The sequence below is a fragment of the Mesoplodon mirus genome (assembly GCF_964341445.2).
Source record: "Mesoplodon mirus genome assembly, chromosome: 6".
NCBI lineage: Eukaryota > Metazoa > Chordata > Mammalia > Artiodactyla > Ziphiidae > Mesoplodon > Mesoplodon mirus.
The window spans coordinates 49,776,317-49,920,495 of NC_138982.1; the positions used below are offsets into that span (position 1 = coordinate 49,776,317).

The 144,179-nt window shown below is 36.7% G+C and overlaps 2 protein-coding genes and 1 long non-coding RNA gene across 3 annotated transcripts; 2 read left to right on the forward strand and 1 right to left on the reverse strand.

The window, feature by feature from the left end:
• The first annotated feature begins 21,830 nt into the window (after positions 1-21,830).
• CCDC39 (coiled-coil domain 39 molecular ruler complex subunit) lies at positions 21,831-71,816 on the forward strand. Its single transcript, XM_082625982.1, has 20 exons — positions 21,831-22,071; positions 28,214-28,333; positions 29,994-30,140; positions 31,282-31,440; positions 32,203-32,295; positions 32,391-32,519; positions 35,082-35,273; positions 37,869-37,972; positions 38,297-38,429; positions 41,699-41,893; positions 42,974-43,138; positions 45,677-45,814; positions 47,643-47,851; positions 60,788-60,911; positions 65,325-65,484; positions 65,912-66,018; positions 66,700-66,840; positions 66,987-67,166; positions 67,309-67,391; positions 68,556-71,816. The coding sequence occupies exons 1-20, from the start codon at positions 21,982-21,984 to the stop codon at positions 68,707-68,709; spliced, it is 2,823 nt and encodes a 940-aa protein (XP_082482108.1). The 5' UTR covers positions 21,831-21,981; the 3' UTR covers positions 68,710-71,816.
• Positions 71,817-71,917: 101 nt separating this feature from the next.
• TTC14 (tetratricopeptide repeat domain 14) lies at positions 71,918-82,165 on the reverse strand. The gene is made up of 12 exons (XM_082625972.1): positions 81,811-82,165; positions 81,211-81,335; positions 80,913-81,112; positions 79,658-79,742; positions 79,430-79,559; positions 78,953-79,108; positions 78,491-78,562; positions 77,963-78,082; positions 77,736-77,858; positions 75,067-75,184; positions 74,031-74,140; positions 71,918-73,216 (listed from the first exon to the last, which is right to left on the reverse strand). Exons 1-12 carry the CDS (start codon positions 81,969-81,971, stop codon positions 72,301-72,303), a joined length of 2,316 nt encoding a protein of 771 aa, XP_082482098.1. The 5' UTR covers positions 81,972-82,165; the 3' UTR covers positions 71,918-72,300.
• A 38-nt stretch (positions 82,166-82,203) lies between these two features.
• LOC309806921 lies at positions 82,204-96,942 on the forward strand. The gene is made up of 3 exons (XR_014294458.1): positions 82,204-82,273; positions 83,691-83,805; positions 96,778-96,942. It is a non-coding gene; the product is annotated as an uncharacterized lncRNA (long non-coding RNA).
• The last annotated feature ends 47,237 nt before the right edge of the window (positions 96,943-144,179 follow it).

Below are 144,179 nucleotides of genomic sequence, written 5' to 3' on the forward strand. Positions count from 1 at the left end.
GCAGAAAAGGTTAGTTTTCAAATAATGAACTTAAGCCATTTCTGGGTCTTACCTCTAAATAGCAGGTACAAATTGGTTTATTTGCATTTTCTTGGTTAATTACACATTTTGGAATGATCTTTCCATGTGGAAGTCATTGATAACAGGATCTAATGCCGGAGACCAAAGTGCCATTAGCTTCATTAAATTGAAGCATTTTCAGAGGTTGGAGTCAAAGCCTGGGAATTAGAAATTGTGGGTCTTAATAACATCTTGGTCACAGATTGGTTGTTTTCTTAGAAGCATACAACCTCAAAAAATTCAAGTGCCTGTAAAATGAAGATGAGAATCTTTGCCTCCTTCAACATCAGGCTTCTACATGGTTTAATGAAATATTACCTATACATGCCTTTGATTTCCGAGGATGGTGTGCCTTACTTTCCTGAGCTCTTAAATAGAGTGGCCATGTAGCATCATGGGCGAACAGGTAAATTAAGGCCTCTGGCATGGTGGAAAGCAAAGTCTAGGTGTTTGTAAGAGAGGCTCAGAAACAGGAGAGGGAAGGGAGCCACCCTGAATTGGTGGCTCCTCTCCACGTACTGCATGTTAAGCAAGGGACTTTACTTATCTGTAATCCTTAGAAAATTTTATGAGATAGAGAACACATTTTACCCATAATGAGACCAAACTTCAGATACCTTAAATAATTTTCTTCAGGGTCACACAAACAACAACTGGATGATGGTCTGTGTGCTGGTCTTTGTAGAATTAATTATGCTGTCGGAAGGCTGTGCTTTTGGTGCTGGCATATTAAGCCATTTACTCATAACAGTTAATAAAAACTAGGCGCCTGTTTTGGACATTTTTTCCAAAGTCGTGCTATACATTTTATGATTGATTATTGTCAACAATAAGAGGAACTTTGAGCTTCAGCGTGTTTTTGCTGTATCAGAATGGCTCATAAATTTAAAAAGTTAGCCCTTGAGTTTGTCTCTAGATGGTACTATAGGAATGCTGTGGGCATTCTTTCTCGAAGTACAGATTAGGCATCGATTCACTTGTGAAGCTTGCTGAAAAAAACCAACCCTGGAGCCATTTCATGTAGATTCTCACTCTGAAGAATGTGCGTGTGTGTGTGTGTGTGTGTGTGTGTGTGTATGTTTACATGCTCTTCTCTGAGATAGGGAGATAGTGATCCAAGAATGACAGGTTTCCCTGGGAGAAGACTAAAGCCAGTCCAGTCCAGGGGAGGTGCATAAGTGTGGGAAACTCTATGAAATCTAGATTATCTGTAAGGTATCCTGGAGTCCTTAAACTCTCCCTCCAGTTGTACACATTTCTAAATTGGCTTTGGAATTGACCCGTTCTTCATAAAACTTGTGTGGCAGAGACAACACCTGGTCCTGACAGGTTATCATCTCTCATCTGGGAGCATGTTCAAGTCAAAATAGCTAACAGAGGGGAGGAGAGAGCACTCTGGGTGAACATGGGAAGCAGCGAAAGTGAGAAGCCTTTGGCAACAAGCCCAAAACCTTACCACTAAGGAGGCTGCACCCCTTTCAACCACCAGATAAGACAGGATAATACCTTCATGTTTCACTTGGCCAGTTTATAATGTGGCAAAGGGAAGCAAGTGTGTCAAGCTGGTGTCTGCATTATCTGATTTCCCCCGCACTGCCCCTGCCGTCCCCTATTGTGTCAGAAGTGCATTACTTGTTGGAGCAGTGAGGCTCAGCAAACCTGGAGAGTGGGGCTGGGAGGATTATGGGGAAGAGCAGTGAGGCTCAACTAATGTGGGGGAGTGGAGAGAGGCAGGGACACATATAACAACACAAGCTCTGCTTTGACTCACATGACCAAATCCAGCTGAAAAGCCGGTTCAGATTTTAGTGTAACAACTCTATTGGCAAAAGACAGCAAGGGTTTTCCCCAAGCTGTTTCTTCAGAATTCAGAGGAAACAGTGCTAGAAGGATGTAAATACTACTCTCTTAATTTATTTTATTAAAAAGAAGTTTAAGTGTGTGCGTGTGTGTGTGTATACACACGTGTGTGCACTCATTCATTCCTCCCTACACTGGCATGGAAACATGGAAGGAGTCTCTCTTGGAAATGGCCATAGAGTGCTATAGGATAAAGCTATTTCATTGATATTTTTCTCATCCATAACACACAGAATTTAATCTGATGTTCCTTTCCCATGGAAACTGGCAATATTCAAACAATATAGCATGGGTGTCTGATGAGGATTAGGGTGTATGAGGGTCCACAGCTTAATTTGAGACTATATGCAAAAGTCTATATGCAACAACAAACAGTCTGTGGCATAGCCAAAACAAGTATAGATTGACTATGGATTCTGAACAGTTCATACAATCATTATTAATCAGTATAGGTATAGTAATCACATTGATTATGAAAACTGATCTTAGGGACTTCCCTGGTGGCACAGTGGTTAAGAATCTGCCTACCAGGGAGATCAGCTCGGTGCTTTGTGACCGCCTGGAGGGTGGGATAGGGAGGGCGGGAGGGAGACGCAAAAGGGAGGGGATATGGGAACATATGTATATGTATAACTGATTAAATTTGCTAAATAAAAAAAAATTAAAAAAAAAAAAGAAAAAAAAAAGAATACACCTGCCAATGCAGGGGACACAGGTTCCATCCCTGGTCTGGGAAGATCCCACATGAGGTGGAGCAACTAAGCCCATGTGCCTGTGCTCCTAGCACCCGTGCTCTGCAACAAGAGGAGCCACCGCAATGAGAAGCCTGCGCACCACAAGGAAGAGTAGTAGCTCCCACTCTCCGTGACCAGAGAAAGCCCGCGTGCAGCAACAAAAAGACCCAATGCAGCCAAATAACTAACTAAATAAATAAATAAAATTTAAAAAAAAGAAAATTGATCTTAGAAAACCATAGGGATCATTTAAAATATTGAGGTTTAACAAGTTTAAATAGATCAGATCATAAGTGATGCCCTTTTCCTCATCTCCTTATGAAAGAAAAATTTAAATTCTTCAGGTGAGCATACCTGAAGAAAGTGCACAGTAACTTTTACTAGAGAATTCAACTGTACTTTTAAAATGAACATTAAACAATAATAAACTAATAATAAAACAGCTACCTTTTACTGAGTAACTACTGTGTACCTGACATAGTGGTGTTTTACATATATTATCTTAATTAATTCTCTCAAAAGCCATAGAGCTTAATGCTTAATGCTGTTAGTATCCCCCTGAAGCCTAGAGAGTTCAAGTTCACACAGCTAAAATAAGTGGTGGATTTAGGAATGGAACCTATAAAAGCCTGATCCCTGGAACCTGGCTGTTAACCATTACTCTATCCTAGAATCACAAACACCTTCAACATAACCCAGAGATGTAGCAAGAGGAGTTAAAAGACTTGTCATATTGGGCTTCCCTGGTGGCGCAGTGGTTGAGAGTCCGCCTGCCCATGCAGGGGACACGGGTTCGTGCCCCGGTCCAGGAAGATCCCACATGCTGCGGAGCGGCTGGGCCCGTGAGCCATGGCTACTGAGCCTGCATGTCTGGAGCCTGTGCTCCACAACGGGAGAGGCCAAAGACTTCTCATACTGATGGGTCTAGGATGAGGTTTTCCAAATTCATAAATTAGGGTTGTTCAGTAGATCACATAACTTCATTAAAGTAAATCAAGTAATCCTCCTTGCTTGCTAGGCTGATATTTATAAAGGATGGGCCAGGGAGATAGATTTCCAGTTAAAGTTTGTTCCAAGCATGGCTGTTCCTATAAACTTATATAAGGTAACCATCATCCCACTGTCAAAAAGACCCCAGAGAAACTTTACTACAATCTCTTTAGGTTACTTTTAAATGAAGAATTGCTATTTAGAAAAGAAATATACTTTCACTGTAAAAAAAAAAGAAGAAATATACAGATATATTCAAGAAAAAAAATCACCCATCCATAACCCCATCACTGTTTAATTTTTTGTTCTTATATTCTCCTAGTTTCTGTGTGTTCATACATAAATTTCTACTGTTTTTTTGTAATTTATTTAGTTATTTATTTAGTTTTGGCTGCGTTGGGTCTTCGTTGCTGCACACGGGCTTTCTCTAGTTGCGGCGAGCAGGGGCTACTCTTCGTCGCGTTGCACGGGCTTCTCATTGCGGTGGCTTCTCTTGTAGCAGAGCACAGGCTCTAGGTGCGTGGGCTTCAGTAGCTGTGGCTCGCGGGCTTAGCTGCTCTGCGGCATGTGGGATCTTCCCGGACCAGGGCTTGAACCCATGTATCCTGCATTGGCAGGCGGATTCTTAGCCACTGTGCCACCAGGGAAGTCCCATAAATTTCTTTTTTTTTTTTTTTTTTTTTTTTTTGCGGTATGCGGGCCTCTCCCGTTGCAGAGCACAGGCTCCGGACGCGCAGGCTCAGCGGCCATGGCTCACGGGCCCAGCCACTCCGCGGCACGTGGGATCTTCCCGGACAGGGGCATGAACCCGTGTCCTTTGCATCGGCAGGTGGACTCTCAGCCACTGCGCCACCAGGGAAGCCCATAAATTTCTATTTTAAAATAAAAATCAGATACACCATAATATTATTTCATTTACTGTCTTTTCCTGTCAATATATTAATGTATGATTTAGCAGCCACAACCCAGCTTCACATCTTATGAATTGTGAAACTTTAGGAAAATTGTTTAGTTTCTAAGTGCCTCAATTTTCTTTTTTGTAAAATAGAGATAATATCAATATAATGTTGCCATAAAGGTTTATTTTTAATATTTGAAAAATGCTTAGGGCAGTGCCTGGCACAAAATATTATAAAATAAATACCGGAGAAAAGTATGCGCACCTTTTAAAGAATTCTTTCTGGATTATTTTCTTACCTTCCAGAAAGAGTCTACCAATTGATATGCTTAGAGCACAGCATGTGAGTGGAGTACCCATTTTCCTGCTCCTATGGCAGAGTTGTTAAGAGTGTGGGAGGTCAGGCCAAAATCTGGCTCCATTGTCCAGTAGCCATGTTATCCTGGGAAAGTTGCTTGACCATGCTAAGGGTCACTTTCTTTTTCTGTAAAATGGGAATGACAATAAATACCTACTTTTTAGGATTGTTAGGAAGCTGAAATGAGATGATATAAGTGATTAGCACAGTGCCTCACATAGAGAAAGGGATCAATAAATGCTAACTATTAGTCTATGTTTGCAGTCCCTCCACATTAAAGATAAGGAAAAGTAGGACCAGTAAGTATGTCATCCATGGCTGAAGAACTAAAGTAATAAGCCAAAATGATACAGGAAATCCAGTGAGAAGGATATTTCTGGTTTGAGGTGATAAATTTTTTTTGTGCCTTGCTGACCAATATGGATATCTTTTAAAAAATATATTTCCAGGATGCCTTCCTGTGGCTAGTGCTCAGCATATATTCATTAGTGACATGAACAGTGGCACAGAAAGTATGCTCATTAAACTTGCTAGTGTGAGGGAGCGAGGGCATGAGTTTCACCTTGAAAGAAAGAACCAAGAAAATACGATTCTACCAGGAAAGGTGATAGTAGTCTACTTGAAGAGAAAAATCAGTTGCCCAAGTACCACGTGCGAAATGAATGATTATGTTCAAACCAAGAAGAAAAAGCTCTATCAGCCAATCTGTGCAAAACAACTGTATGATGAATGTAATTCTACAGATTAAGTTAACCCGAAAGCCTTGAGCAGATAGACTGAGAATGGGGTGGTGTCCTGCTCTTTTGGGGCACCACTGATCAGCCTTTCAGATAAGTAACAAGATAGGATTGGGTTCCCTAATTAGGGATGGTCTTGCAGAGTGTAGGACTTCATCAGATGGCACCTACAATACAAATGGCTTAAAAAAAAAAAAAAAGAACCGCATTATTCACTTTGAGGAATTTGTCAGACATTTTTGTTATTTTTTAAGTACAGGCAAGACTCTCTTAGGAAGTATACAGTTGTTTATTTCCACTGAGATTAGAACAATAGGAAGTGGATTTCAAACTGCAGCATGGAAGATTTAAGTTAGAATGATTGAAAAACAAACTTACAAGTAGTGTGAAATGTAAAACACTGCAAATGATTACCAAGTAAGACTATGTAATCTTTTCAGAATTATTTAAAATAAGACTTTTTTGTATTAGTTTCAAATTATTTTCGTAGGTCTTAACTAAAGGCAGGAGAATAGGCTGGGTAGACTCTCAAGATTCCTTTCTATGATTTGATGATAAAAAAGACTTGATCCTATAAAGATTGCTCTGGCTTTTTTTCTATTGAGGCTACCCAAGGAACAGCTGTTGCCTTGACAACAAGGGACAGACTTAGGTTCCTCATATGCTAGTAGGAAAATGGCCAATTTTCTTGTTCATAAGAGAAAACTGTTAGTTAATGTGTGCATCTCTTTCTCTCTCTCCCCCACCTGTCTCTCTTTCACTCTCTCTGTCCTACCATTATTAGCCACCCTTACATGAACCTCAGTGAAAGTTAGAGTTCAAAGAAGATGAGAAAAAGGTGGTAGAATACTTTGTATTTTCAGAAATACTCACCGAAACTTAAGAAACTCATTCACAAGAGACTTTGGAGTAAGGTAATGCTATAGGAATACCAAGAGATCAGCCTTCAATGTGTAGAGAAGAAAAACAACAGATGACATAAAATTCTTAGAATGTGGGCAGACACACTGAACAGATTCCAAGAGGAAGGAATCAATACACCTTCACTGATGTCTCAACATGGGATGAATGACATAACCACCACTTCCAACTATCTAGGTACACGTATACAGACATCACCCACTTTTGACTAAACTGAGTAGATTGTATACAGACCTAGCTTTACATAAGATTTATGTGAATAATACTACAGAACATGGTAGAAGAACAGCAGTTATTTCATATACAATTCACTAAAGTAATAGGCAACAGTTAGTTCCCCTAGGGCAAAAACCTTAGGATAATACCTGCTTTCTCCTTTGCTACCTGAAATGTAGCCAAATGCAGGCTAGGAAACAGATTGACAACTGATTAAAAAGCGCTTTGAGTAAACTTACCCATATATTATGTGGGGAGCTATAGCTCGTTGAATTAAAGTAGGCCAACTCTCTGCAGGGTCTCTTAAAGCCTCAACTATAAAAAAGCCAAGTTTGTTAGCCCAGTGGAGTGGTGCTTTTTCCATACAGCAGCATGGAAGGTTCAAGCTGAAGCTCTGTACCAGTCTTGTTTTTATACTGCGCTCAAATGGATGGTGTGTTACAGTATCAGGACAACACACATTTTCTTGTATGTTTACCCTACCTTTTTCTACATAGTGATTATACGGTGGGTGTGTTTTTTGTTTGCTGTTTCACCACTCCCCACTACCTCCCAAGGATTTTTTTTGGGGGGGGCAGTGGTATTATTGTTGTTTAAAAGTATTTTTCTTCTGGTTATAAAAAAATTCAAGCTGTTGTAAAGAATATGAAAAAAGTTCACAGAAGGCCAAAGAAGGAAATGAAAGAATCTTGGTATTGTTTTGAAGAGCAGTACTGAAAGCAAAGAAAGCCAATACCAATATTTTTTTTACTAACTGCTGGGATAGCATAAGACACAGGATATTACTTCCTGCCTGTTTTCTTTATTTTTCTGTGTCTACCATGGTCCCAGGAGAATAACACTCTAATGATGTGCAAAAACATGCAGGTACCCGTAGGCGATGCTATATATTCTGATGACGTAGAGTGGGATTGTCAAGCACATGAGAGAATATATAAGGTTTGAAAGGCTAAGCAAAACCACATTTACACTTTGATGAGATAATGTTAAGGATATTTTGAAAACTCTGCTACTTGTGGCACAATATTGCTGGCAGATTTTGGAGCTAGCTTTTCTCATCCCAAGCCCACTGGTCCCCATTCTCACAGAATGAGAAGACCATCCTCTTGGTTGGTCCCACTTTTAAACAGTCACAAAGTCTTATCTTCTGCCTTTTTTCTCTTTCCCTATTTCAGACCCTCATTACTGATCCCTTTTTTTTTTGCTTTTTTTTTTGCGTTACGCGGGCCTCTCACTATTGTGGCCTCTCCCGTTGCGGAGCACAGGCTCCGGACTCACAGGCTCAGCGGCCATGGCTCACGGGCCCAGCCGCTCTGCGGCATGTGGGATCTTCCCGGACAGGGGCACGAACCCACGTCCCCTGCATCGGCAGGCGGACTCTCAACCACTGCATCAGCAGGGAAGCCCTACTGATCCCTTTTCCATTCATCTCCCCCATTTAAAATTATTCAGTGTGTCCCTATTGTCTATAAGAAAATATCTTTGTGTTGTGGTACCTTTCAATTCTCCCTGCCTCATCTCATGTTACTCTCCCAGGCAAATGCTACCCTCAAAAGTCACCCCATTCCCCATTCAGTAGTGTTGAACTACTTGTAATTTCTCACTTCTCTTCACCTCTCAGGCTCAAGATTTTCCATATTATTACCTTTTTATTGTTATACTCTCTACCTGGAATACACTTTCACCTCAGCTTTTCGCCAGGAACATTTATATCCCCATCTTTGGAGTTTCAGATAAGACCTTATTTTTTTTTATAGAGTGCATATATTTTATTGTTTTCTCATTGGCTACATTATTTTTTTAATTTTAATTTTATATTGGAGTATAGTTGATTAACAATGATGTGTTAGTTATAGGTGTACAGCAAAGTGATTCAGTTATACCCATACAAGTGTCCATTCTTTTTCAAATTCTTTTCCCATTTCGGTTATTACAGAATATTGAGCCAAGTTCCCTGTGCTATACAGTAGGTCCCTGTTGGTTATCTATTTTAAATATAGTAGTGTATACATGTCAATCTCAAACTGCCGATCTAGCCCTCCCCCCGCTTTCCCCCTGGTAACCATAAATTCGTTCTCTAAGTCTGTGAGTGTTTCTGTTTTATAAATAAGTTCATCTGTATCATTTTTTTAGATTCCTCATATAAGCAATATCATATGGTATTTGTCTTTCTCCATCTAACTTACTTCACTTAGTATGATAATCTCCTGGTCCATCCATGCTGAGCAAATGGCATTATTTCATTATTTTTAATTTCTGAGTAATAATCCATTGTATATATGTAGCACATCTTCTTTATTCATTCATCGATCGATGGTCATTTAGGTTGCTTCCATGTCTTGACTATTGTAAACAGTGCTGCAATGAACAATGGGGTGCATGTATCCTTTCAAACCATTGTTTTTTCTGGATATACACCCAGGAGTGGGATTGCTAGATCATATGGTAGTTCTATTTTTAGTTTTTGAAGGAACCTCCATATTGTTCTCCGTGGTGGTTGTATCAATTTATATTCCCACCAACAGTGTAGGAGGGTTCCCTTTTCTCCACACCCTCTCCAGCATTTATTGTTTTGTAGATTTTTTGATGATGGCCATTTTGACTGTGTGAAGTGATACCTCATTTGCATTTCTCTAATAATTGGTGATGTGGAGCATCTTTTCATGTGTTTGTTGGCCATCTATCTGTATGTCTTCTTTGGAGAAGTGTCTATTTAGGTATTCTGCCCATTTTTTGATTGGGTTGTTTGTTTCTTTCACATGAGCTGCATAAGCTATTTGTAAATTTTGGATATCAATCCCTTGTCAGTCGCATTGTTTGCAAATATTTTCTCCCATTCTGTGGGTTGTCTTTTCGTTTTGTTTATGGTTTCCTTTGCTGTACAAATGCTTTTGAGTTTAATTAGGTCCCATTTGGTTTTTTGTTTTTGTTTTTATTTTCATTACTCTAGGAGGTGGATCAAAAAAGATCTTGCTATGATTTAGGTCAGAGAGTGTTCTGCCTATGTTTTCCTCTAAGAGTTTTATAGTATCTGGTCTTACATTTAGGAGGTAAGTCCTTATTCTAATGGTGTGACTGCTCTGCCCTGATCCCCTCCCACCTGGAGACAGACATGCTTCCCTGATGAGTCTTGATAACTTTGCCATACTGTGTGCACTTGGTATGCTTTAGCTCATTTAACAAAAGTTCTGGAAGGCAGCATCCTACTAGTTTTGCTCACTGATACATATCACTATCACTTACTACAGAGAGCATGTCACACATTAGGTGCTCAATGACTATACAATAAGAATGAGTGAATAAAGGAATGAATGAATGTCTACTGTGTGCTTAGTGCTGGGGAGCCAGTGTTAAATCAGCTAGGCCTCTCTGACCTATGTTGCTTACAATGTAATAGGGGGACTCAGGGAAGTAAACAGAGGAAATGTCATGATAGCCAAAATATGATGCCAGGGGAAATGTATATAGGTCAGGGAAGGTTGACATTAGCTGGGAAAATATGGGTAGAGTGCCCAGGCAGCAGGAACAGATGTGCTAAGGCTTAAAGTGAGAGAGAACTTGAAGAAAAGGAAACAAATTCACTCGGGCTAGAATTCCCAGTGTGAGATGAAGAAGAGTGAGAGACGAGATGGGAGAGGGAGAAGGCCCAGTTCATGAGGGCCTCAGAATCCATGTTAGGGAGGCCTTGGAGAGCTGGGGAGGGATGACGTGCTGAGATTTGCGGGTTAAAAAACTCATTTTGGCTGAGCCATGGAGATGGTATTAGAGAGATCAATTATGGAGGCAGTTACCTGTTAGGAGACGGCTTTTGACGTCCGTTTCTCCACTTGATGGTAAACTCCTTGAGGGAAAGGATAATCACTTTTTCAATTTTGTAAATTAAGGGCTTAGGTCAATGTTTCTTTAATGAATGACAAACTCTACATATGTCAATTATCATACCTCAGAAAAACAAAAATAAAAAAGCCCCTTCTTTTAAGAAGTTGCATCCCCTGTGGCTCATCTAGTCATTGGGTCAATATAACTACCTCCAGGTAAGCTAGTTACACAAAGGAGATTTAGTGGCACCTCCACCCTGACCTTGCTCCTGATAGATACATAAGTTGATTTATATTACCTTACCTTGCCTATATTATAACTGACCATTTAAATTGTATTTTTTCGGTTCTTTCATGAAGATGTCATTCCTGGATTAAGATCATGGCTTTTCCATGTTGCATAACCTACCTAAGAATAATCCATGCAACTCTGCTTCTTTGTGTTTATTCAAAGACTGGTGAAAGAGTTAATGAAGATATGAATTAAGGAAAGCATAAATGATAAAATAGTCATCTGAAAGGTTACTTCTGACTTCCCTGTATTTGTATTAGAATCTAGTCATTAAAGTGATATAATTCACTGAATAAAATCATTTTATTAAGCCTTTGGTCAGCAGATTATTAATACCTATATTATACATAGAACTCATCTAAAATTAGTAATTATAGCTCTCATTTTTCTTTTGATACAATGAAAAGAGTAAAAGAATTTTCAAAGTATGTGAAAGGACTTTGTGAAATAACATCACAGTTAATCAAAATTTAATACAATAAACTAATAAAATAGTAAAAATGTTCTAATTTAATATTAGTAGTAAATGTCTTCTCCTTATCCTTATTTTATAGACAATGACACTTTCAAAGCATTATACATTTGTGAGCTAATAACATATCACAAATCTACAAAAATATGAAAAGCCAAAAAACTTGATAACTTCTGATTCAGATTATATGTCAAGTTTCATTATTGTGTTTCTAGTAAATAAGTAATATAAATTAACTATTTGTAGGGTGGTGGGTGATATGGATTATTTTTCCTGATACCTAATCAGAGTCCCTACTTTTCTAAAGCTTTCAGTCTTTCATGATTCACAATGAAACATTAATTTGTATGGTTCACTTAATCAGATTCAACAAACTTTGTTTATAAAATTTCACATACTTAAGTTTTTTAGCATATGTTATCTTCTAAATGGTTAATTTACATGTTGATCTATCCATGACAATCTTACATTTAAACTTTCATTGTTAATTATTATCATTGTTATGGTTGCTTCACATTAATAGCAACTAACAGTGTTTAGAAGAATAAAAGGGACTCTGATTTTGCATCTGGATGTTTTTTAATGGAATGACACAGAGTTCTGTGTCACACCAAAGATTTTGTCATTTTACAGTGAGAATGAGCTGGGGGAAAATAGTTGTTAATAGATTGTTAGGTTGGTATTTGGGCCACAATTATTTCTGGGGGGTTTTCTCCTTAAGAACATCTTTAATACTGCACCCAGAGATTTGACCAAGATGTCAGGAATAATGAGCTTCATTATAAAGTAGACCTTGATGATAGTTCTGGCTAAAAAAGAAAGAAAAGATTGAAAAAAAGAGGTATTTGTGGTACTTTACATAGACAGACATGTAGCACCATCTACTGGATTAGAAAAACTGAATAAAATCTGTATTTCCACTAGCAAAAGTATGAAACTATGACTATCAAAGCTTCCTATAGCTTGATAGGAATTGGTTTAGCCAATTCTTTTGATTCTAATGATTGTTTTACTAGTAGATGTGAGTACTTTGCTATATAGGGCCTTCTTTTCCCCTTTGTCTTTGCATCTAGGATTTTTTTTTTTTGCATCACGTACACACACACAGACACACACACACACACACAGAGATACACACACACACACACACACGCATATCCCATTGTACCCAACTAAATCATGTAATTTTTTTTACAAGGCAGTGGTTTCCATTGGCAAAATAAATTTTGTGAATGTAATTTCCCCGAAAAGGATATTAGAAAGTCCGTAATTAAGGAGGTCTTTCCTTTTCTCTGCAGTAGAAAATGTTTTCTTTAAATATAGTTATGGCCTCCTGTTATCAGAAGAAATAAATCCTTAAAAATAATCCATTCAATAATTCATTAATTCAGCAAGTATTAATCAAGGGATTACTATGTTTCAGCAACAATGATAAGAACATTGAAAAAACAGAACAGTGATTTCAAAAATATTGCATAATATTTGGCTGTGAGGTAAGTGTTCCTTTGTAAAGACTTACATCCATCTCTTTCATTAACTGAGCAGCCAATTATCCGATATAGCCTTGTAAAATGTACAAGTTTGCAAAATGTTATAGATACTAGTCAAAATATTCAGCACTAAAAACATGTTTTGTAAAGGGAGGGAAACTGGAACAGAACAATTATAAGACCCTTCTGACCTTTCAATGAGACTGTTATCTCATTATCCAAGTCATTAACTATTTCATAATAAAATGAATTTCCTCAGGAGGGAGTGAGTACCTTGGCAATACAATAGCAGTGTAAAAGCATTGCATGTTGCTGAGGTGCATGTTGTAGCCAGGGGCTATCTTGGAAGTTTCTTCTAATTCTGAGGTTATATAAATGCTCTGAATCTAGTCATATGGAACTATATTAAGAATGAATTACATAAAAGAAAATCTGAGAAAATGGAGACATTTACCATATTTCTGGGTAGGAAGACAATACAATAAAAGTTTCATTTCTTCTTAAATTATTATGTATATTCAAGGAAATTTCAATGAAAAATCCTAGGGTTCTTTGACCTTTTTTGAACTTCACAACTTGATTGCAAGGAAGTGTTTGAAAATAAATAAGAGTAGTTGTGATGGTGGTGATAGATGGTGTGCTTGGCCCTACCATAGTAAGAAGCTATGCTACTCAAAACAGTGTGGTACTTTTGTAGAGATAGATAAATAAATCAGTGAAATACCAGATATCTAGAAACATATCACTGTATATATGAGAATTTAGTATACAAAAGGACACATTTCAAACCACAGGAGTGAGATAGACTATTTAACAAATGGTGTTGAGAAAATTCCTATTTGTTTTGGAAAAGAACTATGAAACTATGTCCTGTCATATACAAACATAAATTTTATGTGCATTAGAATTTTAATATAGAATATATAATTATAAAAGTAATTATATAATTATAAAAGTACTTGGGAATTTGGGGTTACCAGATGCAAATTATTATATATAGAATGGATAAACAACAAGGTCCTATTGTATAGCACATGGAACTATATTCAATAGTCTATGATAAACCATAATGGAACAGAATATATATAAAAAATAATGTATATATAGGTATAATTGAATCACTTTGCTGTACAGCAGAAATTAAGACAACATTGCAAATCAACTATATTTCAATTAAAAAAATTAAGTTCTTGGGAAACTGAAAAAAAGTACTAGAAAAATATATAAATAACATATATAAATATTTTAATGAATAAACAACAATAAATTTTAATGAATAAATACTAAATCTTAATATTAATATAAACTTTAATATTAAATATATTAAACTTTTAATAAGAGTAAAATTTAAATAAATAAAATTATATGTTATATATAATACTTATATATAAATAAATAATATATAAAATAGTTTATTTTTATAGTCTTCCGGGAAAAGCTTTCCTTAGTGAGATGCAAAACAAAAGTTATCAAGGAAAAGACTGACAGATTTAACCATTAAAAAATTTAAAACTCCTCTTTTCATTTATATATTTATTCTCTCAGCAGATTTTTATTGAGCATTACCATGTGCAGGTATTGTTCTAGTTTCTGAATACAGTGTGAACAAAATGCATATGGTTCCTACTGTCATGCATATTATAGTCTAGTGGCAAAGATAGAAAATAAGTAAACAAAATAAAAACATAAGTACTAATTATGGTGAATTAGTCTCAATGTAATTACTAAATGTGAAAGTTTTGCTATAAGACAGAGTAACAGGTAAAAGCTATATTTGATTGAATGGGCAAGGAAGGCCTCTCTAAGGAGGTTATATATAAACTGAAGAATATAGAGCCCTGCAGAATACTCTAGAACTAGACATTATGGAAGAAAAATATTCCAGGCAGAGGGATCAGTATATATGAAGACCCAAAGGCTGGGAGACTCCTTGGTTTTTTGAAGCTCTAAGGAAATAATTTAAAAAATCCAAGGTGGCTGAAACATAGTGAATAAGGGGAAAGATGGCAAGAGATGAGCTTGGAAAAAAATTTGTCAGGGATAAGATCACATAGGATTTTGTAGACCAGATTAAGGATTTTGGATTTAATTCCAACTAAACCAGGAATCCACTGAAGAGTTTTAACTTGGAAGAAATCTGATTTAAGTTTAAAAAAGCCCCTAAAATGGTACAACTACTTTGGAAAAGGTCTGGCATGTTTTATAAAACTAAACATACACCTACCCTGCTGTCAGCAATTGTACTCCTTGGTATTTATCCAAGAGAAATAAAAACATATGTCCTTGAAAAGGCTTGTACTGAGAGTACACATTAATAATTCTGAAACACATTTAAATGTACTTTGGGGTTGAAAAAATAAGTAAATGGCTGATGGATAGTGGGAGCAAGGTTTCTCACTGTCAGGAGGGAAGTTTCAAATAAATAAGGGAAGGCTAGAATAAACTCTATGGTACTGGATTGGAGTCAGAGACATCAGTATGTACTAATGTTTAGCGTATACAGATAGACACAAAGATGATTATAGATTTGTATGAATTCTTGGGTTAGTATACATACCTACATTATCTAGTTTTGTCTGCTGAGAGGGCCCAGAAGCACTGACAACCCAGTAACAGCAAACATGCCCAGAGCCCAGATCTTGATTTCTAAATGCCATTCTCCAATAAAAGGAATCAGAGCTCCTTGGAGAAATGGCTAATTCTCAGGCTGTGTAAGGGAAAATATAAGATGGTCTAGAGCACTTTGTAGGCCAGAAAGTAAGGAGGTGCTCAAAAAACAAAAAGATGAAGGCATGTCAAACATACAGGGGCCAATGGCCAGAGCTGGAACAAATTGGGTAACAAAATAGCATAGTTTGGATTATAATCCAAAGTATAAAATATATATGAGTCCACAGTAATATAAATAAATAATTGAATAAATAAAGAAATAATTGAATAAAGAAATAAATAAATGGAGAGGATAGACTCCTACTTACAGAAAAATTTCAAATAATCCATGTAGATACTCTCTTTTTGGGAGGTAGAGTGTAATCTTTCTCCTCGAAGGCAGACAGAACTCAGTGAATCATTTAGAGTATGGAAAGGGAAATAGTAGCTTTACAATGGAGAAACCTGGCAAATGCTATCTTAACAAAATGATCACAGGTAAAGTCACCAGTAATGCCATGATGACATCACGAGCCCTCTGATAAGATGTGATGAGAAGTGTATTTCACCTCTGTGGTTTTCTTCCCCCAAAGCCATAACTCCAGACTAATTATGAGAAAACCATCAGATAAAACATTGAGGCATTTAGAGAACTTCTATATGAAATAACTGATCAGTACTTCTCAATACTGTTCAGGTTACAAAAAACAAGAAAAAACCCAGAACTTGTTACAGACCAAGGAAGACTAAGGAGACATGATAACAAAATGCAATGTGGTATGCTAGATTATATCCTGAAACAGATAAAACATGGATGGAAAGACTGGAAATCTGGAGTTTAGTTTATAGTAATGGGCCAATGTTGGCTTCTTTCTTTTGTCAAATGTACCATGTTAATGTGTGATGATCATATTAGAGGAAACTGAAACTACATGAGGGATATATGGGATATTATCTTGGCAAGTTTTCTGTAAATCAAACTTATTCTAAAATAAAAAGTGTATTAAAAATCTTGTACAGGAATGTTTATAATAGCTCTATTCATAGTTTCCCCAAACTGAATACAGTCCAGGTGTTCATCATTAGGAGAAGAGGTAAACAGAGTGTGTTATATTTACATAAGGGAATACTATTCAGCAATAAAAAGAAATGAACCATTGATACTGCACTATGGATGAATATCAAAAACGTGAAGCTGAGTGAAAAAAAGCCTAACATCAAAAAGTACATATTTTTATCAGTCTGGGTGCAATCAGGAGAGAGAAACCACACAGCAATTTAATAGGGAAGGCTCAATATAAAGACTTGTTAATTGTAACAGAGGATGGGGTAACAAGCAGCTGGCTGTTAAGAAGTAAAGAAAACTCTAAAGAATGGAGATATAGCAGAAATAAGGAGCAGTTACTATCCTTAAAGCTGAGACAGTGTGCCCAGGGAAGAGCCTTCCCACCCTGTCCCTCAGCTGAATGAATGGCAGAGAGATCATTGTGCTGGTTGAACTTGCTGGAAATCTGTTCTCTGTGGTGCCAGGGAAATCTATTAAGGGGGTGATGTCTCACTGGGGGCACTCTGTTGCCAAACTACTCAAGTTGGGGTGGAGGTGAGTGCTAAGGGAAGCTGCTGCACACAGCAGGAGCTGGGAATGGAGAAGCCACAAGTGCTGCAGGAGCCTGATGCTGGAAGAACTGCCTGAGATGCAGGAACTGGACACTGAAGAAGCTGTGCGTGCTGCCAGGTGAGCACACTGGAATCAGGGAGAAAAAAAGGCTTTTCTCTTCCTGCAATGTCTCTCCTGTGCCCTTACTGATAAAGCTTGATGTTGTGCCAGCTGTTGAAAGAGAAATATTTAAAGGGCCCATATCTGTTTTCACAGAGCAGGCAAAATGGGTGAATTTGGAGCTGAGAGGCAATAAATGGTAAATTTAGGAAATATAGCACAATACAGTGCCTTTTCATTGATTTGAAGTTTTAAAAGAGAGGAAACTAATGTATGATAGAGAAAATATCAGAACAGGAAGTTGCCTCTGGGGGGTTAGGGGATGTGAGAGCAGGGATTGACTGCAAAGAAGCAGGCAGAAACTTTTTGGGGAAGTGGTGATGTTCCATATCTTGAGCATAGTTTAGGTTAACCTGGTGTATGCATTTGTCCAAACTCAAGATTTGTGTATTTGTTTGTATATAAATTTTACCTATAGAGGGAAAAATGTAAACAAAAGTAAACATATGCATAGTGAAGTCTTTAGGGGGGAAGTGTACTGATTACTGCAATTTACTTTGAAATGCATCAATAAATAACATGAATTGATGAGTGGATGGATAGATGGGTATGTAACAGCAAGAATAGTCCAACATTCATGGTAGGACCTAGGAAACATCTAGATCAGGGGAATAATGGTGCTCACTGTAAAATTATTTCAGCTTTTCTATATGTGGGAAATATTTCAAAATTAGATGTTGGAAGTAAAAGATTACCTTAACTGTTGAGGGAGAATGGATTTTGGGGGAACAAGAGTAGAAGCAGATTGTTGAGGATGCCATTGCAGTAGTGCAGTGAGAGATGATGATTGTTTGGAGTGGTGGCAGTGGACTTGGAAGGGAGTCATAAAAGCAAAGAGAAGAGGGCTTCCCTGGTGGCGCAGTGGTTGAGAGTCCGTCTGCTGATGCAGGGGACACGGGTTCGTGCCCCGGTCCGGGAAGATCCCACATGCCACAGAGCGGCTGGGCCCGTGAGCCATGGCCGCTGAGCCTGCGCGTCCGGAGCCTGTGCTTCGCAGCGGGAGAGGCCACAGCAGTGAGAGGCCCCCGTACCGCAAAAAAAAAAAAAAAAAAAAAAAAGCCAAGAGAAGAAAATGTTTTAATAGGGAAGGAATAGTTGAGCTGAATGCAGCCCATATATCAGGTAAGTTGTTGATGAACATATCCACTGGAAAAAGAAGCATACTGATGACAATGAGAGCAGTTTCTGAGGTGTTGTATAGCAAAATACACTAAACAAAGTTTAAAAAATACCCCAAAAAAACATGAGGAGAAAAATACTCATACACACACACAAACATGCACAAAGAAACTATAACATAAAAAACACTGCCTTAATACAATAAGAAGAGATAACCTAATGGGAAAAAATGGACGAAGGATATGATAAAGAAATTCTTAGCAGAAGAAATGTGATGCTCAGTCTCACTCATAATTATATAATTGTCAATAAACAATGAAAAACCATATTTTACTCTTTAGGTTGTAAAATATTTGATACTTCATAAGAATACTGTCATATTTTGTAGGTATGCAAAGACATTTTGAAAGATAATTTAGTGGTATCTATCAAAATAAAATTGCTTATACCTGTTTTCCATTAATTTTACTTCTAAGAAAATGTCATGCAGAAATACTTACAAAGGTGTTCAAGATTATATCTTATTCACCAAATATAACACTAACTGAAAGATGCATTCCAGTTTTGGAGATATTAAAATGTGAAAATAAGTATAGTCTAGAATTGATGAAATACAGTATTAGAAAGGTGTTCATTATAGCATTGTTTATAAAGTTAAAATTGATTGATGATACTGAATTTTAAGCTGCCATTAAAAGACCAAAGATCTAATATACTGACACAGAAACATAGCCACTATTGTTAAGTGAAAAAATGAATTTGCAAAAGAATATTTGTGGTTTTATTTCTATAGGAAAAATTAATATATGTATATACTTATAGCTTCATTTTAAAAAATGCTGGTAGGATAAACACCAACATGGGGCAAATTTTTGAGAATGAGATTGGCATGGAGCTGAGGATATCTTTTCCTTTTACTTCATACCTATATGTATTTTTCTTTCTTATAAAACAAAGATCACGTTATTTTTGCAAAACCCAAAATCTCTTCATATTTTAGCCTTAACAACCTGATCTGGATGACGTTATCTATTTGGGAATGAGATAGTAAAAGGGTAACATCTACCTTAGCATTTGGGGATTAAATTGATTATTTCATGGTTAGTGACAAGGCTTGTAAAACTTTGGGCTTTATTTCTAAATCTGAATGAATAATGATAGGGTTAGAATCTGGAAGCTGTAGAATTATAAAAGTGGGAAATGGATGATAGGAATACTGTGGTGATGAGGGAGAAGTAGGGATATTGTTTAAAGGCAGAAAGGTAGAATTTAGAGGATGCATGGACATTTTGTCCAAAATTCAACATTGTATAATCATTACCCTGAAATTCAGGAAATAGAAGCCTTGAGATATGGGAAATGGGATTCTTTGCAGGGATTTGGCTGCCAAAGTTCTTATGTCCTTGGGGCCTAGAGAAGTACCCAGCAAAGACAGCTGCAGTCATACATTTGGCAGCTACAGCTGACACTAAGAGGGGTGGATCAACAGATTGGCACAGGTGAAGGCAGCTGCCTCAGTATTCACATTTTAAAATAATCATTAAAAAAGGGACATTGTCATAACAATTTTTAAATATAAATAACTATATGTCATCTTAATATATGCTGGATATTAACAGTTTCATTAGTAGTGTTGACTAAACTATTATAAAATAAAAGATGATCTCTATTAAGGTTATTTAAGCTGTAAAAGTCCATTATTCCATATAGGTCAACATTCCCTCTACAAGCTGTCTTTCTCTTGACCACCTTGGAAATTTAGGCATTGTAGAACTGGAGAATAAAATGCCTTGCTAACTCTAGCCTTTGAAGACACTATTTCTAAGTCCATAATGCTAAATATATGGAAAACCATGTAAGCACACAGAGACAAAGCTACAAAAGAAGATTTCAAAAGTATAGCGACAAACCAAGGGTAAAAAAGGACATTTTCAAGACATTTGAGGAAATATGAATATGAAAAGATACTGGTCATGAAGAGTTATTTTGATACTGTTAATTTTGTCAGATGTGATAATGATATTGTGTTTATGTTATAAAACATTAAACGTTAAACATTAGTGATGCATGCTCCAGTAGTTATGGGTGACATGTTATGTTTGTGATTTACTTTAAAATGCTTCACCAAAAGATATAGATGAAACTAATATGGCAAAAAAAAAAAGAATGTTAAGTCAAGGTGATGAGTATATAGGGGTTCATTATACCCTGCTCTCTATCCTTACATATATTTAAACTTTTTATAAAAAAAAGGTTAACAACGAACAGGTAAAATAAAATTCAAAATGGCAAAAAAAAAAGCTACATATAGTTGACTATTGGATAAGCAAAATTAATTGGTCCTCACGATGCAGTGAGTATTCCAGCCAAGAACACCTCTCATTGCAGACAGCATAGTTTGAGACCTGTTTCCTAGTTTAGGTCCTGCTTACTTTACCCGCTTCACCTCAGGGAGCTTCAGTTCATATATCTAGGAAATGAAAGGATTAGGTTAGTTCACTGTTTTGTGCTTTCCAGTTCTGAGAAGCGGGTACATAAAACACGGGTCATAAACTCAAACTCCTACCGGTCACGGGTCATAAACTCAGACTCCTACCGGTGCCAAGCAGTTAATTCAAATGAGTGAATTAGTAAAGTGCTTGCCAGTCTAAAGCGGTTAGACTTTTTCGAGTTTAGGAAGAAATATAGGTGTTTGTGTGGAATTAAAGATGTGTAAATGCTAACAAATGAAAATGTAAAGAAAATAAGGACTTCCCTGGCGGTCCAGTGGTTGAGACACTGCGCTTCCATTGCAGGGGGCACGGGGCACGGGTTTGATCCCTGGTGGGGGAACTAAGATCCCACATGCTGCCTGGACCAAAAAAAAAAAAAAGGAAATAAAGGTGTGGGAACTCTGCGCTGCAGGTTTGCCATCTCGGGGCAGTTCACGACTGCGGTCAACTAGGACTCTGCAACCGGGCAGAAGAACATTGGGTGGGAGACCAGAAGTTAAAACAGACGAAGATCAAAACATCCAGCAATGATTCTAGGGAGTGAATTGTGCTCAAAATACCTGTCTACTTCAGCCTACAAGATTTCATCTACTAATGAAACTCAACAAACGCCACTTGAAAGGAAAGCTAGGTTTATTCTTTTCGTTAGCGCTCATCTTCCGCCCGCGATCGCAGCTGCGTAGCGCAATGCAGGTCCGGTGCCCTGTGGTCCCCCGGAGACTGCAGGCGCCACCGATTTTATACCTCCCGGGAGCGCCGAAGGGGCTAACCGGAGCCGCACATTGAAGGACTGTTGTGCCGGTACCTGGCAATCCCAAGGAACCTCTGGAGGAGTAAGTTGATTCGCTTCTCTGGGTGCCCAAGAAGAAAAAGTTGCACTGGATCCTGGGAAGGAGTTCTCAACCGGAAGATTTGCCGGGGGACCTGAGCGCTTCCTGTTTGGTAACTAAGGGCGCGAAACGGTTGTTAGAGCTCCAGTAGCAACTACCCCGGAGCTTTGCGAGTTCCTGGGGTTGCCTCAGGTGCCGCTCACGGGCGATACGAGAAGGTGGATCTTACCTCTGCACCTTTTCTGAGGCCCCCTATCTGTTTGTCATCATGAGTAGTGAATTCCTGGCGGAGCTGAATTGGGAGGAAGGGTTCGCCATCCCGGTGGCGAACGAGGAGAACAAGATACTGGAAGATCTGGTAAGGATCAGGCGAAGGAGGCGGGGGAAGAAGGGGTCTGTTGGGGGACGTTTTCTAGTTGGCAGAAATACCCCAACACTTTTATTTCTCTCCGTTCTTTCCCTAATCCCATCTCTTCTCGGTCTACCTCTCTCCGGCAGCATCTACTTCCTCCCTCACCTGCTAGCCCTTTTCGGTACTTGCTAAAGCATTAAAATCAATCAATCAATCAAACTGAAACTATAATTGATATTCACAACTATAAAGCTTGAATCTTTACTCCCTCCTCCTCTTCCACTCCTTGCACTCATTTCTAGCCCCCTGAGCAGTAGAGGGAAGGCTGGTTCTCGCGCCCGCTTTTTCCTTCCTCAGAATTAAGCGCAGTTTGCAAAGGGACTTCTGAGGTTTGCGTAGCAACAGTTATTTGCGGATGTTTGTAAACAAAACATGTTATGGTTGACATTTCTTTTTGAGTTACTGCCTATGATGTTTAAAGTGACTCGAAGAAATGTTTTCAAGAGGGATGTTCTAGTAAGTATGTATAATGTGCAATTTACAGCTTTTCAAAGTGAGGATTAAGTTGTCACAGAAATATATAAAATATTTTTGTAAGGAGTACTTTACACCAGCTTGCAACCAATGCATGGTCGTTGTTAAAAATAAAATTGCAACCAGCTCAGGAAACTTTGAAAACCAGTTAGCAGTCAGTCTAAAGTTCCATCACATGGCAATGTGTCGTGTGGAAGAGGGTCCAAGAAGACCGATGATGTTTACCCTACTTTAGAGAATGGAAGAGAAGGTCTTCTCTCCTCTGAGAAATGAAAATGAAAATCCTCCACTTTGTTTTTCGAAAATATGTTTTTCAAACTCTTCTGACTTATTTACTTATATCTAATGTAGATGGCTTCAGATTTTGGTTTTTGTTTTAAGTGAAGGACAGCATTAGGAAATATAAGAGATCTAGCACTGAGTACTGAGGACTAATAATAAGTATCCAGTCTTGGGTTCTGATCCTGCGTACCAGCACTGAGTCCACTTTTTCTTCTGTAAACTGGAGATAAGTAAAATAATTATCTCACAGGGTTGTTATACAGCTCTAAGGACTTTAATATAGGTTAAGTTCCATTCAAGCGTTAGTTTTTGGTATTATTGCCATAATATTTGTCTCACAGGACTTTATATACATATTACTTGTAATAGCTATTTAAAAAAATATTAAAGAGCAATAAAAAGAATAATGAGGGCCATAATCACTTCACCTGAATAAACTCTAATATTAAAAAAGCAACTCTTGAAAGTTTAAGATATTCAAACAGAAGAGAAGGGTATAAAATAAAAAATTCAAGATATTCCCTCCCCAAAGTACTCACTGTTGACCGTAGAAGTGGCTATCATGGCTTTAAACAAATATCCCAGACATCATGGTCTACAGGTATACACACAGAAAAGACAGGAGTATTATAAAACTGGGATCCTATTACATGTGCTGCTTTTAACATAGAAATTTAAATTTAATTTTACTTGTGTTTAAAAGGAGAAAATGATGGAATTGTTGAATTTCAGTGAGCATTACTTGGTTATAAGAGATAGTGGTTGCTGAAAGATTTCTTTAACATTAAGAAAAACTAAATGGTTGAATTAATTGTTTTAAAAAAACTTCTTTGCTTCATTTGTAGACAGTATGGGTTGACTCCCTGATCTTTCATTTCTCATCTCTGAAATGAAGAAATTAGCTCTCTTACCCTTCCTGCCACCTTCTTTTCCCCATTAAAAATAGTGGTTTTATTATTTTTATAGTATCAAGGTTTATTTTATTTTCATTCTATTCAGGGCCCTTAATTTACTCCAAGTGTTTAGTCTTAGTTTTATATTTGAAATGATTTAATGGTTGTTCATGCAGCCACTTTTACTAAGTTTACCTTTTTTTGAATTTTTCACTTTGATTCATCTTTTGACTGGTTGGGTACTATCCATGTGTGGGTTTCAAGAAGGACCCACAGTACTGTGCTTTCAATTCCTCACATCCCTTGCTGCCAGTCTGGTTCCTTGCATTGCCGATTTTACATTTATATTCCTTAAATCGTAGTATCAGATCTTCAAGATACTTTCTCTCTCCCCCTACTCCTTCCTCCTGGAGTCCTGTGTTTCCCAGTATGGACTATTTTCCCACAGGCCTATTTCCCAGATGTTAACTTGAGAATTCCCTTTCCTTTACTGGGTTGATGCTCTATTTCCTACATCACATAGCTTCTTTTTTCTCAGATTATTATTCCCTTATTTTATTTATTTATTTATTTTTTTTTTTGCGGTACGCGGGCCTCTCACTGTTGTGGCCTCTCCCGTTGTGGAGCACAGGCTCCGGACACGCAGGCCCAGCGGCCATGGCTCACGGGCCCAGCCGCTCCGCGGCATGTGGGATCCTCCCGGACCGGGGCACAAACCCGCGTCCCCTGCATTGGCAGGCGGACTCTCAACCACTGCGCCACCAGGGAAGCCCCTATTCCCTTATTTTAATGAAATACTTTCTTGTGTCTCCCTAAGAAGGGTCTATGGTAGGTAAACACTGTGACTATCTTCACATATGATGGTAATTTGCCTGGGTAGAAGATCCTAGAATAAAAATAATTTTTCCACAGAATCTGGAAAGTATTGCCCTATTATCTTTCAGCAGTGTTGTTGGTGAGTAATCTGATATTAAAATGATTTTCATTTCTTTGTAGCTTACTTTTTTAATCTCTGGAAGCTTTTAGGGTTTTATTTCATCTTTACATAGAAATTTTTATTTTGGCAACTATATCAATCATATTTTTAATTTTCAGGTTATTTGCTTATTGCTTTTTTGTATCACATGGTCTTGTTTTAGGAGTACATTATCATTTACAATCTCTCTGAGTGTGTGTGTCTGTGTGTGTGTGTTTAGTTCTTGTCTTTTGTGTCCTGAATTATCTGTTTTCTTTGGGATCTTTTTGTTTGTTTATCTTGATGTCCCTCACATTATGTAAGTTTTCATTATATATCTGGTGGTCCTTGCATGTCATTTTATATTGAAGAAAGAGGCAATAAAATGTTATTTGGGAACTCTATGGGGAAGGAATTATCAAGTTGTGGAGAGTTAATCATTATGCTTTCATTTAAAAAGCAGATGCTTTTGCTCTGGGTTCATTATGCAATGATAAAAATCATAATGAAGAAAATAATCTTGATGAAGAAAATAAAAGTGATAAAGCACCAAACAACACAACAGCTAAATATGTAAAAGTAAAAGCTATTATAAATGCAAGTAGGCCTTGACAAAAATATGTAGTGAGATACTTCAATATTTACTTCCTCAGAATTAGACAACTCTAATAGACAAAAAATAGAGATATAAAAGATATGACTAATACAACAAAAATAAGAACATAGAGAACACATATCCCTTAAGTAGAATATGTTCATAAAGCATTTACAAAGGTAGATTATGTACTAGACCAGAACAAAAACCTAAAAATGAGTGATCAACCTTAAATACAGTAGGCTAAGTGAAATAAGCTGGACACAAAAGGACATACTGTATGGTTCCACTTATACGAGATAACCTAGAGTAGTCAAATTTGTAGAGACACAAAGGAGAATGGTGATTTCCAGGGGCTGGGGTAAGGGGAATGGGGAGTTGGTATTTAATGGGTACAGAGTTTCAGTTTGGGAAGATAAAAGATTTCTGGAAATGGATGGTGGTGATGGTTGTACAACATGTGGATGTACGTAATGCCACTGTACTTAACGTACACTGAGAAAGGATTAAAATGGTAAGTTTTATGTTTTATATATTTTATAACAATTTAAAAATGAGTGATGGAAAATTTATAGGTCACATTTTCTGATCATAAGCCAATAGAATTTATAATAAACAATTTAAAAAATTATCCGCCATTGTTAGGAACTGAATACTTGCGTGCCTTCCCCCCCCACCCCTGCCCCATTCATATGTTGAAGTCCTAACCCCCTCCCCGCCCCGCCCCCGTGTGATGGTATTTAGAGGTGGGGCCTTTGGGAGGTAATTAGGTTTACATGAGGTCATGATGACGGGGAAGGGGGAGCATGGGATTACTGTCCTTATGAGAAGAGGAAGAGGGACCAGGGCTCTTTCTGTCATATGAGGTCTTTGCGAAGGCAGCCATCTGCAAGTCAGGAAGAGAAGTTTCACTGGAACGGAATTATCTGGCATCTTGATTTTGGACCCCCTAGCCTCCAGAACTGTGAGAAATAAATTTCCATGTTTTAGCCACCCAGTCTATGATATTTTGTTATGGCAGCCTGAGCTGACTAAGAGACCCATCTTAAATATTGATACTTAGGTGAGTTTCTCAGAAATATATTTCTGGATAGCTTTATATCAAAGAGAAATTGAAAGGAAAAAATCACCTTTTAGAAAACAATAAAAGGAGACTGCTTCATACCCACACCCGCGGGAAACAGCAAAAATCTTAGAGAAAACTTATAGCCTTAACTGCCTTTATTTTAGATCAGTGTCTTAGCTTGGGTTACTACACCAGAGTAACATAGACTGAGTGACTTAAAAAGCAGACATTTATTTCTCACAATTATGAAGGCTAGAAGTCAGGATCAGGGTGCCATCATAGCTGAGTACCTATGAGAGCCCTCTTTCTGGCTTGTAGATGGCTGCCTTCTGGCTCTGTTCTCACATGGCTAAGAGAGAGAGTGAGCTCTGGTCTCTCTTCCTCTTCTTATAAGGACACTAATCCCATTATGAGGGTCTTACCCTCATGTCATAGTTTAAACCTACTTACCTCCCAAGGGCTCCACCTCCAGATAATATCACATTGGGGATTAGGGTTTCAATATATGAATTTGGGGGTGACAAATATTTAGGTCATAAAAATTAGTAAGACAAAAAGTAAAGAAACTAAGAACTCCTCTTAATAAGTTTTAAAAAAGAACAATAAAGTAAAAAAAGAGAATTAAAATAAAAACTGAAATTAATGAAATAAAAAGCAAAAAATACATGTTTATTATTACAGTTGACCTTGTACAGTGTGAGGGTTAGGGGGTGCTACCTGCTCTCCCCCCCTCCCCCCCCGGCAGTGGAAAATTTGAGTACTGCTATCTCTGTCTCAAAAACAGGGAACTGATAAATGACTCACCCAAGGGCAGGAAGCTGAAACAGTTTGGATAGAATCAGGAATCAAACCTTAGTTCTTTTGATTCCCCATATTGTGATCTCTAAGCAAACACAAACTTTTCCCCACACTTAGTTAAAGATCTGTAAAATGAAAATATAGGTACTATATTTATTGAACAAAAAATCTCCAAATAAGTGAAACCACAGTTCAAACCCAGGTTGTTCAAGGGTCAACTGTACTTAGTAAGTTTAATAAAATATAGGACATAACAAATGAGTAAATTAGTATTTATTTTTTTTCTTCCTTCATTAAAAATTCAAATATTTCTTCTGCATTTTAGTGGATGGTGTTGTGTACCTCCTGGGTTGTAGCCCCAACATGGGGAACCACAGCTCCAAACACTAAGGAAGCATATTTTTTGTTGTTGAGCTTTTATACTGCTTCGAGGGGTGACATACTCTAGTGGTCCTGAGAATCTGTGTTATAATTTCCTAAAGGTTTGTTTGTTTGCTTGCATTTACAATGTTTTGTTTCTACTCAGGGTTCTTATTCAAAAGGCACACAAAATTTATTAAGAAACAGGTTTTAAGCATGTGAGAGTTAGTTGTTCTGTTCTGTTAAGCTTAGCCTAAGTCTGTTGGTTTTGAATAGGAGTTCAGGGAGGAGCTATTATGCTGCATGTACAGCTACTTTTCAAATTTATGTTTCATGCTGTGTGTTTTTGTCACATCTTGTTGCTATGCTCTGTCTACTTTAGCTATCTTGTGGTTTACAGAATAGAATCTTATTAAAGTGCATTTTAGCAGTGGACCTGCTAATGCTGTAAATCTGAGAGAGATTTCTATTCTCTTTTAATATGGTGCTAATTTTCCCACAGAGCTATTTTATAATATTTAAAAGATTAGTAGATATTAGAAGTTTAAATGGATATTGCAAGAAGTGAAGTAAATGAGGATTTAATTTTCTTTTGATTTTAGATCCTTTTAATATGGTAAAAACTTACTGGGACTTTGGTTAATCATAGAATTTATTATTTACAGTTGTCAAAGCTGCGGGATGAAAGGTCAAGCTTTCAAGATCAGCTACGTGACTATGAAGATCGAATTAATGCTATGACTTCTCACTTCAAAAATGTTAAGCAAGAGTTCTTATTTACCCAGGTACAATAATGTTGAAATTCACATTGATTATATCATGTGTAGTCATGGAACATTTCACATTGCATTTACATCTATGATTTGATTTTAGAGATATTATAGGAGACTTTCGCATAACTCAATAATTATGAACATAACCTTGAACCTGAAAGTAGGTAGAAAAAAGACTTTTAGGAACTCTACTGCCACCAAATTCAAGGAATAATTAGTTCATTTGAAAAGATAAATCATCATTCAAACAGTCTGATATAATATTAGTCAGTTGATTTTATGAGAAGGATACAGTGATGGCAGTGAGAAACTATGGCGTTAAGTGGAAGCAGACCTAATAAAACACATAATAGAGTTTCTGTCTACTTTTAAATTTTTCAGCACAACACCCTGGAGCCATTTTGAGTGGAGGCAAATAGTCCACACACTTCAGTAGCCCTTAGGACACGATGGTATTTTAGCATAGTTTAAGAATTGCATTTTATAATGATGATTCTGAGGTAATAGAAAAGTAAAATTATATTCAGGAAACTAAGGTAACTGGGAACAGTACAGTGCATTTTAGAAATATTAACACAAATAATAAAAATTAAAACAGAGTGATTAATTAAGTAAACATCTGTTTTATGGACAATCTATTCATGTGTAGAATCTCTTTCCCTGATGATGCCCAGGAAATCAGAAAGCTCTGTAAATCAGCATTGGAGAGTTTACTAACTTCCATCTGAAACTATTTTTTAAAAAATGCATCAACTTTCCTTTGAAGAAGTATGTAATTCTTAAAAATGAAAAAAGTCATGTTTTAAATACCAATTTATACTTAATATAGGTAAGTAACTGTTTTATGGGTTTTTACAAGTCGTATTAGAAAGTTATAAATTTAATGAACTTTCAAAAACAATCTCAAGATTTTTGTATCCTGATGTGATTTAGTAACTAATAAGCAGTTTGGAACAACATCTTTTCTTCAAGTTGTTAAACCACTGAGTTGGGGAATTGAGAAACGGAGATTTTCTGTAGGTGTATTTCATTATAGCCAAACCTCAATTAAGTAGGACAATAGAGACAAAAGACAGTAAACTTCCTTCAACACTAACAGCCTTAATAATGTAAAAATAATACAAATGGTGATAACTTTGAAGCCCTACAAGATCAGTAGTCAACAAATACGATTTTATTAAGTAAAACTTAACACAAAGGCATCATTGTATATTAATATACTCTAGGACATATTTATAACCATCACTGTTTACATAATTACTTTAAAATTATCTCTGTTAAATAGAATATGTGATCAATTCTTATAAACATACCATTTCCTAAGTATTTTTAGTTTCATTTTTTATTTTTAAATAAATGAATTATATCTTTTAAAGTCTCAGTATATAAATTTTGGTTTTCAGCAGTTTCCCTAGACCAACATAATAACTGAAAACTGCTGACAACATTTTTTCCTAGCATATTCCATGAACTGACTTCTTACAACTAGTAAGCAACACCGACTACACTGAATCACAAAGTCTAATGTGGTGTAGGTTTCAGAGAAGTGGAATTAATAGTACTTGATCTAAGCATGTTGTGGGAACTTTGTTATTTTCTGTCTAGTGGATTATTATGAATATTTTATAATATTAAAATTTAAAAAGTTTCTGTCTTGTATATTATTCTGTAGTCTCTTTGCAAAGCCAGGGAGCATGAGATTGAAAGTGAAGAACATTTTAAGATGATTGCTGAAAGAGAACTGGGCCGAGTGAAGGATGAAATGCAACGACTGGAAAATGAGATAACTTCAATACGGGAAAAGAAAAGTGATAAGGAAGTATGTGTTGAAATGTTACTTAAAATTGTGTGCTATTGTTCCTTCTTCCCTCACCAAATAAACTTTTTTTTTTTTCCCATACGGCAAAGGCATTCTTTAGTTTCCTGACATTCACTTACATTGTTTTTTGGACAATGAAACTCACGTGGAGCTGTAATTTGAATCAACAGTGATAGAATGTTACATTTATTTTCTCAATATTCATTTACCAAAATAGTCATTGAGACTTACTATGTGCAAACTACCATGCCGGCTGCCTGTTATATACCACACTAGGCATAATTTATAAGTGCTCCATTTTTAAAAGCTACATTAGAAAAAGCCACTTGTAATTTTGAATTTCATTGTTCTGTTAAAATTTTTACTTTTCATATTATCAGCTGGTGATTCTAATATTAAACTACTGTAACCTATTTTTTTCTTTCTTAGTTTTTAGTTACCGGGCTGGGAGCTCTTTCCAAATTCAATTCTTATCTTTACATATGTATATACTTATGGAAATGTATATATCTGTATCTCTATATGTATACATGTATGTATACATATGCATACATATATTAATTTGTATGTGTTTGCATATTGATCTGTTTTCTTCTTGTGAACCTAGATTTGTTAAATGAATACATTGACAGAAATATTTTTATCTGCTTAACTACGGTATTTATTTTAAATAGACATGCTTCCAAAATTTCTATATAGAGGCAGCAATCTGATTGGAAATGGGGCTGAAGGGGACTTGTCTTGGGCTTGAGTTAGCATATCAAGTACATTATTTTTATTAAGGTTGTGTATCAGCTTGGGGTAGTTTTGGTGGAGTGACTAATGAGATTGCTCTAGGGGAGCTACCCTGAAGCCTTTTTTTTTTTTTTTTTTTTTTGGCGGTACGCAGGCCTCTCACTGCTGTGGCCTCTACCGCCGCGGAGCACAGGCTCCAGACGCTCAGGCCCAGCGGCCATGGCTCACGGGCCCAGCCGCTCCGCGGCACGCGGGATCCTCCCAGACTGGGGCACGAACCCACGTCTCCTGCATCGGCAGGCAGACCCCCAACCACTGCGCCACCAGGGAAGCCCATGTTTTATTTTAATTTGTACAGTAAATAATGTTTTGTAATTTCCCCATGCCCCCTCTCTTTGGAAATTAGAATTACATATTTAAAACTACTCAAAAACTGGATGGTTTGAAATGTCAGATGAACTGGGACCAGCAAGCACTGGAGGCATGGCTGGAAGAATCGGCTCATAAAGATAGTGATGCCCTCACTCTTCAGAAGTATGCACGACAGGATGATAATAAAATTAGGGTAAGATATTATAAATTGTAGTGTTAGATTTTCTCTGAATCTGTAATATATCAACCATTTAATCTAAATTGTACTTATAATTTTAAAGTAGTTCTTAAACGTTTTGGGTCTAATAAAGCCAATTATCCTGTCTCTAGAAAAATGACTATACTCAAATATCCACAAAATTTTGCTGCAAGTTTTACAGATCCTCTGAAGCCCTTTGTCCATTTAGGGATCTCTGGACTCCCGGTTAAGAATCCTGATTGAGAAGGTTTCTCAAAAGCATTTCAGAAAAGAAAGTTTTGTACTAGAACTATGTATAAGTATTTTAACTTCTATTAGTTTGAATGTTACAGATAGTTTTTGCTGATTTGAGACTATAGTGCTATTAATTATTTAATATATTATAACCGTTACTTAAAAATCTACTTGTAATTAAATCTGGTAATATTTTAGTATCATGAAACATGCTATTTTCTAATAGATTAATACCACATACATTAGTTAAAATAATTTTAGGTGGCAAATTATTGTTTAATCTTTTTTCTAACTTACTTTAAAAAGTATTAAAAGTCTTTTTAGAAACAGTTGGGTTATCATTGCAGCACTATGGGTCTAGAAGATAAAGAATATATGTATTATTTTGTAGTTATTTTAGATGTCAAATAAATATGTATAATATAATATGTATATGTATAATACTTAATGTGAGATATGCTAACAGCTTTTATGTTAATAAAATGATAATTATGAATATTTTTGCATGTAATTACATCACAGGCACTGACCCTGCAATTAGAAAGACTGACTGTGGAATGTAATCAGAGAAGAAAGGTACTTGACAATGAACTCGCAGAGACTCTAAGTGCACAGGTTGGTTTAGTAAAGATTTTTATTTCTTAGTTGTCAAAGTGATGTTTAAAAAGCACTTAAATTCACAGAAATACTATTTGGTCTTCATTTGACAGTTAGAATTGGATAAAGCAGCCCAAGATTTTCGTAAGATTCATAATGAAAGGCAAGAACTCATTCAACAGTGGGAGAACACAATAGAACAGATGCAGAAGAGAGATAGAGACATCGATAACTGTGCCTTGGTAAAGTAGTTGTTTGGTCCTTGCAAGTTCAGCTGTATTTATCTCTTTTGTATTTAACTCATTCATTTCAAATGTAAATCACACTGTTATTTGAAAGTCACTTTTGTAGCAGGATTCAATAGTTTTGGTAAGTGTTTTTCAAAGCTGACCCTGTATCCATTTAGAAATGAGATTTTATGAAGATTATTTACTTATGGATATAATGCTGAAGACTGGATCCTGACATCTCTGAAATGTGGGACAAGAGAAGATCAACAGATAACGTTATTGCAGTAAAACCAATGCCCTGACTTATACATGGTTGTCCAAGGTGCCTTGGATTTAACATGTGTGCTATTTGTGTGCTAATCAAAGGTGTAGGGAAAGGAGCCTCATGGATAGCCAAGAAAGAAGGACTGCAATAAATTTTCCCTTTTGAAACTGAGGTACCCATGATGGGGTGAAAGCTCAGAAAGGGAGGAACACCACACTGATTAAACACAGACCTAGTGTTATCTTTTGCTACTTTCAGAGGTAATTTAGGAGAACTTCTTTGGGAAATCATTAAGGGGTATAATAGTGGTGAGTGAAAATAGGAAGATGATGGAAAGCTGGGAAGGAGAAGGAATTGAGGAGGAAAGAAGGCAGATGAGAAAATGGGCGAACTTCCATTCTGAATATACTCCATGGAAAGGCATTGGCAAGCAGCTCAGGTCACTGGGAGTTTGGAACTCTGATATCTGGATGTGGTTTACTTGTTAAATGTAACTTATATGTAAAATGTGATTTCTTTATTTTAAACTTCTGTAAGTAATCAACATTTTGTCAATAAAATGGCCTACACCTCCCTAAGGAGGGACTTGGGAGACCCAATCTTAACTATGAGTTCCTCTTATTTCTTAATGCTGATGTTGGTTTCTCTTTCTTGGCTTCATACTGCTTTCAAACATCAAGTCCTGACTGCTTCCTCTGTGTAAATCAAATGTGTCAGATCTAAGACTGCAGATCCATAATCAAATTCTCATACAACCCTGCAGCTAAATTGACTCAGCCTGCTGATTTGGCGGAATCCACAGCTTGTAGCTCTCAGGTCATATCCTCAGTGGTTCCTTATTTATGGGGTGACATTTCCTGGCTGTATGTATTGAAAAAGACTAGGGAGGGAAACAAGAAATTGTTCCATAGGTAGTGGGATGCTTCTAAGTGTTTAACAACTGGCTCTCAACTTGTGGTATTTCTGATTTCGGTGGCATCACCTGTATGAAAACTTAACTCTGAATAGATTGCCCTGTTAAAAAATGTGAACGCTGAAGTAGGAATTAAAACATCTGATTAAGTGGTAGAAAAATTAATATAAGGCAGGAAATTCTAGAATAATCATTTGACACATATAAACTTAGGAAGTTTTGACCTCCTAAGGTTGAATGAACATAGTAGATAGATGGAATGTTACAATTATAGAATGCTAATTGTTATATAGATGGGAATACTAGATTAAACAAATTTAAAATGTTTTTTAAAATGCAGTAAATCTCAGATATATATTGATTTAATATGCTAATATGTACAATATTATATGCAGCATTTCTAAAACTTACTGATTTTAGAACACATACTCTCCCCTGACCCAATCTCCTGGGATTAGTTGTTTGATGGGACCCTATTCCAGAAAACTTGGAAGAAATATATTTTAGGGTAAATTTTCCTTCTCCCTCCAATTCAGTTAACATATTGCCATCAGAATCACCCGTAAAAACCACATATGATCTTTTTATTCCCCAGCTCTAAAATCTTTATTCCATGTTGCTTAAAAGCTGACCCTCTTTAACATGGCAATTGAAAAGTTGAATTCTTCACCATTTGGCCTTAACCTCTACCTTTTCAGCCTAATCCCTATCATCTGTCTCCAACCTTTCTTATTATGTCCCCATTCCATCCCCGCCCTCCCACCCTGCACCTTAACCATGTTAGAGTATTTATGCATCCCCATTTATCTTTTTAGGCCCGATTCAAATGAAGGCTCTTAGGTAAAGCCTTTTAATGATTTCTCTTGGGTAGATTTCATTATCTCTTTGCTCCCATAGTATTAATACTTTGTCCATACCTCAGTTACTACGTTGTATATTCTAGTTATTTTGTATCCCCAAGACTAGCAAAAAGCCTACATGAAGACATTCCTACTGAAATCAATAACAAAAATAAAATTCTCAAAAAATGAAAGAAACTGGTCTTGTGAAATATTTGGAAAATTTCATTGAAATCCAACTTCCCGTGTGAAAACTATTCAATACTGTTATATTTTTTACATGTCACCTTTTGTTGATGAAAAATTGACATTTTTCTCATCCCTTTAGCAAAGTACCAGATGGATGAAATAAAATACAGAGATCTTTAAAAAATGAGCTTATAGACATTAGTGTGTGGCATATTAATATTTTACTTTATTCATATAAATTAGTCTGTCTTTAAAAAACATTTTCTTAAGTTTTGGTAAAATAAATGCTATAGAAAAACTAAGTTCCTTTTAGTTTTAGTTTTGTTTGTTATATTAAATATATATTTAACATGTATTTTAAATCCTAGGCATTAGCAAAGATAAAGCAGGAAATAAGAGAAAAAGAAAATTTGGTTAAGGAAAAGATCAAGTTTTTGGAAAGTGAGACTGGGAATAACACAGAGTATGAGAAAAAAATTTCTGTTGCTGATCGTAAAGTTTTAAAAGGTAGAATGGAATATCAATGTCATGAAACTAAGAGAATTCAGCTGAAGGATGAGGTATGTCAACTAAAAAGACTGGTTTGTGTGTTTATAACAAATTACTATACAAATAAGCATAAAGCCTTTCCTTTGATTAAGAAACTGCCTTCTAGTTCTTTTTGTTACATCCCTTCATGTTGTGGCACTTTTAGGATACTCTAATGAGACCTTGCTTGGATGAAGGCAACAGGGGGCTGTCATTCACATCACGGGTGGTGTGAAGGGCTACCCCTGGAGTTTTGCAGTGCCCAACTTGACTGTCACACATAGTGTTCTGTAAGTGACCCAAGGCAAAAGACTCCTGAAAGGTCTAGGCTGGAAATCATAATTATAAGATAACCGGCAAATGAGCAAATGTGAAGATGAATTATTGACATCGGTGATAACTTGAAGTGTCCTTCCAGTGCTACATGTGTATGGTGGTTTTAACTCTCAAATTCTAGGTGGAACTACCTGCTGAAGTTCAGTTTCTTACCTTGTTAAGAGAAAATATTTCAATGTGGTAGTGGGACAATATAGTGGTATAATGTCTTTAAACAGACTAAGAGAGAATAAAATTCTCCTGCTTTGTTCTTTTCTTTTTTTGAGCATACATGCCAACTAGATTATTCCATAGGGAGAGTTAGCAATCCCCTTAGTTAGCAATAAAGGGATATTTATGAAATTTGTGCCTTGAGGCCATGTTATCTGAAGTTACTGCTATTTGGGTGGGAAACTGGAATATTGCAGAGCATTTTATTATATAAGTTGTTATACTTTATATTCCTGATAAAGACGGAAAGATTTTTTTTCTGTCTGAAGAAAATAATTAAGATCTTGAAAAAGTAAAATAAGTGAATTTCTTACATAAATTAAATGTCACTGCTAATAGCTCATTCTCAAAAATTTTTAAGTTTAAACCAATTACAGAAAAGAATGCAGGTATTCATTCATTTATAATTTGCTTATTGAGATAGAATTCACATATCAAATACACCCTTTCGAAGTGTACAATTCAATGGTTTTTAGTATTTCCCAGAGTTGTGAAACCATTACCACTAATTTTAGAGTATTTTTGTCTTTCAAAAAGAAATCCCATACCCATTAGCAATCACTTTCCTTTCTCCCCTCCTACCAGGCCCTGGCAACTCCTGATCTACTTTCTGTCTCTATGATTTGCCTATTTTGGACATCATACAATATGGTGCATTTTGTGTCATGATTCTTTTACTTACACACTGCTTTCAAGGTTCATACAAGCTGTAGCATATAAGAGTACTTCTTTTTTTTTTCTCAAAATTTTTTTATTGTGGTGAAATACATATAATATAACACACATTTACCATCTTACCTGTTTTCAGGTATACAGTGGTATTAAATACATTCTTAATGTTTTACAACTATCACCATCACCCATCTTCATAACTCTTTTCTTGTAAAGCTGAAACTCTGTACCCATTAAACAATAATTTCCCATTTCCCCCTCCTCCCAGCCCCTGGAAACCACCATTCTACATTCTGTCTCTGTGATTTTGACTACTCTAAGTGCCTCATATAAATGGAATCATAAAGTATTTGTCTTTTTGTGACTGGCCTATTTCACTTATTTTACTTAGCATAATGTCCTTAAGGGTCATCCCTGTTATAGTATATGTCAAAATTTTGTTCCTTTTTAAGGCTGAATACTATTCTGTTGCGTGTATGTACCACATTTTGCTTATCCATTCATCTGTCAATAGCCTTGGGTTGCTTCCATGTTTTAGCTATTATGAATAATGCTGCTGTGAACATGGGTGAACAATTATTTCAGAATTGCTGATCATATGGTAATTATATTTTTAATTTCTTGAGGAACTGCCATACTGTTTTCCACAGTGGCTGTACCATTTTACATTCCCACTAACAGTGCACAAGTGTTCCAATTTCTCCACATCCTGGTCCATACTTATTATTTTGGGGGTTTTTGATAGTAGCTGTATTAATTGGTGTGAGGTAGTATTTCACTGTAGTTTTGATTTGCATTTCCCTAATGATTAATGATGTTGAATGTCTTTTCATGTGCTTATTTGCCTTTTGCATCTCTTCTTTAGAGAAATATCTATTCAAGGTCTTTGCCCATTTTTGAGACAGGCTGGGTTTTTGTTGTTGTTGTTGTTGTTGAGTTTTAGAAGTTCTCTATATATTCTGGATATTAATCCCTTATCAGATATATAATTCACAAATATTTTCTCCCATTCTTTGGGTTGCCGTTTTACTCTGTTATTGTTTTTGTTGTACAAAAGTTTTTAATTTAACAAAGTCCAATTTGTCTACTTTTTCTTTTGTTGTCTGTGCCTCTGGTGTCATATCGAAGAAATCATTGCCACATACAATGCTGTGAAGCTTTTGTTCTAGGCACTTTTAACTCATATATGTAGGTCTCTATAATATGCCAGGATTTACAAGTTATTTAAAATTTAATATCAGATCAAAAAGAAAAATTGTTAAATATGTATTACAGCAACATGGTTATTATGTTTGTGGTTGTGATGTAGGTTAGAAATTAATGTATTCATAATAGAACTTCTCAGAAATGATATTAATTTATAAGATATGGAGTAAATATTTAATTTCTCTTTGTTAACTAATAAATAGCTAGATACTTTAAAAGCCACTGTGAATAGAAGTTCCAGTGATTTAGAAGCTCTGAGGAAAAATACTTCCAAAATAAAGAAGGACATTAACGAAGAAACAACAAGGTAAGAAAAAAGGTATTTAAATATGTTTATAGTTTTTGACTATTTCTAGAAAAATTATTGAATATTTGATTTTTTGGTTAAATAACTGTAAAATTATAGCTACTAAAGTATTAAACTTAAAAAAAATTTCCTGGGTTTTTCAGTACAAAGGCTTAGGAGCAATATTTTTATGGCTTATTAAATACACATTGGTAATAAAAAGATTTATGGCAAAAGAAACTTTCAAGTTATATGAAGAAATCTTAGGATAAACTGTTCCTTATGTGTTTGCATTAAATATGTTTTAGACATGTTTTCTATTTTTTCCTTATAAATTCTCTATAGATTACACAAAATTAAAAATCATAATCAGACTGTAAGAAAAAAATTAAAGCAGATAACTGAGAAAACTACGTCTGTAGAGGAGAAAGCTACCAACTTGGAAGACATGCTAAAGGAGGAAGAAAGAGGTGTGAAAGTAAGTTTAGTTTCGTTTTTTTAAAAAAAATCACAGCAGGGCTTCCCTGGTGGCACAGCGGTTAAGAATCTGCCTACCAATTCAGGGGACACAGGTTCGAGCCCTGGTCCGGGAAGATCCCACGTGCCGTGGAGCAGCTAAGCCTGTGCACCACAACTACTGAAGCCTGCGTGCCTAGAGCTGGTGCTCCGCAGCAAGAGAAGCCACCACAATGAGAAGCCTGCACACTGCAACGAAGACCCAACGCAGCCAAAAATAAATAAATTAAAAAAAAATCACAGCAAATTTAGCAATAGTGAATAAATTAGACTCTTGAGATCAGAGGAGAAGGAGGTCTTTTAAGAGGCTCTGATTTCTGGGGTGATTGCATTTGTAATTAGATTGTTGAGTTCTTGGACCTCTTTTTATCTTCAGCTCCTAATTCTCCATTTGCTTCACTTTCAGCATTTAACTTTGTCTTCTTTTAGAGGTATAGCCCTTCTATCTTAAATTCCATGTCTTCTCAATGCCTACTGTGTCCCTGTCCCTGTTTGCCATTCCTATATTTTTCTTTTTTTTTTTTTGGCTGCATTGGGTCTTTGTTGCTGCATGTGGGCTTTCTCTAGTTGCTGCGAGCAGGGGCTACTCTTCATTGCGGTGCTCGGGTTTCTCATTGCAGTGGCTTCTCTTGCTGTGGAGCATGGGCTCTAGGCACACGGGCTTCAGTAGTTGAGGCTCACGGTCTGTAGAGCACAGGCTCAGTAGTTGTGGCGCACAGGCTTAGTTGCTCCGCAGCATGTGGGATCTTCCGGACTAGGGATCAAACCCATGTGTCCCTGAACTGGCAGGTGGATTCTTAACCACTGCACCACCAGGGAAGTCCCTGTATATATGTTCTTATGTTGCAAATGCATCTTGAAAAATGCCCGTGTTTTATAACTTATTTCCACCTGATTATCATCTTTTTTGTTTGTGATCAAGTTCCCCCTAGTGGTCTACATTCATTGCATGTATTTCTTCATCATCTGCTATCTCTTTAACCTCTTCCAGTCTGGCACCATTTATTGGTAAACAGACTTTTAAATGCTAACACTTTTACTAACTTCACTGGCATACCCCTTCTACCTTAACCTCTTTGGCATTCTGGTAGAATTAAAGCCGAATTTTGAGGAACTGGAAAAGGCTGGTTCACCGTTCCCTCTTTGAAAACTTCAAAATGATTTGTGTGACCTATCACTGTAGGCACTACTTTCTGCTTTTACATTTTTTTTTTTTTTTTTTTTTTTTGCGGTACGCGGGCCTCTCACTGTTGTGGCCTCTCCCGCTGCGGAGCACAGGCTCCGGACGCGCAGGCTCAGCGGCCATGGCTCACGGGCCCAGCCGCTCCGCGGCATGTGGGATCTTCCCGGACCAGGGCACGAACTCGTGTCCCCTGCATCGGCAGGCGGACTCTCAACCACTGTGCCACCAGGGAAGCCCTTACTCTTTTTTTTGATGGGGGAAGAGGAGGGGTAGCTGAAGGTGGTGGTAAAATCCCCCATTTGCTGAGGCTTATATCAAGTATGGTTGCATTTATATTTGGATAGAATCCAGCTTCCTCAGTGTGCTGTTGTATGTTTAAAATTCCTGAGTAGTGAAGTCATGCAACAATCTTGACTTGAGTGGTATTTGAGTCCAAATCATACAACATTATTAAAAAAAAAAAAGTTGTGGATTTTTTTTCCCCCTAAGAGCATGATTTTCTGTAGTACATGGAACGGGATAGTATTAGAACTTATTAGAAGTCTGTAAAGACTGTGGAGTTTATATGAAATAAACCTTCTGAAGACATAATTAAAAACTAGTGATATTTTTAAAGAAATTAGCTGAATTAGAAAACAATAAGATTGGCAGCATGTGTACTGATTGTGCTGTAGCAGGGCTGGGTTCATAATCTTGCTTTTTGTAGTTATTGGGGTTTTTTGTTTGTTTGAAAAAAATCTCAACCCTATATATTTTGCTGTGTTATTCACCACCAAGCACTGACTTTAAAACTCTGCCAAGCAGTCTCAGAAGGTCTTAAACCCAGTGAAAATTGTCTATTATATGAAAAATAATGCATTTTATAAGGTTATATCAGATTATATTTCTTGATTTGTGAAAATTTAAATGTGCCAGTCACAGACTTCTTTTGTTTCATATTGAGGTTCATTGGATGCCAAAGGGAAATATGCTTATCTGGGTGTAAGAACACAGAGGGAAATTATTTCAACATTTTAAAATGAGAGCTTTCAACAGAGAGCTTAGCATGGGAGATCTGTTTGAAACCTAGAATACATTGATGTGACACTGTGAGATCAAGACGGACCTGCCTCCTGAGAAAGGAGAAGTGGGAATGGGGTACCGGTTTCTATTTCCTAGAGGGCTGCACATGTAGGGAAGTCAACTGCAGACAAGGTGTGAGTAAGGGATAGTGACAGTGCCAGTAGTGTGTTGGGGCCAGCTCTCACCAGCTCACAAGAGCTGATAGTTAAATATTCTGGAATTTTTAAAGTCAGCTGCTAAATATAGCTACTATTAAAAATCAAATTATATAGACTTACAATTAAATAAATTATATTAAAAATAAAAGTAATATGTACTCAGCACATATCACTTCCAAATTATTTTACTGCATTTTACTGTTATCTATGCTTTTAAGGTTACTTAAGACTATTAACATCTGTTATATCTGTCTAGTAGATATACTGCATAATGGTCTGCTACGGCATATCTCTTCCTAGCTCTGCATTTAGAGGAATCATGTTAGTAGCTTGAAACTGGCCATAGTGGGAATAAAATAATCATAGAAATCAGCCTCTTCCCCGTAACCTCCCATCTACTAGAAAGCTGATGGTTAAACATTTATCTGCTCACCACTGGATAGTGCCAAAAAGAAGGTGGGAGATTTCTTCCCTAAACACTCTCAAGACTTTAGTAAACTTTGTGAGCTTAGAAGCTGTGTGTCTTCAGTATATTTTATGTTCTAAGGAAACCAGTGGAATGGTCAAGTTCTAAGGCTAAGGTGACATAGGATAGAATTAAGATGACAGATCAAGGTGCATGACACAGGAATAGAAAACTACTATTCTAGTCTACTAGACTAGAGTAGACTACAAGCAATGTTGGGGATTTGTTGAAACTGTGGGGAGGGCTTTATATTCTTAAGGGCTAAAATGAGGGTTCATTTATGACCCCCAAATTATAATATTCATGCAATAAAACATTACAAGGTATTATATTTCATTAATCATTGTTATTCTTATTATCAGGAAGTAGAAGTTCAGTTGAGCATAGTGAAGGATGTGCTATTTAAGAAAGTTCAGGAATTACAGACTGAGACAATGAAAGAAAAAGCTGTTGTATCTGAAATTGAAGGAACCCGTTCTTCTCTAAAGCACCTTAACCATCGGTTACATAAACTGGACTTTGAAACCTTACAGCAGCAAGAAATTATGTATAATCAGGTAGATGTTACTCTTATGAATGTCTTCATATTGATTTGTTATAATTGTGATGGTCAAGATACTGCAGTGTCCTAAGAAAACAAAGAATTCTAAGAACTCTTGGGGTGGGGGGATAGACAGATGCTGAAGATGGGATATCATGTTAGGTCAGAGAAGGGTGAGGGGGCCTTAAAAGCTATTTTTTTCTTGATCTGAAATAAATAGAGAAGAGGATTGACAGCTCTAGTGAGGGAGACATGCTTTAAAGGAAACTGGAGCAATTGGACCTGGAGTAAAACAAAACAAGGAATGGGATGTCTGAAACCTAGAAAAACTGTATGTTGGGAATTCCCTGTCAGTCCAGCGGTTAAGACTCCACGCTTCCACTGCAGGGGGTGTGGGTTCAATCCCTGGTCAGGGCACTAAGATCCCACATGCCACACAGCGTGACCAAACAAACAAACAAAAAAACCCCAAGCCCCTAAGACTGTATGTTGTGCAAACATCGGCATCCCCATCCCCACCCCCACCCCCGGACCAAAAAATGTTTTTAAGTTTTTTCCTTTTTCGTTCTATTTATATATTCTGTCTCATGTTAATTTCTTAATGTCCTCCCTCTCTACATCTTAATTTCCCCATCTAATGTGTTCTTAGTTTCTCAAAATTAGACGCTAAAGTATAATTTTCAGAATAATTCTTTAGAAGTTCATCATATTTGAGACCTTCATGGCTAACAGTTTGTGATTCTTTTTTTGTACTCCTTAGAAAATGTACCCTCAAAAAATCCATGTCCATGTAAATCCAGTGGATTTACTGATGTTCCCTCATGAGAGTATGATAAATGACCACCTAGCTGCTTTATTATATTTTCAGACTAGCTCTGTGTTATTATCACGTACTCTGGTTGTTGAAGAATAGTTTCCTCTTTCTCCCCTTACAGTAAGAAGGATTTCATCCTATAAATCACTGAAGGGTGAAAGTGACTTTAGTAAATGGTGACATCAGGCCAAATTCATAAGAAAGTATTTACAGTGTTTTTGCATTTATAGAAATGGTTTTAACTGTTTCTCCTTACTAACTTATCTTTAAAACCTGTAACAGGATTTTTACATTCAACAAGTGGAATGCCGAATGTCACGGTTAAAGGGAGAAATTAACTCAGAAGAAAAACAAGCCCTTGAAGCAAAAACTGTTGAACTTCAAAAGACATTGGAAGAGAAAAAATCTACATTTAACCTTTTGGAAACAGAGATCAAGAAGCTTCATGTAACTTAGTTAAAATATTTTTTATGCTTCAAATATCCTAGTCATCATTTTGTTTTAAGTCAACATGTTCCTAAGACTTGACTTTGGATAGGATAATTGCCAAGCTACCCATATATATAACAAATGTATGAGCTAATGCTTATATTTCTATACTGACTATGAGAATGTAACATTACCATTGATTATGCATTTACTGTATGCTAAGTGTATGCCTTTAGTTTTTTATTTCATTTAATCGTTATAAATGCCTTGTGATGAAGATATTAATACTTGTTTTACAGATTAAGTAACTTGTTCATGATTACAGCTAGGATTTGATCCGTGGTCCATGTGACTTAAAAATAGTCTTAAATAGTACATGATTTAAAAAATTGATAAATTCCAGTTTTCTATTATGTATCAGCCATAATAATTTGATTGCTTTTTATCTCTGAAGTGGCATCTAAAAGCAGCTGCTCTTTTATTGGTCATCTATTGTTATTCAAATATTTACTTAGTTACATATTTCAGATGACTCAGTTTTGTTAATACGGTAAAAATGTTCTTCATCTTTAGGTACTTTAATGTTTATGGCAATATAAAACCTGTGTTAGGGGAACCTATGTAATATAAAACCTATGTTAAAGTTTAACTGGGAAATAAGAGTGAAGGAGTGAAAACATGGACCTGAATAGGGGGAGAACTCCAAAGGTTTTAAATGTTAAACAGCTGGAAAGGCTAGTGATGAGTGTCCTCTAGTGGTTTTAAGAGGAATTGCCCTGAATTCCTTCAGGGCTACAAAGGTGAAAGGGAGCTACTACTTTTTTAAATTAGGGGAAAAACAATTAACATGACAAAATATTGGTTTGGAGTGGTTTGTAGCCTGATTAAGTTTTTAAAAGACTGTTTCCTTGGTTTAGTGGAAAAGAGCAGAACCGGTTTTGAATGTCAAGGTTACACCACTAACTGCTATTTTAACTTTTCTGAGTCCTAGTTTACTCATTTTAAAATGGAAAACAATATTTAATATTATTTTAGGGCATTTGGGAGAATTAGAAGCAATGTATGTCTTAACACAGTGCTTTTAGTAGGTACTCAATAAATGGTATTGTTTTAATTACATAGAATATGAGAATATTAGTGCTACAGAATAATAGGAGGGTGACATTTATATCTGGACATGTTTTTTGACCCTAGCCTGAATTGTCTGTTTTCCTGTGTGAGGATGGTTCTAGTGTGCCTCCTTTTAGCTACCCTGGGGCTCTGTCCATTATGCAGTAGGCTAGTACTTATGCCTATCCCAGCTGGTTTTGACAGAGAGGTAAATGAATTAATAGAAATGCAAGTGAATTTTTAGAGATATTAAAGCTAGTTAAGCTTCTAATGAAGGTTTTCTCTTCTCAGTAGTAGCATTAGATTGTAAAGTCATTTTGCATTCTCTTTCCCATGCCACTCCATCTATTATTTTGAATAGTAGAGACAAATTTCTTCTGGTTGAAAATTACCTTAAATTAAAAATTTCATTCTAAAAGTTAATTTTATGAAATCACATCTTTATGTGAAAAAAAATCTTAATGTCTTGCTTCAATCTTAAGTCCTGATAGTTCAGAGAAATACAGGCAGTGAGAAGGGCAGGGGCGGGAAGAAGGAAGGGACAGAGGAAGAGAGAGAGAGGAAGAGAGAGAGAGAAGGGAGACAGATCTTGGCAATAGAAACTTTTTGCTTTATGTCCCCTAAGAGCGACTAAGGGGGGACAAAGGGAACAAATCTTGTTCTGGTTCTGAGTGGGAGGGAGGATAAAAACTGGTATAAAGATAGAAAACTAATATCTGAGTATGTATGACCCATTTATTCATTCAGTGGAATTAGATCTTATCTAGCATTTTTCTCTCCAGCAGTATGTGATTATATATGTAATAATAATAATAATAATAGATATTTCCATGTGTCAAACATTGTTGCACATATTCTTTGACAGTAAATTCTTTAACCCTCACAACAACCCAGGTAGGTAGATATTGTTATCATCTCCATTTTGGAAATGAGGAAACTGAGGAAGAGTATGTTGCCCACTGGGTTTGGTTGGCTAATATATAATTAAGGCTGTCTGATTCCAGAGCTTGTAGTTAACCAAGACCCTATGCTTTCTCAGACTGTTAATGTTTTTACCTTCTGAGACTTGGGTTGAATCAAATAATGAACTCCAGAAGGTGAACCATGTATTTAACCAAAGCTTGAACTCCACCCTCCCATTTCTCCCCATAAATGGCAACCACCTAATAATTCAGTTTGAACTGTAATCATACATAATATTTCCTAGAATTATTGAACTCAAACTGAACCCAAACATCAATAGATAATAAAAATGAAAATGCTTCTATGTGAATATCCATGTATATTCTATTAGAGACATAAGAGCATGAAGGGTGAGATTTATAATATTATATTATTATAAATATTTAATGGAGCACATAGTTTAATGTAAGTCATGTTTAGTAGTATGTATTTAATATTGTTATTTAAAATATATATTTATGTACCTTTTTTTCCTCTTTACAGAATGATCTTTACTTTATCAAGAAGTCAAATAGTAAAAATCATGATGAAAAACAGTCCCTCATGACCAAAATAAATGAACTAAACCTCTTCAATGATAGATCAGAGAAAGAACTTAATAAAGCCAAAGCTTTGAAACAGGTGCAATAAAATCATATGTATATATAATATTAAAAACCACATATTTTCATGCTAATTGTAGAAAAAGTTTAAATACCAAATTATAAAGAAGAAAATAAGTCACTATAATCACTGTACAGAAGATAAACAGTGTTACATTATATTATTTTCTTTCAGTCTTTTAAAGAAAATTGGCTTTATATATTGTATTCAAAAATTTATAAGCATATTACACATCTCCTAAACATTAATTATCTTTAAAGGCTTCCTACAGTCCATTGCATGAAGTTACCATAATTTATTTAACCATCTCTTATTTTTGGATATGTGTTTCTAGTGTTTGGCTATTCTAAATGGTGCTATCATGTACTGTGCACATATTTCGTTGTACAGTTGTTCATGTATCTCCTTAGGCTAAATTTCTAGCTGTATAATTATGGTTCAAAAAGAATGAATATTTTTGGTGTCTTGAAACTATTTTCAAGCCAAATTGCCTTCTAGAGCGTTCAGTTAATACTCCTACCAGCAGTGTGTAAGCATTCTATTTTACTCAGCACCACCAGGGCTGGATAATATAATTTATAAAATTATTGTTAATTTGATGGGCAAACATGGTATCTCATTGTTTTTAGTCTGCACTTTAGAAATTGGTGACATTTTAAAACATTTTATGTTTAAACATAAAATTTTAAATATTTATGTTTCAATTAAAATGTTTAAACATTTTTTTTCTATTATGTTATGTTCCATAATTTTTCTTTTGGATTTCTAGTTCATTTTCTTGCCCATATTTCCATTAGGAGGTTTATATGTTTATTTATTTATTTGGTTGTGCTGGGTCTTAGTGGCGGCAGGCGGGCTCCTTAGTTGTGGCTCGTGGGCTCCTTAGTTGTGGTATGTGAACTCTTAGTTGTGGCACACATGTGGGATCTAGTTCCCTGATGAGGGATTGAACCCTGGCCCCCTGCATTGGGAGCGCAGAGTCTTATCCACTGCGCCACCAGGGAAGTCCCCAGGTGGTTTATATTTTTAAAATGCTTGGCAAAAGATCTTCGTATGTTAAAATATTAACTCATAAATATTTGTCCCATTGTCTTTAAATTTCTATTCAGTTTTTTTGACATAAAAACTTTTTTTAAACATTATATATTTAAGTGTTTTTCCCTGTATAAATTTTATGCTTAGAAACTCTTTCATCACACTAAAAATCAAACAGATATTTACTGTTTCTAGTGGCTGCACTAGTTTAATCTCTTACATTAAGTTCTTTCATTCATCTGGCATTTATTTTTTGTACATATGAGATATGGGGATCTAATCTTTTCTCCAGCTAACAAGCTTTGTTTTGAATTAGTAAAATCTTATATTCTGGAGTGTTTTTTCTGGGCTTTCTATTCTGAAAATTGATCTATTAGTGTGATCTTGTGTCAGCACGCTACTCATGACTGAACTGTTTTAATAAAATGTATTTATACATTATTTTGTAAGATTTAGTTTAGAATATAAAAATGCTCATCCATTGGGCTTCATATATTTGCTGGACATTGTAACTTTCAATTTTAGGAATAAGTTCTTCTTTTTATTTTTTTAGTAAACTTGAATTTAAAATTGAATAATAATAAAAGACTTGGAATAACCATAAACCCTTTCCTTAAAATAAAAATAAAAGGAAAATCAGTCATGACTCAGAGCAATCTAAATTTAACCCTAATTAATATCTTGGTCAATGGTCAAATTAGAAAAAGTTATATTTTCAAGTTTGACTTTTGTAGCAATAAAAAGGAAACATATTTTGGTTTGGATATGCAAATGATTATTTCAATATTTGACGATTTTGTTATGTTGATAGGATTTGATGATAGAAGACAATCTTTTAAAACTTGAGGTTAAACGTATTCGAGAAATGCTTCACAGTAAGGCAGAAGAAGTTCTTTCTCTGGAAGAAAGAAAACAGCAATTACACACTGCTATGGAAAAACGGACCGAAGAAATTAAAATTCACAAAAAAATGCTTGCATCACAAATAAGATGTGTTGATCAAGAACGGCAAAATATAAGGTAACAATTAGAGTTTTCAAATCCTGCTCACGAATTTTGAAAACGTAACGAGTAATGTCAGAAGAACTGACTGGTCCCTCCACCACCCTGGATGTCCATCTTTTTCTTATTTGTTTGAAAAAGCTTTTAATATAATACATAGGCCATATTTTAGCTACAAGTCTATGCTTTTCCCTCTCTTTTTCCTTAGGCTAACTCCTCATTCTTTAGATTTATCCTTTTACCTTAAGATCATTAATCCCCTTGGAACTGATTTTTGTGTATGGTTTGTGGCAAGGGTCCAATAACATGCTTTCCCTTATGGATACCTGACAGCTGCATTTATTGAAGCAATTTTCCCCTAGAGATTTCGCATATCTTTTATAAGATTTATTCCTGGACACATGCTATTTTTTCTTAATGTTACTGTCAGTGTTATCTCCTTTTAAAGCATTTCATTTTCGGTTTGTTGCTGGTGTATAGAAATGCAGTTGATTTCTGTATATTAACTATTCAGCAGCCTTGCTTAAATTTTTATTAATTCTAACAATTGATCTGTAGATTCTACTTTCTAGGTATTTCACTCACATCATTTGCAAATAACAGTTTTGTGTCTTCCTTTTCAATCTTTATAACTTTTCTTGTTCTTACTTTATTGTCCTTGTTATCTAACCTCCAGTTCAATGCTGAATAGCAGTGGTGATTGCAGGTACCCTTGTCTTGCAGGTGGTTGATCTTAAAGGGAAAGTTTTAATTGTTTCATCTTTAAGTATCAAGTTTACTATAGTGTTTTTTTGAGATTCTCTTTATAATATTAAGTGAGTTCCCATCTATTTCCATTCTTTGCTAAGAGGTTGTTTTAATTTGTTTAATCAGGAATGAATGTTGACTATTATATGCTTTTTTTGTACTCACTGATATGATGTAGCTTCTTCAATCTGTTAATATAATTGAATATATTGATTGCTTTTTCAAAGTTAAAACAAACTTACATTCCTGTAATAAATACAGCTGTTTGTTACATATTACATTTTGTATGTATCTAGATTTTGTTTGCTAATATTTTTATACAATTTTTGCATCTATGCTTATAATTCTCTTTTTCTCTCCTGCCCTCGTCAAATTATCAGGTTATTATGGTTACATCTACTTTTATAAAATGATCTTTGTGTTTCTTATTTTTCTACACTCTGCATAAGCTTGTAAAAGAGCAGAATTATATCTTTCTTGAATTTTCAAATACCTCACCAGTAAAGCCATTGGACATCTGGAGTTTTTTGAGGAGGATTTTCAACTGTTGGTTCAATCAATTTATTGGTTATAGGACAATGAAGATCTTGTATTTTTTTCTTGAGTCTGTTTTAGTAAGTTATATATTTTTTCCTAGGAAAAATTTTCCATTTCATCTAAATTTTCAAAGTTATTACCATAAAGTTGTTCACAATATCATTTTATTATATGTTTAATAGCTGCAGTGTTTGTAGCTTTTCATTCCTGATATTGGTTATTGTGACTTCTCTTTTTTGGGTGGGATAAGTCCTGCCAGTAGTTAATGAATTTTATTACTCTTTGAAAAGAATAAACCCTTGCTGATTTTTTTCTATTGCGAATTCATTTTCTATTTTAATTAATATTGCTGCTCTCACATTTACTATTTCTTTCTTCTATTTTTGTGGATTGATTTTGATGTTCTTTTCCTAACTTCTTGAGATAAGATGCTTAGCTAATTAGTTTTCAACTTTGAAGGCTAAAGCAATTCCCTGAAGTATTACCTAGCTGTATCCCACACAATTCTCTGTAACGGCCAGATAGTAAATATTATAGGTTTTGCTGGCCATACAGTCTCTGTTGCAACAACTTGACTCTGCCACTGTGGAGTGTAAGCAGCCCTAGACAATATGCAAATAAATGAGTGTGGCTGTGTTCCACTTTATGGACACTGAAATTTGAATTTCATAGAATTTTCATATTTCATGAAATAGAAACTTTCTCTTGATTTTTCAACCACTTTACATTAGAAAATGTAAAAGCCATTCTTTTCTCATGGGCTGTACAGAAACAAGTAGCAGGTATAGGATGGTTTGCTGACCTTGGCTTTTTATCTCTAAGTGGTACTATTCCATTGTATGTGTCTACCCCAATTTATATATATGTTTACCTGTTGATGAATATTTCAGTTGTTTCCAGTTTGGGGCTATTACAGATAAAGCTGCTATGAATATATGTGTTCTTGGTATGGACATATGCTTTCTTTTCTCTAGAGTAGATACCTAGAAGTGGAATAGCTGGATCATATGGTAGGTATTCTATTTGTCTTTCTGTTCTTTCATTGGTTTTACTGAATTTTTTCTCTTTTTTCCTCTTTGTTTGTAGTATGTATATTCTAATTTAAATTATTTTGTTTATTTTTAAATTCAAAAGAAATTCTAATCTTCCTATCTCTCTGAATACTGAAGATTAGTTACTATTATTTTTTCCTTCCTAAAATAGTTATGACTTTTAGCATGTTTTACTGCTGTATTTCCTTTCTCCATCTTTCATTTATTATTGAAATCACAGATTATAGTTTCGGGTTGTTATTTGTTTTTAATATTATGTCTCTACTTTGAAAAGAACTCCTTTCTTATAACTTGCATTAAACTGTACAGCCAATTGCCAGCAATAATTTCAACCTAGTTACGTGTTTTACTTGTTTCTTGGTTTAATATTCTTTCATGTATCTTTTGTTATTCTATTTCCTTGGATTCTTATTTCATTTCTCTGGAATATGTTTTGAAACTTTTTCTCAAGAACTGATGTTTTCTGAAATTTTTGAGTCCTTGTATGCTTAAAACATATTTGTTCTTCCCCATATTTGAATTACAGTCGAAGTTTGAAAGCGTTGTTTCATATTCTTCCAGATTAAAGTGTTGTTTATGAGAGGTCTGGTTCCAGATAGGGAACCTGGTTTTTGCTTTCTTTCTGGAAGCTTTGGGACAATGTTTTTATTTGGGGGCTTTCAGAACTTTCATGTGTGCGTCTGGGTGTTTTATCCTTTTTCATTTTTCTTGTTTGACCCTTGGTGAGCTCCTTCAATTATTTCATTCAAGTCTTTCTTCATATCAGGAAAATATTTTTCTGTTAGTTTTTCAATTTTTTTTCTCACACCACTCTCCCCATCTGTTGCTCATTTTTAGTGGATGCTTAGTCTTCCAGATTTCTTAACTTTTCTCTCATTTTAATTTTTTATTCTTTTTATTCCACATTTTAAGATATTCTCTCTCTCCCCATTACCATCCTTTCTGTCTTCTCCCCATCCCCTGCCCCTGTCTTTCTCCTCTCTCTATATCATTGATTCAGTCTTTCGACCTGCTTCGTTTCCAACCTGGGCCAGTTCACCCTTCCTTAGGCAATCTGGTGGTCCCCCTCTCCTGGGAGGTCACCACATTGAGGCCCAACTTAGTGCGGACACCTGATTGGCATAGCGCACTACAGTACAGAGCTCGTGGGCTCAAGAGATCCTCCTGCCTTAGCCTCCTGAGTGGCTGTCACTACAGGCGTGTGCCCACCATGCCCAGTATTCTTTACTACTTTTAAATTAAAAAGTGGAGATTATTTGAGAGAACTCATTCTTTCATTGTTTCTTTCTTTTCATAGCAGTCCATTCTTTTTTTTTTTTTTTGTGGTACGCAGGCCTCTGTTGTGGCCTCTCCCGTTGTGGAGCACAGGCTCCGGACGTGCAGGCTCAGCGGCCATGGCTCACAGGCCCAGCTGCTCTACGGCATGTGGGATCTTCCTGGACCGGGGCACGAACCTGTGTCCCCTGCATTGGCAGGCGGACTCTCAACCACTGCGCCACCAGGGAAGCCCCATTCTTGTTTTATGTGCATTTTTGAATGTAATATCCTTTCATGTTTTAGAAGATACTAATTAGAATACTTTGAAGGTTTTTTTCTATCCCATACATTATCTTTGTTTCTCCTAGGGTCTATTCTGTCTTTTCTCATTTTGTTCTTTTCATTCATACCATTAGCTTTTCATAAATGCCGATAATCTTTGGCTCTCTGTTATATTTATTAACAAATGCTTAATAATCATGGTGATTGGTATAGCTGGCTGGTATGGGTTTCTTCTGCAATTAGGTAGATTGCTTTTTCTAACAGGTCTCTCCCCTAACTGGGAGGGCTGACTGTAAGCTCTGGGCTAGTCTGTCGTGTAAGGAGCATAAGGGGCTTATTTTGGGCAACGAAAGGTTTCATTTCTGGCTGGCACTGCCTTTCTTTTTTATTAACCTCCACTGTTGTGGAGGCCTGGAATTACTTCATTCCTGGAAGCTTTTCTCTCCAGTTTCAAGAAAAACCTGGAAGCTTTTCTCTCGAGCTTCAACAGGAACTCTGGTAATTTTCAGGGTTATCACTGGAACATAAATAATTCCTGCCAACATTTCTATGTACTTTGAGGGGTTGAGGAGAGTGGCCCAGAAGTTCTATAGGAAATGCTTTTATTAATTACCTTGACAGTAGCCTCAGAGATCACTCTTGCTCTTTTTATTTCTTATTACTGAGTTTGGATTTTCTCCAGACTTCTTTGGTGAAAAATGGCTCTTATTTCTATATAATCTTCTGAATCTCCATTTTTTTCATCCTGTCAATCATATCCCATTTGTTTTCCATTTTTCATGAATTCATGAAAAAAATTATCATTCTTTTCCCAGAGGTGTGGTGGGGTTTTTTTTATTTTAATATTTTCCATTTTAGGAAGGAGGAGAGAGATGCTTGTGCTCAGTCTACCATCTTAAGCTAGAAGGCCAACAAGACTTGTCTTTTAAAATCCCATAAAGGATGAGTAAATATTTTCTGATGAAACAATAATACTTAAAAATAAGCAAAGCTGTAACTTCTGATACTTAATATATTTTACCATCAACTTTCTTTAGGAGTAGGAACCTGGTATGTTGAAGATTTCTTTTCACCATGATTGGAAAGCTTATTTTCATGAAGTTGTAGGAGGCAAACAAGTCACTGTCCATGTTGCTGTGCCTATATTAACATTCTTAGTATTATTATTAAATAAGTTAAAAAATAGTTTAAAAATATAAATTTACTGGAATAGAAGGAAAAAAGTAACCAGCAGATTTAAAAATCAAAATCTTAGGAAACAATTCTCCAAAGGTTTCTCATATTTCTGCATGCCTTGCAAGGAGAGGCACTGGCTTTCCTGTTCTGGAAAGACAAAGGAGCAAGGCAAAAACTTACAAGACCAAATAAATGAAGATGAAATAGGCAACCTACCTGAAAAAGAATTCAAAATAATGATAGTAAAGATTATCCAAAATCTCGGAAACAGAATGGAGAAAATACAAGAAACATTTAACAAGGATCTAGAAGAACTAAAGAGCAAACAAACAGTGGCAAACAACACAACTACTGAAATTAAAAATACTTTAGAAGGAAACAATAGCAGAATAACTGAGGCAGAAGAATGGATAAGTGACCTGGAAGATAAAATGGTGGAAATAACTGCCAGGGAGCAGAATAAAGAAAAAAGAATGAAAAGAAATGGGGACAGTCTCAGAGACCTCTGGGACACCATTAAATGCGCCAACATTCGAATTATAGGGGTCCCACAAGAAGAAGAGGAAAAGAAAGGGTCTGAGAAAATATTTGAAGAGATTATAGTTGAAAACTCCCCTAACATGGGAAAGAAAATAGTCAATCAAGTCCAGGAGGCACAGAGAGTACCATACAGGAAAAACCCAAAGAGAAACACGCCAAGATACATGTTAATCAAACTATCAAAAATTAAATACAAAGAAAAACTATTAAAAGCAGCAAGGGAAAAGCAACAAATAACATACAAGGGAGTCCCCATAAGGTTAACAGCTGATCTTTCAGCAGAAAATCCACAAGCCAGAAGGAGTGGGAGGATATATTTAAAGTGATGAAAGGGAAAAACCTACAACCAAGATTACCCAGCAAGGATCTCATTCAGATTCAATGGAGAAATTAAAATCTTTACAGATAAGCAAAGTTTAACAGAATTAAGCACCACTAAACCAGCTTCACAACAAATGTTACAGGAACTTCTCTAGGCAGGAAACACAAGAGAAGGAAAAGATATACAAAACCAAATCCCAAACAATTAAGAAAATGGTAATAGGAACATACATATCAATAATTACCTTAAAGGTAAATGGATTAAATGCTCCAACCAAAAGATACAGAATGACTGAAAGGATACAGAAACAAGACGCATACATATGCTGTCTACAAGAGACCCACTTCAGATGTAGGGACACATACAGACTGAAAGTGAGGGGATGGAAAAAGTTATTCCATGCAAATGGAAATCAAAAGAAAGCTGGAGTAGCAATTCTCATATCAGACAAAATAGACTTTAAAATAAAGACTATTGGGCCTCCCTGGTGGCGCAGTGGTTGAGAGTCCGCCTGCCGATGCAGGGGATACGGGTTCGTGCCCAGGTCTGGGAGGATCCCATATGCCGCGGAGCGGCTGGGCCCGTGAGCCATGGCCGCTGGGCCTGCGCGTCCGGAGCCTGTGCTCTGCAACGGGAGAGGCCACAGCAGTGAGAGGCCCGCATACCGCAAAAAAAAATAAAAATAAAAAAAAATAAAAATAAAAATAAAATAAAGACTATTACAAGAGACAAATAAGGACACTACATAATGATTACGGGATCAATCCAAGAAGAAGATATAACAATTGTAAATATTTATGCACCCAACATAGGAGTAACTAATACATAAGGCAAATGCTAACAGCCATAAAAGGGGAAATCGACAATAACATAAAAACAGTAGGGGATTTTAACATCTCACTTTCACCAATGGACAGATCATACAAAAGAAAATAAATAAGGAAACACAAGCTTTAAAGGACACATTAAACAAGATGGACTTAATTGATATTTACTGGACATTCCATCCCAAAACAACAGAATATACTCTCTTCTCAAGTGCTCATGGAACATTCTCCAGGATAGACCATATCTTGGGTCACAAATCAAGCGTTGGTAAATTTAAGAAAACTGAAATTGAATCAAGTATCTTTTCTGACCACAATGGTATGAGTCTAGATATCAATTACAGGAAAAAATCAGTAAAAAATACAAACACATGGAGGCTAAACAATACACTACTAAATAACCAAGAAATCACTGAGGAAATCAAACAGGAAATCAAAAAATACCTAGAAACAAATGACAATGAAAACACAATGACCTACAACCTATGGGATGCAGCAAAAGCAGTTCTAAGAGGGAACTTTATAGCAACACAATCCTACCTCAAGAAACAAGAAACATCTTGAATAAACAATCTAACCTTACACCTAAAGCAATTAGAGCAAGAAGAACAAAAAAACCCAAAGTTAGCAGAAGGAAAGAAATCTTAAAGATCAGATCAGAAATAAATGAAAAAGAAATGAAACGATAGCAAAGATCAATAAAACTAAAAGCTAGTTCTTTGAGAAGATAAACTAAATTGATAAACCATTAGGCAGACTCATCAAGAAAAAAAGGGAGAAGACTGAAATCAATAGAATTAGATATGAAAAAGGGGAAGTAACAACTGACACTGCAGAAATACAAGGGATCATGAGAGATTACTACAAGCAACTATATGCCAATAAAATGAACAATCTGGAAGAAATTGACAAATTCTTAGAAAAGTACAACCTTCTGAGACTGAACCAGGAAGAACTAGAAAATATAAACAGACCAATCACAAGCACTGAAATTGAAACTGTGATTAAAACTCTTCCAACAAACAAAAGCGCAGGACCAGATGGCTTCACAGGCGAATTCTATGAAACATTTAAAGAAGAGCTAACACCTGTCCTTCTCAAACTCTTCCAAAATATAGCAGAGGGAGGAACACTCCCAAACTCATTCTACGAGGCCGCCATCACCTTGATACCAAAACCAGGCAAGGATGTCACAAAGAAAGAAAACTACAGGCCAATATCACTGATGAACATAGATGCAAAAATCCTCAACAAAATACTAGCAAACAGAATCCAACAGCACATTAAAAGGATCATACACCATGATCAAGTGGGGTTTATTCCAGGAATGCAAGGATTCTTCAATATACGCAAATCAATCAATGTGATACACCATATTAACAAGTTGAAGGAGAAAAACCATATGATCATCTCAATAGATGCAAAGAAAGCTTTTGACAAAATTCAACACCCATTTATGATAAAAACCCTGCAGAAAGTAGGCAGAGAGGGAACTTTCCTCAACATAATAAAGGCCATATATGACAAAGCCACAGCCAACACCATCCTCAATGGTGAACAACTGAAACCATTTCCACTAAGATCAGGAACAAGACAAGGCTGCCCACTCTCACCACTCTTTTTCAACATAGTTTTGTAAGTTTTAGCCACAGCAATCAGAGAAGAAAAGGAAATGAAAGGAATCCAAATTTGAAAAGAAGAAGTAAAGGTGTCACTGTTTGCAGATGACATGATACTATACATAGAGAATCCTAAAGATGCTACCAGAAAACTACTAGAGCTAATCAATGAATTCGGTAAAGTATCAGGATACAAAATTAATGCACAGAAATCTTTGGCATTCCTGTACACTAATGATGAAAAATCTGAAAGTGAAATCAAGAAAACACTCCCATTTACCATTGCAACAAAAAGAATAAAATATCTAGGAATAAACCTACCTAAGGAGACAAAAGACCTGTATGCAGAAAATTATAAGACAGTGATGAAAGAAATTAAAGATGATACAAATAGATGGAGAGATATACCATGCTCCTGGATTGGAAGAATCAATATTGTGAAAATGACTCTACTACCCAAAGCAATCTACAGATTCAGTGCAATCCCTATCAATCTACCACTGGCATTTTTCACAGAACTAGAACAAAAAAATTTCAAAATTTGTTTGGAAAAACAAAAGACCCCGAATAGCCAAAGCAATCTTGATAACAAAAAACGGAGCTGGAGGAATCAGGCTCCCTGTCTTCACACTATACTACAAAGCTACAGTAATCAAGACAGTGTGGTACTGGCACAAAAACAGAAAGATAGATCAATGGAATAGGATAGAAAGCCCAGAGATAAACCCACGCAAATATGGTCAACTTATCTTTGATAAAGGAGGCAGGAATGTACAGTCGAGAAAGGACAGCCTCTTCAATAAGTGGTGCTGGGAAAACTGGACAGGGACATGTAAAAGTATGAGATTAGGTCATTCCCTAACACCATACACAAAAATAAGCTCAAAATGGATTAAAGACCTAAATGTAAGGCCAGAAACTATCAAACTCTTAGAGGAAAACATAGGCAGAATACTCTATGACATAAATCACAGCAAGATCCTTTTGGACCCACCTCCTAGAGAAATGGAAATGAAAACAAAGATAAACAAATGGGACCTAATGAAACTTCAAAGCTTTAGCACAGCAAAGGAAACCATAAACAAGACCAAAAGACAACCCTCAGAATGGAAGAAAATATTTGCAAATGAAGCAACTGACAGAGGATTAATCTCCAAAATGTATAAGCAGCTCATGCAGCTCAATAGCAAAAAAATAAACAACCCAATCCAAAAATGGGCAGAAGACTGAAATAGGCATTTCTCCAAAGAAGATATACAGACTGCCAACAAACACATGAAAGCATGCTCAACATCATTAATCATTAGAGAAATGCAAATCAAAACTACAATGAGATATCATCTCACACAAGTCAGAATGGCCATCATCAAAAAATCTAGAAACAATAAATGCTGGAGAGGGTGTGGAGAAAAGGGAATACTCTTGCACTGCTGGTGGGAATGTGAATTGGTACAGCCACTATGGAGAACGGTATGGAGGTTCCTTAAAAAACTACAAATAGTACTACCATATGACCCAGCAATCCCACTGCTAGGCATATACCCTGAGAAAACCATAATTCAAAAAGAGACATGTACCAAAATGTTCATTGCGGCTCTATTCACAATAGCCTGGAGATGGAAACAACCTAAGTGTCCATCATCAGATGAATGGATAAAGAAGATGTGGCACATATATACAATGGAATATTACTCAGCCATAAAAAGAAACGAAACTGAGCTATATGTAATGAGGTGGATAGACCTAGAGTCTGTCATACAGAGTGAAGTAAGTCAGAAAGAGAAAGACAAATACCGTATGCTAACACATATATATGGAATTTAAGAAAAAAAATGTCATGAAGAACCTATGGGTAAAACAGGAATAAAGACACAGACCTACTTGAGAACGGACTTGAGGATATGGGGAGGGGGAAGGGCAAGCTGTGACAAAGCGAGAGAGAGGCATGGACATATATACAGTACCAAACGTAAGGTAGATAGCTAGTGGGAAGCAGCCGCATAGCACAGGGAGATCAGCTCAGTGCTTTGTGACCGCCTGGAGGGGTGCGATAGGGAGGGTGGGTGGGAGGGAGATGCAAGAGGGAAGGGATATGGGAACAGATGTATATGTATGACTGATTCACTTTATTATAAAGCACAAACTAATAATAATAAAAAAATAAAAAAATTAAAATTAAAATTCTATTTTTCCCCACATAAAAAAACAAAAACAAAAACAAAAATGGGCAGAAGACCTAAATAGATATTTCTCCAAAGAAGATATACAGATTGCCAACAAACACAGGAAATGATTCTCAACATTACTTATCATTAGGGAAATGATGCGTGATGTTGAGCAGATCAAACAAATCAAAATTATAATGAGGTATCACCTCACACCAGTCAGAATGGCCATCATCAAAAATTTACAAACAATAAATGCTGAAGAGGGTGTGGAGAAAAGGGAACCCTCTTGCACTGTTGGTGGGAATGTAAATTGTATAGCCACTATGGAGAATAGTATGCAGATTGCCTAAAAAACTAAAAATAGAACTACCGTATGATCCAGCAATCCCAATACTGGGCATATACCCTGAGAAAACAATAATTCAAAAAGAGTCAGGTACCACAATGTTCTTTGCAGCACTATTTACAATAGCCAGGACATGGAAGCAACTTAAGTGTCCATCGACAGGTGAATGGATATAGAAGATGTGGCACGTACATACAATGGAATATTACTCAGCCATAAAGAGAAATGAAATTGAGTTATTTTTAGTGAGGTGGATGGACCTGGAGTGTCATACAGTGAAGTAAGTCAGAAAGAGAAGAACAAATACCATGTGCTAACACATATATATGGAATCTAAAAAAAAAAAAATGGTTCTGATGAACCTAGGGGCAGGACAGGAATAAAGACAGAGACGTAGAGAATGGACTTGAGGACACGGGCTGGTGAAGGGTAAGCTGGGATAAAGTGAGAGAGTAGCGTTGAGATATATACACTAGCAAATGTAAAATAGCTAGTGGGAGGCAGCTGCATAGCACAGGGAGATCAGCTCGGTGCTTTGCAACCACCTAGAGGGGTGGGATAAGGAGGGTGAGAGGGAGACGCAAGAGGGAGGGGAGATGGGGATATATGCATGCATATAGCTGATTCACTGTTATACAGCAGAAACTAACACAACACTGTAAAGCAATTATACTCCAATAAAGATGTTAAAAAACTTTTTTTTGGTAAAAAAGAAAATTTTATCATCTTAACCATTTTAAAATATACAGTTAGTAGTGTATTTTCACATTTTTGAGCAATAGATCTCCAGAACTTTTTCATCTTATAAAACTGAATCTTTTAAAACTTTTTGGTAAAAAACACATAAAATTTACCATCTTAACAGTTTTACAATGTACAGTTAGTAGTGTTATATATTTTCACATTGTTGAGCAACGGATGTCCAGAACTTTTTCATCTTGTAAAACTGAAACTCTATACCCATTAAATATTAACTTCCCATTTCCCCCTTCCCCCAGCCCTTAGTAGCCACTATTCTTTCTGTATGAATTTGACTACTTTAGATACCTCACATAAGTGGAATCATGTAGTATTTGTCTTTTTGTGACTGGTTTATTTCACTTAGCATAATGTCCTCAAGTTTCACCATGTAGAATATGACAGAATTTCTTCTTTAAGGCTGAATAATATTCCATTTTATGTATCTTATTCATTCATCTGTCCATGGGCATTTGGCTTGCTTCCGCATCTTGGCTTTTGTGAAAAACATATGAACATTGGTGTGCAGATATCTCTTTGAGAACCTGCTTTAAATTCTTTAGGATATATACCCAGAAGTGGGATTGCTGGATCATATGGCTCTTCTATTTTTAATTTTTTGAGGAACTGCCATGCTTTCCATAGCATTTGCACCATTTTGCTGTCCCACTAATAGTGCTTAAAGGTTCCGTTTCTCCACTTCCTCACCAATACTATATTGGTTTTTTTTTTTTTTTTTTTTTTTTGTCTTTTTGATAGTAGCCATTCTCATGGGTGTGTGGTGACATCTCAATGTGGTTTTGATTTGCACTGGACCATCTTTTAAAAGATGTTTGGATATTGAGCAGCCTTGGGAGCTAGAGATAGTATCTCCCTCTGCAGCAAAGGTTAGGTATGTTTGCTTATTTTCCATTATAAAATATTTGGATTAACTAAGCTTGAGGTTCTTCAGTTGTGTCATAAACCTGCTGTATGTGCTGCATCCATTTGAGCTCCTCCTCACCTGCGGAACACTTTGGGAGCGAGGGGAACTAATGCAAATAGGAGGCTCATGCTACTTGGTATGCCATGAGTGATAAAGGCCTTTTCCTCTGACCCAGAAATCTCGTGTTTTTTGCCAGCATCCATGAAACTGTGGCAGGCTAACTTGTTAGCTTTCAAATTGGGTGAAATCTGAGACCCTTCACACTGAATTATAAAATTGTAATGTGAGAATATATTTAAACTGTTTGAGTTCAGTAGTAACACAGTTCAGTAGTAACACAAGACTTCTGTAAGAACAGTAGTCCTTTAAAAGTATATTGTTTTTAAGTGTTTAATTTTTCTTTTCCTTTTCATACTAGTGCTGAGTTTCTTGAGCGGCTAAGTAAAATTGATAAGCTGAAGAATAGATATGAAATTCTTACTGTTGTTATGCTGCCTCCTGAGGGAGAAGAGGAGAAAACGCAGGCCTATTATGTAATAAAGGTAATCTTAATGGATTTACAGTTGTGATAGAATGAAGTATTCATTCTTTCTTAGCTCTTTGTTAAAAACCAAAATGGCAAATTTTTTTTGCCATGAAATTTCAAATTTCATAGCACTCCAGTAGCTATTACACTTAATTAGGTCATAAAACATGAGTTGCTAGATGGAGGTACTGAAGCATTATTAGTTTTATACACGAGGTCAAAGAGAGGTCTGGACCACTCTGACACTGTTTTTTTTTTTTTTTTTGCTATCATTTGTGTCATGTCTTTTCCCCTCATTTATTCAAGGTTCATAATCTCTTTTACTCTAAGACCCACTATCACTCTGGGTGTCCTTAACATGTTGTGACAACCTGTTCAAAACCTCAGGCTCAAAGCTTTACTTCACTGTAGTCATGCACTCATATGACCACAGCCTAGACTTTATTGTCACCTAGAGCTACACCATCTCTGAATCTTACACTCCAGTTTATTATTGCTGTCCTGGTATGGCAGATAGCCAGAGAGGAAGAGGGCTGTTCCTTTGCTTTCGTTTTAGGTGGGAGACAAACAGATCAGGTGAATCTACTGTTTTTTCTGATGTTTTGAGAGTTGTCTGCCATCTCGTGATTATCTGTACCTTGTAACCCTAAAGGGAAATTTAGAAGTGATCAGGAGTTGGATGCAATTTCCTTCCTGACTACTGCTATATTCATCTTTCCCTTGTAGAAAATACCGTGAACAGGTGTGATTTCCTTTGCAGAGACGTCTGGGAAGTTACTCAAAACAGTTCAAAGAAGGAATGGAGATTGTAACTTTAGGTCATTTTTCCTGTATCATACATGGATAGGAGTGGGAAAGAGATCTCCAATTCACACCTTTAGAGGATGGCCCTTGTGGATGCACCCCCCATTTGAACTTCTACTTAATCTTCTAAGTTTCCTTCTGTAGCCCTTAAGGCTGCCCCTAACATACTACACTGTGTGATATGTCTGCCACTTTGCCTCAGGAAATTCCACCAAACCTATATGAGAAATGAGTCCCAGCTCTCAAACCCTTCTTATAACTCATCAGTATTTAGTACGCGAGGCTTCTGCCCACTATTAACAGGACTTTCCTCCTCTCAGGTTTTGAAGGTTCCCAAGGGGTGAATTATAGGCTCTAGTCTGTTAAATGATGGGAAGTAGATAGATGTTGCAATTCCAGCTAAGTTTCTCTACCAACAAGGGCTCTGATGAGTTACATAAAAGCACGGGTGTTACAGTGCTTTTGTCCATGCATGCCTTGGTTCTATCACTGATTAGGTAGGTGACCTTGAATAAGTTATTTAACCATTTGGGGTCTTAGTTTACTCACTTGCAAAATTAGGGTAATATTGTTACTTTTGTTGTAAGAAGTAAATGAGAAAATATATGTAAAGCCCTTAAAACAGTGCCTGGAACAAAATGAGCTCTCAATGAATATTAGCTGTCATTACCGTTATTGGTGTTATGATGATGATGTTGATGAAGTAACCACTTCTCAGGAAAACAGGCAAATTTTATGAGGAAGAGTATTCCTTCTATGCCACTATAGTGAATATGTGAAATTAATCATGGCTATCAGTTGCCTTTCTTAATTTCCTGATGTCATACTTCACTTTCCTCCAGGGTCCATAGCTTGCCACAGTTATTCCCATTTTTTGTTGTCAGCATATTTAAATGTTTTACTTAACACTTCACATGTGCCAGATGTGTAAAATTGAAACATTTCTTTATAACTAAAGTCAATCTGGCTTATGTTGAGAAAAATTATCCATGGTCTGAAAATGGGCAAAAGCAATCAGTGGGTGTACAATGATGCCACTGCATGGTGACACCAAAGACTTGGCATTTTCTAGTGGGCCCTCCAGGGATTATCTGATTCTACAGGAGTGCACACCTCTGACTGATTTTCTGTTTACCACTGTTTAGAAGTCTAAGGTTTTTATGGAATTAGATCAGGATTTTGTATAACTGAACAAATTCAACCCATTTATTTGACAAACAAACTGACCTTGGAGTAGGGAAGTAAATGACTTAATGTTACTCAGCTTACTAGTAGGAAATCCACAACTAAAATCTAGCTGTTTTGATTCATTCTAGCTCTTTCTCCCACTACATTTTGAATGAAATGTTTGCTAATTCTAGACTCAACTCGAAAGAATTAGATGTAATTTACCTAAGAACGTTATTTTCTTTGGTAAGCTTAATTTTTTATTATGTATTATTTGCTATAAAAATGTGTAACATATCTTGAAGCATAATAAAACAAATAACTGAAAATGTTAAGAACTGAAACATTACCAAAAAAAAATTCCAGTGACCACATTCTGGTTTAAATACAGATACTTGGGATTAAATAAATTTACCAATGAAATTATTAGTTGATTTTGACTAAAAATGGGTTTTGGCACTTCCATTATTTTTTTAAATTTTATTGAAGTATAGTTGATTTACAATGTTAATTTCTTCTGTATAGCAAAGTGATTCAGCTATACATATTCTTTTTCTAATATTCTTTCCCATTATGGTTTATCACAGGATATTGAATATAGTTCCCTGTGTTATACAGGACTTTGTTTATCCATCCTATATGTAATAGTTTGCATCTGCTAATCCCAAACTCCCACTCCTTCCATCCCCCACCCCCCTCCCCCTTGGCAACCACAAGTTTGTTCTCTATATCTGTGGGTCTGTTTCATAGGTATCTGTGTCATACTTTAGATTCCACATATATGTGATATGATATTTAGCTTTCTCTTTCTTACTTCACTTAGTATGATAATCTCTAGGCCCATCCATGTTGTTGCAAATTGCATTATTTCATTCTCTTTTATGGCTGAGTAATATTCCATTGTATACATGTACCACATCTTCTTTATCCTTTCATCTGTTGCTGGACACTTAGGTTGTTTCCATGTCTTGGCTATTGTGAATACTGCTGCTATGAACATAGGGGTGCATGTATCTTTTTGAATTATAGTTTTGTCTGGATATATGCCCAGGAGTGGGATTGCTGGATCATATGGTAGCTCTATTTTTTTTTTTTTTTGCGGTACGCGGGCCTCTCACTGTTGTGGCCTCTCCCGTTGCGGAGCACAGGCTCCGGACACGCAGGCTCAGCGGCCATGGCTCACAGGCCCAGCCGCTCCGCGGCATGTGGGATCTTCCCGGACCGGGGCACGAACCCGTGTCCCCTGCATCGGCAGGCGGACTCTCAACCACTGCACCACCAGGGAAGCCCTGGTAGCTCTATTTTTAGTTTTTTGAGGAACCTCCATACTGTTCTCCATAGTGGCTGCACCAATTTACATTACCAGCAACAGTGTAGGAGGGTTCCCTTTTCTTCAAACCCCCTCCAGCATTTGTTATTTTTAGACTTTTTGATGATGGCCATTCTGACTGGTGTGAGGTGGTACCTCACTGCAGTTCTGATTTGCATTTCTCTAATGATTAGCGATGCTTAGCATCTTTTCTTGGGAGCGCTTTTAAATATATATGCATGCTATCCCTCTCAACCCTTAACTGGAGTTCTTTGGAACTGTTTGGGTACAATTCTAGAAGGCCTAGCCCAGTGACACAGTTAAGCTGGAAAAAGTCACTGAGTATGTTCACTCACTGAGGAATGTTTGGTTTTCAGCAATTTACAGACTTCACTTTTTCTAGTCATATTTATCACAATTATCTAATTAAAACTTAAAAAAATGTGATAATATATACATAAAATTTGCTGTTTTAATAATTTTTAAGTGTACAGTTCAGTGGTATTAAGTATATTCATATTGTTGTACAGTCAACACAAGAGCCATTCCCAGAACTTTTTTTTATCTTTCAAAACTGAAACTGTACCCATTGAACAATAACTCCCCATTTCTCCCTCTCCAAAACTCCTGGTAACCACCAATCTACTTTGTTTTTGTGAATCTGACTACTCTAGGTACCTCATGTAAGTAGGATCATGCAGTATTTTTCTTTTAAAAAATATGCAACACTTTATGGGTATACTTTTTTCACCTCTTTTACCACTAAGACTTAAAATGAGAGCGTGCCAAGCCACTTTCAGGTGAGAAACATACATTCTATTTAATATCTAGTTTGAAACCTCTTCTAGCTAACCTTCTCTTCTCAGTAAAGTTTATACCTGCTTAACTTTTCGTTCATTTTTGTTGGAGAGTTTTCATGTAAGCTTTGGTTGGTTACTACATTGTCATCATGCTTTTGTATCCTATGTGCTATATTTGGAAGGCCTTGAGGATTTGGTCTTTTACTTTAAATCAGGTGCAAGAAATAAATGCTTGGTGCTGAATGTAGGCCCCACGGCAAATTGGCATTGTTGTGTTAACTATTTCCTGCCCTGAAAACAGACATTCTCCCCCATGATACTTTTAACCAATCTATTCCATTTTTCATAGGCTGCTCAAGAAAAAGAAGAACTTCAAAGGGAAGGTGACAGTTTGGATGCTAAGATCAACAAAGCTGAAAAAGAAATCTATGCTCTAGGAAACACCTTGCAAGTGCTGAACAGCTGCAACAACAATTATAAACAATCTTTTAAGAAAGTGACTCCATCTAGTATGTAGGAATTATTAAAACTTTTAAAATATACATGCAATGAAAGCTGTACAATTATTTATCTCAAAAAGAGGAACACTATGAGACAAGGAAAACAAAAGTGTATTATGTTTGATTCAGTTGGAAAAACTAATCATCCTCCTCGTTTAAAATAAGTGCTAAGGTGTTATTTCCATTATTACTGCTAGTGATATGGCATATCACTTCTCTAGGGAATTAATTTCAAATCTGAAGAGAACAGCATATTGGCTGCTCTATGTTGAAAAAATAAAAATAGTTATTTCATGCCCTGTTTTTCAACAACTAGACATAAGGAATTTAAAACCTTTCATTAAAAAAATGTTAAAAGTTTAACTTATGTAAGACTTTAAGCTTGCTTTCTACACAGCATGTTAAAAATTTAAAGCAAAAATTCTTTAAATTCTAGGTGCTGAGTATGAGGTAAAAATTCAACTAGAAGAACAAAAGAGAGCTGTTGATGAAAAACACAGATACAAACAAAGACAAATCAGAGAACTACAGGAAGATATCCAGGTAAATTCTACAGGCTTTAGTAACAAGACCTTAGTAAAAGTTAACTATCATTATTCTTTCTTGTTATCTTGTACAAAGACAATTTTTTAGAGAATTAGATAGTGAGAGATGTCTCATTTAAATGAGAAAAAAATAAGTGATCAAAGTATTAACTAAATTAGTTAAAATCCCAGTGCTGAAGTGTAGGTTAGACTCCTGATAATTACTTGTAGATTAGCTGATGAATCATAGCTAGCTAATTATGATTTATCCACTAACCTTTTATTTAATGAACTTTATTTCACTTAAATCCTTTAAGATCACCTTAAAGATTGTTCCTTAGAAGTCTGAAAGATAAGAAAACAACGTGCTTGGTAATAAGCAGGCTCTATAAACATTTAGTTTTTTTTTTTGACTAATAAAGTTGAAGGAACAGGTGATATGAATTAGGGATCTTTGAAAATTGTATGCTTTCAACAGTCACTGTTTGAATTGTTTATTTTTCTCCCAAATACCATAAAAATACTTTCCAGTGGAATTATATATAAAACTTAATCCATAAAGCCATTATACTTATTATCTACCAACAGAATGTACATTGCATACAAAAATAAATGAATCGAAATTAAATGCATACTTGGAAGTTATAAAAGTTATTTCTGATCCTAACCAATAAGTATGTTAATACTTTATTTTCTGCAGAGCATGGAAAATACTTTAAAAGTTATAGAACATTTAACAAATAATGTCAAAGAAAAAATATCAGAGAAGCAAGCTTACACACTTCAACTAAGGAGAGCAACTGAGGAGCAGAAGCCAAAATTAGAGAGAGTAACTAAACAGGTATTGATAACTTTTAAAAACTGACCTGTCATATTTATATTTTTTTGGAGTTCCAAATGGTAACCCCAAACCCTCCTTCACCCATTAAAAAATATTAAGTTCTAGAAAACAGGTTTAAATAATAACTGACTACTGTTGACCAACAGTGTGCAAAACTCATCAAGGAAATCCGTCTTTTGAAAGACACGAAAGATGAAACACTAGAAGAACAAGACATCAAACTTCGTGAAGCGAAACAGTTTCACAAGATCATTGATGAAATGTTAGTTGATATCACAGAAGAAAATGCTGAGATTGGTATTATCCTTCAAACATACTTTCAACAGGTAATAAGAGTATCTTCTAGTTAAATATAAATATTTCTTAAACATTTCACAAAAAAAATTTATGGTATTCATCATAAAGTGAAGTTTAATGAAAAATATTCTAAAATGCAGTGGTACTGATTGCTATTGACTATCCTTCCAGAGTGGTTTAGCACTACCTACAGCTAGTACTAAAGGGAGTCGTCACAGTTCTGGATCTTCCCAGACTTCACTGGTATCAGCAAGGTAAGTGGAAGGAGAAAACACCATCTCCTTACTTACCTACAACTCTCACAGCTTCCATCCTAAGTGAACTCAGCTACTTCCACATGCCACAGCTATGGCATATGTCAGTGTCACATACACAGAAAACAGCCAGCAGGGCGAGACTCTTTCCTTCTGACTTCTGTCTGGTGTTATTTTCATTTTGGCATAAGTGCTTTGTGACTAGCAGCTATCTCAGTAGGATAAAGCAGGGTGAGATTTTGGAGGGTACATTTAGCATGGTCATCCCTGAATATGGGGAGAATTTATTAAACCATAAAAGGGCAACTTGGTTGTACAGACTTATTATTAAAATCCACTGTAAAATCTTAAGGAGTCAGAAATTTATGCTGCTTAATTTTGCTAAAAAGGAAATTATTCTTTACTTTTGCAGTTTAGTTTTATACAGAATTCTATCATCAAGTAGACATTTAGTCAACACTCTTGTGCTTTGCTGACAAAATAATAATTATTAATGATGATCCTAATTTTAAAATTTCCCATCTCCCACATTCAGCAGCCATATTACTTTTCATTACTCTGCGAAGAGATGTCATGAAAGGATTTCCTAAGATAGTGCTTAAGTAAAACAAAACAAAAACACTTTCTATGTAAACACGGTGAGCAGCCACTTGAACATCCCAGTACTTTCATAAAAAGATATATTTAAAAATCTTAGTATTTACAATTGTATGGATAGTTACCACCACTTTATCTTGTCAATAGGCCCTTCACTTTCTTCTTTTTGGTTTAAATTATATAACCTATCATTTTAATCACTCCTGCCAGCACCCAACTTCCCATGCCTGTTTTTGTTACCTTTTAATGATTTTTGCAAACTTTTAATACCTAATGATTTTATCTCTAAATTGGTTATAGTTGAAAACATTTTTCATATATCAATAGAAATATATTTGTCGAACTATTTTTCTACTGGTTTGAAACTATATCAGCTTTTCCTTTTTAAACTAATTTCTTGATATACTAATGGTGATGCTTTTAAAATTATTAGCACTATTAATAGTGTATCTTTTTTTGATCTCTTTAATTACTTGTGGGATTATGGCATCTTTTGTCATTAATGAGGGAGTCTCTACTAAAATAAAAATTTTGAATTAAATTACAGTAATTCTGGTTTTATTCTAGGTCATCTAAGAGTACAAGTACTTCTGCTTCTCAGACTTCAATTAAAGTATTAGAGCTGAACTTCCCAGCCTCTTCACTAACTGGCAGCACTTCTAGACCAACTAGTGCTAGCAGTGGCTCCAGTAATGGTAAAAGCAAAAAGAGCAGCAAATAAACATTTTAATCTCTCTTTTGAACAAGTTGTAAACACAAAACCAAAAATCTCATAATTTTAAAATAGTATATCCCACTCTATGCTTTTGGGTGCCTTATACTGATATACAGGCCTACTGAAATAGTGTTAGAAATACAATATGACCAGACAAAAGTTTTATCCAGTGGAAAATATAAAAACTGTTAAAAAAAAAAAAGTCAAGCTATTTGCGTCCAAATAAGCCAAAGAAATGTTTAATTTTCTTAGCTCTTTTCCTACTATTTTTTTCACATAGAGGGAAAGCAGTAAGAACAGATTCTTAACAAGGATACATGTTATATAAGCATAGGGTTATGATATTTCCCACTTTTGTTTGTTGTATCTCTTTTACCCTGGAAGATCCTGAAATTAGGTTTTATTAAAAGAAACATACTTCCCAGACTTTGGGGGAAGAAATCTGTTAGTTTCTTCCTTTAGTATAATTAAAAAATTTTTAGTCAAAAAATGGCATTACCTCTCCCCCTCCCCCCACCAAGAGAACAACTGATAGGAAAGAGAACCACTGTATCAATAAAAGTGCAGCTTCAATTTCTAGGAAGTAGTCCATTCTGATCTTGAAGGAAGTCACACATTAAAGATTTTGCTCTCAAGATACAACCAAGAATGTGTTTTCAAGATTTCCTTGATTTAATAAACAATTTAAAGAAAGCTAAGCGTAATTAGATTTGCAATAGGAATTCCATAAATTTGCAGTGAAGGTAGACTACCAGATTAAGAATTAGTTATTTCAGTCAATACTCTATCATAACATGTGCCCAACAGTTTGAATTCCTGAAGTATGACTATGATGTTATAAAACTGGTTTTCAAATAAATTTATCAGGATCTATGTACCTAAATGAGTACTGTCTCCTTCAAACCTTGGAAAAAAATATTTGTTATGACAATTGTCATTGTTTAGAACTGTCACTTGCAATTCCTTCTGAAAGGCAGTAGTTTCTCCTGACCACTAGAGTATTTTATTATCATTTTTAGTAATAGCCAGCAAAAGGCATGGCCAAGTCCAATGAATAAGATGGGTAAAAAGCTGAATATTGTTTCGTAAAACACTGTTCTGGTAAGTGAGATTTATAAGATCTAAAAACTGATTAATCTTATGGTCACTTCAAATGTTCAGAGTTCTCATTCTCTGCCCTATTTTACTTTGTAAATTACTTGGAAGTTGAAATATTAAACACTGTATTCTATGAAGGCAGGAATTGTATCTTACTAGTTCTCTGACCTTGGGAAAGTTACTTTATGCTTTTTTCCTCATTTGTAATATAGAGACAGTAAGAGTTATCTATATCAAAAGTTTATTGAAATAATCAGATAATATATACAAAGTGCACAGGGCCTGATACATCGGAATTGCACAGTAACTTCTACCTATTATTGAGTCACCAACCAAAGCCTAGCACAGTATTTGTGGAATGGTTAGGTTCTCAAGCCAGCATGCAAGTCTACATTTAACTCTTAAATAAAGTAATAGTTCCAAGTTCAGTGTAATATTATTAAATGGTGAAACAAGGGATCAACCCCATTATCTCCAAATCTAGAGTTATCCTAACATTCACCTGCTGTGTTAGAAAGTCATCTACTTATGCAAACCAAGATACTGCCTGGGTACGTACAAACTATAGACATAATGTTCAGGGGAAAAAAGTGCTGAAGATACCACTAGGGATTCTTCACAAGTAAGTCTCCAATAATATATTTTTTTTCTGTGATGGGCTTCCTGAATATATCCTTATAAATTGTCTTATATAATCTGCTTAATATATCCCAGGAAAGAAGCTTTGGGGAAGATGGAATTTCTAAATTCAGGCAGGCTGTTGTATAAGATACTATCCTAATTTTTTGTAACTGAATGTAACATTAAGCCACAAAAACGCTTTGGAAAATGACAATGCTGGTTGATAGTGATGCTCAGAGATTTTATTTAAAAAGTGTGTGTAAAATCCTGAAGCTGTGCTAGCAATTCCTAAAGGTCAAGGTGTAGTATGTCAAAAGAGTTTCCACTCTAAAACCACCACTATGTAGGACTACATAGGGATGATACCAGAACTATTAATACACAGAAAGAACTAGGGACTCTTTTCAGATAAATTTCTTGGTGCAAAGACTAATGCCCAAGTGACTGACTGATTTCTACTGCCATTACCTATTGTTTTTGACCAGTTTCTTTTTCTGTTCCATTGTAAAACAAATTTGAGCTTTTTCATTAGGCTCCCATCACTGAAGTCTGAAGGTCACAAATAGTCCACATCCAGTTATACTAACTTTTGGTATTTTACTGTTGGCAGAAACTCCAAGACAGAACAAGGACTGTCTTCTTCCTCTATCATTCTCTGTCACTTAGACCTTTGTAGATGGATACTCACTACCCTCCAACCCACCCATCCAGTGTCATCATGAGTTGGAAAGATTCTAAAGCCCAACACCTATGACTTCTATTTATATCTATCTCTATCCCTATCTATACTGTTTTCAATAATTTGGGGGAGGATCCTTATGATCCAAGTCCATTCCTTCTTCAGCTCTAGTTGCTGAAATTTATTCTAAGCCCAGGCTCTGTCAGCCTGGTCATTTATTCAGACTCTAAGAAAGGAGGTATCAGAGGAGAGGTGTTAAGGAAGAAAAGCAGAAATGCAGGCCAGCTCTAGGCTATTTAGAAACAGGCCCAGTGCCTTCCCAACTGGACATTTGCAATACTAGGACAGTTTCCTAACTTCCTTTCCCATAGTGGAAGACCAGATTTATAGTGTGTTTCACTTGCCGCTGCTGTTTTGCTAAAAGAACTCTTTCCTACTCTGATCTATTTTTGCCTGGAATGTAGTCTCTTAGGGTCCTGCCAATATTTAAAGAAATTTCTTAGTGCTATATTGCTAGCAAGAAGGGGGGAGAAAAAGAGAAATAAGTAAAATGGGCCCCTAGTCAACTTTCATGGCTTTATTCCTAAGGTACCTGTTAAACAGCTGATACATAAACCATTTTAATTAAATCAGGGTTTAGAGGTCAATTAGACAAGACAGATAATCTACCATTTTAAGATAAAAGTTATGCAAAAAACTTAATATTTAAACAATGAATATAAAATGGTACTTATGAAATTCAAATATATTTGTTTCAAAAGTCAAGAGCTTTTAATTTAACAGAGGAGAGAATGAAATAATTTTTGATAAAAACGATCCAAGTGTTCACTGCACAAATTTAATATTCTCTCAAACAGCAGGATAAGGTGGACCCAAGAAATTCTCACACACCATAATACAATGAAGAAACAATACTTTGAGAGTGTTATCTTCAGGTGAAGAAGTTTAAATCATCAGAGTAAGAAATAACTGTACATAAACATACACAAGAAAAGCCTGAAAAAAATCAAGCTATGAAAAGGGGACCTACAACTGAAACAAATATACTTTGAGGATTGCTATAAAAAGCACTTGATTTCTGTAGTCTCTACAAATAAAATAACTGCAGGAGCAGATATTTCTGCACTGGACTGTTATTACTAAAAGACCAAAACCTTTTATTAAAAGCCTTTAGTGTTAATGGTGATCGCCTTGGCATATTAATTTTTTGGCTTATTTCCTTTTTCTTTCTCAAATGCAGCTATCTGATTAAATATATTGAGTAAATTTTGAGGTAAATTTTTTTTAACTCCACTTTCTGAATGCTCTTTGCTACTTAGTCCCTCTTCTGGAACCTCTGTTTTAATATCCTCCTCATAATTACCCTCTCTTTCATATTCTCCTTGATTTTTATTTAATTGATATCTTTGCTCATGTCTACTGAAATCACGTGATCCAGAGTAAGTGTATTTTTTATATTTTTCAACTGACTTCCAAGAGTTGTCTGAGCTTGCTGGTGAAGTGGAATATCTCATGGAACCTGGCTCCCACCTTCTATAGTGTTCTTTTCTTCCTTCTGTATCTTTCTCTCTTCTATAACCATAAATTTTTATCTTGTCCTCTGAATTCCTATAGAAGGAATCTGAGGAATCCCTTCTACTGGAAAAATGTCTTTCTGATTTATGTGGCTTTTCTGTTTTGCTACTACCTGTCTGAGTTTTATAGCTATTATAAAAATCTCTTGGATCTTCAGACCTACCTCCAAAATCATCCGGAATTTCAACTGAAGATGAAGAAAGAGGGCATCTATCTTTTTCTTTTACCTGTTTCTTTTGATATGGTAACCTATCCTGCTTTTCCAGTAGTTTTTCCACTTCTTGTTTTTGGTTAAGAAAAGATGCTGAAGTATTGGCTGGAACTGGGAAGCACTCATCTTTCTTATTCTGATCTACCTGATTTGAGGATGCCTTAGCTGAATGCCTTTTGGAACTTCGAGAAGACTCTGAGCGATTCCTCTTATGTTTCTTATGCCTTTTGTGACCAGAAGAGGAAGAGGATGAAGAAGAAGAAACTGATTCATCAGCAGAAGAAACACTTGAAGAGGAAGAAGTTGATTTTCTTCTTTTTTTCTTTAGCCTAAAAAAATGTAGTTAACTCATCAGATATGTTGAGTATAAAAATGTTTAATTATCCATAAAGATTTTAGTTCTATTTTATTCTAAATATTTTCATAAAAGTTGTGGCTTAGATAAGGAATTATAATAATAATCCTAGTTACTACAAGGTCCAATTTTACCATGTCATGACTTTTGGAAAAAAATACTTGTGTAGACAGTTGTCACTGTAAGCAAATCCATCATTTCTGAAAGACACAGTGACATTTCCCATATTACCTTAAAAATTTAATACCATATGAATACATAAAGGAGAGAATTGAGGTTTTATATTTGGCTACCTCTAGTTCTTAGTTTTTCCACCTCAGTACTATTAACATTTTTGGCCCAATAATTCTTTGCTGGGAGGGTAGGGTGGTGGTGGGGGAATCCTACATCATTGTAGAAAGTTTAGCAGCATCTCTGACCTCTACCCTCTAGATGCCAATAGCACTCTACCAGTTATGACAACCAAAAATGTCCTCTGGGGGACAAAACCGCTCCCAGTTGAAAATTACTGCTCTAGTTCTAAACCATTTCTCCCTAAAATACAGATAATTAAAATGACTTACATATTTTAATTCTAAGATTAATTTTTTTTTTTGCAGAATTCTAGCCTTCCATTCTACTTTGCTTTCTCTCTTTTATAGAAAAATTTATGGTATACATACTTGCTAAGAATCATTGATTACGACTTGAAACACTTTTATGTTTTACTTACTTTACCTCCCATATGGCACTTTGGTTCAACTCAGTACTTGCTTTTAAGTTTAAGAATACTGAATATCATAGTTTACCTTTTCTCCTCTTTTAAAAGCTTACGTAACTTTTCTGCACTTGTTTCTATTTTCCTTGTTTTCTGCTTTTCTTCCTTTTCAGCTTGTTTTTCTCTTAATTCCAAAGATTTCTTTTAGAACCCAGATATCGGAAAAAACCACACGTTAAAAATAGCAGAATATATAAAACCCAGTTTTCAAAAGACCAACCCCCCAACCAGAAACCAAATGTGGTATACCCAAATCACCATATATCCAGCATTAAACAAATATTTTTAACATATAAAAATTAATCACACAGGTGTTTGGCATTAATCATTGGAACAGCCAGAACAGTATTGAGGACCAATTGCAGTTGGTATTCCATGAAAAAAGGGGAAGCCATTGCATCGAAACCCATGACCCAGAGTGCAAGAAAGGGAAAAAATAAAATACATGAAAAATTATTAAAAACCATTAAAAATTTAAACAGGACACAAATTTTATAAATAAAATTCAAATAAAGAAATTCCATTAAGGTGAATTGAGGGGGAAATCACCATGTTCAAATACAAACCATTTAAAAAATAGCACAGCCCAGTTGGATGCATGATTATATAAGAAATCATTTTCCAGTTTGAGGATGGGGATGAGCAGCACCAGATGTCACAGACACAGCAGCAATGGTCCAATTCAGAAGAAAATGCATGAGAAAACATCATCATCAGTATTACAGGAAAAGACAGTTTAAAATATTTCTCAAAAAGGTTTTTTAAAATTAGCTCAATTACAGTAACAATACTGAATTCTGTAACCACCAGGAAAGCTCACTACAAGGACAGTTCTCAAATCCACATACCAAATTTAGGCAATGGGAATTTTTTCACAGGGCTATTTTTACTTTTGAGTATTAACAAAACAATGAAGCAATGTCAAACCCAATTAAGAAAAGCTCTATCTAAAAAACTTTTCATAATGCCTTAATTAAATGATCTAGAATAGTTTTCCCTAGAAGAAAGTTAAGTTTTGGCATTAATTTCAAATCTCATTAAATTTCTAAGAGGAAATAAAGAATCACCTGCATATATTTATGAAGCTTCTGCAAAGCATCCTCTGCATCTTTAAAAGTTTCATCCAAAGCCAAAGCTTTCTTATAGTAACTTTCAGCATTTAAAAACTTTTCTTCTTCTTCTAACCTAAATTAGAAAGGAAAATTTAGCTTTTTTTTGGGTAAAAATTAGAAGTCCTCAAATATGCATATACGGCAGAGGTGTATATGAGAGAATTTATTAGGGGAAAAACCATGTTCAGCAAATTACTTTTTTTTTTTTAATAAATTAATTTATTTATTTTACTTTTGACTGTGTTGGGTCTTCATTGCTGTGTCGGGCTTTCTCTAGTTGTGGTGAGCAGGGGCTACTCTTTGTTGCGGTGTGTGGACTTCTCATCGCGGTGGCTTCTGTTGTTGCAGAGCACGGACTCTAGGCTCGCAGGCTCTAGAGTGCAGGCTCAGTGTTGTGGCACACGGGCTTAGTTGCTCCGCGGCATGTGGGATCTTCCCGGACCAGGGCTTGAACCCATGTCCCCTGCATTGGCAGGCAGATTCTTAACCACTGAGCCACCAGGGAAGCCCAGCAAATTATTTTCAAATTGAACAATACTTAAATATTGTACTTTTACAACTTTTTTTTTTTTTTTGGTAAAAAGACAATATAAAACCACATAAAACAAATCAGAAAAACTGAACTCAAAGATATAGAGAACAGACTGGTGGTTGCCAGACGTCGGGATGTGGGCAAAGTAGATGAAAGTGGTTTATCTTATAAACTTCCAGTTATAAGATAAAGTCCTGGGGATGTAATGTACATCATGGTGATTATAGTTAATACTATATTGTATATCTGAAAGTTTCAAAGAGAGTACATCTTAAAGTTCTCATCACAAGAAAAAAAAATTTAACTATGTATGATGATGGAAGTTAACCAGACTTACTGTGGTCAATACTTCATGATATTTACATATATCTAATCACATACTGCACATAACCTGAAACTAATATAAAGTTATGCATTAATTATATCTTAAACAAACAAAAAAACGAATAGGAATCTATTACTGATAACTAAAGCCATATTGTAGGTCAAGCATTGGCATTTTAGTACAATACGTGAAAACACATGATCAACTGATATCCTCTGTAAATTTACTATGATCTTGAGCTTTAGTACAGAATTATATAGGCTGGCTTTTCCTAGTAATTTATGAAGAATTTTCCTTTCTACAGAAAAATTTTCCCAGAAAATTCACTGCTAAAGTTGGAAATACCAAGGCATACGTGTATATCACAACCAGCCTGTAGATAGGATAATTATTAGATGATGTTCACAAGTCTATGTTGTGAAAAATGAGAATTAGAAAGTTTAGATACACAACAGTGAAAGGATTTTGCAAAATATTTTCAGGTTTTAGAAAGTACGAAAAAGTAATTACTATAAAACAAATTTAAAAACCAGTGGGTTCAATGGAATCACTTGTGTCAGACTGGATGAGGGGAGTAAGGGACCAAAGACGATCAACATTTTCAGCTTGGATGATGGAATAGATGGTGTTGTCATTCACTGAGCTAAAAATCACCAATATGTGAATAATAAGACAACCACATTTAAGTAGGTACTAGCTTATGTACCTAGTGAGAAAGTAAAAAGCTGCTCCAAACACTTGGGTCCAACTAGAAGTTCGTATTAGTTAAAAACAAATATTACAAAATTTTATTTATATGGAGTTCTGGAATGATCATACAAACTGGAATGATCAGGCAAATTCATGAAACAGAAAAGAGATGATTCTATTTAAAAAATTAACAGCAAAAAGATGCTATTAATCATAAACTGGTCTTTAATTATTAAAGCAGACTGTTAGCAAATTATTTATATTTAAAGTATTATGTTTCTTCAAAATATTTTATAAATTAGACTAGTCTATTAGCCTTTAAATATTTATGATAAAACTACTATGCCAAGTATTATGCCAGTATCTCAGGACAGTAAGATAGGTTATAGGGTTTGTTCTTAATGTTTTGCTCTTCGTTTAATCTAAGTTTTGTGGATTTCACTGGACAAAGTAGAGCAATAAGCTGAATACAACAGTGAAATCTTATTCACAATTAACTATAGAGTTCTCAACTTATACTTCTGGCATTATAATTACTAAAGTGATGAAATGAATTAGAAATTTCTGTCTATTAAACAAAAACTTCTAGTGTATGTCCAGGAAAAGAATATTTACCTAATTTCTTATTTTATTTTATTTTATTTTATTTTACTAGTTTCTGCTTTATAACAAGTTGAATCAGTTATACATATACATCTGTTCCCATATCCCTTCCCTCTTGCATCTCCCTCCCTCCCACCCTCCCTATCCCACCCCTCCAGTCGGTCACAAAGCACCGATCTGATCTACATAATTTCTTGTATCTTTACATTTATATTTCTGTGTAATGAAAATATTCAGAACAGTGAAGTCAAGACACTAAAACATCTCCAATCTTAAAGAACCTAAGTAATAAAGAAGGAAAAAAAGAACTAGAAAATGTATAGAGGACTATATTTAAAAAACATTTTCAACCAAAAGTGAAACTAAGAGTGTCTGAACTGAGTTACAGATGCTATTTCCTTATGTTAAGTCCAAGATTTTATAGTAGCTGGTTGAATATTAGATCTCTGCTGTTAAACAAAATCTGACACTTACTGCCCTCCTCTTTCTACAAGGGTCTGGCAGAGATATTTTCTTGCATTCCTGTGAGTTGGACAGTTTTCCAATGCAAGCTCAAAATCTTCTATTGCTTTGTTCAGACTTCCTTTTGTTGCATATCTATAGATATGAGACAAAATTAGAGGAATTAATCTTGTGAGCTATTCATAAATCTTATACACATTTACCTTGTAAATATTCCTTAAAACTCATTATCCACTTACAATGCTCCACGAGCTACCAAAGCTTCCACATTTTGTTTATCTATTTCCAGAGCCTTATTGTATTCATTCATAGCATCCACATGGCGTCCAACCTTAAAATAATCAACTCCAATCTTCACACTAAAAAGGTGTTTGTAAAGCATACATAATAAATATTTCACAGAATATCCAAACAAAATGCCAGCACGAATAAAATTTTAAAGCAAATCAAATTTGTTTAATATGTAGTCTTTGATATTCCCAACATAACTAAGAAGTATTCTGTCTTTGGATAATTTCATAACAAATACTTATGAAATCCAGATATCGATATACTAATTCCTTTTTTAAAAAATTAAAAATATTGACTAAAATTTAAATCTTTAAAGTTTACAACATAACACCATTTACACCTTTAAAAAAGCTAATGTCAAAAAGGTATCATTTAAATTCATTTATAAACAAATTTGGTCTTAAAGATGACATAAGCATGCTTGCCTTAACCTAACCTTTTAGACTAATGCAAGTGTTGAAAGACAGTCTTCATACCATTTTAAAGCCCAAGATGCAGACTGCTTCTTTCTTAATGCAGAAGCAAAATCGTCTTCAGAGAAATTTTTGCTATTAAAGAAAATAAAAGTCAAACTGTAAATACTTTTTAGGGTAACTATATCTCTCCAACTGACAGATAAAAACTGAATCCCAAGCAAGAAATTTGTATTCTATTTACAAAGCAAAATTCTTGAACTCTCAGGAATGACTATTATTGTTAAATATTATTTTTTTCTGCATCTTTTTCTGCACCTTATAAATTTTTTCTGCATCTACCTGGTCAAATGGCACACATCAATCACTGACAAAAGACTCCATTCCAGAAAGAGGGGATCACCTAGTTCATTCAAACTTTGGCAGCAAGCTTAGGATAATCGAGTATTTTCTTCAGTTATGCAGCTTTTGACTTCAGCACCACTGACCTCACCACTTAATAGAATAATAACTGATTTACTATACCTTTGCAGGCCTCGCATTAAAGATGGTGGATTAGATTCATCTATTCCTAGTTTTCCTAAAAGGAATTCAACTACTCCTGGATTAACAAATCCCAAAGAACTCTGCATGATATTCTCATAGGATTCTGAAGAATTGCTATTTAGTTCAACGCTTCTCCTTAAAAAAAAAAAAAAAAAAGTCACAACAAAAATATAAAAATGATTAACACGATTAGCATGTCCCATTTTCATTAAGGAAATAACATTATCACATGGGATTTAAATACTCAGACCATTTTTGTACATGAAGGTGTGGCAATAATGACTTGGTTCCTTTTGCCAAGTTTGAAGAAATTTAAGGGTTATAAAAATAAAACTGGCATATTTGGAAATAAGAGAAACTAGAATTCTACTTTGTTAGAAGTTGGGCAAAATTTGCTATTTTTTAGCAAAGAAATTGTTTTCCAATTAACTCGTTGAGACAACGTGGATAAATTACCTGTAGTACAAAGGAAGTTCTTCGGAACTAATTACACCTAATTTAATACCAGATAGGTGTGGTGGAAGAGATGAGCTATATAGAGATACAGCAAGCTTTTCATGATATCTGTCAATATCCTTGATTCCAGCTTAAAAAATAAGAAAATAGAGTTTATTAACAAGGCAATGCAAACTAACATAAATATGACAACTGTTACTTTTTTATTAATATGATGAAACTGATTACCTCGAATGATGTCACCAGTTTGGTAATATGATAAAGGATCCCCGTGGTTACTGACAGAAGGCACGTCTCTTAGTGGACATAGAGCCTGCAATGAGAAGTATTGTAAAACACCAGACATTCTATTCTTTGGTGAGAAATATCTTCTTTTATTCTAGCTGTTCAGTATAAACAGCTAATAGTTGACAGGAACATTAAGAAAACAACTAGCACCCAAGAGTCTAAATTTAAATAAGGATTTTCATAATTTCTGTGCCTAAACATAATAAAACAAGTTTTCTGATTCAGGTCAAAAACTAAAATCTCATGAAATTTGCAATTAGTTTTAGGAACCACATATAAGTATGGATGATGAAACAAAAAGTTATTTTGTGCTTGTTAAATATAAAACTAAAAGCTTGTAGACCGGCTTTCATTGCCCAATCGGGTCCGTCCTAAGCTCGTGGCCGTACATCCTCCGAGAAAAAAACCAAGGATTCCCTCACTCGCCGGTCTGTAGGTGGAGGGAGAGGAAACTTAAAAACGGACAGCCGCGGCAGATACACAAGCCCAAGGGATTTTAGCTAAAGAATCCGCGCCTCTGAGTTCCAAAGAAAATGAAATGTGAATTCTTCAAAGTTTAGGTCTGTTATCCAGTTTGTGATACGTTCTGCTTTTCTTCCCTTTTTATCTGCCTTAACACCCAGTAAATATCTAACCTTTTAAATTAAAGTGACATACTATTTCAAATTTAGGTCTATTCACCTTGGGCAAAGCATCTTATTATAATGTACAAACCACTTAATTATTGTAAACACATATTGAATAAATAAGACAAGAATTTGTTTCTAAATTATCCACATACAAGTATCTAATGCTAAATACTAAATAATTAAAGACACGTTCAACTAGAAGACATAACCCCAGGCTACTAATCAATCTCACCATCTCCACTGGTATCTCTTTGAGTGTTTAAAAAAGGACCCCACCCCTGCCACCCAAAGGGAGCAAAATCCCCCAAAACTAGAAATGGTGCCGGAAACTGTAAGTAACTCTATTACTGCTGATTATTTTTTAAAAAGAAAAGGTGCTTTATATTTATATTTTTTACTTAATACTTATTTAATTAATTGTTATAAATTAATACTTTTTTAATTCTCAAAACTATGTCTGTAGGGTACACTTGATTACAACTGGATGCAAAGACGTAAGTTTTGCATTGAGATGACATTTTATCCAAAACAGAAACAATCAAATAACTGAAAAGTGAATAACTTACTGTGATTTCTAAGTGGGATATATCTCTCATAATGCCACTGCCTAAACAAATCAACACCATGAAAAACCCAAATTCCCGAATGGAACTAATTCTTCCAATCACTATATCACCACGCTCAATGTCTCGAAAAAAGAGCTCTCTCCGGTCCATACTAGGTATCTCCATGAATTGCTCTAAAGGTGGCATGACTGCATAATGCTCTGAAAAAATAATTAACAAAATTACTAACAATAGTTTTGTGTTCATCTGAAGTGCAGTAAACCAAACCGCAATCAAACGATCTTAAGATTAAACTCACCTTCATCGTCTTCATTAACTTCAGAAGTTGTAGGTGCATCTGATTTCCAGGAAAGTGCAAAAAGCAGATCCGCTTTTTTGGAAATGAATTTTTGTATTTCAACGTTTTCAACTCTCTTCTCTTTTCTTAAAAAGAAACAAAATTTGTGAAAACTGGTTTACCTGCAAAACCTTTTAGTAAGTCCAAGCTTCTGCTCACGGCTTTCATCGCCCAGTCGGGTCCGTCCTAAACTCTTGGCCGTACATCCTCCGAAAAAAAGTTTTAACCAAGGATTCCCTCATTCGCCGGTCTGTAGGTGGAGGGCGCGGAAACTTAAAAAGGGACAGCCGCGGCAGATACACAAGCCCAAGGGATTTTAGCTAAAGAATCCGCGCCTCTGGTAGTGCAGTACCAGATTTAAAAAGTTCAGCCCGCATCCTGCATTGCCCTCACACCAGGAGTGGGCACCCTCCTCCATCCTGCCCTCGGAACTAGCGCCGCAGTTCTCACGGGCTCACGGCCTCGTCTCTGCTCCTTCAGGACTCAGCCGCCCGACTGCGGTAGTGGAGCCCGGAGCTGCCTCCCCTCCCCCGTCTCGCAGCGGCGCCGCCGTCCCATTACCTGCCCTGTAACTGCTGCTGGGGCGGCGGGCCCCGGGCAGGCTCGACCACCGACCCCAGGAGGCTCCGGAAGTGCGGATTGTCCTGCTGTTCGCTCCTGAGCAGGGAGAGCAATGACGGCCCGTGGAAATTCAGTGACTGCCGCATAAGGTCCCGGTCCATGGCTAGAGACTGACGGGCCCAACGACCGGGGGCTGCCAGACCCCGTTCCGTGCCCACTACTTCAGCCCGAAGGTTCGGGAGGCTGAGGAAGCAGCCAGGAAGCCGCCGGACGCACACACCCAGACACTTCCCCACAGGAGCCTCCCGGAAGTGTTCTGGAGCCGCCCCCAGCGGCAGTGCCGCGGAACTCTGCCTTAGTCTCGCGGAGCTCAGCCTTAGTCTCGCGAAATTGAGCGAGGTTACGGAAGCCGAAAGGATTGGGCCTAGCTTCTCTGGAGCTAAGTGACGACTGCGGCTTTGAGGTAGTGATGTGTGAAGCAAGTTTGCTTTGTAAAATTTCCGAGGTATTAGTACATTGAAATGGCCCGAACTCTAATCTGTGGTAGATAATAATTCATCCTCTTATTTAGTGAGGCACTTCTAAGTGCGAGTGTTAGGAGGAGAACTCCAAACGGGTTACAAAGTTTCTTCCCTCCAAGTGTTCGCTGCATAAGTCACTACCTGCGCCTCAGGCATAATCACGTTAAAACGACTGCTCTGGGAGATTTCCTGGTGGGCTAAAGGGCAGAAGAAAGGCAGGACACTAACATTTACTAAACTCTGGAGCTGTGTTCTCTAGCCATACCCTGTTCACTATTAGTGATTTTAGAGTTAAAGCCAGAATGGCCTTAATGCCTACATGTACGCATATATACATTCTTTTTTATTTCTTCAGTTTAAGTGGTTTCTCAAATTTTAGTGCCCATAAGGTTTACTGTATAGTGTGTACACTAAAGTCAATATGCTATACTTAGGGGTAATTCAAGTGATTTTTCAAAGGTAATTGTGACAGGCTTCCCCCCCACCCCCACCTTACTTACTGACTTGGGAACCTAACCACTGTACCTCATCGTACATTCATTTTGGAGATTGAGGAAACAGGCCCAGAGACTCTCAATATATTTGCTCAATATCACCAGCTGGCAAAAGACTAGTCTGAATTTCAACCTACGACGGAATAGATCTTCACTGGCAGAGTTGCTGGAGGAAGTACATATAGAAGGTCTAACTTACTCTAATATTGAAATAATGTGGCTTTGTTTTATTACAATATATTAAAGTCGGTATTTCTTAAGTTGTGTAGTTTAGCCTAGTCCTCTTGAACAAAAATAAATAGGAGCAGTTATTCTGCCACCTTCTGTAGCTTTGCATATTTGGGCAGATTAGTTTGCCTTTCATTGTCTCACCACCCAGCCAGAGTATAGTGAATGCCTTCACACTATTTTGGTTTACAATTACAGGTGTATTTGAATTCATTTTCTGCTGGGATGGGTACCTTTGACTTTGAAGGGGACAGGGTATGGGATCTTTGAGGTAGGACTGGAGGGAGAGAGGAGAGAAAGTGAGGAACTAGTTTTGCTTCTTATCTTGGAGAAACCAGTCCCACAGATGGAGGACATCAAGGTGGACATAGAAAGAAGACACTTTTATTTTCACTTCTTGATTTAAGATTTTTGGTTATTGGTTTGACTGTTAAAATTATTTTAAAAATATTTTCCAAGTCATTTTTCCACATTAAGCAGTAGGAGTGATTAAGTGAATATATGGGAGGTAAGAGAGGGCAGGGCATTCAAGACAATCATATCCTTGGTGTCTTCACCCTGGGCCTATTTTTACTGTGATGTCAAATTCCATTTCTAAATAAACATATATGTACATCTTTTAACAAATGCTCTCTAGGCCCTGGAGATATAAAGATAAACAGAACAAAACGAAACAAAAAAACCCCTGGTTCTTGCCTGGCACACAGTTCAGTGGAGGAGTAGACATAAGAAGAAACAAATACGGCACAGTGGTATGTACTATTGTTGTGGATACCTGCTATGTGTCTGCTTAGTTCCCTTTTTTTTTTTTTCTGGGAAATGAGGTAGTGGGAACTGATGAAGGTAAGAGAGAAGGGGAGGAGGCAAGTATGTGCACTTCAGGATGAGGGAGCAGTAGGATTAAAGGAGTAGAGATGTGAAAAAGCAAAATGCTTTCTGGAGACTGCAAGATTGAAATTAAGTTAGGGATATTTTAGTTATGGACATTTTGGTTAAGTGTGTCATTTCAGGTATTTTTCCTATAACGAGGCCACTTGGTTTCATTCATAAGTACGAGGTGCAAGAGGTTTAGATTACAGCTTTGTTACCGTATAAGGTAGCTTTGTTCTATTCAAAGTTCTATTCGAGGGACTTCCCTGGCGGTCCAGGGGTAAGACTCTGAGCTTCCACTGCAGAGGACGCGGGTTTGATCCCCAGTCAGGGAACTAAGATCCTACATGCCTTGCGGTGCAGCCAAAAAAAAAAAACTAAACACCCTCTCCCAAAAAAATCCCAAAGTTCTATTCAAAGTCCCCCTAAATTGACTCAAGAAAGAGTGAAGAATAGTAAATGGAAAGTATGGCTAGACCAGCCAAAAATCCATCCTCGTTATTAAAGAAATAATTTAAACTACAAGCCCTGTGATTAGGGTTGGTACATCTGCATTCATTCAGTAATCTTTGTTTCCACCACCTTCTCTTTTCATTTTTTTCTATCACAGACCAAGACATCTCTTTAAGAAAAACATTGCTAGTCTAGTATTTATCCACTTGAGTGTGCTCTAAGATCATTATGAGTATCAGATTTTCAACCCTTTACCAGAAAACCAACTGCCAATTAAACAAAGATTCAGGGATGGGAAACTGTGACCTATCATATAAAGTCATTTTAAGATAGTTGTGTCTCTAACACCTTCTCCATTTTTTAGTTACTGGTAAATGTTTTGAGGATATTATTTTAATGTAAATCAGTTCATATATCATTGTCTAAGATTGATTAGCTCAGTCATTTTGAATTACTTTTTCCAAGAGGAAAGATCATTGGTTTTAGTTCCAGTCTGGGCTGGTTAGATTGAACAGACCCATGGGTGAATACTGCACAACTCCAGGGAAGGGTGGTGGTGGTGGTACTGGTGCATTTACATCATAATCCATGTACAGTACACATGGCACTTACAGAGATGTGCAATGCTTGATCATACACAGTGGCCACCTGCATTGCTATTCCCAGCCAGCTATTTATCCATGTTGTTTACAAAAAGGACTTGGAAATAGAATGAGGATATTTAAGAAAAAATCCATCATGATTGTTGAAAAAACAAACCAGTTGAAAGATGTGTAGAATACTTGCATGGAATAGATAGGTCAGTATGCTTACTCTCAGGTACTTTGTCATGACTGCTTATAAAGATACGTGCGCACACACACACACTTCTTAGATTCTCATTTTGTGGCAATTTCTCAGAATACTGTGCAAGAGAACATGTCAAGGTTATAACCAAGAAAAATTGACAGCTTAATTGATGCTAAATAAATAGTATTCCTTGTCAATACATTCTGGGTTGGTTTGATACTCATTTTTAATGCATTTGGGTGTTTCTTTGAAAAAGAGTAGTTGATCATCTTTTTATTAATTTTTTTCTTTTTGGCCCCACTGTGCAGCTTGTGGGATTTTAGGTCCCCGACCAGGGACTGAACCTGCGCCCTTGGCAGGGAGAGTGCAGAGTCCTAACCACTGGACCTCCAGGGAATTCCCTGATCTTTTTTTTTTTTTTTTTTTAATTGCGGTATGCCGGCCTCTCACTGTTGTGGCCTCTCCCGTTGCGGAGCACAGGCTCTGGACGTGCAGGCTCAGTGGCCATGGCTCACGGGCCTAGCCGCTCCGCGGCATGTGGGATCTTCCTGGACCGGGGCACGAACCCGTGTCCCCTGCATCATCAGGCGGACTCTCAACCACTGCGCCACCAGGGAAGCCCCCTCATCATCTTTTTAAAAAAATTTATTTTATTTATTAAACTATAGTTGATTTACAATATTGTATTAGTTTCAGGTGTACAGCTTCAGATTCTTTTCCATTATAGGTTTTTACAAGATATTGAATATAGTTCCATGTGCTATACAGTAAATCCTTGTTGTGACCATCTTTTAATTATTAAACAGTAACTCCTTTTCATTTTATTGATGGCAACACCAAAGAAGAATCTCAGAGACTAGAAATGTATTATTACGTTAGTATATTTCCCTCCTTAATGGAATCCATTGGAAGAGCCAACCTATCTGGGTAAAGATTCAACTTTGATCCTACTCACTTTAGATATGACATTTTATTATTGGTAGACATAAAGTCGTCAATTTTCCAAATGCAATTAATTGAATGAATTAATTAATTCATCCAGCAAATATTTTTTGAGGGTTAGGCAGTCTTTCAAATGTTAGGGATATAATAGTGGAAAAATACACCAAGATTCCTGCCTTCATGGAGCTTACATTCTGGTGGAAAGACACAGACAATGAATAATAAACATAATAAGTGAATGTTAGACGGTGTTAAATCCTATAGAAAAAGAAGAAAGTCAGGGTTAGGGGCATTGGAAGTGAAGACGGTTGGGTGTAGTACTTTTAAATAGAATGGTCAGGGCAGGTCTCATTGAGAAGATGACATCTGAGCAAAGACTTGAAGGAGATGAAGGAATTAGTTATTCAGCTTATTTGGGAGAAGAAAGTTCCAGGCAGAGGGAACAGCCAGCACAGAGGTCCTAAGGCAGGTGAGTACTTGGTATATTGGGGACAGCAGGGAAGACAGTGTGGTAGGAACAGGGTGAGAATGGAGGTGCAGGATTTGTAGGCTATTGGAAGAACTGGCTTTTACTCTTTGTGGAATAGGAGTTGTTTCAGGGTTTTAAGCAGAAAGGTATTATGACTTTCATTATAAAAGGATCAGTTTGGCTGCCATATAGGCTGGAGTTAACTAAATACCTATTGCTTTTAATGGAAAGGAAAAAGTTTTATAGAAGGCTATCTTTGATTTCTTGGAAAACATAATTTCTTTTTAAAGTTTATCCATGATTGCATAGAATGAGAATATGAAGTTTTAATGGCTGCAAGAAGATTAAGAGTGTGAGCAACTATTACCACGATATAGGGAGTTATCATAGTGGGAACAGTTTAGCCCAAGAGTCCTGGTTGTATTTTGGGAGCAGACCATCTAATCTCCCAAGCCTCTCTTGTCACCTTTAAAACTCAGGGATTGGACACAATGAACTTTCAGATCTAACCTTTAACATTCTCTGTCTGTGATAAAAACAGTCCAAGTGCTAAAACTGCATGTGTCTTTAAGCCACTATGCTTCTTTTTATATGAAGAAGGTAGGGAGTTCTTTTCCTTTCATATTGCATTGCTGGTAAGTGTGGGTTCCTACTGTGGATAGTCCCTTTAAATGGATGAGATTCTCTAGTTTCAATTGGTTGTGGATAGAAAAGAGACCAGCCACAGAAGTCACAGACATTGGTTAGTCACTCTCAGGAAGCCTGAGTGTGACAGTTCCATGAGGTAGTCATTGCACTGGGGGATCCTGTTTTTCAAGTGCAGAAATTAATTAGACACTGATTTAGAAACCTCATTGATGATGTTTAATGGTGAAATATAAATGTCATGTGCACCAGAAACTCATGGAGTATCAATATATTCTCCCATGAGAAGCCAGCTCTTGTCAGTAGAAGTTTGTTTGTGAGCCTGGAATCAGAGCAAAAGCAGGCTGTTGGGTGATTTTAATGACTAATTCCATCAAACTATGTAGTCTTATGCATTTATTTCCTCTATATGAGTATTCTGCTAAGGCTGTCCGATACTCTGCTCACCTAGGAACCCCCTCTGTCTCTCCCTCTTTCTCTCTCCCCCACCCTCCTTCTCTTTCCTTCTCTCCCTGTCTTTCTCTCCCTCTCTCTCTCTTCCTGCCTCATATAAATATATATATATATATATATATACATATTTACATAGTGTCCATATATATAATATATATTAGTTATATTCTCCATATATGTCATTATACATATGTAATTATAGTTTCTGTTTTTGAAACAGTTTTCAAAGATATTTTTTAACCTTTTTTGAAATGGAAGCCCAATGTACAAAACAGGTAACAATATAACTATCTTTGTTGGAACATTGACAGGAAGATATTCAGCAATCTATTAACACCTCCCCCATTTCTCCCTGCCCTGCCATGGCTGGAGAGGTACCTTTAAGGAATATCTCAGACGTGTTAGCAGATTACTCCTTCAGGCAGGGTTCAATATCATTGATCATGTTTCAGCTTAAGTTATACTCATATTCTACTCATTGTTCTCTATGTCTATACTGTAGTCTCTCTGGAATTGTATATTTTTCAAAGTTTCCAGCCATACACACACTTTCTTTTCTGCTTGTAACCACTTCCACAGGTGGTGATTCTTGTTCATTGTGCTTTGATTCTTCCTGGTTTCACTTTTTTAGAAAGTAATCTGGTTTCCAAGTTCAGGAGGGTTCCATTCTGTGCCCTAATAAATTTCACTATGAAACCCTTTATGATCTGGTCTCTGCCTACGTATCCTACCTCATTTTCGATCCTTTCCATCATCATCGGGATTCAACCACATGGATTTTCTGATATTTTCTAAACACTCCAAGTTTTTCCCAGTTCAGAGCTTTTGTACTTGCTGTTTTGAAATGCTCTTCCCTTACTTTTCTTTATTTTATTTTTTTAAATATTCAGGTCTTAGTTTGAAGGAGACCTTTTCTGTCTTACAGCACTCCATTTATTTCCATCATAACAGTTATCATAATTTATTTTCTTACCAATTATTTGTCTTCCCCACTAAAATATAAGTCCATGAGGACAGGACCATATCTATCTTGTTCATGACTGTGTACTCAATAGCTAGCTCAGTGCCTGGCACATATATTTGAGTGAATGAATGACAATATACAAATATTTACATGCAGATATCACAGAGTAAGGGATTAGACATAGTATGTCATATATGTCACATATATGGCTGAGCAAGGCTTAATTAATCAGGTTGCTGAAGGGGACCTGGAAATAATTTCCAATTCTGGGCCATGGGACCACCTTTTGCTTTGGGAGGTAGTTATGGCAAGCAAAATATGTCATCTGGAAATTATAGCAACAGACAAAAAGTGGTATTCCAAAAAAGTGGTTCATATTATTGGTTCAGCATGGAATAAAAGTGTTTTCTGGACAGGTGAAGGGAGCATGGTAACTGGATACTCCAGAAGCAGATGGGTTGATTTTTTAAAAAAACTTCAAAGGAGTTCTTTTCTCTTTTTGCTCAATTATGAGTTAAGCAGTGTGATAGCTAAAAAAGCAAATGTAATTTTCTTTCTTCCTCCCTTTATATTTTTCTTCTCCCTGGTTTACATTTGGTTATTGTCTTTTATCTTGTAATAATCTTTGTTGATTTCATTGTATCTGTGATTAAGGACTGCCCTCTCTGAGGTGTGACTAGGAATAATCTCTCTGCAGTATTCTGTGTATATAGGACAAATATCTGCATGCGTGTTGTATTAGTCAGGGTTCTCCAGAGAAACAGAAACAGTAGGATGTATGTATATATATAGAAAGTGATTTATTTTAAGGAATTGGCTCATGTGATTATGGCGTCTGACAAGTCCAAAATATGCAGGGTGGGCTGGCAGGAGAGCTGATGCTGCAGTTCAAGTCTAAAGGCAGAATTCTCTGCTGGCAGAATTCTCTCTTGATTGAGGGAGGTCAGACTACAGTGCTAGTCTGGCCTTCAACTGATTGGATGAAGCCCACCCACATTATGGAGGGCATTCTGTTTTACTCAAAAATACACCAACTTAAATGTTAATTTCATCCCAAAGCACCCTCACAGAAATATCCAGAATGTTTGGCTACATATCCAGGCACCATGGCCCAGCCAAATTGACACATAAAATAACTATCACAAATGTGTTGTACTTCAGTGCCACATTTTAAGACAATGATGCTTAATTGGAATAGTACAACTCCATGATGGCAAAGCATCTAGAGACCATGTTATGTGAAGAACAGTTGAAGGGATAGGGAATGGTTAGAAACTCGGCATTGAATAAAGAAAAAAGAGTGAAGAGAATTGAGGACAGTCTCAGAGACCTCTGGGACAACATTAAACACACCAACATTCAAATTATAGAGGTCCTAGAAGAAAAAGAGAAAAAGAGAGGGTCTGAGAAAATATTTGAAGAGATTACAGTTGAAAACTTTCCTAACATGGGAAAGGAAATAGTCAATCAAGTCCACTAAGTGCAGAGAGTCCCATACAGGATAAATCCAAAAGAAACACGCCAAGACACATATTAATCAAACTATCAGAAATTAAATACAAAGAAAAAATGTTAAAAGCAGAAAGGAAAAAGAAACAAATAACATACAATGGAATCCCCATAAGGTTAACAGCTGATCTTTCAGCAGAAACTCTGCAAGCCAGAAAGGAGTGACAGGACATATTTAAAGTGATGAAAGGGAAAAACCTACAACCAAGATTACTCTACCCAGCAAGGGTCTCATTCAGATTCGAGGGAGACATTAAAACCTTTACAGATAAACAAAGGTTAAGAGAATTCAGTACCACCAAACCAGCTTTACAACAAATGCTAAAGGAACTTCTCTAGGCAGGAAACACAAGAGAAGGAAAAGACCTACAAATAACAAACATAAAACAATTAAGAAAATGTTAATAGGAACATACATATTGATAATTACTTTAAATGTAAATGGATTAAATGCTCCAACAAAAACACAGACTGGCTTAATGGATACAAAAACAAGACTCGTATATATGCTGTCTACAAGAGACCACTTCAGACCTAGGGACACATACAGACTGAAAGTGAGGGGATGGGAAAAGATATTCCATGCAAATGGAAATCAAAAGAAAGTGGAGTAGCAATTCTCATATCAGACAAAATAGACTTTAAAATAAAGACTATTATAAGAGACAAAGAAGGGCACTACATAATGATCAATGGATCATTCCAAGAAGAAGATATAACAATTGTAAATATTTATGCACCCAACATAGGAGCACCTCAATACATAAGGCAAATGCTAACAGCCATAAAAGGGGAAATCAGCAGTAACACAATCATAGTAGGGAACTGTAACACCCCACATTCATGGATGGACAGATCATCCAAAATGAAAATAAGGAAACACAAGCTTTAAATGACACATTAAACAAGATGGACTTAACTGATATTTATGGGACTTTCCATCCAAAAACAATAGAATACAATTTCTTCTCAAGTGCTCATGGCACATTCTCCAGGATAGATCATATCTTGAGTCACAAATCAAGCCTTGGTAAATTTAAGAAAATTGTAATCGTATCAAGTATCTTTTCCAACCACAACGCTATGAGACTAGATATCAATTACAGGAAAAAAACTGTAAAAAATACAAACACATGGAGGCTAAAGAATACGCTACTAAATAACCAGGAGATCACTGAAGAAATCAAAGAGAAAATAAAAAAATAAATAGAAACAAATGCAATGAAAACACAATGACCCAAAACCTATGGGATGCAGCAAATGCAGTTCTAAGAGGGAAGTTTAGAGCAATGCAATCCTACCTCAAAAAACAAGAAAAATCTCAAATAAACCTAACCTTGCCCCTAAAGCAATTAGAGAAAGAAGAACAAAAAAACCCAAAGTTAGCAGAAGGAAAGAAATCATAAAGAGCAGATCAGAAATAAATGAAAAAGAAATGAAGGAAATGATAGCAAAGATCAATAAAACTAAAATCTGGTTCTTTGAGAAAAAGAAAAAGTCTCACAACCTTCTGAGACTGAACCAGGAAGAACTAGAAAATATAAACAGACCAATCACAAGCACTGAAATTGAAACTGTGATTAAAACTTCCAACAAACAAAAGCCCAGGACCAGATGGCTTCACAGGCAAATTCTATCAAACGTTTAGAGAAGAGCTAACACCTATCCTTCTCAAACTCTCCCAAAATATAACAGAGGGAGGAACACTCCCAAACTCATTCTAAGGCCAGCATCACCCTGATACCAAAACCAGACAAAGATGTCACAAAGAAAGAAAACTACAGGCCAGTATCTCTGATGAACATAGCTGCAAAAATCCACAACAAAATACTAGCAAACAGAATCCAACACATTAAAAGGATCATACACCATGAACAAGTGGGGTTTATCCCAGGAATGCAAGGATTCTTCAATATACGCAAATCAATGTGCTACAGCATATTAACAAACTTAAGGGGAAAACCATATGATCATTTCAATAGATGCAGAAAAATCTTTTGACAAAATTCAACACCTATTGATAAAAGCCCTCCAGAAAGTAGGCATAGAGGTAACTTACCTGAACATACTAAAGGCCATATATGACAAACCCACAGCCTACATCATTCTCAATGGTGAAAAACAAACCCTTTCCTCTACGATCAGGAACAAGACAAGGTTGCCCACTCTCACCACTGTTATTCAACATAGTTTTGGAAGTTTTAGCCACAGCAATCAGAGAAGAAAAATAAATAAAAGGAATCCAAATTTGAAAAGAAGAAGTAAAGCTGTCACTCTTTGCAGACGACATGATACTATACATAGAGAATCCTAAAGATGCTACCAGAAAACTACTAGAGCTAATCAATGAATTTGGTAAAGTAGCAGGATACAAAATTAACACACAGAAATCTCTTGCATTCCTATACACGATGAAAAACCTGAAAGTGAAATCAAGGAAACACTCCCATTTACCATTGGAACATGAGAATAAAATAAGTAGGAATAAACCTACCTAAGGGGACAAAAGACCTGCATGCAGAAAACCCTAAGACACTGATGCAAGAAATTAAAGATGATACAAATAGATGGAGAGATATACCATGTTCTTGGATTGGAAAAATCAAGATTGTGAAAATGCCTATACTACCCAAAGCAATCACTGATTCAGTGCAGTCCCTATCAAACTACCAATGGCATTTTTCACAGAACTACAACAAAAAATTGCATAATTTCTATGGAAGCACAGAAGACCCCAAATAGCCAAAGAAATCTTGAGAAAGAAAAACGGAACTGGAGGAATCAGGCTCCTTGACTTTAGACTATACTACAAAGCTTCACTAATCAAGACAGTATGGTACTTGCACAAAAACAGAAATATAGATCAATGGAACAGGATAGAAAGCCCAGAGATAAACCCACGCAGATATGGTCACCTTATTTTTGATAAAGGAAGCAAGAGTATACAGTGGAGAAAAGCCTCTTCAATAGGTGGTGCTGGGAAAACTGGACAGCTACATTTTAAAGAATGAAATTAGAAAACTCCCTAACACCATAACCAAAAATAAACTCAAAATGGATTAAAGACCTGAATGTAAGGCCAGGTATTTTAAAAACTCTTAGAGGAAAACATAGAACACTCTATGATATTAATCACAGCAAGATCCGTTTTGACCCACCTCCAGAGAAATGGAAATAAAAACAAAGATAAATAAATGGGACCTAATGAAACTTAAATGCTTTTGCACAGCAAAGGAAACCATAAACAAGATGAAAAGACAACCCTCAGAATGGGAGAAAATATTTGCAAACTAAGCAACTGACAAAGGGTTAATCTCCAAAATATCCAAGCAGCTCATGCAGCTCAATAACAAAAAAACAAAAAACTGAATGCTAAAATGGGCAGAAGATCTAAATAGACATTTATCCAAAGAAGATATACAGACTGCCAACAAACACATGAAAGAATGCTCAACATCACTAATCATTAGAGAAATGCAAATCAAAACTACAATGAGGTATCACTTCACAACAGTTAGAATGGCCATCATCAAAAAATCTACAAAGGGGCTTCCCTGGTGGTGTAGTGGTTGGGAGTCTGCCTGCCGATGCGGGGGATGCGGGTTCATGCCCCAGTCCGGGAAGATCCCACATGCTGTGGAGCGGCTAGGCCTGTGGGCCATGGCCACTGAGCCTGCGCGTCCGGAGCCTGTGCCCCGCAACGGGAGAGGCCACAACAGTGAGAGGCCCGCGTACCACAAAAAAAAAAAAAAGAAGCTTTATTGCCGAAAAAATGCTTATCATCATCTGACAATGCAGAATTGTAACAAACCATATATCTGTGAAGCACAATAAAGTGAAATGTAGTAAAACAAGGTACGCCTGTAAATTAATTGCCTACCAGAACAAAACTCAATTCCCTTTAATGAAACACAAAAATCACTCAACAATAAAATTTTTCATATTCAACATTCATCAAAAATTGCTAGACACGTGGAAAATCATGAAAATGTGACCCATAGCCAGGTGAAAAAATCCATCAATAGACCAAGAAATGACAGAGCTGATGGAATTAACAGACAAGGACGCTTAAAGCAGTTATTATAAATATATATAAAAATTTGTAATGGTAATGGAGATAGAGGCAAGAAAAGGGAGCTTTTTATTTTCTATGTAAATGAAATGAATTCCCTTGGAATGAATTCTGGGGCAAGTATAGGGAGAGGAGAGAATGGTGGTAAATCCTTCTTCCTGTCTTCCTCCGATGGGTTTACTATCTATGAATCACCCTTTCTTTCTGGGACTTTGGTAGGTTTGCTGAGGTTCACCACACTATGACAACTGGAGAGCAATGGAACAGAGAATTCTGAAGAGATGGTACGGCACAGCAAGTGCCTGCTGACAACCATAGAACCTTTGTGGTCCAAGAGGTATAGGAAAAAACAGTGAATTTCTTTGTGTCCACAAGAAAGAAAGGGCCCAGAATATAGGTGAGAAAGACAGACTTAGCAGACTTGCAGGAGGTTTACCAGTCTTTCAGCCTGGGTGAGAAGAATCCCAGGGAGATGGGAGAAGGTAAGAAGAGGATGCTGCCACATCCCAATGGATAATCAAGAACACAGTGGTGAAACATGATCTCCAAGGATACCAGTTTCCAAAAATGAGACCAATTAAAATACAAAGTGGATAACCCTTCTACCCAGATGTCATAGTGGCATATTAAGTTCCCCAGCTCAGCAACAATCAGGGTAGAGGAGGAGGACAAAGGGAAAGTAATCTTAAATAGGAATGAGTTTTCATTTTGGTACATCTTAGTTTTTTGTTAAGCAGGCTAAAAAAATGATTTCCTGCTCCCCAGTTGCTTTTCTAATCATCTAGCTTTAGATTTGTCACTGGATAATTTTAGAGATGTACTCATTTCTGTAGAGGAATAAATGTGAAGCCAGCCTATAAACCTATGAGAAGTTAATGTGCTTTGTGTAGATAAGCGATTTAAAAACTAATATGTAGGTACATTATTGAGAGGAAAGGTAAAAGGGCACAGTAGAAAGCTAAAAATAGATGATTTTCTGTATCATTTTCGAGATGTGATATTAAGTACTTGCATTCTTTGCTTTGTCTTATCAGCAAATACACAGCTGCAAAAAAAACACAAAACTCCATTTACCCTATAAATGTGATCTGAAAGAACTAAATCCTGTGTCTACCTGGTTAAAGCTTTTCTTCCTTAAAACAGGATGATTTAAGGGGAATATACATCTAGGCTCAGCCTTAGTAGTCCCTTGCCACTCACATGGTTAAATTTACTGTGGATTGCAAGTTCATGTAGTGTCCCTGGCTAAAATATAGAAGCTCTACTAATATTATCTCATCATACTATAATTTCTCTGGGACATAGACTTTCATTTCTTCAAGATTTGATTTTAAAATGTTATCTAGTTTTTAGGTCACTTGAACTTTGTTGGTTCTCAGTTTCTAAAATAATCCAGGCCTTTCCAGCTTTAAATTTCTGTGATAGTGTGATTTATGTTTGAAAAGAAAAATACTTCCTTTTCAAAGAAAAATACCCCAAAGTATAATTTTATCATTATTAGCACCAAATTGGGACTTCCCTGGTGGCACAATGGTTAAGAATCCGCCTGCCAGTGCAGGGGACACAGGTTCGAGCCCTGGTTCTGGTAGATCCCACATGCCGTGGAGCAACTAAGCCTGTGCACCACAACTACTGAAGCCCACGTGCCTAGAGCCTGTGCTCCACAACAAGAGAAGCCACCGCGGGGAGAAGCCCTTGCACCGCAATGAAGAGTAGCTCCTGCTTGGCACAACTGGAGAAAGCCTGCACACAGCAATGAAGACCCAACGCAGCCAAAAATAAATAAACAAATAATTTAAAAAAAAACACCATATTGACTCATTAATTCATCTTTCTATGCCAATAGTTTGGAAAGAAGTGACACTAACAACTAAAAAAGAAATGGCTCCCTTTTGTTCAAGAATTGGTGACCTAAAGAGAATGCTTATGTTGTGCACTACTTATAGATCTAGAAAGCTAATATAAATGTTTAATAGCACAACAAATCAAATTATTGCAAGATGAGAAGTTTTATATACATACTTACATGGATAGCAGTATCTACATATATGTTCATATAAATATATATATATATATGAATAAGTGTGTCATGGCTTCATTGGCATAAAATGTGGAAATTGGAAGAAAGGTGGAAGTTTTTACCATATTTTTCTAATGCTATGTGGTCAACCTAAACTGGTGGATTCATATATTCCTGAACATCATGATAATTAGAGCTGAGAAGTGAATTAGATTACCAAATAGGCCTCAGTAGTCATTTGTTTTCTTTTGGCTGCCTAACATCCATTTTTCCTAATTTGGGTAACAGTACCCACTTTTTCCCCACCCTCTGTCCTTGGGCTTTGTGTGGCCTAAACAACTGAGTCTAAGAATGGCATGTGATTCAGTACAGGCCAATCATCATGTTTCATTCCTCTGATTAAATTGATTGGTTTAGGAATGGGCAGGTGACTTGATTTAGTCCACTGAGAGTTAAGCCCAGGAACTCTGATTAAACTGTTGAAAGGACCTTGTGTTTTTTACTTTATTATTTTTATTTTATTTTATTATTCTTTTAGTATTTTTTCTGGACTTCAACCTGAAACTGCTATCAGATATCTTGCCACTTCGAATAAAGTCTACACATAAGAGAACAGAGCTGAGAGATGGAAAGATGCTGAATCCCAATGACATCCTTTGAATTGCTGGGTGAAGCTGGGCCTGAAGATAGAGCTACCTCTATAGTTTTCAGATACTTAAGTCAATAAATACTCTTGTTTGCTTAGATAACCTTGAGTTAGATTTTATATTACCTCCAAAAGAGTACTATATTGGATATTTTCCATTTGCCCTCCAAATTCACTCTCTACTCTTCTCTACCCTCTCTGTGCCCCAGGGGACTAACCTATCTGAATTGCATCAAAGAGTTCTGTTGCCCTCTGGTTTCTGGTTGTGTTCAGCCAATGGAAGTCTCTCTGGAGACTGAAGTCAGGGCAATTATTCCCCATTTATTCCTAGGGGCTCTCACTGGTAGATACAAATAGGTTGGCTGGTCCTTCTTGCAGAGGCTGTAGATCCTGTCAAGCGTCCTTCTCTCTCCAGATTTGAGTAGCTTTTTTCTCCCTTCACACCATCTGATGTAGGGGAGTAATACCTCCCTACAATTGCTAGTCCTGGATTAAAACATTATGCTTAATTGATTTCCTGTAACCCTTCCCATACTTTTGTAGTCTCTCTATTAAATTCTCCTCAGTTATCCAGTTTGAGGCAAATCCAGAGCCATCTCTTTCTGCCAGAACCTGAGTGATACATACTCCATTTGGTCTTCAAAATAGAGGAAAATGAGGTAGTTTTAAAAGACATAATCAGATTTGCCCTTTGAATAATTTATTGCTTGGTGGTGAATGCTCAGCTGAGTATCACAACAAGGCTTTAGACTTTTTGCAATGCATTAAAGGAAGTCTTTGGTAAAGGGAACTGAGGCCTGTTGGCATCTATATGAGCTAAGACTTACCTTAAGATTTTGGATTCTTTTCCAGTCTGTCACTCCCAGAAACTACCTTGTAGTGCAACCATGGTGGGATTCTTCTTTGTTATCCATAGTAGCTCTAAGTAAGCATCACAATGCTCTCACAAACTTACATTTTCACTTCTGCAGGTCTAAGAAGAGGGCTACTTGAATTTCTGTGAATAAATGAATAAAGAAATAATCTAGAAATACACACCAAATTAAATGGCAGCAATCTATATTCAAGTAAAGCATTCATTTACATTCATTGAATTTATGTCCTGTGATTATTTGCTTTAATTTTTTTAGTACCGTCTATGTAAAAAGGGTTTCCTGAGAAAATTAACAATATTAATAAAACTAGCAGGTTTATGTTAAAAACTACTCAGGAGAACAAACCTTCCATGGGTCTTTATATACTTCAGAAGGACATAGCTGTAAATATGCCAATTTCAAATTATTCATTGAAGTAATTTCTCAACTAGGTATCATATAATTACTGCATGTATTTTAAGTAGTAAGTTTACTTTAATGTAATTTATCTTTTAAACTTTTTACCACGTTAGCCTTTTCTTCAGTTAGTCTGAATGATGAACACTGATGAGCTTTTTTAGTGATAAAGTGTTAAAAGAATTAACCATACTGAATATACATAATAGAGTTATAGCAGGTAGATATTCAGTATTAATCTGAGGGTATGGAGTATATTCAGTAGTCAAGATGAAGCAAAATATTATTTATACTTTAAGTTGAGAACACTTTACTAAGTCAGTCAAGATACTTTCCACCTCATCTAGGTTTTCCTGACTCTTCACTTACAGCACAATTTTTACACTGGACAGCAGTTCAAACTAATAATAAGTATATGGTTGCTATATTTTTTCGAACTATAACATCTGTTTATGGTGATAATGGAACAAAATATTTGAAATTGCCCCAACCTAAGGAAAAAAAATCTAAGCCATAAGGTTGCTATGTGTACAATGTTTTATGTGTAACACATTTCCTCTCAATCTCTTTTGTGAAAGGAAAATCAAAATGGAGTCAGTATTGCTAAGAGAGCTTTCTAAAATGGAGCTGGGAGACCACTGAGGAAGTGTGACTTATGTGCATCTCAGCCCAGATGGAATCTCACCTTTTGAACACTTATTGTCCTACTCAAGATACTTATCCGTCATGTACCCTAAAATAACTTGTGACAACCTATCTGCTTATTGAATCCTTACCCTAAAACAACTCATGATTCCTTAAGGACAAATATCCCCTGACTTGCATCAGAGTCAATCACAATTCTCTCGCAAGTTAACAATCTTGTGGCTTTTGTCTTTTTAAACTCCTGACTGCTTCTCTTCTTCGGAGCAGTCTTTCGGTTTCATCCGAATCGAATCTGTGTCTCCCAAATTGCAATTCTTAAGACTCCAAAGCTCTTTGTTCTTTGCAGCCTCAATACTGATTATTGTTTGACATTTTCAACAGCACAACTGCTTTAAAAGTATGTACCAGTCTCCACAGAAATCTAATAGATTTAAGAAAATATGTGTTATAATAATAGTTAATAATACCCAAGAGTTCTGTAGCATGAATTAGTGCTTCACTGTGCTAGGCACCCTTGTTGATTAAAGGGTACAATAAAATATGGTTCCTGCTTTTAAGGAGAATAAAATTTAAGAGAAGTGAGCTATTGACACTAGGCAGTATAAGAAGCCTTGACATTTCAAAGGACAGACTTGCTGAGGACTATTAGATGAAGAAAGGCAGTGTGTGCAGACTGCTGGCTATGGTGGTAATCTGGGCTTTAGTCCTGGCTACATGATATGCTAGTTATATGACCTTGACTAAATATCCTGAGACAAGGTTCTCAAAATGAAGATGGTTACTTACCTGACTACCCCACAAAATCACTGGGAAGATCTGTCTTACACCCTCAACTTTTCCCACTAAATCCTTTTTTTCTTTAGTTTCCTTTGATATATTATCTAGAATTCCATCCTCAGCTGTCTTATCTTTTCAATTCCGTAATGTCTTCCAAAGAAACAGCCTGGATATACCAAAGGTCCCTTAAGCCCCACATACCCAAAAATTATATCAATAATCAGATTTATTAGAGCATGTTTAAGATGATAGCAGAATTTTTCCCGTTGTAATTTTCACACCTACGACTTCAATTACCAGTACATTTAAGTTGGGAAAATAAATAAAATTGTGATCATATTTTCATTTTCAAAAAAGTAACACTCCAGCATCAGAGTGCAGGAAAAAAATAGAGGGAAAAGGAATGGAGCATCCAGGCAAAAGATTATGAGCTCAGGCAATGGTAGTGGGCATGGATCATAGTTAAAAAGGTATTTAGGAGGAGGATAGGCAGATTTTCTCCCTCTGTGTTTTGGAACATAGAAGCATTGGGATAATCTGATCTTTGGAGGTTTGCTAGAATTCCCTCGTGAAACCATTTTGGCCTTGTGCTTTTTGTGGGCTAGTGTTTTGAAAAACTGTCTCTATTTTATGAAAATTAGTTTGTTTCACATTTTATATACACCAGGGTTAATATTCTGAATGTATATATTTCATCTAGGTGTTACAGTTTATTAGCAGAGCTGTACCATGCAAACTCTCATAATTTTTTTAAAAAATCCTGTTTTTATGGTTGTTTACTTGTCATTTCTTATTTTGTATATGTGTTTCTTTTTTGCTTGATTAATTAGCTAGTGGATTCTGTATTTTGCTAATATTTCCAAAAAACCAACATTTTAACTTTTTAATTAAATCTTTTTTTCTGTTTATAACTCATTATTTTTGCCTTGTTTTTAAAAGATTTTTTTTGAGGTGGACCATTTTTAAAGTTTTTATTGAATTTGTTACAATATTGCTTCTGTTTTATGTTTTGGTTTTTTGGCTGCGAGGCATGTGGGATCTTAGCTCCCCAACCAGGGATTGAACCCGCACCCCCTGCCTTGGAAGGCGAAGTCTTAACCACTGGACCTCCAGGGAAGTCCCTTTTTGCTATTATTTTTAATATTCCAATTTTTTCTGTTTTCTGGTTATTTTTGACTGCTCCCCAGTAAAATTTTATATATTTGTGAAGAATTGACATCTTTATGATATTAAATAAGTCCTATTTAAGAACAAGGAATGTCTCTCTATTAATTCAAGTGGATATTTATTTATTGTCATCCTTTCATTTTTTTTCTGTATAACCATTTAAGGCTATGTTTTTTTTTTTAAATGTAAACGGACATTTTATTTATTTATTTTTTTGAATTTTTGAATTTTATTAAATTTATTTTTTATACAGCAGGTTCTTATTAGTTATCTATTTTATACATATTAGTGTGTATACATTAATCCCAATCTCCCAAGTTGTCCCACCCCCCGCCCCCCCACTTTCCCCCCTTGGTGTCCATATGTTTGTTCTAGGCTATGATTTTTTTCTCTGATCTTCATTCATTAATACTGACAAATAGTGTCATCTTTTCCATTATTTTTACAAATAATTCTGAAATTTCAGTTCCCCTTTGCCTTGAGAGTTGTCTAATAGAGAGTTAATTAACTTTAGAAAGGCCTATTTATGTTTTAATTTTGCTATTAATTTCTATATTTTTTATATGAGAGAATTATTTTTGTATCATTTCTACTTTGTTAAGCTCATTGAGATTTTCTTTGGACCATAATATATTGTCTATCTTCATGAATGTTTATATGCTATTGAAAAGAAAATGTATCAATATTTGGGATGCAAAGTCTGATGTATATTCACATACTTTATTGCTTATGTTGTTTAGGGCTTCTATATCTTTATTTTTTGTCGACTCCTCTTGGACTAAGAGTGATATATTAAAATTGTGCATTACTGTGTGCTTCTGGCTATTTCTCCTTACAGCTCTTGTAGTTTCTGCTTTATAAAGTGATTGCTATGAAATTTGGTGCATAAATATTCAAAACTATTATTTTTTTTTACATAATGACATGTCCTTTATTGTCACTTTTTTTAATGCTTAAGGTACTGAATTCTAGCTTGTCAGATATTAAGATTGCAACTCCTTCCTTCTTTTTGTTTGCTGTTTTTTTGTGTGTGTGTACCTTTGCCCATCTCTTTATATTTAAACTTGCTGAATAACTTTTAGGGATTTCTCTTATATATGGTATAGCATTGGTTTTTACCCTGTAAACTAATGTAACTTTTTCTTTTAATATATGAGTTTGAATTTGTTAATGTCATTGATAATTTTGGTGTCTGTCATTCACATTATATTATGTTTTCTTTGTTCTTTCTTTTTATTGCTTTTGGTATGTAGGAAGGTTTGTATTTTTATTCCAGTGGTTACCTTTATACTAATTCTAATAATTTTCTTTATATAATGCCCTTAGTACCACTTTTTCTTACTTAAGCTTCTGTTTTGCTTATGAGTTTCAGATGCCATTTTTTGATTCTCACCTATTGCCTGTGTTGGTGCATAGACATCTTGTAATTTAGTTTTAATTGTTGACATACTTTTTTTTCCCAATTTTTCCCATTGTTTGGCTAACTATGACTTCACATTTCTCTGTTCCTTGTTCATTTCTAGACTTAGTTTTAATATTTTTTATGTCTACAATTTCTTGTTTAATTATATTTAATTTATATTGAAGCATTGTTAGTTTGCTCTGTGGTTGGCGTCTTCCTTCCTTTTTTCTTTCTGCCTTCCTTTTGTATTTTCTGCAGCTGAAAACTTTTGATATCTCTTCAGTTTTGGATGAGAAAATTGGAGGTACAGAAAAGTTAATGACGAGTTTGCGGTCACACTACTAATTGTGAAAGAATAGAGATTATGACTCAGGTCTTCTGACTTCTAACATTCCTGAGCTACACTAAATTCAAAAGTACAGTCTTACAATGAATAACAGAAGCAAGGCTACTGAGAGACTGAATATACAAATGGATGATGGCCAGATGATATATATGAATAGATCTCTGACCCACAGTTTGCAGCAACCTGCCCAGAAAACTGACTCATTATCTATAGTAAGCAGCCCAGGAAGCCAGTTTGCTATAAATCAGACTGGTAGGAAGTCAGGGGCTGTAACTAGTAAAAAACAAAAAAAGCAAAAAAACAAAAAAACACACAACCAAACAATAACCCCTGTTACAATCTGCCCAGAATGCCCAGAACTTGATTAATAATTGACAGCTTCCCTAATTTTTGCCCCTGATTCCAATTTAGGACCAACCAGAAAAAGCCAAATATGTACCTCTAACGAATCACATAGGATGCCCCACTTCTAGTTAGCCAGCCTACAACCTCCCCATGCCAACAGCCTCCATTCAAGGCATACCTAAAGCCCTCCCCTTTTTCTACTACAAAGCTTTCCCCACTCCTTTGCCTGCTTTGAGTCTCAGCCAAAATGCAAGTAGCAGTGGCTAACTCCTTTTCTATAGCAAGCTCTGAATAATAGCCTTTGCTTGTCTTAATTTGGCTGATCTTTATTTCCACACTGCTGTTCCTCATAATCAAATATTCCCTTCAACATAACTCAAATATGACTCTCTGCTGATAGGACTACCTTCCCCTTAACCCTCTTACAGTGAACTCATCCTCATTTCTCATTCTCCTGCTAGTGTATTGAACATGACGGAGGTGGGCTTCTAGCTCCCAAATGTCATTTCTAGGACCTTTATCGGCTGCTGTCATCCCACTTCTCATCTGAGGTTCAGATAATCCATTTAGGATACCTTATCCCCACTTGCAATTTTGGTTACTGGCTTCCATAACCCATTCCTGTCTTCACTGTGTTACATGGGGCATATTTACATTCTCTGACTCTGTGTTGTCCAATAAGGAAGCCACTATTTATATGTGGCTATTAAGCACTTAAAATATAGCAACTAAATTGATATGTGATGCAAAGGTGAAATACATACTAAATTTTGAAGATGGCAAAAGATAAAAAGAATGTAAAATTCTCAATAATTTTTATATTAACTACAGATTGAAATTTTCCAGTTTAATTTTTGAAATTGGGTTAAAGAAGATATATTATTAAAACTAATTTCATTTATTTTTTACCTTTTTTAAAATGTGGCTACTACAAAATTTTAAATTATATATGTGATGCATATTATCTTTCTATTGGTCCGTGCTATCACCCATCTTGCCCACTTCCTCATTACCCTAAAATCTGGCTCATATTAATAGCCTCTGAATTTCTAAACCTAATTATTTTTCCTTGGTTCCCATTCTCATTGGTCTTTTTTCTTGTGTTGCACGCAATGGGGATCCCTGCTTTCTTGATTTTCTTTCTCCCTTGACCTCTATAACTCTGAGTCAGTATAGTTCTTATCCAGTTTCTTTGATCACTGTTCTCTTGTCCCTTTCACTGGCTTCTCTTCTTCTTCATACCTTAAATGTCCATCCATATGTTCTGCTTGTCTTTCTCCGCTCCTTCTCTTGAGATGTTTCATTCACTATAATGCTATAACCATTGCATAAATGAAAATGATCAAATCACCCTCTCTGGGCCTGCCCCATCTCTTTAACTGCAATATTGTATCTGCAGTTATCTGCTAGATATTTCTATTTGAACATCCAGTCATCAGTTTTAAAATTCTACCTCAAGGAAAATGCATCATTTTGCTCTCAAAACCAGTTCTTCTCTTTTCTATTTCTGCTGGTGGTGTCATGATTCTCTTTAGCCCAGCTTGAAACCTCTGATTAAGTTGGACTCCTTCCCCTCTCTCTAGCCTCTCCTATTAATTCAGCCAGGAAGAACTGAAAGCTCTTTCTTCCTAATGGATTCCCATGTATCCATTCCTTCTGTCTGGTGCCCCAGATGGATGTCCTCACATGCTGCTCAGGCAGCTGCTTCTTTCTGAACCCAGAGTACCTGGGAATGTGGCATGGGTATGAAACATCAAGGGATTGGGTGGGGAGTGATGATGACCATTTCCTAGATAATTGCTCCGAAGTGATTTATTCACAGTACTTTTTAAAAAATGCTAACAGATATCATTTTATCTCATCAATGAAACTACAATTTAAAGAAAGGAACTGTTCTTATATGGGTACAATCAGGGGCAGCATTCTTTATTTGGAGGTAAAGAGTTAAATGTAGACATACAGGCAGAAAAGACAGAATGAAGGCATAGTATAGACATTAGAAAAGTTGAAGAGGAGAGAAATGAGCCTTATCACTCAAACCACATTGACTATGAAACATATTGCAGTCTCAATGTTCTGAAATCCTCTTTATAGGATACATATTGGGACTGTGAAAAAGACTGTGAATACTAAGGCTTTTGCATTACTGACAGTATTTTAAGCTATTTAATATTTTATTGCTTTGGATTTTAGGCCCTCCTTCCCCCTCTCTTTTTTTTTTAACAGAAATATTGTTCCTAGAAAGATAAAAAACATTTCATGCATTCTTTCAATTCCTTTGACACTTTCTACATATATGGTATTTTTTGGCCCCAGGAAGACACTTAACAATTCTCAAAGATGTGAGACAGAAAACTTCAAGGAAGCAAAGCATAAAGATCTTTGGGTGGCCCTGGATAGAAGTTACATAAGAATTCAAATAAAATGTAAACACTATATAATAATGCAAAGTTCTATCTGAGTTTGGACTGGCTGGTCAAAGACGAAAATGCCAAGGGACTGTGCCCTGTTCCTGTTCCTGCCATTGAAACATGTTGACCTAAAACAAATAGACTGCCAGATATTTCTTCAGCAAAAATGGGTTTATTTGGGATCAACAAAGAATTGCAATCCAGGGTCTACAATCGTGGGGAACCACAGTGCAAATCTCCACACAGCAAGGAGAGAATGCTTTCAAACAGTGGGAAACGGAAGTTGGGAGGGCTGTAGTAAACAATGAGTCCATAGGAGGAATTGAGGGCTCAAAGTATAGTGACTGTTCATTGGCTGAATTGTGACAGTCATTCATTGGCTGACTTCTTGCCTGGCAAGAAGAGGAAGTCTTTCTTCTTCCTGTTGGGCTCTGCTGTTGTCTGTCCTTCTGACTATTTTAGTTGAGGTTTCTGTTTTATTAATTTTTACACACATGACACACTATGCTTTTCCTTCAAGTTCTACAAAACACTTCACAAAGACAAATTGTTCCCTTCAGTGTACCTCCCCATGAAAATTTTTGCTTCTTTGTTGTTCTGGTATTTAAATCTGTGACATCATCCCGATGTTGTCTATCCTAGTTAAAGAATCAGTGAGTACGGGCAAAGACATTGTAATTTTGATTTCGGTGTATACAGTCTCATGTTTCTGCCCTCTGATCAGATTCCCACCTGTCTGTCATCTTTTCCTGTTTGTCTAAGGAGATATAACTGGTATTATTTACTTTTGTTTTAGTTTAGTGGTTCTCAAACTTCAGTGTACATTAATTTAACTTAGAGGAGCTAATTTAAAATGCAGGTTACAAGTCATCAGCCCAAAGATGCTGATTCAGTATGCCTAGGATAAGAATTTTAATAGGTTCTCTAGTTGTTGTAATGCAAGACACTGTAAGATCATACTGTCAGCAATGCTGGCTTAGTTAATTGAAGAAAATGTGTTCCCTTTCCTAAGTTGTCTGTGCATATTAATTCCTATTTTCTATTGTAGAATACAATTTTTATGTCCCTATACATGGAATTTCAGATATCAAAAGGTATGGGAAACATCTAGGGGCAGAATAAGTAAAAATCTACCTGGTATGTGAAGGTTAAGTGATTTAAAGAAAAGTTTTTAAATGATATTAAAATATGTATTTCCTCTAGATATCTTTTTTTTAACACCTTAAAAAGAAAACAATTAGGTAAGTCTTATTTGTATAACTCATTATTGGAACAGCTAGGCTGGGGTTAGCCAAGTGAAGAGATGGGCAGAATCCATCTTTAGTTTCTCTTTCATCTTTTTGTTACTTTTGAGGAAGAGAGAAGTATTATTGAGAAAGTCCCCCCTTTTTATTGTGGTAAAATATGCATAACATAAAATTTACCATTTTAACCATTTTTACATGTAAAGTTCTATGGTATTAGGTACATTCACATTGTTTTACAGTCACTACTATCTTACATATCCAGAACTTTTTCATCTTCCCCAAATGAAACTATATACCCATTAAACACTAACTCCCCATTCCTGCTTCCCTTCCAGCCCCTGGCAACCACCATTCTACTTTCTGTCTCTATGAATTTGACTACTCTAGGTCCCTCATGTAGTGGAATTGTACAATATTTGTCCTTTAGTGAATGGCTTATTTCACTTAGCATAATATATTGAAGATTAGTCTATGTTGTAGCATGTGCCAGAATTTCTTTTCTTTTTAAGGCTGAATAATATTTCATTGAGTGTATATGCCACATTTTGTTTATTCATCTGTTGATGGACACTTGGGTTGCATCCACCTTTTGACTCTTGTAAATAATGCTGCTATGAACATTGGTATACAAATATCTGTTTGAAGGAGAAAGCCCCTTTTCTAATTTAGAAAAAGAACCCTGTAAGTTTATTTCTATGCTTTTTAGATATATAAAGTTTCTTTATCCTCAGCCACCTACTCATAGAGTGCATATAATACTACCACTACCTTGCAGAACACAATAATCCCTGTGTGAATGTCTGCTGCAATATTATTTATTTATCTTCTGTCCTGACACAGATAACATACTTGCTCAACAGACAGCGAAGTCTGAAAGTGAAATACCACTCTGGAACTAGAGTACAGGTTTGCCAACCAGTGACCTGGAACCAATCCATATGCAGTAGCACCACAGCATACATAATACAGAGGTATAAGAAAAAAATAAAAATACATCAGAGTACCCGTTAAACTGGAAACAGATGTGCTTCTAGCTCAGCCCTTTCTGCCCTTATGAGAAAGAAATGAAGAAAGACTTACAGTTGAAGCAGAACCAAAAGGATTGGTTCTGTGGATGTGCTTTCAAAAAGAGAGGTAAATATAGTCAGAAGGAAGATAAAGAGAGCCAGAGCTTTGGCTGGATCATTGGGTTAAGCAGAGCCTTAGGAATGAGAGAATGTTGCTTTGTGGTATCTCCTTTGGGCAGTCTTTCCAAACCCCCCAGTCTGTGTTAGTGCTGTCACAACACGCTACCAGTAGCTCCTCATAACATCCCTCTCCTAGTTTGAAAGGAGATAAAGCACTCTTCTAGCTTTCCTGGAGTTAATTCTTTGATTATGGAGAAGAGGAACAGTTCAATAAAAGTAAAGCAACCAAGAAACAAGAGATATAATAAGTGGTGGAGACAATGATGCTTTAGAGAAAAAGGGAATCGATATGGGCTGATGCATTTGGAAACTGACTCAGGCAGAATTTGCAAGGGGAAGGACTTCAGCTGGAATTGGAAGAACAGGTAGGATCTGGATAGGTTTAAAGGGGCTCTCTGAGAGATGTTAACTTGTGTAAGTTAGGCCAAAGATGGAAGGCAAAACAGATTTTTTTTGCCAGTACTAGACTGTTTATTCTCAAAAAAAAAATTAAAAAGAAAGAAAGAAAGAGACACTTTAAGCAGTTCTCTGGAAGCTAAAGCTCTCTCCTTTACAAACACTTCCACACATACAAAAAAAGCTTCCTTTCCTTAAGTTTTTGTTTTTTTGTTTTTTGCGGTACGCGGGCCTCTCACTGTTGTGGCCTCTCCCATTGTGGAGCACAGGCTCCGGACGCGCAGGCTCAGTGGCCATGGCTCACGGGCTTAGCCGCTGCGCGGCATGTGGGATCTTCCCAGACCGGGGACGAACCCGTGTCCCCTGCATCGGCAGGCGGACTCTCAACCACTGCGCCACCTGGAAGCCCTTTGTTTTCTTTTTGACATAACTAGACAAGATTATCTCTTTTCAAGGACTTGTTATAGTGTCAGAAACAATTTAGCCACCTTTTTCAACTTTGCAAATTGGGTCAATCTGTGTAGAACTTGCAGGTTAAATTCTGAGTACATATCAGAATATCAGGTTGGGGGTTGGCAGAACTGGGTCTTTAGATTCCTTGACAACTGTGCAGAGGTTGCCAAAGGAGTTAAGGGCATAAAGGATTTCAGGATCTGGTGAACTTTTTGGTAGTTTTGCAGTTTTCCTCTTATCTTTGAATCAGCAGTTCTATTGAGCAGCTTGCCAGTGTGCACAATAAATACTCACTAAAGAGCAATTAGAACAAATAACCATTGAGCATTCAATGAAGAGAAAGTTTACACATTTCCCTAAAGTAATTAACATTCTTTTTCCTTATTTTGTTTACATTTTGTTTTTACCTAAATTGCCTTAATGCTGCCTTTAGTGAAACAGTTTAAAATAAGAGTCGTTGGAATTGGATCTTTCTTGCTTACATGCTAGAAATATTGAGGTTAAATAGACCAAAACTGTATCTAAAGCTGTTGAGTACAAATCAATGGTCCTGTTTTCCAAGAAGGTCTTTCTTATGTTCCACATTAGGCCTGGATTTTAAGACCTGGAGGTTGGCACCATCATCCCTGGGGTTCCATTTTGCACCTGCATGTTTGTAAAAACAAAGCACACAGAGGGCTAATGACCTCGAAGCATTATCATGAGCTGGGAGAGCTCCTTCCTTCTCACATCTTGTCTTGGAAACAAACTAGTAAAAGTTGCATGACCCCAAGTGGAGCTGAGGTGAGGCTTAGCAGAAACGTTCTGAAAGTCTAGCCTTGAGGTAGAGAAGAAGCATGAATATCTAGAAGTTAAACGTCCCTGAACCAAAGGGTGTAGACTAAAAGAGATCATCCACAAAGTACATTTCTTGCAAATACAAAGGCTTTCAAACCTTTTGACCATTTTCCATTGGAATAAGAACTTGTAGCTAATAATAAAGTGCCCTTGTTAAACTTCCCCTCTTCTATCTTTCACCCCGTCCCCTCAGGAGTGAATTTCATATAACTGTTTAACAGTAGAAGTGTGAATGACTTATATTAGAACCACATTTCATTCTTGTCTTAAGACCTGTCAGTTCAAAATTATAGACCCCAAATACTGGTAGTATAAGCATAACATCATTAGGAACAGTAGGGTAAACCATTAACAAACTGGATTGATAATGTTAAAGCTAAATGAAAAGTTCTTTATAATTAAAAAATAAGAATTGAAACAGTTAATGACCAGAAGCAATTCATTTCGTTCATTCAGCCCACAAATATATACCGAACACCTACAATTTTCCAGTTATGCTATGGACTGGGCACATAGTGGTGAAAAAAATAGACATGACCACTGATCTTACAGAGCTTATAGTCTAGTGGGAGTGACATACTTTAATTAAAGAAATTAATTACAATTATGGTAAGTGGTATGGAGTAAAAGTACAGTGTGCTATGGTTATGATGTACAATGTCTCTGAGGTAATTTGGGTGATATAACATATAATCTTTGTAAAAGCTAAAAAGACTAAGAAGTGGGGAAAATTCTAGTATTGGATCAGTTTTAGTTTTTTATAACTAAATATAAATAATGTTTAATAAGTTATTAGTAGGCTACTAGTAAGTAGGCTCACACGTACATAACAGTAAGTCTGCAGCATTTCATGTCATTTATTCATCTATAGCAACCAAAGAAGGAACTCACAATTTTGAATCACATACCATCAGGAGGAACCTTGCAACTTCCAAGGTACCAAAGACAACTGTTTAAGAATTATCAGCCTAGACCAAGGGTTAGCAAATTGCAACCTGTTTCTGTATGGCCCAGGAGCTAAGGGTAGATTTTACATTTTATTTATTTTTAAAAAATTAATTAATTTATTTATGTATTTGGCTGCATCGGGTCTTAGTTGCAGCTTGCAGGCTCTTCATTGTGGTGCACAGGCTTCTCTCTAGTTGTGGTACGCGCGGGCTCTAGAGCATGTGGGCTTAGTTGCCCCACGGCATGTGGGATCTTAGTTCCCTCACCAGGGATTGAACCTGTGTCCCCTGCATTGGAAGGCAGATTCTTAACCATTGGACCACCAGGGAAGTCCCAAATTTTACATTTTAAATGGTTGAAAAATAAAAGAAAATGAAAAATCTTTTGTGATATGTGAGAAGTATATGAAGTTCAAATTTCAGTGTCCATAAATAAAGATTAATTGGGACTCAACCATGCTTTTTCACTATGTATTATCTGAATAGTTGTGACAGAGACCTTATGACCTGGAAAGCCTAAAATATTACTATCTGGCCCTTTACAGAAAACGTTTCCTGGCCTAGACTGTAACAATTTACATGACCCTCTATTAGCAGCATCACCAGTCTTCGAATTTACAAGTTTTCTTAAAAGGTCTTAGAAATATGATCCCCAGAATAATGACCCAAAGTGTTTGTGATGGTTAATTTTGTGTCAGTTTGGCTGGAGATATATATCTATATCTATATCTATATATCTATCTATATCTATCTATATCTATCTATCTATCTATCTATCTATATATAGAGAGAAGGAATTGGCTCATGTGATTATTTAGGCTAGTGAGTCCAAAATCTGAAGGGCTGGCAGGCTGGAGACCCAGGAGAGCCAGTGGTACAGATGAAGTCAGAAGGCAGTCTGCTAGATAATTCCCTTTTGCTTGGGGAGGCCAATCTTTTTGTTCTATTCAGGCCTTCAACTGATTGGATGATGCTCACCCACATAAGTAATCTGTTTACTCAAAATTGACTGATTTAAAAGTTGATCTCATTCAAAAACACCCTCCAAGTTGCTACATTAAATTAACCTTTATATTAACTACGCCAGACCTTGGTTTGATTTGGATATATAGCTAGCATTTGTTAAGTGCCTACTGTTTGTCAGACACTTTATTCCTGTTTGAATCATGCAGCAACTAGCAGGTTATGCAATACTGTATTATTTTACTGATAATGAAACTTAAGTTATGTGAAGTTAAAAACATTGGTCAAGATTATACAGCATGTAAATGACAGGCGCAGAATTATGAGCTCAGGCTTGTTTGATTTCACAGTCTATGTTCTTTCTACTGTGCCATAGTACCTGAGAGATCAATTTCAGCTTCCGAATTCTTGGTTAAATGATGCCATATAGGACCAGTAAGTACAATTTACTGATATACAAAGCCACAGTCTATTCAACTTTGTCAGCTATATTTTTTTGTACTCAGAGTGGAACAGGGCAGATGTCAGGAAGCAATAGACATCTGCTGTAGCCAGAAAATGGCACCCACATAAACATCAGTTGCCTAAATGTTTTCTTTCGTATATCCTGATATTTCTCAGAAGTACACCATCTGCTCATCAAATAGATACCAGAATAAGTCCGTGGCAGTTTTTCTTGTCAAGTTATCTCTCTTACAGTGCATTACTTTGGTTCTTATGCATAATTAATCCAATCCAGTACAGAAGCACAGAAGTACAATACTTGCTGGTTCATTCACCCCAAAGGAAGGGGGCATATGTCACATGGATTAAACATGTGGAAACGAAATGTATGGAGATTAATTTGGTCTCTGGTATTTGATAGGCCTGGTTTAAAAGTCTGGTCTACCACTTATTAGCTCTCAAATTTAGCAATTTACTCTAAGCCTTTGTTCCCTCATCTACAAAATGAGGACAGTGAAAATAGTGCTTACTGCGTAGGGTTTTAGGAAAATTAAATATTTGTAACACAGTGATTATCTCATAGTAAGAACTCAATAAATATTATCTATTTTTATAGTTTTCTTTTTCTACTTGCACAACTTTCTCCTTTATTGTGAGTAGACAGTAATTGGCCTTGTATCGTATGTAACATTTTAAAATCAAACTAACTTCTCCATTCATTTGTTTATTAAAAAATATTTAATATGTATCTAGTATTTTTCTTTTTTTTAGGTTTCAGCTACTATATATATATATTTTCCATAGTTTTAACACCTTTGTTAAATCTAATAACTTTCATAAAGAGCCTGGCACACCTTAGGGAAGCATGAGCTTATTAAATATTAGCTAACCTCATTTTATGACCAAATCTCTCTTTTCCTGTTGCTCTAATATTTATTTTATCAATTATTATTATCTTTTTTAAAACATCTTTATTGGAGTATAATTGCTTTATAATGGTGTGTTATTTTCTTCTTTATAACGAAGTGAATCAGCTGTGCATATACATATATTCCCATATCTCCTCCTTCTTGCATCTCCCTCCCACCCTCCCTATGCCACCCCTCTAGGTGGACACAAAGCACCAAGCTGATTTCCCTGTGATATGCAGCTGTGTCCCGCTAGCTATCTGTTTTACATTTGGTAGTGTATATATGTCCATGCCACTCTTTCACTTCATCCCAGCTTACCCTTCTCCATCCACGTGTCCTAAAGTCCATTCTCTATATCTGCGTCTTGATTCCTGTTATGCCGCTAGGTTCTTCAGAACCTTTTTTTTTTTTTTTTAGATTCCATATATATGTGTTAGCACATGGTATTTGTTTTTCTCTTTCTGACTTACTTCACACTGTATGAGTCTCTAGGTCCATCCACCTCACTACAAATAACTCAATTTCGTTTCTTTTTATGGTTGAGTAATATTCCATTGTATATATGTGCCACATCTTCTATATACATTCACCTGTTGATGGACACGTAGGTTGCTTCCATGTCCTGGCTATTGTAAATATAGCTGCAATGAACATTGTGGTACATGACTGTTCTTGAATTATGGTTTTCTCCGGGTGTATGCCCAGTAGTGGGATTGCTGGGTCATATGGTAGTTCTATTTGTAGTTTTTTAAGGAACCTCCATACAGTTCTCTATAGTGGCTGTATCAATTTATATTCCCACCAACAGTGAAAGAGGGTTCCCTTTTCTCCACATCCTCTCCAGCATTTACTGTTTGTAGATTTTTTGATGATGGCCATTCTGACAGGTGTGAGGAGATACCTCATTGTAGTTTTGAGTTGCATTTCTCTAATGATTAGTGATGTTGAGCATCCTTTAATGTGTTTGTTGGCAAGCTGTATATCTTCTTTAGAGAAATGTCTATTTAGGGCTTCTGCCCATTTTTGGATTGGGTTGTTTGTTTTTTTGATATGGAGCTGCATGAGCTGCTTGTAAATTTTGGAGATTAATCCTTTGTCAGTTGCTTCATTTGCAAATATTTTCTCCCATCCTGAGGGTTGTCTTTTCATCTTGTTTATGGTTTCCTTTCCTGTGCCAAAGCTTTTAAGTTTCATTAGGTCCCACTTGTTTATTTTTGTTTTTATTTCCATTTCTCTAGGAGGTGGATCAAAAAGGATCTTCCTAAGATTTATGTCATAGAGTGTCTGCCTATGTTTTCCTCTAAGAGTTTTATAGTGTCTGGCCTTACACTTAAGTCTTTAATCCATTTTGAGTTTATTTTTGTGTACGGTGTTAGGAAGTGTTCTAATTTCATTCTTTTACATGTAGCTCTCCAGGTATCCCAGCACCACTTACTGAAGAGGCTGTCTTTTCTCCATTGTATATTTTTGCCTCTTTTATCAAAGATAAGATGACCATAGGTGCATGAGTTTACCTCTGAGCTTTCTATCCTGTTCCATTGATCTATATTTCTGGTTTTGTGCCAGTATCATAGTGTCTCTGAAGTCTGGAGCCTAATTCCTCCATCTGCATTTTTCTTTCTCAACATTGCTTTGGCTATTCAGGGTCTTTTGTGTTTCTATCCAAATTGTGAACTTTTTGTTCTAGTTCTGTGAAAAATGCCATTGGTAGTTTGATAGGGATTGCATTGAATTTGTAGATTGCTTTGGGTAGTATAGTCATTTTCACAATGTTGATTCTTCCAATCCGAGAACATGGTATATCTCTGCATCTGTTTGTATCATCTTTAATTTCCTTCATCAGTGTCTTATACTTTTCTGCATATAGGACTTTTGTCTCCTTAGGTAGGTTTATTCCTAGGTATTTTATTCTTCTTGTTGCAGTGGTACATGGGAGTGTTTCCTTAATTTCTCTTTCAGATATTTCATCATTAGTGTATAGGAATGCAAGAGATTTCTGTGCATTAATTTTGTATCCTGCTACTTTACCAAATTCATTGATTAGTCCTAGTAGTTTCCTGGTAGCATCTTTAGGATTCTCTATGTAAAATACCATGTCATCTGCAAACAGTGACGGTTTTACTTCCTCTTTTCTGATTTGGAGTCCTTTTATTTCTTTTTCTTCTCTGGTCACTGTGGCTAAAATTTCCAAAACTATGTTGAATAACAGTGGTGAGAGTGGGCAACCTTGTCTTCTTCCTGATCTTAGAGGAAATGGTTTCAGTTTTTCACCACTGAGGACGATGTTGGCTGTGGGTTTGTCATATATGGCATTTATTATGTTGAGGTAAGTTCCCTCTATGCCTACACTCTGCAGGGTTTTTATCATCAGTGGGTGTTGAATTTTGTCGAAAGCTTTTTCTGCATCTATTGAGATGATCATATGGTTTTTCTCCTTCAATTTGTTAATGTGGTGTATCACATTGATCGACTTGCATATATTGAAGAATCCTTGCATTCCTGGAATAAACCCCACTTGATCATGGTGTATGATCCTTTTAATGTGCTGTTGGATTCTGTTTGCTAGTATTTTGTTGAGGATTTTTGCATCTATGTTCATCAGTGATATTGGCCTGTAGTCTTCTTTCTTTGTGACATCTTTGGTTTGGGTATCAGGGTGATGGTGGCCTTGTAGAATGAGTTTGGGAGTGTTCCTCCCTCTGCTATATTTTGGAAGAGTTTGAGAAGGATAGGTGTTATCTCTTCTTTAAATGTTTAATAAAATTCGCCTATAAAGCCATCTGGTTCTGGGCTTTTGTTTGTTGGAAGAGTTTTAATCACAGTCTCAATTTCCGTTCTTGTGCTTGGTCTGTTTATATTTTTTATTTCTTCCTGGTTCAATCTCAGAAGGTTGTGCTTTTCTAAGAATTTGTCCATTTCTTCCAGGTTGTCCACTTTATTGGCATATAGTTGCTTGTAGGAATCTCTCATGATCCTTTGTATTTCTGCAGTGTCAGTTGTTACTTCCCCTGTTTCATGTCTAATTCTATTAATTTGAGTCGTCTCACTTTTTTCCTTGATGAGTCTGGCTAATGGTTTATCAATTTTGTTTATGTTCTCCAAGAACTAGCTTTTAGTTTTATTGATCTTTGCTATAATTTCCTTTGTTTCTTTTTCATTTATTTCTGATCTGATCTTTATGATTTCTTTCTTTCTGCTAACTTTGGGGTTTTTTGTTATTCTTTCCCTAATTGCTTTAGGTGTAAGGTTAGGTTGTTTATTTGAGATGTTTCTTGTTTCTTGAGGTAGGATTGTATTGCTATAAACTTCCCTCTTAGAACCGCTTGCTGCATCCCATAGGTTTTGGGTCGTCATATTTTCATTGTCATTTGTTTGATACTCGATACTATTGATACTTGATAAAATTGATATATACTTGGTACAATTTCAATTTTCTTAAATTTACCAAGCAAGGTTTGATTTGTGACCCAAGATATGGTCTATCCTGGAGAATGTTCCATGAGCACTTGAGAAGAAAGTGTATTCTGTTCTTTTTGGATGGAATGTCATATAAATATCAATTAAGTCCATCCTGTTGAATGTATCATTTAAAGCTTGTGTTTCCTTATTTATTTTCATTTTGAATGATCTATCCATTGGTGAAAGTGGGGTGTTAAAGTCCCCTACTATGATTGTGTTACTGTTTTTTTTTTTTTCTTAAACATCTTTATTGGAGTAAAATTGCTTTACAATGGTGTGTTAGTTTCTGCTTTATAACAAAGTGAATCAGTTATACATATACATATGTTCCCATATCTGTTCCCTCTTGTGTCTCCCTCCCTCGCATCCTCCCTAACCCACCGCTCTAGGTGGTCACAAGCACGGAGCTGATGTCCCTGTGCTATGCAGCTGCTTCCCACTAGCTATCTATTTTACGTTTGGTAGTGTATATAAGTCCATGCCACCCTCTCACTTTGTCAGAGCTTACACTTTCCCCTCGCTATATCCTCAAATCCATTTTCTAGTATGTCTGTGTCTTTATTCCTGTCTTACCCCTAGGTACTTCTTGACATTTTTTTTCTTAAATTCCATATATATGTGTTAGCATACGGTATTTGTCTTTCTCTTTCTGACTTACTTCACTCTCTATGACAGGCTATAGGTCCGTCCAGCTCATTACAAATAGCTCAATTTCGTTTCTTTTTATGGCTGAGTAATATTCCATTGTATATATGTGCCACATCTTCTTTATCCATTCATCTGACGATGGACACTTAGGTTGTTTCCTTCTCCTGGCTATTGTAAATAGACCTGCAATGAACATTTTGGTACACGACTTTTTTTTTTTTTTTTTTTTTTTGCTGTACGCGGGCCTCTCACTGTTGTGGCCTCTCCCGTTGCGGAGCACAGGCTCCGGATGCGCAGGCTCAGCAGTCATGGCTCACGGGCCCAGCCGCTCCGCGGCATGTGGGATCTTCCCAGACCGGGGCATGAACCCGTGTCCCCTGCATCGGCAAGCGGACTCTCAACCACTGCGCCACCAGGGAAGCCCTACGACTTTTTTGAATTATGGTTTTCTCAGGATATCTGCCCAGTAGTGTGATTGCTAGGTCATATGGCAGTTCTATTTGTAGTTTTTTAAGGAACCTCCATACCGTTCTCCATAGTGGCTGTACCAATTCACATTCCCACCAGCAGTGCAAGAGTGTTCCCTTTTCTCCACACCCTCTCCAGCATTTATTGTTTCTAGATTTTTTGATGATGGCCATTCTGACTGGTGTGAGATGATATCTCATTGTAGTTTTTATTTGCATTTCTCTAATGATTAATGATGTTGAGCATTCTTTCATGTGTTTGTTGGCAGTCTGTATATCTTCTTTGGATAAATGTCTATTTAGATCTTCTGCCCATTTTAGCATTCGGTTTTTTGTTTTTTTGTTATTGAGCTGCATGAGCTGCTTGTAAATTTTGGAGATTAATCCTTTGTCAGTTGCTTCATTTGCAAATATTTTCTCCCATTCTGAGGGTTGTCTTTTGGTCTTGTTTATGGTTTCCTTTGCTGTGCAAAAGCTTTGAAGTTTCATTAGGTCCCATTTGTTTATTTTTGTTTTTATTTCCATTTATCTAGGAGGTGGGTCAAAAAGGATCTTGCTGTGATTTATGGTTCAGAGTGTTCTGCCTATGTTTTCCTCTAAGAGTTTAATAGTTTCTGGCCTTACATTTAGGTCTTTAATCCATTTTGAGCTTATTTTTGTGTATGGTGTTAGGGAGTGATCTAATCTCTTACTTTTACATGTCCCTGTCCAGTTTTTCCAGCACCACTTATTGAAGAGGCTGTCCTTTCTCCACTGTACATCCCTGCCTCCTTTAGCAAAGATAAGGTGACCATATGTGCGTGGGTTTATCTCTGGGCTTTCTATCCTGTTCCATTGGTCTATATTTCTGCTTTTGTGCAAGTACCGTACTGTCTTGAATGCTGTAGCTTTGTAGTATAGTCTGAAGTCAGGGAACCTGCAGCTTCGTTTTTCGTTCTCAAGATTGCTCTGGCTATTCGGGGTCTTTTGTGTTTCCATACAAATTGTGAAATTTTTTGTTCTAGTTCTCTGAAAAATGCCAGTGGTAGTTTGGTAGGGATTGCATTGAATCTGTAGATTTCTTTGGTAGTAGAGTCATTTTCACAATGTTGATTCTTCCAATCCAAGAACATGGTATATCTCTCCATCTATTTGTATCATCTTTAATTTATTTGATCAGTGTCTTGTAATTTTCTGCATACAGGTCTTTTGCCTCCTTAGGTAGGTTTATTCCTAGATATTTTATTCTTTTTGTTGCAGTGGTAAATGGGAGTGTTTTCTTGATTTCACTTTCAGATTTTTCATCATTAGTGTACAGGAATGTCAGAGATTTCTTTGCATTAATTTTGTATCCTGTTACTTTACTAAATTCATTGATTAGCTCTAGTAGTTTTCTGGTAGCACCTTCAGGATTCTCTATGTATAGTATTATTTCATCTACAAACAGTGACAGCTTTATTTCTTCTTTTCCGATTTGGATTCCTTTTATTTCCTTTTCTTCTCTGATGGCTGTGGCTAAAACTTCCAAAACTATGTTGAATAACAGTGGTGAGAGTGGGCAACCTTGTCTTCTTCCTGATCTTAGAGGAAATGGTTTCAGTTTTTCTCCATTGAGGACGATGTTGGCTGTGGGTTTGTCATATATGGCCTTTATTATGTTGAGGAAAGTTCCCTCTCTGCCTACTTTCTGGAGGATTTTTATCATAAATGGGTGTTGGATTTTTTCGAAAGCTTTCTCTCTGTCTATTGAGATGACCATATGGTTTTTCACCTTCAATTTGTTAATATGGTGTATCAGATTGAGTGATTTGCGTATATTGAAGAATCCTTGCATTCCTGGAATAAACCCCACTTGATCATGGTGTATGATCCTTTTAATGTGCTGTTGGATTCTGTTTGCTAGTATTTTGTTGAGGATTTTTGCATCTATGTTCATCAGTGATATTGGCCTGTAGTTTTGTTTCTTTGTGACATCTTTGTCTGGTTTTGGTATCAGGGTGATGGTGGCCTCGTAGAATGAGTTTGGGAGTGTTCCTCCCTCTGCTATATTTTGGAAGAGTTTGAGAAGGATAGGTGTTAGGTCTTCTCTAAATGTTTGATAGAATTCGCCTGTGAAGCCATCTGGTCCTGGGCTTTTGTTTGTTGGAAGAGTTTTAATCACAGTTTCAATTTCAGTGCTGGTGATTGGTCTGTTCATATTTTCTGTTTCTTCCTCATTCAGTCTTGGCAGGTTGTGCATTTCTAAGAATTTGTCCATTTCTTCCAGGTTGTCCATTTTATTGGCATAGAGTTGCTTGTAGGAATCTCTCATGATCTTTTGTATTTCTGCAGTGTCAGTTGTTACTTCTGCTTTTTCGTTTCTCATTCTATTGATGTGAGTCTTCTCCCTTTTTTTCTTGATGAGTATGGCTAATGGTTTATCAATTTTGTTTATCTTCTCAAAGAACCAGCTTTTAGTTTTACTGATCTTTGCTATCGTTTCCTTCATTTGTTTTTCATTTATTTGTGATGCAATCTTTATGATTTCTTTCCCTCTGCTAACTTTGGGTTTTTTTTTCTCTAATTGCTTTAGGTGCAAGGTTGGGTTGTTTATTCGAGATGTTTCCTGTTTCTTAAAGTGGGATTGTATTGCTATAAACTTCCCTCTTGGAACTGCTTCTGCTGCATCCCATAGGTTTTGGGTCATTGTGTCTCCGTTGTCATTTGTTTCTAGGTGTTTTTTAATTTCCTCTTTGATTTCTTCAGTGATCACTTCTTATTGAGTAGTGTATTGTTTAGCCTCCATGTGTTTGTATTTTTTACAGATCTTTTCCTGTAATTGATATCTAGTCTCATAGCGTTGTAGTCAGAAAAGATACTTGATATGATTTCAGTTTTCTTAAATTTACTGTGGCTTGATTTGTGACCCAAGATATGATCTATCCTGGAGAATGTTCCATGAGCACTTGTGAAAAATGTGTATTCTGTTGTTTTCAGATGGAATGTCCTATAAATATCAATTAAGTCCATCTTGCTTAATGTATCATTAAAAGCTTGTGTTTCCTTATTTATTTTCATTTTGGATGATCTGTCCATTGGTGAAAGTGGGGTGTTAAAGTCCCCTACTATGAATATGTTACTGTCAATTTCCCCTTTTATGGCTGTTAGTATTTGCCTTATGTATTGAGGTGCTCCTATGTTGGGTGCATAAATATTTACAATTGTTATATCTTCTTCTTGGATCGATCCCTTGATCATTATGTAGTGTCCTTCTTTGTCTCTTCTAGTAGTCTTTCTTTTAAAGTCTATTTTGTCTGATATGAGAATTGCTACTCCAGCTTTCTTTTGGTTTCCATTTGCATGGAATATCTTTTTCCATCCCCTTACTTTCAGTCTGTATGTGTCTCTAGGTCTGAAGTGGGTCTCTTGTAGACAGCATATATATGGGTCTTGTTTTTGTATCCATTCAGCCACTCTGTGTCTTTTGGTGGGAGCATTTAGTCCATTTACATTTAAGGTAATTATCGATATGTATGTTCCTATTCCCATTTTCTTAATTGTTTTGGTTTCGTTATTGTAGGTCTTTTCCTTCTGTTGTGTTTCTTGCCTAGAGAAGTTCCTTTAGCATTTGTTGTAAAGCTGGTTTGGTGGTGCTGAACTCTCTCAGCTTTTGCTTGTCTGTAAAGGTTTTAATTTCTCCATCAAATCTGAATGAGATTCTTGCTGGGTAGAGTAATCTCGTTTGCAGGTTTTCCTCCTTCATCACTTTAAATATGTCCTACCAGTCCCTTCTGGCTTGCAGAGTTTCTGCTGAAAGGTCAGCTGTTTACCTGATGGGGATTCCCTTGTGTGTTATTTGTTGTTTTTGCCTTGCTGCTTTTAATATGTTTTCTTTGTATTTAATTTTTGACAGTTTGATGAATATGTGTCTTGGCGTGTTTCTCCTTGGATTTATGCTGTATGGGAGTCTCTGTGCTTCCTGGACTTGATTAACTATTTCCTTTGTCATATTAGGGAAGTTTTCAACTATAATCTCTTCAAATATTTTCTCAGTCCCTTTCTTTTTCTCTTTTTCTTCTGGAACCCCTATAATTCGAATGTTAGTGCATTTAATGTTGTACCAGAGGTCTCTGAGACTGTCCTCAGTTCTTTTCATTCTTTTTTCTTTATTCTGCTCTGCAGTAGTTATTTCCACTAATTTATCTTCCAGGTCACTTATCCGTTCTTCTGCCTCTGTTATTCAGCTATTGATCCCTTCTAGAGTATTTTTAATTTCATTAATTGTGTTGTTCATCATTGCTTGTTTCATCTTTAGTTCTTCTAGGTCCTTGTTAAATGTTTCTTGCATTTTCTCTATTCTATTTCCAAGATTTTGGATTATCTTTACTATCATTATTCTGAATTCTTTCTCAGGTAGACTGCCTATTTCTTCTTCATTTGTTAGGTCTGGTGGGTTTTTATCTTGCTCCTTCATCTGCTGTGTGTTTTTCTGTCTTCTCATTTTGCTTATCTTACTGTGTTTGGGGTCTACTTTTTGCAGGCTGCAGGTTCATAGTTCCCGTCGTTTTTGGTGTCTGTCCCCAGTGGCTAAAGTTGGTTCAGTGGGTTGTGTAGGCTTCCTGGTGGAGGGGACTAGTGCCTGTGTTCTGGTGTATGAGGCTGGCTCTTGTCTTTCTGCTGGGTAGGTCCACATCTGGTGGTGTGTTTTGGCGTGTTTGTGGACTTATTATGATTTTCGGCAGCCTCTCTGCTAACGGGTGGGGTTGTGTTTCTGTTTTTCTAGTTGTTCGGCATAGGGTGTGCAGCACTGTAGCTTGCTGGTCGTTGAGTGAAGCTGGATGTTGGTGTTGAGGTGGAGATCTCTGGGAGATTTTTGCCACTTGATATTACGTGGAGCTGGGAGGTCTCTTGTGAACCAGTGTCCTGATGTTGGTTGGCTCTCCCACCTCAGAGGAGGCACAGCACTGACTCCTGCTTGGAGCACCAAGAGCGTTTCATTCACACGGATCAGAATAAAAGGGAGAAAAATTAGAAAGAAAGAAAGAAAGAAAGAGGATAAAATAAAATAAAATAAAGTTATTAAAGTAAAAAATAATTATTAAGAAAAAAGAATTTTTAAGTAAAAACAACAACAACAACAAAAACGGACAGATAGAACCCTAGGAAAAATTGTGAAAGCAAAGCTATACAGACAAAATCTCACACAGAAGCGTACACATACACACTCACAGAAATAGGACAAGGGGAAAAATAATAAATCTTGCTCTCAAAATCCACCTCCTCAATTTGGGATGATTTGTTGTCTATTCAGGTATTCTACATGTGCAGGGTACATCAAGTTGATTGTGGAGATTTAATCCGCTGCTCCTGAGGCTGCTGGGAGAGATTTCCCTTTCCCTTCTTTGTTCGCACAGCTCCTGGGGCTCAGCTTTGGATTTGGCCCCGCCTCTGCGTGTAGGTCGCCGGAGGGTGCCTGTTCTTCGCTCAGACAGAACGGGGTTAAAGGAGCCGCTGATTCGGGGGCTCTGGCTCACTCAGGCCGGGCGGGAGGGAGTGGTATGGAGTGCGGGGCGAGCCTGCGGCAGCAGAGGCCAGCATGACGTTGCACCAGCCTGAGGCGTGCCATGCGTTCTCCCGGGGAAGTTGTCCCTGGATCCCGGGACCCTGGCAGTGGCGGGCTGCACAGTGTCCCCAGAAGGGAGGTGTGTAGAGTGACCTGTGCTCGCACACAGGCTTCAGCAGCCTTAGAGTCTCATGCCCGTCTCTGGGGTCCGTGCTGTTAACCGTGGCTTGCGCCCGTTTCTGGAGCTCCTTTAAGCAGCGCTCTTAATCCCTCTCCTCGTGCACCAGGAAACAAAGAGGGAAGAAAAAGTCTCTTGCCTCTTAGGCTGGTCCAGACTTTTTCCCGGACTCCCTCCTGGCTAGCCATGGTGCGCTAACCACTTCAGGTTGTGTTCACGCCACCAGTCCTCTCCCTGCACTCCGACCGACCGAAGCCTGATCCTCAGCTCCCAGCCCCACCACCCCTCGGCGGGTGAGCAGACAAGCCTCTTGGGCTGGTGAATGCTGGTCGGCACCGATCCTCTGTGCGGAAATCTCTCCGCTTTGTCCTCTGCACCCCTGTTGCTGCGCTCTCTTCCGCGGCTCCGAAGCTCCCCCACTCTACCACCTGCAGTCTCCGCCCGCGAAGGGGCTTCTAGTGTGTGGAAACCTTTCCTCTTTCATGGCTCCCTCCCACTGGTGCAGGTCCCGTCCCTATTATTTTATCTCTGTTTATTCTTTTTTCTTTTGCCCTACCCAGGTACGTGGGGGCGTTTCTTGCCTTTTGGGAGGTCTGAGGTCTTCTGCCAGAGTTCAATAGGTGTTCTGTAAGAGTTGTTCCACGTGTAGATGTATTTCTGATGTATGTGTGTGGAGGAAGGTGGTCTCTGCGCCTTACTCTTCCGCCATCTTCCCCCTCTCCCTGTGTTATTGTTGATTTCCTCTTTTATGGCTGTTAACATTTGCCTTATATATTGAGGTGTTCCTATGTTGGGTGCATAAATATTTACAATTGTTTTATATTCTTGGATTAATCCCTTGATCATTATGTAAGGTCCTTCTTTGTCTCTTGTTATAGTTTTTATTTTAAAGTCTATTTTGTCTGATATGAGAATTGCTACTCCATGTTTCTTTTGATTTCCATTAGCATGGAATATCTTTTTCCATCTCCTCACTTTCAATCTGTATGTGTCCCTAGGTCTGAAATGGGTCTCTTGTAGACAGCATATATACGGGTCTTGCTTTTGTATCCATTCAGCCAGTCTATGTCTTTCGGTTGGAGCATTTAATCCATTTACACTTAAGGTAGTTATCAATATGTATGTTCTATTAACATTTTCTTAATTATTTTGTGTTTGTTTTTATAGGTCTTTTCCTTCTCTTGTGTTTCCTGCCTAGAAAAGGTCCATTAGCGTTTGTTGTAAAGCTGGTTTTGTGGTGCTGAATTCTCTTAGCTTTTGCTTGTCTGTAAAGGTTTTAATGTCTCCATCAAATCTGAATGAAATCCTTGCTGGGTAGAGTAATCTTGGTTGTAGGTTTTTCCCTTTCATCACTTTAAATATGTCCTGCCACTCCCTTCTGGCTTGCAGAGTTTCTGCTGAAAGATCAGCTGTTAACCTTATGGGGATTCCCTTGTATGTGATTTGTTGTTTTTCCCGTGCTGCTTTTAATATTTTTTCTTTGTATTTAATTTTTGATAGTTTGATTAATATGTGTCTTGGTGTGTTTCTCCTTGGATTTATCCTGTATGGGACTCTCTGTTCTTCCTGGACTTGATTGACTATTTCCTTTGCCATATTAGGGAAGTTTTCAAGTACAATCTCTTCAAATATTTTCTCAGTCCCTTTCTTTTTCTCTTCTTCTTCTGGGACTCCTATAATTTGAATGTTGGTGCGTTTAAAGTTGTCCCAGAGGTCTCTGAGACTGTCCTCAATTCTTTTCATTCTTTATTCTGCTCTGTGGTAGTTATTTACACTATTTAATCTTCCAGGTCACTTAGCAGTTCTTCTGCCTCAGTTATTCTGGTATTGATTCCTTCTAGAGATTTTAATTTCATTTATTGTGTTGTTCATCATTGTTTGTTTGCTCTTTAGTTCTTCTAGGACCTTGTTAAACATTTCTTTTATTTTCTCCATTCTATTTCCAAGATTGTGGATCATCTTTACTATCATTACTCTTAATTATTTTTCAGATAGACTGCCTATTTCCTCTTCATTTGTTTGGTCTGGTGGGTTTTTACCTTGCTCCTTCATCTGCTGTGTATTTCTCTGTTTTCTCATTTTGCTTAACTTACTGTGTTTGGGGTCTCCTTTTCACAGGCTGCAGGTTCTCAGTTCCCGTTGTTTATGGTGTCTTCCCCCAGTGGTAAGGTTTGTTCAGTAGGTTGCGTAGGCTTCCTTGTGGAGGGTACTGGTGCCTGTATTCTAGTGGATGAGGCTGGAACTTGTCTTTCTTGTGGGTAGTAACCCTTATGGTGGTGTGTTTTGGGGTGTCTGTGACCTTATTATGGTTTTAGGCAGCCTCTCTGCTAAAGGGTGGGGTTGTGTTCCTGTCTTGCTAGTTGTTTGGCATAGGGTGTCTGGCACTGTAGCTTGCTGGTCATTGAGTGGAATTGGGTCTTAGCATTGAGATGGAGATCTCTGGGACAGCTTTTGCCATTTGATATTACGTGGAGTCAGGATGTCTCTGGTGAACCAATGTCCTGAACTCGGCTTTCCCACCTCAGAGGCTTAGGCCTGACACCTGGCCAGAGCACCAAGACCCTGTCCACCACATGGCTCAGAAGAAAATGGAGAAAAAGAAAGAAAGAAAGGAAGGAAAGTAGGCAGAGGGAGGGAGGAAGGGAGGGTAGAAGAAAGGAAGAAAGAAGTAAAATAAAATAAAGTTATTAAAATTTAAAAAATTATTTAAATTAAGTAATAAAAAAAAGAAAGAGAGAAAGAAGAGAGCAACCAAACCTAAACACCAATCCACCAATGATAACAAGCGCTAAAAACTATACAAAAAAAATAAAAATAAAACAAACCATGGACTGACCCTAGGACAATTGGTAAAAGCAAACTATACAGACAAAATCACACAAAGAGGGATACACATACACAGTCACAAAAGGAGAAAAAGGAAAAAATAAATACATATATAAAAGAAAAACAAAAAAATAAAGGGGGAGAGCAACCACATCAATAAACAAGTCTACTAATGATAATAAGCTCTAAATGCTAAACTAAGATAAACATACAACCAGAAACAAATTCAATGCAGAAAGCAAACCCCAAGTCTACTGTTGCTCCCAAAGTCCACTGCCTCAATTTTGGGATGATTCGTTGTCTATTCAGGTATTCCACAGATGCAGGGTACATCAAGTTGAATGTGGAGATTGAATCCACTGTTCCTGAGCCTGCACGGAGAAATTTCCCTTTCTCTTCTTTATTCACAGAGCTCCTGGGTTTCAGCTTTGGATTTGGCCCCTCTTCTGCGTGTAGGTCGCCTGAGGGCATCTGTTCCCCACCCGACAGGATGGGGTTAAAGTAGCAACTGATTAGGGGGGCTCTGGCTCACTCAGGCCTGGGGGAGGGAGGGGTACAGAATGCGGGGTGAGCCTGTGGCTGCAGAGGCCAGTGTGACGTTGCACCAGCCTGAGGCGCACCCTGTGTTCTCCCGGGGAAGTTGTCCCTGGATCATGGGACCCTGGCAGTGGCGGGCTGCACAGGCTTCCAGGAGGGGAGGTGTGGATATTGACCTGTGCTTGCACACAGGCTTCTTGGTGGCTGCAGCAGCAGACTTAGTGTTTCATGCCTGTCTCTGGTGTCCGTGCTGATAGCTGAGGCTCGTGCCCATCTCTGGAGCTCGTTTAGGCAGTGCTCTTAATCCCCTCTCCTCGTGCACCCTGAAACAATGGTCTCTTGACTCTTAGGCAGGTCCAGGCTTTTTCCCCAACTCCCTGCCAGCTAGCTGTGGTGCACTAGCCCCCTTCAGACTGTGTTCATGCAGCCAACCCCAGTCCTCTCCCTGGGATCTGACCTCCAAAGCTGGAGCCTCAGCTCCTAGCCCCCACCTGCCCTGGCTGGTGAGCAGACAAGCATCTTGGGCTGGTGAGTGCTGGTCGGCACTGATCCTCTGTGCGGTAATCTCTCCACTTTGCCCTCTGCACCCCTGTTTCCATGCTTTCCTCCGTGGCTCCAAAGCCTCCCCCCAGACACCCCCCGTCCGCCAGTGCAGGGGCTTCCTAGTTTGTGGGAATTTTTCCACCTTCACAGGTCCCTCCCAGAGGTGCAGGTCCTGTCCCTATTCGTTTGTCTCTGTTTTTTCTTTTTTCTTTTGCCCTACACAGTTACATTGGGAGTTTCTTGCCTTTGGGGAAGTCCGAGGTCTTCTGCCAATCCTTCTGTAGGAGGTGTTCCACATGTAGATGTATTGTGGGGAGGAAGGTGATCTTCATGTCTTACTCTTCTGACATCTTGAAGGTCCCCCCTCTAATATTTTTCTAATTGCTAGGAAGAAAATGGTGAGCCAAAGGACAAGGTGGAAGTCAAGTCCTTAGACCCCTCAGGGCTTTGGTCTAATGTGAGAAGGAGACATGAAGCAAATACCCGTTTACATACATATATAATTATAGTGAGGGGAGAATGAGAACAGGAGGGAGGGGCATTGGGAGGGAGCTTTTGACTTCATAAGTGACATTTGAATTGAGTTCTGATGGATAAGTAGGATCTCACTAAGGGAAGAGAAATAGCAAGATAAAAAAATATTTTAGAAGAACTGATACTGATTTCAGGAGACAGCAGTGAGCACAGCTGGAAACAAGACCAGGGATTGAGCCCTGGTCGAGGTGATGAGAGCCTTGAATCCTAACCACTAGACCATGGGCTAGAGTCTGGGCACCAGTTCTTGTCTGACTTCAAAAAAAATGTTGATAAGGAGACAGAGACAGAGAGTAAAGTAAGGTGTTTATTAGAAAAGCAGAGTACATCCTGACAGATGCATGGGTGAGCTCAGAGAAAGTCACACCTTTGGGAAAGTTTAAATCCTTTATAAGGGGGCAGTCTTCTGGGTCTTTGTTTTCCTCTGGCCAATTGTCTTGCTATGTTCTTTGACTCAGGGCCCTTCCCAATATGTGCATGCATCCTTTCGCCAAGGTGGATTTCAGCACAAGGGCCTTTGGAAAGTTAGCAAAACTTATTATGGTCTGGCATCCCCTCCCTTTCTGACCCCCAAGGAGCGTTTCTGTGCATGAGCAGTCCAGCTCTCCATGGCCCCAAGGATGAGAAATAATGTGATATATTGATCTTTTACCTAAGCAGGGCTTAACCCCTCTCTCCCCTGCCATTACTGTTATCTTAAAGTGTCCACAGGAGACAGAGTCCAGCCATTTACCCTGTTCCTCTTGTTATTTCTGTCTGGAAATATAAACATGAGGCTGGTTGTAAATGTCTATCCTGGAGTCCATCTATCCCCTGCCTCAATATGTTCATTGCTCCCCCCTTCCCTTCTTCAATTACCCAAAGCTCATGGCAGTATTAAGGGTAATGTTCAATTGGTATGCATTGTATGGCTCTTCCAGGGGTTAAACATATAAAATACTTTTTTACTGATTAGTAAAGAGCCTATACTCCAAGCTCCTTTAGTGGCCCTACCCTCATCCCTGCTGGCTTGACCCTAGGCTCTCCCCCAGAACCTACCGGACTTCCCTCAAATCAGCAACTAAATGGTTGATGCCTGCCACAAAAGGGGCCCTCAAAGACACTACTTCCTCATTCTGGCAGGATGGAGTCTATTCTACTAGGTCAGTGCTAATACAATATTGGTTGTAAAATATTTTTAATATCATGCCTGGTTAGGATATCAACAGTTCAGTCTCTTTTATCTTCTGGGAGAGATATGAAGTAGTAGTAAAGTGACCTAAATCAGTCTCAAGAGTTATGTTTACTCCCTTTCTTTCAATTTGCTTATAGTTTTAGTTTATTATCTATAATCTTTGAAGCTAACAGCAGGGAAGCTAACTTATCCTTTGAATGAATTACTTAGTATTTCACATTAATTCCTTGTGATTATATTTTGCTTTGGAGCTGTTTATTTTAATGACAGAGCCACAGAAACTGTAATCTATGCTCCAAATAGAGTTTAAAATGTGTAGATCTAATCTTAGTAGAAGGTTAGCGGAGGATACAACTTCAAATCTGTTTCTAGAGAACTAAATGCTCAGTCCTAGTTAGCACATAAAAAAGGCTGTTGCTCTTAATGCTCTTTTGGATATTGAGAGCTAACTTGTTTCAACTCCTATGACTGAGCTAAGAAATCAGCCAATTTAGAAATTTTTAGTTTTATTATTGTCTGTACATGTAGAGGTCAAATCATGGATGTTGCAGTAGGCTATTTAATGAAAAGAAAATGGATCATATCCATTTTATGGTCTTTAAAATCACTAGATAGTCATTACTTCCATAGATGTTTAAGGGAGAAATTAATGCTTTCAGAACATGTGAATGGAATCTTCAAGAGCACTTCCCTGAACTACCACTAGAAACAAGGGCTTCTTTTTTAACTTTTGTGTGTTAGCTGTGTTTGACCTATTTGATTTCCCATGATGAGGAAATCAGGTTCTGGGAAGCAGCAACTTTTCCTTTCCATACACTATGTACGTTTGCCACTAACTTACCACAGGTTTTAAAAATAAATGGTATCATTAATTATTCCAAAGTTTCTATCTGAATTGACAAACATCAGTCTTAGCCAACAACTTATTATTTGTAATGGTGAATAGACAATACCTAGACAATAAAAACCTGCTGAGCAGGTATTCTTTGTCACTTAAAAAAAAAAAAAGAATTCTCAGGGCAGTCTAGGAAGTTTCCATAGATTGTGAAGAGCAAAGGAAGCAGCAGGAAGCTTTCATTTCTGCATCTCCACATGGCATGGGATTTTAATGTAGTAATTATTTTAGTGTTTAATGCTAATGAGTTAACTCTCTTCCAATAAATACATAGCCATTATATTTTGGTGGGAAAAAAGTTCAGAACATCACAGGAGAAGCTCAAAGACTTCAGGAAGTTTATTCAGATGGCAAAATATATTCCATAAAAAAGAAGTGGATAATCTATGAACCAGGAAGCCCTCGCCAAGCACCGAATCTGCCAGTACTATGATCCTGGACTTCCAGTCTCCAGAACTGTGAGAAATAAATTTCTGTTGTTTCTAAAAAAAAAAAAAATGTGGATAACAAGTGCATGAGGACCAGATCATGTAGAGTCAGGCCTTAATAAGGAGTTTAGATTTTATTCTAAATACGATGGGAAGCCATAGGAGGGTTTCGAATCCAGGAATGATGTGATCTATGTTTTAAAAATGATTACTCAGCATGCTATGTGGAGATTAAACTGCAGAAGGGTAAGTGTAAAAGCAGGGAGGTGATTTAGGAGGTAATTGCAACACTATAGGTGAAGGTGAAGATGAAGATGCACCAAGTGGTAGCAGTATAGTAGTGAGAAATGGTTGGATTCGAGATTTGTTTGATGGTAGACCTAAGAGGACTTGCTAATGAGTTTTGGAGTAAGAGAAAGGCAAAAATCAAGAATTATTCTTTGATTTTTAATCTGAGAAACTGGATGAATATTGGTGTCTTACTACTATAAACTGTCTAAGAAAACTGCCCCAGGAGGGATGCTATAATTAAAAGTTATCCATTTTGCCTTAGAAGACCATCCAAAATCTCTTAATCTGTCATCATCAGCCACCCAAACCTATCACTTCACCCATCGTAAGGGGGCAGTATAACAGTGTTTTAAGTGCATGACACTAGAGCCAGGCTGGGTTCAAACCCTGATTCTACCACTCACTATATGTATGACATTGGCAAATTACTTAATCTCTATGCCTCAGTTTCCTAATCTGGAAAATAAGGATGAAAATAATGGTGCTTATCTCATTGAGTTTCTGTGACAATTATTCCATGAATTCACATATATTTATAGCCCTTAGACAAATGCCTGACATATGGTTATTATTCTCTAATTTAGCTATTATTATCACACAGACTTTTATGTATATAAGCCATGCTTAAATCCTAGGCCCTGTTTTTATCAAAATTGGAGTACATCTACATGGAGCTCTGGAGGCTTTATTTAAATCCAGGAATCTTTTAGGTTATTTAGTTCCAACTGCTCCCTTTCCCCCTCCCCTCACCCCCCTCACTGTCCCTTTCCCTCCCTTTTCTTTCTTCTTCTTCTTCTCCTTCTTCTTATGAGGAATCTGGACCACAGAGGTTAAATGAGTTCACTGAGGTTACAGAATTAATTAGTGGCTGAACTGGGATGCCTACTTGTGTAATTTTCACTGTTTTTATATCTCTGCCTTTATTTTAATCTGAATTTCTTAGTTTCACCTATCCTATCAAATTTAATATCCCTATCAATAAAACCACTTAAAGATTTTTGTAATGTCATCATTGATTATTAACAGTGACTACCATACATAAATTGTATCTGACAATTTTTGAGCCATATACTGTCAGAGATGTATAACCTATTGGGCATTGCATTTTTTGTTTTGTTTTATTCTTAGCAGTGAAAGTCAAGACATAGAAGTCCAACAAACAAGATACTCACTTCAGTAAGAGAGATTTACTAAGCAAGCTATTTGGGAAATATAGTCTGATAAGAATATAATTTCATGAAGTCTTGTGCAAGATAGAACAGTAAGTAAGGAAAGCTGCATGTGTTCACATTATAATAGAACCAACACTGCTCAGGGAACAAAGCACTGAACTAGGCATGTTCATGACATGGATTCTAGTCCTAATCTGACCTCTAACAGGTTGTACTATGTTAAGGAAGTCATTCAACTTCCCTTCACCTTAGTGCTTTGCATGGGCAATGAAAAGAGGAGACCAGATTATCTTTGGATCTGTGCTGATCACTGGACCACTAATGTAAGATCTAAGTGATCTTGTAACCATTTTTGATTGTGTTCATTGAGTCTTATTCAAAGGAGTCATCCACAGAACTGTTTGAAAAATATTGGCCATAGATAGTTTAGGAGTTGAGGAAAAAGGTAAAAATAAAATCAAATAAATGGATTTTCTCTGAGCAAAAAGCAGTCATCAGTTTCACAGAATTCAAGGACTGATATAAGGAGTGAGCAGCAGGGTGATTTTAAGAGCTCTTCTTGGGAAATTTTGTGATTATCAGACTCAATATTAGTCCAACCTTGCTGTGTCCTGCCTTGAACTGTGTGCCATTTGTAGTTACCGACTCTAGAGTCTGACTTTCTTCTCCCAAACCCAGCCTACAGACTTTACTCGCCTGCAGACTTCCATGAAGTATAATGCTGTCACAGACTCCCTCCTCTAAGCAAGCTCTCATAAGGAGGGCCCGAAGTGGTTACTTCTGGAAGCTTCCATCTAACCCACCTATCTCACTTCCCAGGATACTTGGTGCATCTTGATGATTGTATTTCCTTTCTCTGCCCAGTCTTTTTTATCTCCTAGTGTAGGCCCACTAAGTGGGACCAATTAGTCCATTCCTACTGGAACTCCTGAGCCCATTCTGACAGCAGGGTCTCAGAGTTTTTGATCTTCTCCACAGTTCCTAGGTCATCTTCTCCACAGTTCCTAGTACCACTCACAAGTACTTCCCAGCATCACTTCCAAAATTCTGCTTGTTCATCATGAGCTCTCTGGTGGAAGGCTCATTCTAAAGCAATTATTTTCAGAAAATGAGCTGAAATCCGCTAGTGTTATACTAAGGAGCATCTGGTACCATTCCTTAACATCCTAGCCATCCGTTCAGTTCTACTCACTCTCATGGAAGCAGTCAGTTGCTATGGCTTGTTTAAAAAGTCAGATGGTGGGTTTGGCATATTGTCAGGAGTAGAACCAGAGCTTCTGACCCGCAGGCTACTGCTATTTTTTTATGGGTGCTGCCAAAGGTTTGAAAGAATATAGAGTTCATTTATTCTAATAACAAACATTATTATTATTTTAGCACCAACAATGTGCAAGGCATATGTGCATGGGGTTAGGGATAAAAAATGGGGAAAAAGGCACGTGTCCCTCCTGTTAAAGATCTGATGTATTTAGAGGACTGGGAAGTAGGTATACATTCTCTCCACATGTCTTCCTTAGTGCATGTAAACAAATTGAATCATAGAAGGGTCCTAAACATGCCATATTTACTCAAGATAGATAAGTAAACTATTATTGGTTACATTTTCTTTGAACAAATGTCCCTGTAACATAGATTGCATTAATAGGTACTCAGTAAGAGATTATTGTATAACTAAATTAATAATCAAATGTTTTTATGAAATGATCATGCTTTAGTCCACCACCATGGAAGTCAAAATGAGGGAGAACTGAGTAGTTCTCTCAGCTGCAACTCCTGGCTATTGTTTGGCAAACACATGGGAGAGAACCCAGTCTTGGCTATTATGCAGACTCTAGGCATTTTCATTTGAGGGGTAACTCCTCTAACAGAGGAACCAGTGGGAAATTTCCACACTGGCCAATGCAATAATAGTTTTTCAGTTACCCCTGTAAAATTCAGTGTGATGTTGGCTGTTGGCAAGTGCTACAGATGAGATTGGGAAATACCGCTATCAACAGAATAATTACTTTAATATTTATGCTTTTGGCCCCAAATGAAATTTTCGTGACTAACTTAAGAATGATTCATATTAATTTTAACAGAATATTCATTTGTGCATTGTTAGGCACTCTACATATTTGTATCCCTTCGATTTTCAAATGTTTTTAAGTAGTTTGTATGGTGTAGTAGAAAGAAAACAGGGTCAGTTATAAGTTCAAATCCCAGTACAGCCACTTATGAACTTATTATTTAACCTCTTTAGCTTCCTAGTTTTCTTCTGTAAAATTGGGATAATAAGAATATCTATTCATAATAATTTTGAAATAATGTATATAAAATAGCTAATATAGTACCTGGCACATAATAAGTACTCAATGAATGTTGATTATTTGTATTAATACAATACCTTACATAAAATAGATTCTTGTAAACATTAGTTGAATGAATGAAAAAGGAATAACTTTTCTATCACAGAACTCCAGGAATATTTTATCATTTATTATAATTTTACTCAGCTCTTTTTCATAGATCCGATATATCACATTTTTTCTTCTGTGAATATGTATTCTCTTTCTTAGCCTCAGCCCTTTGGTGCCATGACAGGGAAGTTGTGGAATATCATGTCTCTGAGGCCAGGCTTCACTGGCCATTTGTCAAGGGGTAATCCTTCCTTTATCTGGGAACAAAGTGGACGTAAAGTTTCTGTATACAAGATTTGGGATGTTTCCTTCCCAAAAGATAAATTAAAAACATTAAACATGGGAGTAACAAGAACTTGAGGTGTTCCTCATATTTCTTCATATCTTGCCCTGTATCATGAGGATTTTGTCATGCTTGTTATTTTGAAATATTTCTGTTGGAGGAGATTGGAATGTCCATTTCCGTGTCTCAAATGAGACCAGAAAAGTGGCACTTGGATATTGTCACTAACAATCATGTTTGGTATGAAACAGGGAGACAGATCACCTCAGCTCTAAGGAAGCAGTAACTATGGACAAACCCTTCTTTGTCCTCTCATCTTACAATTAGATGTGGGTGGGGGTTCTTACTGCTGGGAAATTTGAAACAATAAAAGGAAAGGACCCTCACAAGAAAGGGTTGAGGAAACAGTGTAGGTAATATTTGATTATTTCTTAGTATTGTAGTAAATAGAAAATAAAGAGGACTTTATTGAAAAACTGTTCTGACTGATATCTGTTCCTGGGAGTTCTGAATCTTTTTTGTATTATTTTATACAAAAACCTGATTGATTAATTTCTGGTCTTTTAAGAAGAGGGTCTCCCTGATCAATGTCCAGGTAGTTCCCCAAGACAGTGTCTCACGTACTATGGTCTAATTTTATATTCCTTCTAGCTTTCTTTCTTTATGTTCAGTAGTTGCTTTTTTTAATATATTATTTTTATATAAAGAAAAAGCCTTTACTTTTAATTTCTGATTTGACTGAATGGCATTGGCCAAAACCAGGATAGTATCAAGGAGGGTCAGTTGCCTGTTAAGAGGTTTCTATTATGATGCATCCATACTGGTTTAGCTCAGCCTCTTCTTCTTGAAGGACAAGAAACTTGAGCATGTATATATTAAGTTGTATGACAAGAAAATGCTTACAAATGGCTGTTTTTGGCTTATAAGACTGGCAGTTTCACATAGTTCAACCTAATTCACTTGAGGTGGATTTCTGCCTCAGGGCAGAACCATTTCAACAGGTTCATAGAAATTGAAATATAAGACAACTTTCACAAGTTATGGCCACCATAATTCCCATGGCACACTCTGGCCAGAGTGACAGGTCCACACTGTAGGTGGACTAACACAAGAAATCAAATGGTAAGCCAGTTCTTATCAAACCTACATTCTATATTCTATCAAAGAATGTATATATCTCTTTTGAAGGAAAATAAGATTAAGAAAGAAAACCTCTTAAAATATGTACAACCATAAAACTAAGTATAAACCCTTTAGATGTCCAAGACTTATGTAAAAATAAAACAAAAAACTGCAAATCAAATACAAACAAAAATACAAAACCAACACAATTTAAATGAACCACATTGATTTCATAAGACTTTTTTTTTTCTTCCAACTAAATCACAGATTGCATTTTTAATACTGATTTCAATAGTGGAGAGTCTTTTGAGTCTTCATGGGTAACTATCCATAGGCATGTGACCACTCAGTTTTCTCAACAGTCATCTCTACGGTGAAACCTCCATTCCTGCAGTGTACTATTTGGTCTTCCCTTGGCATGGATGTGTCTTTAAAGCATTAAGACCGCCTCTGCTCTTTTGGACAGAGGTTGGGCATTTCACAATTAAAAATAACTTTCACTATTAAAAGGTACTTTTTGGTGACAGAACTACCCCAAACACTAACAGAAATGCCTCTTTATTTCTATTCACCATTACAGGGGCTCAAAGGGTGTAATTCTGTGGGGATCCAGATTTATGTAGGGATCTTCTGTTAGATTTACCTTGTCAGGAGCCCTATGCCTTATCTGCAACATTTTGCTTGTCTTAATATAGAGGACTGTTTAGAGTATCTAGTAAGTAAGATGGCTAGAAAAAGAAGTTTTTAGTTGCTATTATTTTAATAATAAATAAATATCTCTTTGAAATTAAGTTCCCGTCTACAATTTCAATCTTGCCTTAGCTGATATTGTATCCCTTGCTTTTCCTTTCAGTAGTCATTTTTCTTCTCAAATATCATTGTATTAGAAAAAATTATCGTTTCCATCTAATCATTCTATCTCATAATTGCTGACAAAGGATGATGGACTTCAGTCTTTATGAATGTTAAAAAGATAAATAATGACTCAGGAATTAAGTAACTGTGCAGATTTTTTAATACAAATTTTGCAATCTGCCTTGCCAACATATCACTTTATTAAGAATAAACAGCAGCAAATGAATCTTTTTTTAAAAAGCCTATTGTATCAAAGATCACCTTGTGGTAGGTTTTTTTTTTTTTTTTGAAGAAAAGGTGTCCAAAATCAATTATAGTCATTCTTTTGATTTATAGTTGGTGAGTAGATAAAGGGCTCTTGGTCAAAATTTCAGCTGTTTCTTAGGATATAAAGCAAGGAAAAGATTTAATACTCTTAAGAGGTGGTGATTGTCTCTCTGGAAGGTCTCCAGAATTAGTTCATAATTATTAGCTCATTAGCTAATAAGTTAATAAATTATTGATCAATTACTAATGAAATTAAGGAATTCCAAGATGATTTTAGGAAACAACATCCTAAGATGTAACTGATAGAAAATTGTTTTTGTTGCAGTAGTAAATGGGAGCGTTTCCTTAATTTCTCTTTCAGATTTTCATCATTAGTATATAGGAATGCAAGAGATTTCTGTGCATTAATTTTGTATCCTGCTACTTTACCAAATTTGTTGATTACCTCTAGTAGTTTTCTAGTAACATCTTTAGGATTCTCTATGTATAGTATGATGTCATCTGCAAACAGTGACTGCTTTACTTCTTTTCTGATTTGGATTCCTTTTATTTCTTTTTCTTCTCTGATTCCTATGGCTAAAACTTCCAAAACTGTTTTGAATAGTAGTGGTGAGAGTGGACAGCCTTGACTTGTTCCTGATCTTAGAGGAAATGGTTTCAGTTTTTCACCATTGAGAATGATGTTGGCTTTGGGTTTGTCATATATGGCCTTTATTATGTTGAGATAAGTTCCCTCTATGCCTACTCTCTGCAGGATTTTTATCATAAATGGGTGTTGAGTTTTGTCGAAAGCTTTTTCTGCATCGATTAAGATGATCATATGGTTTTTCTCCTTTAATTTTTTAATACGGTTTATCACATTGATTGATTTGCATGTACTGAAGAATCCTTGCATTCCTGGAATAAACCCCACTTGATCACGGTGTATGATCCTTTAATGTGCTGTTGGATTCTGTTTGCTAGTATTTTGTTGAGGATTTTTGCATCTATGTTCATCAGTGATATTGGCCTGTAGTTTTCTTTCTTTGTGACATCTTTGTCTGCTTTTGGTATCAGGGTGATGGTGGCCTCGTAGAGTGAGTTTGGGAGTGTTCCTCCCTCTGCTATATTTTGGGAGAGTTTGAGAAGGATAGGTGTTAGCTCTTCTCTAAACGTTTGATAGAATTCGCCTGTGAAGCCATCTGGTCCTGGGCTGTTTTAATCACAGTTTCAATTTCAGTGCTTGTGCTTCGTCTTCCTGGTGCAGTCTCAGAAGGTTGTGCATTTCTAAGAATTTGTCCATTTCTTCCAGGTTGTCCATTTTTTTGGCATATAGTTGCTTGTAGTAATCCCTCATGATTCTTTGTATTTCTGTAGTGTCAGTTGTTACTGCTCCTTCTTCAGTTCTAATTCTATTGACTTGAGCCTTCCCCCTTTTTTTTCATTATGAGTCTGGCTAATGGTTTATCAATTTTGTTTATCATCTCAGAGAACCATCTTTTAGTTTTATTCATCTTTGCTATCATTTCCTTCATTTATTTTTCATTTATTTCTGATCTGATCTTTTTGATTTCTTGCCTTCTGCTAACTTTGGGGTTTTTTGTTCTTCTTTCTCTACTTGCTTTAGGTGTAAGGTTAGGTTGTTTCTTTGGGATGTTTCTTGAGGTAGGGTTGTATTGCTGTAAATTTCCCTCTTAGAACTGCTTTTGCTGCATTCCATAGATTTTGGGTCATTGTGTTTTCATTGTCATTTGTTTCCAGGTATTTTTTTATTTCTTCAGTGATTTCTTGGTTATTTAGTAGTGTATTGTTTAGCCTCCATGTGTTTGTATTATTTACAGATTTTTTCCTGTAATTGATATCTAGTCTCATAGTGTTGCCATGGGAAAAGATACTTGATAAGATTTCAATTTTCTTAAATTTACCAAGGCTTGATATGTGACCCACGATATGTCTCTCCTGGGGAATGTTCCATTAGCATGTGAGGAGAAAGTGTATTCTGTTGTTTTTGGATGGAATGTCTAATAAATATCAATTAAGTCTATCTTGTTTAATGTATCATTTAAAGCTTGTGTTTCCTTATTTATTTTCTTTGGTACAATGTGTCCATTGGTGAAAGTGAGGTGTTAAATTTCCCTAGTGTTATTATGTTACTGCCGATTTCCCCTTTTACGGCTGTAAGCATTTGCCTTATGTATTGAGGTGTTCCTATGTTGGGTGCATAAATATTTACAATTATTATATCTTCTTCTTGGATTGATCCCTTGATCATTATGTAGTGTCCTTGTTTTTCTCTTGTAATAGTCTTTATTTTAAAGTCTATTTTGTCTGATATGAGAATTGCTACTCCAGGTTTCTTTTGATTTCCATTTGCATGGAATATCTTTTTCCATCCCCTCACTTTCAGTCTGTATGTGTCCCTAGGTCTGAAGTGGATCTCCTGTAACCAGCATATATATGGGTCTTAATTTTGTATCCATTCAGCCGGTCTGTGTCTTTTGGTTGGAGCGTTTAATCCATTTAAATTTAAGTTAGTTATTGATATGTATGTTCCTTTTAACATTTTCTAAATTGTTTTGTGTTTGTTATTGTAGGTATTTTCCTTTCCTTATGTTTGCTGCCTAGAGAAGTTCCTTTAGCATTTGTTGTAAAGCTGGCTTGGTGGTGCTGAATTCTGTTAGCTTTTGCTTGTCTCTAAAGGTTTTAATTTCTCTGTCCAATCTGAATGAGATCCTTGCTGGGTGGAGTAATCTTGGTTGTAGATTTTTCCCTTTCATCACTTTAAATATGTCCTGCCAGTCCCTTCTGACTTTCAGAGTTTCTGCTGAAAGATCAGCTGTTAACCTTATGGGGATTCCCTAGTGTGTTATTTGTTTCTTTTCCTGTGCTGCTTTTAATATTTTTTCTTTGTATTTAATATTTGATAGTTTGATTAATATGTGTCTTGGCGTATTTCTCCTTGGATTTATCCTGTATGGGACTCTCTGTGCTTCCTGGATTTGATTGACTATTTCCTTTGCCATATTAGGGAAGTTTTCAACTATAATCTCTTCAAATATTTTCTCAGACCCTTTCTTTTTCTCTTCTTCTTCTGGGACCCCTATAATTCGAATGTTGGTGTGTTTAATATTGTTCCAGAAGTCTCTGAGACTGTCCTCAATTCCTTTCATGTTTTTTTCTTTATTCTGCTCTGCAGTAGTTATTTCCACCATTTTATCTTCCAGGTCACTCATCTGTCTTTCTGCCTCAGTTACCCTGCTGTTGATTCCTTCTAGAGAATTTTTAATTTCATTTATTGTGTTGTTCATCATTGTTTGTTTGCTCTTTAGTTTTTCTAGGTCCTTGTTAAACGTTTCTTTTATTTTCTCCATTCTATTTCCAAGATTTTGGATCATCTTTACTATCATTACTCTGAATTCTTTTTCAGGTAGACTGCCTATTTCTTCTTCATTTCTTTAGTCAGGTGGGTTTTTACCTTGCTCCTTCAACTGCTGTATATTTCTCTGTCTTCTCATTTTGCTTAACTTAGTGTGTTTGTGGTCTCCTTTTCGCAGGCTGCAGGTTCATAGCTCCCGTTGCTTTTGGTGTCTGCCCCCAGTTGGTAAGTTTGTTTCAGTGGTTTGTGTACGCTTCCTGGTGGTGGTGACTGTGCCTGTATTCTGGTGGATGAGGTTAGATATTGTCTTTCTGGTGGGCAGGACCACGTCCACTTGTCTGTTTTGTGGTGTCTGTGAACTTATTATGATTTTAGGTAGCCTCTCTGCCAATGGGTGGGGTTGTGTTCCTGTCTTCCTAATTGTTTGGCATGGGGTGTCCAGCAGTGTATCTTGTTGGTCGTTGAGTGGGGCTGGGTCTTAGCGTTTAGATGGAGATCTCTGGGAGAGCTTTCACCATTTTATACTACATAGGGCCAGGGGATCTCTGATGGTTCAGTGTCCTCAAGTCGGCTCTCCCACCTAAGAGGCACAGGCCTGACACCCGGCCGGAGCACCAACACCCTGTCAGCCACACGGCTCAGAAGAAATGGGAGAAGAGAAAAGAAAGAAATTAAAAATAAAATAAAGTTATTAAAATAAAAAAATATAAATATTATTAAAAATAAAAAAGTAATAAAGAAAGAAAGAAAGAAGAGTGAAACCAAACCAATAAACAAATCCACCAATGATAACAAGCTTTAAAAACTAAACTAAAAAAAAAAAGAAAAATGGACAGACAGAGCTGTAGGACAAATGGTAAAAGCAAAGCTATACCGAGAAAATGACACAAAGAAGCATATACATACACACTCACAAAAAGAGAAAAAGGAAAAAAATATATATATATATAAAAAGGAAGAGAGCAACCAAATCAATAAACAAATCTACCAATGATAATAAGCTCTAAATACTAAACTAAGATAAACATAAAACCAGAAACAAATTAGATGCAGAAAGTAAACCCCAAGTCTACAGTTTCTCCCAAAGTCCACCGCCTCAATTTTGGGATGATTTGTTGTCTGTTCAGGTATTCCACAGATGCAGGGTACATCAAGTTGATTGTGGAGATTTAATCCACTGCTCCTGAGGCTGCACAGAGAAATTTCCCTTTCTCTTCTTTGTTCGCACAGCTCCTGGAGTTCAGCTTTGGATATGGCCCTGCCTCTGCGTGTAGGTCGCCTGAGGACATCTGTTCCCCACCGGAGAGGATGGGGTTAAAGTAGCAACTGATTAGGGGGCTCTGGCTCACTCAGGCTGGGGGGGAAGGGGTATGGAATGCAGGGCAAGCCTTCATCTGGCGTGATGTTGCAATAGCCTGAGGCATGCTGTGTGTTCTCCCGGGGAAGTTGTCCCTGCATCACTGGACCCTGGCAGTGGCGGGCTTCACAGGCTCCAGGGAGGGGAGGTGTGGCTATTGAGCTGTGCTTGCACACAGGCTTCTTGGTGGCTGTAGCAGTAGCCTTAGCGTTTCATGCCTGTCTCTGGTGTCGCCGCTGATAGCCATGGCTTGTGCCCATCTCTGGAGCTTGTTTAGGTGGTGCTCTGAATCCCCTCTCCTCGTGCACCCCGAAACAATGGTCTCTTACCTGTTAGGCAGGTGTAGGGTTTTTCCCGGACTCCCTCCCATCTAGCTGTGGTGCACTAGTCCCCTTCAGGCTGTGTTCACGCAGCCAACCCCAGTCCTCTCCCTGGGATCCAACCGAAGCCCGAGCCTCAGCTCCTAGCCCCCGCCCGCCCAGGCAGGTGAGCAGACAAGCCTCTCGGGCTGGTGAGTGCTGGTCGGCACTGATCCTCTGTGCGGGAATCTCTCTGCTTTGCCCTCTGCACCCCGGTTGCTGCGCTCTCCTCCATAGCGCCAAAGCTTCCCCCCCGCCCATCCCCCTGTCTCCACCAGTGAACGGGCTTCCTAGTGTGTGGAATCTTTTCCTCCTTCACAGCTCCCTTCCAGAGGTGCAGGTCCCATCCCTATTCTTTTGTCTTTTTTTAATCTTTTTTCTTTTGCCACACCCAGGTACATAGGGAGTTTCTTGCCTTTTGCGAAGTCTGAGGTCTTCTGCCAGCATTTAGTAGGTGTTCTGTAGGAATTGTTCCACGTGTAGATGTATTTTTGATGTATTTGTGGGGAGGAAGGTGATCACTTCTTACTCCTCTGCCATCTTGAAGGTCTCCCTCCTCCTTGTAGTTTCTATTTGCCTTTCTCTAATAATTTGTGATGTTGAGCATCTTTTCATGTGCCTATTGACCATCTATATGTCTTCTTTGGAGAAATGTGTATTTAAGTCTTCTGCCCATTTTTTGTTTGAGTTGTCTGTTTTTTTGTTGTGGAGTTGTATGTGCCTTCTTACATTTTAATGTACTTTTTTCCTTTATAAAATTGTGATAATCTTTTTGTTTAATTCTGTAAACATTTTATGAGTAGCACTTATTCATGTGGTTAAATATTCTTTAAATCTGTGATTTTTATTGGCAGCATAATATCACATGTATGAACCATAATGATTTAATCACTCCTCTATTTTTTTTGTTGTTGTTGTTTTTGGCTGTTTCTCACGGTTTGTGGGTTCTCAGTTCCTCCATCAGTAATTGAATGTGGGCCACAGCAGTGAAAGCCCAGAATCCTAACCACTAGGCCACCAAGGAACTCCTTCATTCCTCTATTTTTGGGTAGTTAGGTTATTTCCAGTTTATAAGCATGATAAATAATACTGAAATCCTTGAAGATAAATACTTATCCATATCTGATTGTTTAGAGTTTTAAAATTTCTATAAGTGATATTACTGTGTCAAATGATAGGAGCACTATTAGGGCTCTCCCTATAAAAGGGCAAATTGATTTCTAAGTAGTCTGTTCTGTGAGTAATAAATGAGAATGTCTATTTTACTACACTGTCCTTGCCAACCCTAGACATTATCATTTCTAAAAACCTTTGCCAATTTGGTATGCAATAAACAGCTCCTTATTTTATTTCTTGAATGACTTTATGTCTTTATATTACCCACCCTTGTCCTTTGGGCAGTTGTGTTTTCAACCCCTTGATTATTTTCTGTACTCCTTTTAGAAAAAAGATGTTAATAAGGTTAAAGAAAAATAAACTTAAAAATGCCCTTTCAAAAGAGGCTAAAAATGTTTAAGTAGTATACATCAAGTCAATTTTTAATTGTTGATCAGTATAGATATTAAGGTAATTGCCATTGTGATAAAAATAACTTATGAAAAATATACCCTTATCCTTGTCCTTCAGTCATGTATCACATTATTATATGTGTCATTCTTTCCCCCAAATTTGCAGAATAGCACAAGTTGTGTCAAGGAAGTCCAAGGAATTAAAATAATGTGATAACAACTGGGATGGCATACCCTTAGAATGGTTAAAATTAAACAAAAACAATAATAAAAATACAAATAAACTGACCATACCAGATGTTGTCAAGTTTATGGAGCAAAGAAACTTTCTTTGGAAAACTGACAGATATTTTTCAAGTTAAACATATACCTACCATATGACCCATCCATTCCGTTCCTAGATATTTACCTACAAGAAATGAGAACATATGCTCACACAAAAACTTGTATATGAATACTTATAGCAGCTTTATTTGTAATAGCCCCAATCTAGGAATAACCTAAACGTTCATCAATGAGTAAATGAATAAATATGTGATATATCCATTCAATGCAATATACTCAGCAATGAGAAGGGAATGAACTTTGATATGTGCAATAATATGGATTAAGCTCAAAATTATGCAGAGTGAGAGAATCCAGGCAAAAAAAGTACCATATACTGTGTGATTTAATTTATGCACAATTCTAGAAGATGTAAATTAATCAATAGTGACTGAAAACAAATCAGTGGTCACATGGGGATGGAGGTAGAGGAAGGAATGGAATATAGAGGGGCTTGAGGAAACTTCTTGGAATGATGGACAATATAATTTTGACTGTGATGATGGTTTTATGGGTGTATACATATGTCAAAACTGATCACATTGTATAAATGGTTTATTGTACTTCAACTATACTTCAATTAAGTTAAAAAGAAAAAAATAATTAGGAGTTGGCAGTATGGTATAATAGAATTCAATACTACAGTCTTAGCTCTGGCTCTACTGGTTAACTTCTGAAAAATATTTACCTCCTTAGGACATGCTTTTTTCATTTGTAACGAGAAAGGGTGTTGTTAACAGTGATCTACAACTGTAGCTTTATAAGAGAAAACCAGAATTAAACATAGTCTCTTGTTTTATGATAGTAAAATGACCAGTCATTCTGTTTATATATAAGAGTTTATTTTAAGCATATTTAGGATTATTTTAAAAACCTAAACCTCTGCCATTGCTTGAAATATTAAAGAATTCATCAAAATATATCTCCCTCCCCAACCCTCACTTGTATGAGATCTAATATCTAGGTTGGCCTTTGAGATTATCTATTAGATCAGTTTAATTCAAATGGGTGCCAAATTTCATTTATGATGTCCATTAGAAATT

Excerpts from the sequence above, each read along its gene's own strand:
- TTC14 (XM_082625972.1), bottom strand. The coding sequence starts at position 81,971 with ATGGACCGGGACCTTATGCGGCAGTCACTGAATTTCCACGGGCCGTCA. Across the intron at positions 81,113-81,210 it reads AGTTAATGAAGACGATGAAG|AGCATTATGCAGTCATGCCA; the intron begins GTGAGTTTAATC and ends TTATTTTTTCAG. Across the intron at positions 78,563-78,952 it reads TTAATGCGAGGCCTGCAAAG|CAAAAATTTCTCTGAAGACG; the intron begins GTATAGTAAATC and ends TTTCTTTAATAG.
- CCDC39 (XM_082625982.1), top strand. The coding sequence starts at position 21,982 with ATGAGTAGTGAATTCCTGGCGGAGCTGAATTGGGAGGAAGGGTTCGCC. Across the intron at positions 28,334-29,993 it reads AAGAGTTCTTATTTACCCAG|TCTCTTTGCAAAGCCAGGGA; the intron begins GTACAATAATGT and ends ATTATTCTGTAG. Across the intron at positions 37,973-38,296 it reads ATTAACGAAGAAACAACAAG|ATTACACAAAATTAAAAATC; the intron begins GTAAGAAAAAAG and ends AATTCTCTATAG.